The 144,179-nt window shown below is 39.9% G+C and overlaps 3 protein-coding genes across 9 annotated transcripts; all 3 read left to right on the forward strand.

The window, feature by feature from the left end:
• Positions 1–1,200: 1,200 nt before the first annotated feature.
• Positions 1,201–111,615, forward strand: FNDC3A (fibronectin type III domain containing 3A). 7 transcript variants are annotated; one of them, XM_030962931.1, is made up of 26 exons: positions 1,201–1,256; positions 17,536–17,664; positions 37,587–37,662; positions 62,454–62,530; positions 67,184–67,421; positions 69,889–70,161; positions 72,269–72,327; positions 77,893–78,050; positions 79,208–79,267; positions 83,244–83,382; positions 83,840–83,893; positions 84,510–84,634; positions 87,844–88,018; positions 88,624–88,710; positions 93,786–93,924; positions 95,573–95,641; positions 96,934–97,052; positions 99,129–99,234; positions 99,329–99,504; positions 100,573–100,686; positions 101,903–102,052; positions 102,137–102,420; positions 104,329–104,538; positions 105,919–106,085; positions 106,660–106,787; positions 109,287–111,615. In XM_030962931.1, exons 2-26 carry the CDS (start codon positions 17,563–17,565, stop codon positions 109,599–109,601), a joined length of 3,600 nt encoding a protein of 1,199 aa, XP_030818791.1. In that variant the 5' UTR covers positions 1,201–1,256; positions 17,536–17,562; the 3' UTR covers positions 109,602–111,615. The 7 variants fall into 7 exon arrangements, with proteins under 7 accessions (XP_030818791.1, XP_030818783.1, XP_030818823.1 ...); XM_030962923.1 differs by lacking the exon at positions 1,201–1,256 and adding an exon at positions 1,285–1,410; XM_030962939.1 differs by lacking the exons at positions 1,201–1,256; positions 17,536–17,664 and adding an exon at positions 28,071–28,327.
• A 397-nt stretch (positions 111,616–112,012) lies between these two features.
• MLNR (motilin receptor) lies at positions 112,013–116,192 on the forward strand. The gene is made up of 2 exons (XM_030951705.1): positions 112,013–112,787; positions 114,620–116,192. Exons 1-2 carry the CDS (start codon positions 112,013–112,015, stop codon positions 114,925–114,927), a joined length of 1,083 nt encoding a protein of 360 aa, XP_030807565.1. The 3' UTR covers positions 114,928–116,192.
• A 10,688-nt stretch (positions 116,193–126,880) lies between these two features.
• Positions 126,881–141,860, forward strand: CDADC1 (cytidine and dCMP deaminase domain containing 1). Its single transcript, XM_030959674.1, has 9 exons — positions 126,881–127,039; positions 130,750–130,844; positions 132,353–132,530; positions 133,353–133,931; positions 135,186–135,235; positions 136,235–136,404; positions 137,458–137,647; positions 138,284–138,344; positions 139,530–141,860. The coding sequence occupies exons 1-9, from the start codon at positions 126,967–126,969 to the stop codon at positions 139,601–139,603; spliced, it is 1,470 nt and encodes a 489-aa protein (XP_030815534.1). The 5' UTR covers positions 126,881–126,966; the 3' UTR covers positions 139,604–141,860.
• Positions 141,861–144,179: the final 2,319 nt, after the last annotated feature.

The following is a 144,179-nucleotide window of genomic DNA, read 5'->3' on the forward strand; positions in this document are numbered from 1 at the left end:
AAACACTGTAGTAAAATAATTTTGATCCATAACAGCATAAAGGACAAACATTAAGCAAAGGATAATCACAAATTAGCATTCAGGACATCAGCTGATCATTGCAGGTGTTGAGGGAAAACAGTTCCACCCTGCACAAGTGCCTGGAAAAGCACATTTCTTCCCCTTTCCTCTCTGATGTTGGACACGACATGCTTGGGCAGCAGGCAGGGGACACCTCAGGTGTCCACCGTCCTGCCCTGCTCAGCCTCTGCCCTTTGACTTTCACTGTGATAACGCCTGTATAGGAAACAGTCAACCCCTCCTACCCTTCAGTCCACCCAGCAAGACCCCAGCCTGGGCAAACCCCATGGCTTGAGTTGCACATTACAGGAATTACTACTGCAGAAACCACATAAAACAATGGAGAATAAGCCTTACAAGAAGCAGTGCAAGTGCACCAGTGAGGTGGCTTTGGTGCCCAGTATCTCTACAAAACATACTTTTGCCATCCCAAGTGACTACCATAACTGATGGAACCCAAAGTCATGGACCACATGAACTCAAAGGACATTTTATGGACATTTTGCAAGGGTGGCCCATCGACTAACAGAATGATATCTGTGTGTTGTATCAAGCTATGGGAAGTAGGATGGTGGCTAGTGAAATTGTATTGAATAGTGTGAGGTCTGGCCATGGTGTAAATAGTACGGAATAAGGGGTGGAATGTGTGCTGGGTGTGGCTGGGATAGAGTTAAATTTCTAAACAGCGGCTGGTATGGGGCTGCGCTTTGGGTTTGTGCTCAATACTGGGCTGATAACGTAGAGACCTTTTTGTTACTTCTAAGCAGGGCTTACACAAGCAAGCCCTGACCCCAGACGCCAGTACAGGCTGAGGTCAAGGCCCCGGAACGACCGACACCGACCCCACGGACGCCCTCGTGCCCCCCCGGCCACGCCCTCCCACAAACCACGCCCTCCCACAAACCACACCTCTGTCATGCACAAGCCACGCCCACATACGATGGCCCCGCCCCGCCCTCCGGCCGACGCCCCCGCCCACTCGCACGGGAGGACTCCGCGCAGGCGCACTGCGCGCCAGAGCCAACTGCCCCCTCGCGGCCCCCCCAGCTCTCCCCAAAGATGGCGGCCGCGCGGCGGCGGGCGAGGCGGCGGGCAGCGCTGAGGCGGCGGGGCGGGGGTGGCGGCGGGAGCGGGGGGCAGTGACAGCCGCGGGTAGGGCAGGAACAGGCGGCGGAGCGGCGGCGGCCGGAGGGCAGGTACCTCGAGTGGGCGGGCAAAGGGGTGGGGGAAGCGCCGCCCCTGCCCGAGCTGCGCCATCGGGAACTCCCCCTGGCGCTCCCCGCCTCGGCGCCGCTGCCCGCTGGCGGCGGAGCGCGGACCGTTAGCCGGGAGAGCCGCGGGGCCATGGCGGTGAGTAGGCGCTGATGGCGAACTGCCGCCTTCCCCTCCGCGGGGCGGCCAGAGGGGTGCGAGGGGACGGGGGCGGCGCCGCTGCCTGCCCCGGTGCCTGAGGAGCGGCGCTCCCCGCCGGGCAGGACCGGGAGCCGGCGACTCCGACGGAGCCCCGCGAAAGAAACTTTGCGGCTCCCTCCCTCCCTTCCCTCCGCGGCTCGGAGGTGCCTCTGCCGGCCGGGGCGCGGGGATCCGCCCGCTGTCAGCGCCGGGCTGCGGCGCGGCGGCCGCAGGAGCAGGCGGAGGTTGAGCCGGAGAAAGAAGCAGATGCGGAGCGCGACCAGAACAGCTGAGCCGGCTGTGACAGGCGGGGAGGAGAAGGCAGTGGTGGTGCTCGAAACCTCTTTCTCGACGTTGTTGTTGTTGTTATTGTTGTTGCTGCCCTCCGCCTAAGCCGTAAAGGTTCCCTCATAACGCCCAGCTAAAGGGATTGAGCGTCTCTATGTAGCTAAAACAGTCTTCCCGAAACCACGGTAATAATCATCTTGCCGACTCCTAGCAGAGGCATTATTCTTTCAGCCAGATTTGCTCCCGATTCCCCCCTCCCTGAATATCGCCCAACCTGAACAGAAACTTTTCGTTGCTTCCAGGCAACTTCGAAAGTGAAACCAACTAAAAGCAAAAATGAAACTTTTCAGCTGTTTTTTATTGTGCGAAGTAAAGAAATTAAGCAGCAGAAACAAGAGAAAGTGTGTTTGGTAGGAGAAGATGTTATAAATGGCACCTCAAGACGTGTTAGTCATTTGTTTAACCCTGTCAAAGGCATTTTATTAGCCACCTTGCATGTCAAGTGTTATTCTAGAACATTTCGCATTACGAAGTAATTTCTGTGAAATGTTCTTTGTTTTTAAAATTTCAGTCTGCATTTGATCAAATACATACCTGATTAGAAATGCCTTAAATTTTCAAGGAAACTTAAAATCTCTAAATTTTTTGCTGCTGAGTGCTTGCCAGCTTCTGTCTTAGAAGCTGTAGGAGCCAGTACTGCTAAGCTTTCTGCTTTTAAGAAGCTATTTTGTTGTTATGGCAATGGGAAACTTTCTGCTTTATACAGTGTAGAAATTTAACTGATGCGAATCTGCATCTGTAGATGTGTTTATTTTCTGTGTTGTGAAATAGTGTGAGTCACAGCAAATCAGTGGTCCTTAAAATTCAGAGAGGATGATCAGTTACATTTTTTCCTGGCTTTTTTTTGGTTTTTGTTTTGTTTTTTAAGGAAATGATCTCAAATAATTATGAAATTTAATCACATGATGAATGGGGAAGTAGCAAGGTGTCAGGTAGGAAGAAAGCTGTACACATATGTGAAAGTCAGAAGTAGCTGAGTATCTCCAGCACTCAATGTTGGCAAATTGGATAGAGCACTTGACAGCCAGTGTTTCTACTAAGCATGAGGGAGCAAGAAGGGTGCTGGTCAAGTTTGAAAACATGGCATCTAGCCTAGATTCACTCTGTGTACACAAGTTATCTTGTCACACGCTTGTTGAATCTGGGAGTTGTTTGTGCAAACTACAAATGATTCTTTCAAAATCATTCACCAGAATGATTTTTCTGGTGACATTGGGGGAGGAAGTTGATGTGCTGTATGAGTTCCACAGGGGCACTGGACACTGATTTTTAGCAGATGAAGGCCTGGTTAAGAGAGACAGAGATCCTTGTCCTCAGAAAGGCCAGGACTCAGTGATCTGTTGCTTAGCTCACTTGGTCAGGGGATGAGCAATCAGCTTTGAGCAGAGTCTCAGGCTGACTACTGTAGATGATAGTATTAAAACAAAGTCAGGTGAGTGTCTCAGGTTTTTGTCAGGACAAATGGAGCTCTTCTGAGGCTTTTTGCTGTATGACAAGCTATGGGTGTATGAGTTTCATGAGGGTCAGGTCATTACACCCAGCACCAATTACCTAATTTCAGTCCATTAATGGCATTTCTACCTTTTTCAAATTGAAGTTTCTGCTAGTTTGTGAACTTAAAACTCAAAATCTTTAGATTTTTATAGGCAGTGATGTAATGGAGCTGCAGAAACTTGGATTATGATTTGGGCTAGTTACTCATTTAACTTTGGGCTCTGAGTCCTGTGCATCTTGAGATGCTTTTCTTTGTTAACCTTTGCCTCGTGGCCATTTTATTTTACTTGAATTTGGACCTCCATCAGCTAACTCAGTGTCATGCTGGTGATCATTTTGGCTGAAGATCTCAAAGAGATCCTTTAGAATGGTTATTGCAGCTTTAACTGCTTAATTGAACGTGTTTCTGCAATGTTCTGTCTTAGGACTTGAGAAAAACTCTTAAAGCCTGACTTGACGAGAGGTTCAATTTTTCATCCTTGTCAGTACTTTCTCCTAGATGATTTTAACATCTAAATGCTTTTGGATGATGCCACAATTTCCCTTGCTGGCAGGTCACTTCTGCAATAATGTATGCTGTTGTACATGTGTTGGTCTCTAGAAATAGTGAATGCTGGAAAGGTGTTGTGTGCTGCTGTTCTGATTGTCTGTTGATGGCTCTGTCAGTGGCAAATCCTGTAACCCAGCCCCGTCCCCCTTTTTGGGTTGAACTGGCAAACATGCAGTCTTGTTCATTCCCAGACAGGCAGATACCAGAAAAGACAGTTTTTGTGAGGATGCAGGCCTATTTTCTAGACAGTTTTCTGCACCATTGATGCTCCTTGTCAGTGCCTTCTGGAACCTCAGGAATCCTTATCTTCTTCTAGCAACTTTGTATCTTTTTTCCACCTCCACTTTGTATCTTTTTTTCACCTCCACTGTCTAATTGCTGTGGGATTTCTAGTTCAATCTCTGCTAAAATGTCTGCAGATAGTGTCATGTTCCATCAGTGCATTTCTGTTATCTAGGATATGCATTGGATTCTCTCTGTTATAGGTGTCAATAACACTTCTATATTTTATCATTGATTTCTTTAAGACTGTTGGCTTGGGGAAATTCCTAGGCAATTTGTAGTAATATTCAACTTCACTACAATTTAGAGTGCATGAGTTGAATTGAGAGCTGACGTTTCTCCTGTAGGACCAGATCTCAGTAAAAATGGATTTGACTTGGACTGTCAAGTTTTTAGTTTAACTAAAAGATACTGTCTGTATCTCAGGAAAGCAATAATAGTTTGGAATGAGTACACTGCTTTTTCTGTTCAGCAAACATGAACAATGTTTGTTTTGCTCATGGGGCCAATGTTTCCTGAGCTACAGAAATGACTGGTTTTTTGCTTGTTCTTTGCTATATACAGTAAACTTTGAGCTTTCTTAATGCTGGTGTTCACTTATGTCAATAGCCTATCAGCCTTTTTCTTAATCTTCTCTATTCATGAAGTTTAATGGTTGTGTTTATGTCCGGTAGTATTTTGGACTCAGGTGTGTATTTTGTAGGGCTGATGAGGTAGCAGGATGTTTAGGAAATGTCTGTAACGCTTTATACTATTACATGTTTCTTGTAGGTTGTCATCTTTAATTGTTCCAATTAATTTGCTTTTGGTTTCAGATGGAACAAATATTTTCGAAGTCATTTTGTTTGCCCCCCCCAGGAATCTGGTCCTATTCCAGCTGCTGACACACTCTTGAGCCTGTAATCACTGAAAATCTACAGACTTTTTGCTAACGTGTCCTAGATTACTTTAATGAAATGTAAATTAAAATAGCATTTGCTATGCTCTTTTGTCAATAGTGAAATAGAATTTTTAGCTGTTCCTTTCATGGTGGACTCTTGATGTACTCACTTGTTAAGTTATGCACCTTTTCTTGGTTGTATTGATAATCTGTCTTGGTTACAACACATGCTGCAGAAAGTGTTGGGCTTCACTTTGGTGGCACAGTTGTGTAGAGCGCTGTGTTATTACTCTTCTTAGATGTATTGTTTTAGAAAGCTTTTGTATTCAGAACTGCAGTAGCTCAAGAATGAAATGTCCTTTTATTTTTTAAATACGTGATTGAAACTTCAGCACCATGCTCATTTGTGATGTCTTCACAGCACATTTCAAACTGAGTTAGACTGGACCTGCTTAGCCTTCTTTGTTCATGGCTCCAAGTAAACTTTCACTGTTTATGTCTAGGCAAGCATATTTGTTGGTTTCAGTCTCATCAGACCTACCAATATATCCACCAGTGTCCTTAACAGAATTTATATTTTTGTCTCCCTTTAATTTTTTTACTTTTTCAGGATCTGTGGACCTTCTGCTCATGCTCTTCTGCAGTCAAAACATCACTTAGGCTAACACTGGTATCCTCTGTTTTGGTTTAGTACCTTGGGCATCAAACACCACCCCAACACCAGTCCACAGAAGTTAATCAGGAGCACTGAATATGCCTATGGTGTACCTCTCCCCAGTTTTGCTGCCAGAGTTGTTCCAAGGCATTTAGGACACATGAGCAGATACACTGCAAAATTCTGCATTTATAGACAGTAGAAAATATTGTACCTTACTATATATTGAATGACTTGGAGCATAGCAAGTTGTCAAAAATTAAGTTATCTACAAGTTTGCAATCCCAGTTTGACCAGTAGAAGTAATTTTTATTAGCCATTAATAGGCTTTAAGAAGAGCACAGCATTTTCTAAGATGTAATAAATGTCTTCAATAAGGTCCAAAAGGGTTCATACTGTGACAGGTATGGACAGGTAGCTGGAAGTGAAAAGGAATATGCAGGGCACGAATGTTAACCTTACCTTCTGCATAACAGTTCTTTTTGAATCTGCTTTGAGTTTTTTATACCTTGGTTGTGAAGCTCAGTTCTTATTTGCTTTTGATTTTGAATAACTTGAAGTGAAAAAGAACTGAGCAAGCCTTGAGCTTTACTGTTACCAGCAGTGGAAAGCTCTGTAGTTCACAAGTGTAAACAGTCCCTTGTAAATGGCGTTGAGTTTCCTCAGTGTATAGACCCAATGTCTGTGGTATACAGGATCCTACAAGCATGGGCTGCTGTCCAGTCCGGCTGTTGTCTCATTTCCCTTCACTAATGTAGCATACTCCATTCCAGGTATTACTCCTTTGATTATAAAATAAATCCTTCTTCTCTAAGTTCCAGTTTTCAAACTGCAAAGTTTTGGTTTTTTTAGTTTGTTGTCCTTTTAACTGGAAGAATTTTATCTACTAGATAACTTCACAGAAGGAAATGGAGACAACAGAATAGCAAGTTAAGTAATTTTACTCTGTGACAGAAGAACACATTTCAGGTAGGGATAGCAAATCAAGTAGTAATGGTCTGCAAAAAGTGTGCAGGTATCTGGAAACTAATCTGTAAGCAGAAGTTGAATGGATAAGAAGGTTCAGCACAAACTTTGGTGACTTCAATGTCTTGGCAAAGAGAGAGAGCTGTGACTATAACTATGCAGTAATATTTCAAAATACATATTGATAGACTGTTAGGGGACTTTCTACAGTAAGAATAAATCCTGTCAAGTCTATTAAAAATGTAAATTGAGAGGGTGACACTGTAAGACAAGTATTTACCCATTTAGTCTAGTATGAAAGTGGATTGAAGATATTGAAATGAAGTACCAAGTTAGGACTAAAAGAAGCTGTGGAGGTGAGCAGTGACTGTTGGCAATGATTAATCATAGATGCAGCTGAAATGTATTTTGTTTTAATTTGTTCAGGCTTGCTAATAATTTGACTGCCCCCATTTAAGAATATTACTTTATCTGTACAGTCCGCTCAGTGGTGGCATTTCAATGGTGAGGATAAATTACCATAAATAAAGAAATAGATCTTAAAAGTATCCCAGTACATTTAGGTATGTACATCATGGCAATACAGCTGAAAGCAAGTCAGTTTCTGGCTTTGTGACTCTATTGTTGGTAACAAATTGACAGCTATTCAATGTTGCAACTTCATATGTAAAAGAGGAAGTTAAGAGCAGCTTTGTCCTCTTGACTTGATTGGGCAATCAAAAAGTTGGTCCCATGGTGTTTTGATTAACTAAACCTTTGATTAATTAAAACTTTTCTAGGAGAGTGGTGTGGAACTTGGTAGAAGGGGTTGCTAATATCACCTGAGAAACCTGCTCGTGTTTTGCTGGTCGTCACCTTCAGTAGTTGCAGATACTCCTGTGCTGGAGAACTCTTGAATGAGTAGCACATTCAAGAGTTGCATTCATTTGAGATCCTGATTGACTGTTGTGCTTTTTTTTTCCGATGGGGTACAAGCACTTCCTCTCTGTTCTTACATTTCACATTCACTTGTGTATTTGCACATTTTTTGTGTAAAGTCAGTCAGGAAGCTTCTGTGTTAAAACTGACCAGTTCTTATATGATTAATTTTAAACTGCATCTGTCCTACAGTCTAAATCACTTTGTTGACCAGTTGCTTGCAGTGGTGCAAGTGGCATCTGCTAGAATGATTTAGCAGGACTGACGTAGAGGAGTTTAAATTCTTGATAAGAGAATGCCCTTCAAATGTGATTGTTAGGCCTCAAAAGACCTTTTTTGGTGAATTTTTGCTCTTGGGAAGTAGTTTTCATATGTCTGTCTTGATTTATCATGTTCTGTTATTGTCCTGTTCCTTATAGAAGCAGAGATCTACAGCTTTTCCAAAATAATCAGTGGAGAGAAGTTTTAAAGTCTCTTAGACTTGTAGCCTCATTGATCCTATGTCACCTTACATTTGGATAGCAGTTTTCATTTTTCAGAATGAGCAGGAAAAAGCTGTTTCATAAGAGTTCTTTAAAAGCTGCTCATTCTGCTTGAGTCATGCACTCTTTGTAGCTCCAACACCAGCAACTGTCTCTGCAATAAATTTATCTCACTGACCAGTTGCAGGTCTTATTATTTTATTAATAAAAATATATCCATGTTTTTAGTTTGCCTTAAAGGTATCATACGAAAAATTATTTTGGAAATTTCTCGTTGCTACTCACAGCCTCTGAGAAAAGGGAGTCAATGACAAATGAGGAAGTAGCTTGATTCTTGGCATTGAATTTGCTTGTTTTCTCAAAAACTAAGCATGTTATTAAACAGAAATGAAGGCAAAAGTAACAGTTAAGTGGGAAAGGCCAAGTTGGTTTTGAAGCCATGTGATTTTCAGAAAACAAACTGAAGGAAATCCAGTCCTGGCAGAAACTTAGAAGAATCTAATTTTGCTGGTATAACAGTAAAACTAGGAGGGTTTAAGGAAGTTCTTGAGAATTACAAGAGTGTAAAACAAAACATAGTTTAGATCAGTGTAGCATAAATAAATTGGAATTGCATTGCCGATTTTTTACAAGTGGTGCGAAAAAATACGGTATGCAGTTCATTCTCCTCATTTCTTTTTGGGGACGATTCCCATGAGTATCTAAATGGAGGATGTTCTCCAAGACAAAGGAGGTCACAGTGTTGCACCCTATGTGTGTCAGTGCATTGGATTCATGTGCCTGCTAAAGACCAGGTATGGGTTTGCACCTGGCTGCTGACAGTTTGCTCTTTGATTGTAAAGTGCACGCTATCAAAGTAGTTCCAAATAAAATTAACAGAAAATTCCAGTTTGTGTTATGTTTGCATTTACCCCTTACTAGAAGCTTAGACTTCTTTGAAGGTATAAGAGGAACAGGCAAATAAATGGGAAGTACTGAATTCTTCATAGGCAACAGCTTCAAGTTACATGTACTTCATTCAGATAAGGATTGTGGATGTTTTTTAAATAATATAATAATAACAACAACATTTAAAACCAGAATGTGGTGTTTTGAAGTAGTTTCAGTTGCACTGGTCTTGCTGCGTACAGTCAAGCATTCAGCACTTGTGCTGGGCAAGCTGAGCTAGTTAGTGTCCATGAACATATTGTGCCGTTATGGATGACTGGTTTATAACTGTCTAGTTTTCCTCTATGTAGTCTTCACCTTCAAAAGTTTAGTTTCCTACATCAGCTGCTATTAAAAACTTAGCCTCTTTGGCTCAGATTCAAAAACTGCTGGCTTATGAATACAAATGCATTAAAATTGAGCAGCTGGGGTATTTCCAATTATCTACTATGCATTCTTATGTAGGTTATAGTACCCATGGCATGAATGCATGAACTGCATTTGAAGCTGCTCCTAAATCATTGCAGTTTATAGTCTGGGGTATGAAGGTAACCTGACATAAGTATTCATTTACTATAGCACACATAAGTGTTCATTACTATAGCAAACACCTACAATGCTAAGGTTTGCTGTTGTGGGGCTTGGCCATTCTTGCTCCAAGTAGATCAGGGGGTGACTATTGGGCATGAGTCAGATCTGGTACTGTTTGGCTGTTGACATGCACTTGCATTTACTCAGCAGTCAGCGTTTCCTTCTCAAGAGTACTGCATTAATTTTACACCTTTCAGTGTTCATCTTCTGGTGGTAACATATGAACATATGTATGAACAGGGTTGTGGATTGTGTTTCTCAGACTTTGAGAATTGTGTTGAGTGAGTGTCTGTGACAACACTTGAAGTATTTCCATATTGATGGTAGATGTTGTAGATTCTTTTTTGGTTTTTTGATAGGAACTTCCAGTGCTTATTAAAACCTTTAACCTATCTTCATTCTTAAGTGACTGTCAGACTTCGACATTGTTGATTCACTTCATGCAACAATACTATTTTTATAATTTTCCTGTATTGCCCATCTGCAGTTTTAGTATTATGACCAGCACTGAAGGAAATAGCCATTTCGCTTTTACTGTACTTAAAAGGAGGTTGACAAATTAGTGAAAGAAAAATGTTCCCCACAGCACCCTTCTTCTAACAAAAAAAAATCCCTCCTCTGTTCCGTTGGAAACTATTTTATCAAGTGTCCCAGGAAAATATTTTTGAAACAGGAAAAGTACTTTATCAGGAACAAAGTGTGTATTTTAAATAAATTGCAGATTAATTGAAATATTTAGTTCAGATCTTTTCAAGTTGCTGTACTGTAATTGCCACATCTGAAACTCTTTGACTGGAAAATGTGGTAAATGTACAGGGAGGGAGAGAAATTAAAATCCTTCTGCTCAGTTCGGATTCTTAAAAACAAACACAAAACTCTTCAGCATGCTTCATAACTTTAATAGCTCAGCTACAACCTTATGGATCTCTGGGTAATTATATTCTAATACTTTTCTACACTAGCTGCATCACTCTATCTGAGCTTTTTCCAGTAGTGCATTAAGTGATATTACTAACATCTGTTGTATATTCTTTGTTCTGTTCTCTTCACCCTAGGGCTGCATTGGAATATTCTAGAATTTTCCTCATTTTAGCATATTTGTATGTCTTGGGCACTTCTATTTGTCCACTCTTGTCTCATAAGTTCTGAACTGGATGGCCAGTTTGACAGATTTGAAGGAATTGGTTTTTTTGCTTCAGCCTCTTGAAAGATGTTTGCTTTTCAAGTGCATCTGCTGTCTCCATGTTGGAGAAGGCAGAATTAAAGCATTTAATGCGTTAGGATTGGGTGATGGTTTTATGGTTTTTTAGGTCCTGTAAATTCATTCCTTGGTCTTTGGCAAAACCTAAGTGTTGCCTCCTATTCAGAGAAGCTTTTATTTCTTACTGGAAGTTATCTGGGCTGGAGGATGGGCCCTGCCTGTGGTTCCTGGGGGAGTGTAGCTGCATGAAGACCCAGCTGAAGAAGGAATGCACACCTGCTCTGCTGTACTGAACCCACTGGGAAAACACACCTTATAGCAACCTGGAATTGGCAGCTGTAATATGATACTGCTTGAAGCATGTATGAAACTGCTGTACTGACAAAGAAATGGTGGAAAGGCCCTGAGTTTGTTACTTCTATAACAGCAACATGCAGTTTGGAAACATTTAGTATTGATTTCATTAAGCCAGTTTCTTACACTGCACTCTTTTGTGTTAGCTGCTTTTGTCTTGTCCCTGCTTAAACTTCTGTCCTTGTGTTGTGTAGAATTCACAGCTCTTCTGAACAGCTCCCTGGAATAATAAAAGTTTGTGTCTGTTGTTCACTAGATTTGACAGAATTAGGATGTGAAAGAGTATTAAGTTGCTGTAAGCATTTTGATGATACGTAGGTACGTAGAGAAGCAGTACTCTGTAAATCATGAAAACTGAGGAAAAAAACAGCAATACAAGTTTCTCCTTCAGTAGGCACCAGTGATACCACTGTGGAGAGTGGCCTTATAAGTCCTCTAGTTGTGAATAAATCAATTAATTATATTGTGTATCAAACTCAATAACCAGAAGCAGTGAATCTCTGGGAAAGGAACGGTCCATATGTTTTTCTTGTACACAGCACTGTCACTAGTTATAACTACATTTATCATGGTAGTGCCTATATCCCAGCTGAACTGGAAAGCTTGTTTGTGTAGGATGTCCATGTGGAAGTATAACTTTTTAATTTGAAACTTTCATCTAATGCAGCCTTCCTCTTTTAGAAGAAAGGCCAGATTATAAAGCAGTTCTGTCATGGGCAGAGTTATGTGTATGTCTTCCAAAGTTTGAGCCTTAGGTGTCCGAGTTTGAGTTTTGATTAGCATTGTCATAGTTGCTTGAAATTTGAATTGAGGATCTGATAGCTTTTAAGAGCTTGGAGTCAAGCTGTGGTCCTCTCTCTGGGTTCTGACCTACTGTGAATCATTCAACTTTGGCATTAAGTGTTGCATTTTGTTTGACTAATATTCTGGAATTCATAGGAGAATTCTGCTTGACAGGATCTTTGAAGATTGCCTTTTTCAGCCCTTTGTTAGGACCTTACATGGTCAGGTTTTGATTTTCTACAGCACTGGTCTCCAAATTTTTTGGTCACGCACCGTGTAAGTAAAGAATATATTAAGAATATAAAGAATATATTTTTTGCTATTACAGCCTCATATGCCTTCATTGCTACAGGACATGTGCTGCTGACTCATGTTGTTTTACCTTGATGATCCAGCTGATACAATGCTGATGTGTTTTTCAGAGACTATCCTTGAGGTCAGCTGCTGGTCTCTTAGAGAAATGCTGATCCTTTGCATGTGCAGAGGAAATGCACTGAATGCACTGCCCAGTGATCTCAGCCTTACAACACTCCTTAACCCTCAGCGAACAACTGACAGTGTAAAAAGCAGTGTTGTATTGTGCTTTACAACTTGAGGGTAGTGCCACAGAAACAATAAGGGACCAAATCTGAAGGCATTTAAGGATTGAGTTAAATTGTCGTTACAGTTCAGGAAGGCAAACTTGCTTACTGAACTATGGAGTGGAACACAGTTTGTGAGCTTTAACATCATTTAGCCTTTTGCCTTGTTAGTGTAATTCATTCCTTAAAGGTTCCTCAGGCATAAGTCCTGGAGTCTAAACAAATCACATCCAGTAAGTTTATATACCCTTACTTTGTTTCAGCTTTGATAGGCTTCAGAAAACTCTTTCAAGGTATTTTCAAATAGCAGTTCAGGTGGGGGTTGTGGGCAATAGCCCACTTAAAATATAAGTCTAGTACAAAGCATTAACCTACACAATTTGGTTGTAATCTCAAGAGACCGTGTACTTTCCTTGCATTGTAGAGCAGACTCAGGGCAGATTCAGTGTAGACTGAGTTTGCAGTCCTGAATTGGCTTTGAATGTCTGCTACTAGTTCAGTATATGCAGTAGCAAGACAAGAAATGAAATAGTTGTTCATGCAGCAGTTGTGTGCATGAAACAGTGTAGATTTGTAAATAAGCATGCATTTAATGCTCCGCCAGTAGCAAATTACGTCTCAGCTGCTTCTGTGCTTAGCAACTGAGAATTATCTCCCTATTCATCTAATGCGTCCTCTTCCTTGTCTGGTCCCTTTCAATGTCCACAAGAATGGTGCAGTGAGTAGGCCTTAAATAAATCCTTTGGTTCATCCCACATGTTATTTTACCCCTTCTGAAGGCTGCTGCATCAAAGTTTTCAATAGTGCAGGAAATCTGATGATAGGCTAGTGAATTGTTTGTAGTGGTTCTGCAGGCTGAACCTTACCTGTTGTCCAAATGCAAGTTGTTTTTCTTGAGCTCTCATTAAGTCCTGAGTATATCTAGAAACTAGATGGAGTTGGAGGAGAGTTACATCATCTGGGCAGTTTTATGAGGATTAAGGCTGAAATTACAGTATGTACATACTTTGCTTTCAGTATGTTCAGTATGGAACAATATGTTCAAGAAGCTGTTGCTCACACTTGGAACAGTTAGCAGCAATTTCAAGTCAGAAAATTGGAGACAAAGCTTGTGAAGTTATTCCTGTAGAAATGATAGGTATTTGTAGCCAGAGGCAGGAAAAACATCCTCCCCTCCATGTTGCTAAGGGAGGTAGACCTGTTGATATAACTGATAAAGCCTTTTGGCAAGCTTGTGTTTGACTGTCCACTTTTATTATTCTGTCCTTGTCGGAATCAACCCTTCACAGGATTGTGTTCATTCTTTTTAGTTTTAGAAAGAGCAGTTTTACCTTTATACATTAATACTTTTTGCTATGCCTAACTTTTTAAGCTATTCGTGCCATTTTAGTTGACTGAAATGACTCAGTCTCTTATCAATGTCATTGCTTGTCATTTCCAGACTTCCTTTCGACTTCCTTTTTTTAATTTTTTTCTGGGAGGCAAGTTAAAAACATGTTCTGTAATGAGAAGCTGAGAACTGATACCTTCCCTTGCTATTGGAAATTCACATGGCTCAACAACTCTGTATTTACTGTTAATGTTTAAGGACTGTCCATTCAGTTTTAATCCATCTGTTCTGTTTTTCTATTGAAGAGAAATGCTCTCTAATGCCAAGTAAGATTTTAAGGTTGTTTTTCCAGTCCACTTATTAGTACCTTTTTCAGCAATATCCATCACCAGAAGGTTTGTATGAAGTTAATTGGACAAGATTTTTTCAATGAATCTTAATTGTATTTTATTTCTTTACAAATAACATCCAGTGTTGGCCTCAAATTATTGTTTGCTAGCAGGACTAGATTGTCCCATTTACAACACAGTATTTAATGCAAACTTCTACTTTTCTTCCAGACCTCTGAGACTTTCCTAGGACCCAAGTTTTTTGCAAGTCTTTTTCAAAGGTCTAGGTAAATGTCTTCAAGAGGTCTTGAATGCAAGCTACTGGGCTCTGCTGGTCTAAAGGCTCTGTCTGCACACACTTGAGGTCCTTGCATTGAATGTGATAGAATTTATTTCCAATATATGTTTATTGAGCACTTCTGTTTGTCTCGACGCCAACCTTTTGTCCATTTTAGCAGACTTCTCCTTCTGCCACACATACTGTCTTTTCAAATTGGTATCTTTCTTTGTCCTCACAGCAAAACTAAAAGGCACCTGCAGTGGGTGAACATGCCACATCTTACTGTGTGACCATATTATGTGCGCTGACTTGTATGGATTGCTGCTTCCTGACTACTGATGGGGGAAAGGCTTTTGATGAACGTGTGGTATAGACCCACATTGGTGTGAAGTTTAAACCTTTAGTCTTTGAGACTAGTTCAGTGACATTGCAGAGAAATCTAATATTGTATTGTCAAAGAAACATTTTTTTTCCTAGATTGATTACACAGACTGACAGGTAGCACTTCTATTATTGTTGTAGAGGGTGTCAGGAATAACATTCTACATAGTACCTCCTGTCAGGGTTTATCAATGAGCAGTGTGTTCTGTCTCCAGAATAAATCAAATGCTTGAATTCAGACATGGAATTTAGCTGTGTCCCAGTTAAGGCACTAAAGACTGGGTGCTGAAGGTGGGGTACTGACCTAAGCACTTGGATGCCTGTGGGAACCAAATTTCATACAAATAAAAACATTTAACAGCTGTGCCGGAGAATGGAAAGCTGCCTGGTGGAAGAGAACCTGGGGGTGCTGGTCAACAGCAGCTGAACATGAGCCAGAGTGTGCCCAGGTGGCCAAGAAGGCCAATGGCATCCTGGCCTGGATCAGCAATGTGGCCAGCAGGACCAGGGCAGGGATTGCACCCCTGTACTTGGCACTGGTGAGGGCACACCTCAACCCTGTGTCCAGTTCTTGGTCCCTCACTACAAGGACTCTGAGGTGCTGGAGCATGTCCAGAGAAGGGCAAGGAGCTGGGGAAGGGTCTGCTGAGAGAGTTTGGGGTGTTTAGTCTGGAGAAAAAGAGGCTCAGGGGAGTCATTATCACTCTCTTCAACTGCTTGAAAGGAGGGTGGAGCCAGGTAAGTCCCTTCTCCCAGGTAACAGGTGATAGCACAAGAAGAAATGTCCTCAGGTTGCACCAGGAGAAGTTTAGGCTGGATAGTAGGAAAAAATTCTGTACAAGAGGCCTGTAGTGCTTTATTAATGTGTGAGTCCTCTTGTACTGAGAGCATTGTACTACAGGTTTCAACCCACAGCAGAGCTACAATATCTACCGTAGAGGGGCAAGCAAGTGAAAGCAGTCCATTGGGAGGGATGAAGTTTTAGGCTGTGCTTAGTAGTAAACCATACTGGTTAACCAGTTAAAATACCTGGTTAAAATATCAGGTTAAAATATCTCTAGAGCTTGGTACTGTAGTTAGGTCATTAAGCTGACTCTATTCCATTATCACTCCTTCAATTTTTCCATTACCATCAGGTATTTTTGCATTTGAAGTTAATGCTGTAACTAGTAAATGTCTCTGTTTATGTGTAGGCAGTATATCTGAAGTAGAAGTTTGGAAGTCTTTGTAGGGAGTTTCAGTAGCCAGATGATACCAAGACAAAACTTATAAAAGCCTGTAACACTGCTGGCTGTCAGGCTGTATAACTCTAAAATTGTATTTACTTTTTTTTACCAGGCTACTGTAAGTACTGGCTGAGAGAGGCAACTCTGCTTTAGAAATACTGTACAAGCTTCTTCTCAGCCTAATCCTTATGTCTATGTTTGATGTAAAGCACTGTTTCCAGATGCAAAATAGGATTAACTTGTGGGAATTCTGAATGTGCCATTCACCCCTAGTGAATTCTTTCCATCTGTCTCTCTGTTTTGTTAAGAAATATCAGTTTCTCAATTCTTGTTGATCGAATTCTTTTTTTATTTCAAAAGCTAAGTGTACTAGGTCTAGCTGGGATTGAGTTAAGACCACTACAGTAAACCAATGTAATTTAGTGATATTTTTTTAAACAAAATTAAATGCAATTTCAAAAGCAGCTTCTTAGACTTGCAGTACTTATTTCCAGCATGGAAAAATGGTAATCTTCAGCTTTTTTTGGTCTTAATTCTTCCATCCTGTTTTCATATAGCACTAAGACGTACAATATCAGAAAACATGTTCCTTGTGACCTGTTAATATAATTGAAAGGAATGCTCAGCTGAATCCTGCTTTCTGTAACCTTGTTATGTGATATTCCTCAGTTAAAGTGTATCACTGCTTTCGTGGGCCTCTTGCCTCTGTGGCTTTTTTTCTTGTTATCAGGTTTCTTGCAACTTTTCAATGTGTGCAAGTGAGGGCTTTTTTGTAGTATGGTTATGAGGAATTACAATTGTGTGTGTGGGCATTGTCTCTTCCCTTCCTGCCCAAGTTTTAACTGCTGATTAAAGGGCCACTGGTTATCAAAGTGACACAGCTTTATTTCTGGATCTAATAAATTTTAAAATGATGATATGTCAGATTGTGCAGATTTAATAATTTAATTATTATTATTATTATTCATTTATTTGTGCCTCACTAGGACATTTCCTAGTAACGAGTTGTCCCTAAAATATTTATCCTTTATAATAATAGGAAAAGTGAGTTGATTGTTAGAAAAAAGTGTCCCTGTTAGTATATCTTGTTTTTTTACCAGTCACATAAACAAGAACAATGTGCTTGTAGGTTCTAAAGAAAATGCGATTTTTTCTTTTTTTTTTTTTTTTCTTTTTCGTCCGTAGGCATTTTGTCAGCAGGGCCAGTTTGCTGAAACCTTGGTTTGTTACAAAGTTTAAAGATTCAGGTTTGTTTGCTCCAGGGTAGTGATCTATCTTCTTCTGAGGTTCAGCCGCTAGAGGGGGTGTAAACCACCCTCTCTATGTAACTAAGGCTTGTACCAGCTGACAAAAACTCATCTTCAGGATTATGCGGTTGCTGCTTGTTGTGGAAACATACTTTGTTAAGGTGTCTAATTTCAAAATCTTCTTTTCTTGTTATTATTTCTAAAGTGAGACAAGGTTTAAGGATAATTGTTCAGAAATATTGATATAGTTTAACCATCTGAGTAACTTTCCTTTGCAGGTGATCTTGTGAATTAGTGTACCATCAATGATGGCAGAACATCCACCGTTACTGGATACCACTTCAATTATAAGTAATGAAATCCCTCTTCTGACTTCCCCTATTGTTAGTGGAGATGGAGCACAACAGGTAAGGAAACTTCAGTATATATTTTTTTCCTTCCAACACATCACTGACATGTTGACATTGTAAAAGATAGTAATCCTTCATCTGGAGTATATTTCTGCAGCTTTAGGCATACACATGTGTTGGAGATTGAGGTGAAGGCAGAACTGGTGCAGATCTAAGGTTTGTAAGAAGTATGAAGCAGAAAACCTGTGTTTTGGAAGAACTTCTTTGTGGAAGAATGGGACCAAATAGCTGCCAAGTTGTCAAGCCATGATTGTGTTTTAGTTTGGAAGTTATATATTTAAATTACTGCATGATTTTATTAAGGCAAATAAACCTTTTCCTATGGTAGAACATAGTAGCTGAGGCGCAACGTGCTAATAATGTTAGTGTCTGCCTGGACACCTGTTGAATTTGTATTTCTTGATGTCAGTGCAACCATCTAGTGCATCAGCTGCTTCACTCAGATTTGTGTCGCTTGTTCGTGATGTACTTTGTCCCATCATCCAGATCTTTAAAGAAGATTGTAGTCCTTGTCTGCCCCAGTGTCAGCCACTGCAGTAGGTGACCAGTGGATAGCTGCCTGCTAGACTTTGCACTGCTGATTACAGCATTTCAAGACTGGCATTTGGTCCTGTTTTCAGTCTACCTTGGTGCCTATGGTCTGTCTGTGCTTCATCAGTTTCTATGTTATTCAAAAGTGTCAAAATGCTGAAGTCATGGTAAACATTAACTATGCTCTCCCCTCATTCACCAAGCTAGTAATTTCACTCTAGAAGGCCATCCAGGTTTGTCTGGCATGATTCACCTTTGTGAATCCATAGTGACTACCTCAAATCACCTTTTTGTCTTTACTGCATTTGGAAATGGCTTCTAGAAAGCTTTGTCCACTCATCTTCCCAGAGCTAAAGGTGATCTTGACCAGTTTCTAGCTCCCTGGGTCCTCCTCCTTGCCCTTTTTGGAAGATTGCACTGGTGTTTGCTTTCTTCTAGTCCTTGGGAAATTCCCCTGTTCACCACGACCTTTCAAACATAGTTGATACTGAGTTACTTGTTCTGCCCTCTGTAAAGATAAGACTCTCAGGCTGCTCTGTCAAGTTTACACTGTAATCATGCAAGATTTTGAGTCATATGTGAGTTTAAATGTTCTTTTGGATATATGTTTTCTTTGAGATGCTGTCTCTTTCTTCGGCCAAGGAAGATTAAAACTGGAAAACAAGCAAAGTATTTCTTCAAAGAAATGAATCTGTGGGAGTTTGTGTTAATCTTCTAATGGAAAGAACAACATATATTCTGTTGTTGTCCTTTTTAATTTAAAACAAAAGGCAGCTCGTTCCAACTACTGTCTGAAGTGGGACTGGTAGTAATCACGTGTATTTTAAAAAAGAGAATTTTCACTGGGCATTAGTCATCAATAAAGAAAGTAATTTTCTTTTCTTTCCCCATTTCATGATAACTGGCAGTTATACACCACAATGTGTGTTTGTTCAGTGGCAGGGAACTTCTGTGGAAACCCTTTTTGCCTCTGGTGATTTAAAAGCCATCAATAGGTAGAAATACTTTGTATATCTGAAATATGGGAAATCCAGAATGGCAGGGACTGTGTTATGTGTCAAGGTTGCCCAGTTAAGACTTATGCCACAGAAAGGTCAGGCAGCTGCTTATTTATTTAAAACAGTCTTAAAATCATGCATGTTTGTTTTATATGGTACTTAGGAAAGGGGTAGATACTGCATTTGAAAGTATGACGTATTCAAGTACAAAACACTGTAGTGTTGAGTCTTTTTTTTTCTTTAATATTAAACTTGAATATTAGTTCATTGTATTCCTTTGTTTTCCCTTGAACTTTGAAACTATAAGAAGGAAAAGGACTTTTGCCTTTATGATGGAGTTACTAATTTTTCTGTAAGTCTTTTTACTTAGCTACAGTACACCAATTTTGTAGTGGTTACTTCCTTGATGTATTAAAAGTACTTATCCAGTTTATTTCGTAACAGCATTGGTGAATATGGTTAACCAATGGATGCATAAATATATATGGATTTTTATGGATTGCATAAAATATAACCTAACCTGTAGAGCTGACAAAATTTGTATTCCTGCAATCAGAATTCAAAGCTGCACTGTCCATGTAAGGAAATGGATATTTTCTTCTGTGTTCATAGCATGTAAGTTGGTCTGTAGCGGAACTAATTAGTTTTAGCCAGTCCTGTCTGAAAAGGTATTGAAAACCAGTAGAAAATTGGTTATTTAGGTATTTTCCTTCTGAAAACCAGTAGAGGAGTTATTAAACTATTTTGCTTCTGTGTTGGTATTTTCTACGTTAGACTAGTTAGCTGTATACTAAACTTGAAAGGTTTTATTCAGCTGTAAAACATCTGAGGATTTTTTAAATCAATTTACCCCTTCTTACATTTTACCAGAATTAACTCTTGTAATTATGGTGACTTAGGTTGCTTATGCTGCATAACTGAGTTACCAGACGGATACAGACCATTCCGTACTTTTCTGGAACAGTTCATATCTTCAAGATAATCTATTTCAAATACTTGAAGTTCTGCTAGCAGTGTAAATGTGAAATAGCAGTACAAATATTTGAACAAGTTAAGATGAAAGGTCATATGCTTCAAACAGCGGAAGTGTCTGATCAGGTTAAAGCTGTAACTTTCCACCATGTTTTAAAACAAAACAATCCACAAAGTTAGAGGAATGTGTGAGTGTTCAGTCAGAAAACATGGGAAACTTAAACTGTGTGGATGTTTGTATGTCACTCAGTGCTGTTGTGGGAGATTGCCTGGTTCTCTGTCCCACAGAACAAGGGACTACTGTTAATTTCATAGGATAAAACCAGTGAAAAGAAAAGGCAGAGACCAAGCCTGCTGGCTCCTCCTCCTCTGTTAAGCACAGAAGTACTGCTTGATTTTACACCTTCCTATCACTGTGTTCAGCATGAGGGCATAATGTACTTCTTATGTCTTGATGGTGAGTAAGGTTGTAGATGGAGAATGGAGCAGATCTATAGGATCTATGATAGAAACCAAGTGAAACTGGGAAGACATGGTATAAGGACAGAAATGCTTGAGGGTTTTTCACATAAGGGTAACCAGTGCGGTGATGCTTTAGTGATTTTTGCTGAGGCTGGACAGGAAGGATGTGCTTGATTATGTGAGTCCTGATTTGGTGGAAGGGGAGGAAAGTAAGAGGCAAGAGTTCAAACTACTTTAACACACTTACGTTAAATTGTTTTGGAAAGTTGCTACAGCACCCAGTGCAATTCCAAAACAAATTAGTAAATTGCTGACACAAGTGTGCAGCAGCCAAGGAGTTCTGGACCCTCACAGTACCTTCCCACTAAAGCTAGCAGTTGCAAAGTGAGACATTCCTGTATGACCTATGTGTCCTTTATTACCAGAAAATATAGATAGCACTCTCAAAATGCTTGTTAACCATTTCCTTTTCTCTGGGGAATGGGACATAGTGTTTGACCTTTAGTTGACTGTATTTCTTGGCAAGGTATAGGGGTAAAGTAACACTTTTAGCTTGGGAGGTTGGATGCTTGTCCTCCAAATTTTATTGAGAAATTTAGATGTTTTGGTGAGTTTTCCAAAAATCCCACTCTGTGTGTCTTTATGTGTTGTGGGTGTGTATATTGTGTATGGGTTAAAGCAGGTATTTAACATCAAATCTACAAGTTAGTGTTCCTAAAAGCAATTTCTTCTTTAAATATTTAAACCTCTGATATTAAAGTTGTTATTATTCACCTGTTGTCATAGGAGGATGCCTTCAGTCAGCAGAGTAATAGATGGCTAGAAAACAAATTAAGTAATCCCCTTTTTTGGCCTTCAGATTGTTTACATATGTGGCATTACAGCAAAATATAATGGTGAAGATGGTGTTGGGAAATATAAATCTAGACTAGATTGCTAAATGAGTTTCCTAGGTTTTTGTTCTGGCACTTCTGCTTCTGAAAACCATATGGTACATTATCAAGTTCCATCTTGCTTTGGTTTTGTCTTGCTGCTGAAAATCAAGCCTAGAACTGCAATATGTTTCATGATCTTTTTCCTTAACAAGAAAAAAAAAAGTGTTAAAAGTTGTTTAACAACATATAATGTTATAACTGTTCTCACTTTCCATCACTTTCCATATTGTGCTCTTTTCCTTTTATCTGTGCTTCGATTTCACAGAACAGAGTATGGGCATGGTTGCTTCTGTCCTTTTTGCCTTTTGTGGGCTTTTTTTGGTTTTTTTTTGTACTTCCCCTTTGGCTCTATTGAATTAGCAGATATGTCTAATTTCTCATTTTGGAGGTTCATTGAAGTTTGTTTTAGTTGACAATTATTCTTCCATTGTTCAGTGACTTCATAGCACTGAAGCACAGCAGAGGTGTGTTTGGTGGAACCATTGGAACTCTCAGGCATGCAATGCTTCAGTGCCAGCTTATGGAACCTCATTGTCAAGCTGTATTTTTCCTCAGGATTGATTAGTACTTTTGTGTAGCAACCATCACTGCAAAATACATAATCAAACTTATATGAGACATTCCTTATACAGAAAAATCTTTTCCATGGAACTTTTTAACTGCTTGTTGGCTATGATTAAAAAAAATTTACAAAGAAAAGCTAAAAATATGAGTTTTGATGACTCAGGGTTAGTAGAGACTTTGTCTATCTGACTTAATCATGTTTTTTGGTTAGGAAGGGTGAAGTTTTTCTTGGTTAAGTGTAAATTTTTTTTTGTGCCTTAGAGATCAGATTTTTTTCCAATTTATTTAAACTGTATCCTTGATTGCAGGTGCATTGAAAACTTGCTTTGAATTTCCTAGAAGAAGCCATAATCCTCAGCAGAAAGTGAGGATTCAAAATTCTTTGATGTGTAGTAATGTATGAATACTATGCTGCTTTTGTTGAGAAGAAAGCAGCACCAGATTTATTGCACAATTTATACTACCATTCAGATATGTTTATTTTAATATTTTCTGTTTGAAAATAAATGTAGAAACAAGAGTGAAGGCTGTGTAGTTCATAGCCTTTTCTGTTTCTATTTGGTATGAACATTCGTGGAATGAAGCATCCCCATAAAACTTTTCAGTAATTGTCCTTTCTCTCTAAAATGTCTGTTTTCATGTGCATGATATGAATCCTAGATTAATTTTGGTCTCTGATACAGTGGATTCCTCCCAAGATACTTGAGGCATTCAACCCCTGTTGAATTAAACTGTTCAGAAACTCACATTTGGGAGAATTGGATGACACATGAAAATTGAATTTGAAGTCAGTTAGTCACTGTAGGTTGCTAATACAGTCAATGGGGAGAAATAAGCATGTCCAGAAGATGATGCCTTTCATGGTGTACAAAGGTGACTAAAGATCTGTACTTTTTTGTTCTCTCTCTCTTTTTATGAGGTGAGAAGGTGCAAATTGCCTGGAGCTATAAGCATTGAAGTAGCTTCATTTTCTGTGCAGTCTGCTGCAAATGGGTCTGGTTGCTGGGTCTGTGTGCTCATCCATCAATAAGGTTTGGAAGGATATAGTTATGCCTGAATAGTGTCCAGGACCCAGGCATGTCCCCATCTCTCCCTTCCCCTGTAACATGGGACTCTTAATGCTGAGTAAGCCATGACCTGAATGGCAGACTCCAAGACCTACAAAGTCACCCCAAGTGCTTACCTATGTTTCCTCACATCGACTCTTAAATTACGTGAGAATACACTCTTGGCAAATAAGTTATCTGAGGTACACCCTCTGCTAGCTGAAACTTGTTTTTCCCTAGGAAGCATTTCTTAACTGAGACAGTGGTGAAATGCTGGAACAGGCTTTCTAGAGTTGTGACCAAAATCCCAAACCTGTCAGTATTTTAAGAGGCATTTGGACAATGCCCTTAACATCAACTTGGTCAGCCCTCAATTAGTCAGGCAGTTGGATGATCATCATAGGTCCCTTCCCACTAAAGTAGTCTGTCATATTCTATTCCCTAGAGATTGAGACTTTGCCATAAGTGAGTAAAGTCTGTGAGCCCTCTGTATGTTACAGAATTATTCACTTTACAGAGCAGGCAGAATGACGTTCTCTAGAAACAGACTCAGACTGTAGTTTACATTCTATAGCAAAAAATGGCAGTTAGCTTTGTTTTTTCTCCCTCTCTTTTTGAAGTAGAGGATAAAATACATGGGAAAGGATTGGGGTTGTAGAGATTCTTCCACCAAGTCCTTGGTCCATTACTGACTAAGTCATTCCAATCTGATCTAATTGAGATGTATCTTTTAATTTCTCTTCCAGTTCAAGTTTGAATTGTCACACTGTTTTGATATACAGTGGTGACCATATTTGCACAAAACTGGGTATATAGGGTGCTTTTTCATGGTAAAAAGGCTTCTTTGGAAGTGATATTGGATTTCTTAACATTTGAATTTTTTTTAAGTAAATGCTATTTTTAATAACTAGAAAACACTGTTCTTCCTTTGGTGCTTCCTTTTATACTGTATTTAGGGTAAAAATATTTACATCCATCAGTCTTAAATATTATGGACTTTTAACTTGCTATATCAGCAAACAGGATTCTGAGCTGTCAGAATCAATGTTGGGAAATATAAAATTCTCTTGTAGTCCATAATACATTTGAATTGTTGCAGATAGGCAGATTGATCAGGGAAGATACCTCGTGAGGGGACTAGCCCCTGTGAAGTATTAGCTGAAACCTTAGTTAGCCCTTGCTACCCATTTACTGTGCAGTATGAGCTCTGTTTCTCATCCACTTCCGCTTAGCATCATGAAGCTGAATTCCTAGGGGCTTCAAACAGCAAATCATGAAATGAGAATGATCTGATTGAAGTATTACAGTTTTTATTTTTAGAGGTTGATGTGTCTAACCACGGGCCATGACCAGATGCCTCAGAAAGTTCCAGAGTTCAGTGACTGCCCTAACATTGCTTCCTTCTAATTCCCTGTAAACATGGATTAGCTTAAAACTTTGAAGCCCAAATGTTTGTCTGTTGCATTATCCAGATTCCTTGAAGCACTGCTGTTATCCTTATGTTTATACTTTTGCTGATTTAAAGATATAATAGTGGTATTATTTTAAGCAGCAAATTTTCTGTGCACTATCTGCTAACCACGGACTGTGGAAATGCTAATGAGACAGATTGGGTTTGCTGTAAATGAGGCAAATAAAACTTTGCTTAGGCAAGCTGTGAGAACTGAGAATGTGAAAGAGAAGAGACAGAGAAGAAGCAAGTAGATCAAAATTGTAATTATTTCTTGATACTAAAGAATGAGACAGGCACTGTGGAATGTTCACTGATTGGCACTGTTATGTGGACGCTAACAAGTCTTGAACATTTATCATTGGTATTCAGTGCAGAACTTAACATTTGTCTTTTACTGGTTCTTCTCAAAAAACTTTGTGTTTTTACAAACCAAGGCTAGAAATCATCTTTGTCTCCCCTTCTCAGTGGTCACCTTTTTTCACTGATCATCTTCTACGTGAAAAGAAGGAGGAGAAGAACAGTACAGTAAGAATTTTAAAAACTTTTCATGAATAAATGTGTTTTATAGGAAAAAAAGCCTCCCCAGTTCTTGGATCTCTCCAGTCTGCCTTTCTGCAAAGACCAATGAAAGTTTATTGACATGTATAGTTTTTGAATGCCAGTGTCAATGAACAGTCTCAGCATCTTTCCAATCTCCCTGTTTCCAGTTGCTCCTAGGGATATTCTGTCGTCTTAGTGCAATCAGTGGCTCTGACAGCATCTTGTAGCAATGGTTAAAGATTAAATATTTACTGATTTTATTATCTGTCAGCTGCCTTTTAGAAAAATGATGCAGAATTGCTTGGTCTGTCCTCTAGAGTACAGGACTTAAAAGCATGTCACTGGAAAGATGGATTCTTTCACTCCCTTTTTTCCAAATATACAACTACTGTCTGTGTAAGCTGAAATGGTTTGGATTGTATATGTTTTTTTCAAAATCCCAAGCATGTAAATTGCTATTGCAACATATTATATAACAATTAATTCTGTATGACTTTCCTCCCTCATCCTGAAATCCAAGATTTGTTGATGCCCTTTACTGCCCATATCTTTACTCTTCTTCATGAAGAAAGTTTTAAAGTCCATATCTAGAGCAGTTAGATCCTTATAGTCAGTGCTAGCAGATGCTAGGGAAAAGAATGTCTGGTCATGGGAAACCTGTAAACTGGAATTTGCTCAAAAAAATACAGTGGAAAATAGATTTAGAACTTTGGTGTTTGAGTGTTGCATCATGTTACTTGGACAAAGATCAAAGTCTATAGGGCGCTTCTATAAATAATGATGGGAAGCCTGTTTTTGTCTGTCATTGATGCTAAAACCAGAAGATCATTTAAAGTAAAAAAGAAAATTCTAACATTTCCTTATAGATAACATGGAAATGTTGTGTGCTGAGTCTGCTATGAATTGCTTAAAAGCAAAGCTTAATCTAAAGTTTTCAAAAAGTGGTACAAAGCTTAATCTAAAGTTTTCAAAATTCTTTATTGGTTAGTAGCCAATGTACATGTGGAGAGAGGAAGCTTTTATTAAGTTTAACAGAGGATGGGAGGCAGAAAGGTCTTTTGAAAGATGACTTCAAGAAAGAAGTACATGGAAGTAACACTTCATGACCATGAAATTCATAAGCCTTTGGCAATTTAAAACATTTTAAGGTACTGTTTTAATTTAGCTTTTATTACTGATGTCAGGAGTTCCTATTTAATAATCATATACTCTCTGTAAGGCCTACTACATAGATCTTTTGCATTTTTACATTTAATATGTTTTTTAAATGATAGTGGGCTTGATTATGGAAAAGAATAGTTCATAGCCTCATTAGCCTTGTTATGGTATAAGCAGCAGATTTTGAACATACAGTCAATGGAAAAACAACTTGTGCTGTGTTTGTAACTGACATCACCTTAGCTCGACCAAGATGTGATTCCATCTGGCAATTTCTGTACTACTAATGAATAAAAAGACTCAAGTCTTGCAGTATTTTTTGATCTAGCAGCATGTAGGAACTTATAAGTACTGTTGGACAAGCCCTACAAATGGGAACTCTGGCATAGATGAGGTGACAAAGGCACAAATCACAGTAAGTTGGTATGGGAGCCACAGCAGTGTTAGTATCTTGAGTCTGCATCTAGTTTTCATTGCTCACTGGACCACACTCTGTGGCGCCAACCTAGATGTAATGATTTTCGTTGTAGCAAAAGATGGGTAGAAAAACATCTGCTTTGAAAACTAGAAGTAGGTGTTTTTAATAATAAAATGATACTGGATGTGAATAACCGATACTTTTTGCCTAGAAAACTTTTACTTGGTAAATAATTTCATGCTGATCAAATGTTAGGAATATGACTTGAAGTTAAAAGAAAGGAAAGTTACTTTATTTTAAATAGGCTGTAGCTTTGAGTCTTTTTACATAAAAGTGTCTGTGTCTTTGTACACTTACTTATTACATTTGAAGACATTAGATGTTAGTAATGTTAGAATTTTTTATACCTTAGATGACATTTAATCTGTAATCTTATGTTGTTGCATTCTGAATACCAAGACAATTTCAAAGCAGTTTTCTGTATCTTGTCTGCCTATGGGTTAGGACTTAAACCAGTAGTGCACAAGTGGTATTTGAAGTAATTTCTCACAAGAAGAGAGGGATGTGTGTTTTTCTCTGTGTAACTGTCTTTCTTCAGGTGAGGGTGTGCCAGTGGTCCCCTGCTGTTGTTGGGATTAAAAACCACAGACGTGAGATTGCCAGAAAACAATACTGGATGTTTTCAGTTTAGCTCTGAAGTGGAGACTAATAGAGGGAAACCATATTTGTCAGCTATCTGAAATGCCTTTAATATTAATATTTAATAAAAGGCATTTCTGTCTATAGTATTATTTAGGGCAGACCTATGTCAATTATATAGCAAACTTCAGAAACATACTTCTTTCTTTTCATATCTCTTAGTAAATGCATGGTATAAAGTAGCACAGTGTTTGAGGGAGTGCATTAGAATCCAGTTGATTATTTCTTTGCTATTTCTTTTTATTCTTTTACAGAGTATTTTTTTTCCTCTCTTCTTTCTGGCTTATTTGAGAAATGAAGTCATAAACTGTATTGCAGATTATAAAGTCAGAAGTTGGTTCATCCTGAGTTAGTATAGCCTATCTGGGAATCAGGAGGCTAAATTAAAAATGCAGTTATAAAACAGCATATATTTGGAAGCTTTGTTCTCTTAAACCCGAACCTTCTGTTGACTGACGTTAGATGATCCAGAAGCAGATGCTGCAGCAGCTATTTGTTGATTTAGTTGCTATGGTGACATGATACATTCATGTACAGCAGGAAGCTCACTGTACGTTGGCTAATTTGATAGGAAGGAAGGCTTGAGGTAGGTATTGCTGACTATATTGTTAATTGATCCTACCTTTCACATCCTGCCTCCACATGCTTGGCGGATGCACAGCTATAGAGGAAGGTGGAGGGAGATCCTCCTGCGTGGCGTTGAGGTTTAGGTGCCCTGTTGACAGGAGGGGGGGCAGTGTTCCACACATCCCCGAAGATTGCCTCAGTACTGAGTGAATGGAACAGATTGGAGCAGCCGGAGTGGTGCCTGTTGAATCTTCCTTCATCCTTTGTCACTGTGGTAGCACCAGTTGAATGAGAGAAATAAAAGGATGCGAGCAACAGTAAGTCAAAGTGCTGAGGCTTTCAAAATGGGTTATGAGATAAAGCATGTAACTAATTAACATCTTGATTGCAACTATTAGTGGAGAAAAATGTAATTGTTCTGAATACGTACCCTAATGACAGAGCATAAATGTGGCTCTGCCTGGAAGTTGTGTCTTTTCTAGAAATACACCCTTTTATAATCTTGTTGCAGGCAGATTGTTAAAGATACAGTGTACCTCTTACAAAGAGCTTGGCTGTACCACCCTCTTAACAGGTTCAGTGTTTTAAAATTTTTTGAAGTCAGAATGACCAAGAGTATAGCTACGATGTTTTCCTAAATTTGAAAAATATTCAAGAATTAATCTACCTTTGTCCTTTTGGGTAAAAATGTTCTCATGAGTACTGCTGAGCTAATTTCAGTTGCAGTATTTTTAGACAAACCACTGATGTCTTTTTTTTTTTTCCTGTTGATTTGTTTTAGCAGTGCATTTAGAAATATGATTTTGGTGAAGTCTTGCCATTATTTGTGATTGCTGACAATCTTTTGCTACTGACTCAGCACCTATAACCATATAATGCTAAATATAGATGTTTTAAGATTAATAATAAACAAAACAACAAAAAAAACCCAAACTAAAGCCTGAAACACTCTTCTGTTTCCTAGTAAATCATCTCACAAAATAGTATTGTTTCTGCTAGTATATAAATGCTTTGTGATTCTATTATCTTTAAATTATGGTTTTAAATGTCCAAGCAAACATTTTGGAACACTTTACCCTCTTGCTTTTTAGGAAGTTTGTTTGTAGAAAAAACCCCCAAAACTACCCATAACCCAAAAAAACACACACATTCCCCCAAACCACTCCAGAATGAGGGAAAAACAGAACTCTGCTTTTTAGTAATATTGTTTTGCTCCAACTTGTAATCTTCCTTGGTGTACAGGAGCAGTCTCTTACTATATAGTTACATTTAAGTGTGCTTTAACCACAGTTTGTAATGTAACATACTCTTACTACTTCATGTTAAATATTTAATACCAATAATGACTAAAATTATTGTACCATGTTCTAGCTTCCCTCCCCCTTCCACTTTTTCCTTCATATCCTACTTCTGGCATTTTTTGGTGTTTAATGTGTTTGCCAGGCTAGGAATCGGCTTTGTTTCTAAAGGATTGCTTTGTTTGTTTGTTTGTTATAATATGTTCAGTGGTAGATCTATTAGCATTCTAGTTATATATGTTCAGAGGCTTTTTGCTTGGTTGGAAAATTTGTCCCAGATTTCACTCATTCTGGAAAAATATGTAAATTCACAAAGCATATCTAACTTCTTTTAGAGGAAGATACAAAGTAACTCTTTCAGTTCCTTTCCCCTTCAGAGTGAGGCGGTGGGTGGCTGGGGAGGGAGAATCATTCAAAATGCACTTTTACACTGAAATTCAGTCCGGTTCCTTTGGTTTTCTTGCTTTTGTGGCTGTAGACAGTGGTAACCTATGGAGAGAACAGTTTTCATGTGGGCTTATCCCACAACTTCACACATGACACAAATGTTTAATGTATTTTGGTTTCTTTAGTCTCAGTCAGGATTTTAAAAATTAACCTTTTTCTTTTCCCCTTCAGGAAGCTGTTAGTCCTTGGTACTGAAGGATGGGTTTGAGAGCCAAGATATTCTGGAGGCAGAACAAGCTTGATTATTTATTTTTCTTTATTGCAAATACAAAAATCTTTCTCCCATATCCCAGTAACTCTAAAATTATAGTTTCAGTTTTTCAGCTAACACTTAGCTGTTTTGGAATAAACCTATAATTATTAGGAAAGCTAATTTTTTACAATGATTTTTTACATTCAGTAGCTAATAATTTCTTTTACTGATAGAGAATCTTTTAATGCTTTAAAAACATTTATTTTGACAAGACAGATTGTTACATGCTAGGAACGATTTGAAAATTTGGCTGTAAATACTAAACTTGCAAACAAAGTTTTTTTGTATCTGACTTGATTCTCTTGATATTTTTGCTGGCTTAGAAGAATCAGAAACTGCTTCAGTCAGTCCTGTCCTGTCAGAAATGCAGGTGTTATTTGAACATAGGCTCTAAAATGTGTAATATTTAAGATCATTATGATTTGGTAAGGGTAAGTTAAACTCTCTTCCATAAACCATACTCAAATCTGATCTGCAGAAAATTCTCCAAATTAGGAAGATCGTCATAACTTTATAGAGCAGTGTGAAGGAGAAGGTTTACACATGTCTTAATTCTGAATTTGTTTTGTTTTGTGTCTGTGTAAAAGAATATCTAGTATACTCCTAAATACAATCATTTTTTGAGGGTGTTGAGTTGTTTTGTTGTGGGTTTTTTTGGGTTTTGGTGGTTTTGTTGGTTTTTTTTCTTTACTTTGGACTAAATCCAATTTTTTAGAACCTAAACAATAAATTAAAAGTATTATTAATATTTTAAATATGTAGATTTTTTATCAAATAAAATTTCTTTTGCCTTATAGGTCCACTGCATGTATGTAATTGATAGAAATGACAAAATAATTTTCAGGTACTGGTTTTTGATTGGCTGTATGGTGTGTGTTTATTTGGGGAGGAAGCTTTGCTCTTTAGCCTTTTAAATTTTGAGACCTGCTTTTGCGTGTATAATGGTGAGCAAAAGAGAAATGTGTCAAACTTGCTGTGAGATGTTAGCTTTTAGAAGTTAGCTTTTAGAGCTCTTTGATTTATTTAATTATTTACTTATCAGCTTTTTTTTTTTCTTCCACGGGGACAGAAATAGTTTGGACTTCTAATTGTATTTACAGTTTCTGCTATGGAAAGATGTTGCCTTAAAACAGTGAAGATGTTAATGCTTAGGGATTAGTCCTAATCTGTTTTTGTTTTTCTGCTCTGCAAGTCTTTCACCTCATCTAGGGTGCTTTTCAGAAATAATCCAATTTTGATATTAGTATTTCACAATGATGTCCGTAGGTTTATGTTTCCATCTTTCTTCCTAACCACCTGACAGAGACCAGTTATTAATTGTGCAAGGCTATTTATAGTTAGTCACTTTTTTTCCACTGAAAGTAGCAGGGAAGCTGTTTCCTTCATGTTGCAATGTACATACACATTAGTGACGGTGCCACAAGTCTAATGCTGCCTTTCTTTTCTGTCAGGCTGAAATTATTTTGAAACCTGTCAGTCTCCTGGTACATCACTACTTCTGTTAGGAGGATGGACGTTCAAGTAGAGAAGTTTGTAGAAGTGCGCATCTTACAGAATGAAGGGTTGGTTTTAATTGTTATTTCAGTGGAGGTAATGGGCTTTTTGGCCTTAATTATTGTGCAAACAAACATATCCAAAACAAGATTAGCTAACTCTGTATTTTAAATTCCATTCTGCCCTCACTGTGCTCCAATGAAGAAATAAGTTAACTGTGTATTTATCCGGCAGGAGCTAAATCTTAGGATGCTTGTGAAAGTATTCTGTATACCTAATGACAAAGATTAGGAAGATACAAATCAGCTGCATTTTGTATTGTTGCTGTTTTGCTTTTGAAAGACACTGCCATGACCATATTGGCAGAGTGAATACCTCGAAGGATCTTATTTTGGCTTCTGCAGCCTCTGCTTCTTGCTGATAAAAATTACTTCTAGACCTTTATGGAGGTAAGTGTTAACATTTGGCCTTAAGTTTTTCCTTTCTTTGGAGCAGCCTGCTGAGTCAAGGCAGCTGCAGCTCTGCCTTGCACAGCTTTCTCTTTCACCTTTTGTTACTTGCAGTCTTACAGGGGTTTCTTTATGACTCCAGCCATTTTTATCAAATTCATTTCTTTTGTGTTAGAAACAAGCTGAGGTCTTGAAAAAAGACATTAAACTCCTTTCCTGCTTCAGTCTGCAGAAACATCCTGTATTTTCTCTTGCAGACAGTGAAGAGTTTTACTGAATAAAAATAAATAACATTGAGTATTTTTCTCTTTGAACATTTGTATTTCCATTGATTCTTTAGATGCAAGATCTAAATACTTTCCATCCTGCTCACACTGATGTAGTAATAAATCCTATATGAGATCTTAAGATATAACAATTTAAAAATAATTATATCTGTTAATGGTAGTATGTGCAAGTCGGTGTTACATATCTCTGTAGGATGTGATTATACTACTTGAGTTGCAGCAAAATTATATTCAATTTGGAATTTTTAGGGAGAGAATTATTGTATTCTAAAAATCTATTTGCCACATCTGCAAAGCTCAAACTGTGATTTAAGGTGAAGAATAGATTTTCAAAACCACTCTAGAGTGTGTCCCTTATGTAGTCCCTCAGAAAGGCATAATATTGTTGTGCTTCTTCAGGATACTGGCAGTAATTTTTTACATATTAGTACTTTAAATGTGTTCTGAATGTTCATGGAGACTGAGACTGTGTCGTCAAACAAGCCAGTTTTAGTAAATCTTTTCTAGCAAACTGCCTGGTAAGAGTGATCTCAGGAACAGTTTTCAGTTCTGTGTAGACTGTGTTATGCTCAGGACTACTATAGCATGTTTATTATTGCAGGTGACTGTTCCAGCATCTGGGAATGTTCTTGAGTACTGGTTACTTTGCTAATGTGGATGTGGCTTTAGGTATCCATGATGTGGTCAAGGCAATGTAGCGGTTCCCCCAGGAGAGATCAGGAATATTAAAACTCCTTGGTTTGCAGACTAGGTACAAGGAGATGGGAAATGCCAAGACTTTAAAAATATTGAAGGAGGTGGATGAAATTTATTCAGAACTGTTTTTCAGCAAATCCCATAGCAGAGAAGCTAGGGAACATGTAATTAGTAGGAGACTGTTTTAAAATGTCTAGAAAGAAAATTTCAGGAACTTACTGCCCTAGGAGGTTGTGGAGGCAATTCAAATTGTAAGTGAACTCCAAGAGTTTAGGCAAACATATGGACAGTAAGAGAGATGGACTGCAGAAAGTGGCCTGGCTCACACACTCTCCTTAAACAGCTTCTCAGTTGGTATATTAGAGTCAAAGTGTTTGGCTAGATGGGCTGCTGACCCAGACCATCAGGTCATTTCCTATGTTCTTGCTTGGCTTCAGCTTCTGCCTAAGTTCAAACAGCAGCTTCAGGAAATGCACACTGAGCTTTCTAATACATGGCATTATTAGTTTTGTTAGAAGGCTTTTTGTTAGGAGGTCTGTGCCAATCTGGGCAATTAAATTAAACTACTACAAAGCTTACTATGTTGCTCATTTGGTTTGGATTTATTTTCTAAAGTAGCCTATATGGAAAAAGTTAAGTACCATTGAAAAGTGTGAAATTTCACTTCTAAAACTAACAGTTTTGACTACTGATGTTTCAGGTATTTCAAACTTCAGCCATTCAGTGGCCACTTTTTTATTTATGCAAGGACTGCTTTTAACATAAGTGTGTATCTGCACTCTTGTATTGTCAGTTTGTATGCTAATCTCTGGAAAGAGATTTTGTATTGTTTTTCATCAAGAACTGTATTGAGGTCATGTGGACCATCATTAAACAACTGTTTAAAGGAAAAAATTTATAGTCACAGTGGAAATGACATAGAACTAGTTGACCTAATACTCCTATTTTTTAATGGCAATGACTTAACATGATTTGAGACAAAAATACATTGTCAAAATTCTGATAGCATTCAGAAATTACACTTGTAAATTTTATTAGGTTCCATTATAGTTGGTTGTGCTTTAAAAGTGCTTGTATAATTCTAGAACTTGTATCAAGGCTTCAGTATCCTAAGTTGATATTATTTTGTTAAGATTGTGAAGTTCTCAATTAGTGTTTTGTTGATTCAGTAAGAGAAATAGCCCTTGAAAAGTGCCTATGCTAAAGGTGCCTCCCACTGAGACTGACTCATCACAAATGAGATTTTTATCTGAGTGTCATAGTTACCTTAGAGGAGCAGGCAAAGGGTAGAATGCATGGCAGCCTTTGGGTAGCAGAACTGTCAGTAAAGCAACAGAATTTATCACAAGAAGATTGAGGCACAGGAAGAGAGGCTGGACCATCAGATTTTTACGAAGCTTTTCTCTTAGTTCAAGCCAATCTGAATGTTTTGCCCAGAAGAGGAAGGAGGTCAAGATCCAGAATATTCCGTGTGATAGACTCAGGCCCTGGTTTTCAGAAGTACTGATGTCAGGGTGCATGAAGTAACATGTTGGCTGATGGGGTGTGCAAGCCTGCACAAGGGCACCTCAAATGAGATGAAAGAGCTATAAATAAGCAACTCATAGATTTATTGTTCTCTTTTTCTCTTTTTTTTGGTTTTTTTTTTTTTGTTTTTTTACCTAGAACATGATGCTATGTAAAATCCATGTTACATTTTCCTTTAGAGAAATTTTCTTGCATCCTTGATTATGTGCTGCAGGCTTCAATTAGATAAGGGGTAATTCCTATGAGTGACTGTCAGTCTTTTGTACTATCTCTTCTGACCAGAAAGGTACCAATCTCTCTCCATGCATAGCTTTAATTTTTCTTATTTCAAATCATGTCTGCTGAGATGCAGAGTATCAGAAATGCCCTTCTCAAAGCTGTGATCACTCCATGGGGTTCAACTGTGATAAGGTTTGTCCAGAAACCCCTTTTGGTCATATGCTGCCCCAACACAAAGACTGTTGAAGCCAGCAGTTTTTGAAACTTCTGAAATTTCAATCCTGATTCAGAATCTCTTTTGGCACACTTGGCAGAATACACAGCCTACCTTGTAATAGTTGTAAAATAAAAATGTGAATGCACTACACAAAAGCAAGGCTAAAAGTGGGAGTTGTCATACAATCAGGCATCAAGTAGGCTAATTGTCCATTGACAAAAGGCATTCTATTTCCTGTTTCTGGGAACTGAGGTCTAATTAAACTGCATGAAGTTAGTGAGTCTCCCACCCTTTGGATTGGCAGTTGGATGTCATCAGAGATGTGAAAATCTGATGGCATCCTGAGTGTCAGAATGGTGCTGGACTCCATCAGTTGACCTGTTGCTGCTGCTGAGCAGTGCCTGTCTCACTGTTGGACCATGGCTGCCATGCTGAGCCTTTAGCTTCTCAGAGCAGCTGTGAAGTGAGCAATAAAGATGCTCTCGCAGGAGAAGCAGATTTAACACAGAACCAGGAGGCACAGGGCCCACTTGCTGCAGTTGGGCCAGTGTGTGCGTTCCCGTGCTCAAATCCTCTCTGCCAGCTGGACCTCAGGTTTGGATGGCCTGTAGCAAGAGGTCTGGGGGAGGAAAGCCAGCAAGTTCCTACAACAGCGTTATTACCCAGATTACCAACCTCAGGCACTCACACAGGGTAAAAAGGGACAACTGGGAATACAGTCAACCCACATTCCCTGTTACTTTAAAAGCAGGAATCAAGGGCCAGGCATCACCATAAAGCATTTCTGCTTCTCACAGTTCATATGATGGCAACCAGGAATATTGAGCTGAGAATGGTACAGATTGACATGTCAGCTGTAGCCAGAATGGCTCCTCCCAGGAGTTTGGGCACCTAAATCAGCCAAAAGAGATGGGCAAATGTAGCTATGCAGCCCACACATAACAGATGGAGAGACATTCTCATGTACCATGAAGCTTTTAGGTACTTTTATACCAGTCTAAACGTCAAGCTAAAATTTTCAATTGTAGCAGGGGGAAGAGTATATCAATGAAATATATCTTGAAAAAGTTATGCCTGCTTGGGAAGTCCAAAAAAGAAATTGTAAGAACTCATCTATTCGTATTTCTCTTCTTCATCATAATCTGAAGGTGATGATAGCCAGTTGTTAAAATGCTGTCTTCAAACACTTCAAAATAAACTCTGCCAATACAGTATTTTCTGAAGACCTTTAAGTCTTCTTTGAAATTCTTTACTCAAATCATCTTGTTTAGATTATATTATGAATGCTAACTGAATTTTACATTGAGCCACACTTCAGAAGATCTGGAAGATGTAATAGCTTGATAAAAATCTAAATATTGATACAGTTCATTATTTTTTCTCAAACAGCCAAAGCTTCTAGAAAAAACATGTGAAACAAGATAGTATTTTTAAATTGCTTGCTCAAAGCTGAGCTAATCAGTGTTGACTAACACAGCCCAAGCTTGAAAATGTGAATGTCTGTCATATCTCATCAATATGTTAGTGTTAGAACTTGCCATCTTTTCTTTAATTTGTGAAATTGCTCCACCAGAAGGGGAGGAATTCATATGATTTCTGTCATTTTCTTATCCTTTCCTTTGTCTCTGGTATTCCTAAAATGAGTAACACTCAAGTTTCCAGTTCTGGGAGTTTGGGTTGGTTGGTTGTGTTTTTGTAAACATGAAAGATTTTATTTTATTTTAGCAATTTAACAAAGGAAATTTTTGGCCATAATACTCAGGAGCTGTGTTTCTAAAGATTTCTTTCCTACTGATTTGTAGAGGGAGGAGGACATAGGCTCTATTTAGACATGTGCAAGCAAGACTGAAGAATGTTCTATCTAGAAAGGAAATTATAAAATGCACCTGCTTTTCTACTTTTTAAAGTTTTTTTCTCCTTTGTTCATAATTTTAGCTAGGTTTTTCATATTAACAAAATTCTTTTCCTCATAGGAAGGGCAGGTTTCAAATAAAAGTACAAAAATCTAAAATGGTAACAGGCTTCTTCTCTGGTACAGACTTTCTCTGTTATTTTTGCTGCTGTGTGCTTTGCTATCATTTCTTCATTGCTTGGGTTTACAAAATTGGGATAACCAGCTTTCCACAAGTAAAATTATACATACTGTTTCATGCTGGGCATCTGGTACACTTACTTTGTCATGACTTCTAATTTTTTTTATCATTAATGAATGTACAAATATGCTTGGGTCATATAAAGAGGGACATGACAGTATTTTCCTTGTGTTGAAAACTGTCAAGTGATTGATGTCAAGCACTGGGAATTCTAGGCTTACTTCTGAAAGTTTACATAATGGTTTGATTGATGTTGAAGTTAATGCAATTTGTTGAAATAATTTAAGCTGTACAAATAGCTTTTTAATTATACCAAGCAGTTGAGAAAATAAAATTTGTACAGGTACTGTTTTACTTAGTTGTTATTCTCTCCTTCATTCTTTGAAAAATGTTTGTTTAAAAATATCTATGCTTGTTCTTGCTCTTATCTATTTCTCTATGGGATGAAGACAGCAAGAAGTGTGAAGTGAAAAATAATGTATTTACTAACCAGAAAAAAAAATTGGTTTTTTCCCAGTAAAACTTTTTTTTTTCACGTACCAAACTTCTCTAACATATTCCTGTGTAATGGTTGTAAACACTCTTTTATTTTTAAGGTTATTCTTGTGCAAGTTAATCCAGGGGAAGCATTTACAATAAGAAGAGAAGATGGACAGTTTCAGTGCATTACAGGTAAAGTTGATAAATTTATTTTCATATTTTCTGAGTCTGAATCAGGATTAATAAAAGGCAATTTGTGGTGAAAGTAAAAGAATGACAAAATTTATTTTAAATACAAGAGCTGTTTAAAGACCTAAAAGATTATGTGCTAAGGATCATTGGGATTTAGATTTCACTGCCATAAACCAAGTACTTTTTCTTACCTCATATTAGATGAAATTAAATTTCGTGGAGAGGAGAAGGGAGAAAACATTTTCAGATTGCAAAGCAAGCCTGGAAAGGCTGTTGTAGCAACTTTTGACTAAGCTCAATTATATCACAGACCTCAAACTAAGAGCTTAAACTGTTAATTTGGCTTGAGTTTAGTTTTTTTTATTCTTTGCTATCTTGTAGCAGGGGGAAGAGTATAGCAATGAAATATGTCTTGTTTCCCTGTCAGTTATCCCACCCAGTTTCTCATTATCTCTAGGAGCCAAATGGCATTATTTCTGAGTTCTACCAAGTGCAGCTTCAAAATGCAAATGTTTCATCTAAGCATAGCATCCCCTTATGCAATGGTCAGTTTGGATGTTGTTTTCTATTCTGAATGACCAGAGCTTACCAGTTAAGCATATCTAGACAGTACTGTAAGAAATGAGCAATCAGCTATTGCTGCTGCACAGAATACCATTTTACTGTCATGTAAGAGTACCCACAGATTCAGCCATGGGGGTCACATTTTTGCTTGTCATCATCTGGGCCAGTGAATCCTATTTTTTTTTTTTTTGTTCCTGGATGTTGACCCAGCTCCAACAGATACTGCTCTGGGAATTTGAAGCAAACATTTTCCAACTCCTTTCCATCTTCTCTCCAGTCTGAGAAGAGCTGAAAGGTCTGCTTTCCAGTGTCATAGGCAGGTCCTTTGGCTACAAAACAACTGATTCAAAGGAGGCCTTAGATGGTAATTAAGTTTGTACTGACAGTTCCTAAAGTTTACATGTCTGTTAGTACCATATTTCAAGACTTTGTGCTGATGGCATGGTATTCTTGCATCCTTTGAGCCACCAATGGATCAGTGTTGCTGCTCACCATTCTATACAGCTTACTTGAAAAATGGTATGTAATAATTACTTGACAGTACTGAGGGAAATAAAATTATTTTTGCCTTGCAATTCAAGTCAAAGAACAGATATATTTTGCTTCTGTTGCACAAAATACTGAGGGAAGTGGCATGTGTTCCATGTTTAGTTCTAATTTTTGATTTACCAAACGGTCTTATTGGTGGAGAATGAATTGACACTTTCCTGGCATGATTATCTTCAAAGCAGGAATTGTTTAATGAACTACAAAAATATTAAGATCATATCCTTACAGATATGGTTCTAACCTTCCACGATACAGCTTTTGTCCCTGCCTGGTGCCTCTTGCTTTTGGAGCAGGCAGCTTGCTATTGTGATTTGACTCAGCTGTGGATTTGTTCATCCTTTATATGTGAAAGTGAGCATGGTCAAGTTACTAGATGATTGTTTCTGGGACTCACTAAGTGTAAGCTGAGGTACAGTCTTTACAACTTCCCTGGAAAATGCACTACAATCTGGAAAACTACATCCCAAATCAGTACCACAGCTTTTGCAAACTTCCTACATCGATATTCTTATTGTCTTTCCCCCTTCCTGAAGATGAAATTGTGGATTATAATTGGTAGTAAAATAGGGGGCATAAAGTTACTTTTCATATCTGTGAATTCAGTAATATTCAAACAGAACCTGAGTTGCTCCTGATCTTTTGAATACTGCTTTTCTGGTCTATTCCTGCCACTTCTGAGACTTTTCTGTGTTTTTGAGTGCTGTGCCAATGGATCTTTCTACCTTTTGGGTTGTTTGGCCTATCTTCCTTAAAGAAGAAATTCCCTTAGTAATTGATGCTGTTCCTTTTTCATTATATGTATTGCAACTCATGAGGAGTGTCTGCTGTTTGGTTTTCTGTGCAGAGATTTGTATAGAACAAACTATTTTAGATGGTGTAAACTATACAGAGTAATTTGGTATTGGTCCTTTTCTGTTCTGCCACAACTTCTCAAACATAGTTTGCCCTTGAATTGCCTACAAAATGGATTATCAGTCTGCAAAATGAGTTACAGCTGCAGGAGTCTAGTGCATTGTCTTGAAAGTAAGAAAGAAAGCAAGCTCACATCAGTTCCTTGATTTTTTTCTTCACTGTATGCACTCAGTTGTTGGGTGAAATCATAGTTACAGATGCAGAAATATATAATGAGAATGGTTTGGATAAATGTACAAAGATGTTTATATTTAGAAAGCAAGCATGAAGATTGCTCTGACTTAAAAGTCTCTTAAATTCTCTGACTTAAAAATCTCTGCAAAGAACACATATGCAGTTTTTTTAGTGATGTATGATATGAAAGATTGAAATTATGTAAATATAGTACTAAAATGAAAGAGTGGAAGTTGGGAAGTAGCAAGCTGTTTATGGATCCCAGATAGCAGTGCAGGTAGCCAGATACATTAGTTGAATGATTCGGTAAGTCATGCTTCCTTGGATAATTCTAAATCTCTCTTGGGGTTTATTACTGGTCAATTCACCTTGATACTATGCTATCTGCTGAAGTCAATGTGGATTGTTAATAAATCTAACCATAATGTTAATTGTGGTTTTTTGCATCAAATATTTGCCTGTTGTAAACATTCAGATGCACTGTCAATCTTCGTGCTGTTCTTGTCATCTATTCTATTTTTAAAGAGAACTGTCCTTGCTTTGGCAAAACTGTACATAGGGTAAAATTTCTCAGCCTGCAAATGATGAGAGTTAGTGTCTCTTCAGGAGAAAGGAAAGGAATAAAGTGGCTGTTTAGAGCTGTCCTTGAGTAAATGAAGTAATGAAAACTTAAAGCACTAATTAATGGAGAAGCACGCAATGCATTTTCTGTGAACTACGCTTCTGAAGAAAAAGCTGCATTTGCATGCGGGTCTTTGTACTGACTTATCACATGTCTGCTCTCACAGGTGGTCTGTAAAGCTTTGACTGGTTTGGAACCACATTAAGTGAGAAGCAGCTTCTTACTGTGGTCCTCTTCCATGGCAGTGGAATATTGAGTGAATAATATTGAGTGAAAAGACTCTTAAGAATAATTCCTGGTTTGAAATTTCCTAAGGATGGCAGGAGAGCAGTGATGGTTAAGGGACCCTTGATCCTTAGTGAATTCCATTCCTTTATTCTGGTGACCTTTTAATGAATTAAAATAACATGTATTTTATTCTTTATTTCTGTAGAATAAGAAGCATGGTACTTTTTATTTCTGTAGTTAGGAGTCTTGGATCATGGTTGTGTTTCTGTTGTCTGTATTTTGACTTAAATACAGCTTTGATTGAGCACTTCTGTGTGCCAATGACCATATTTCTGAGATATTATAAAATATTTTCTTTGCCTGCCTAGTGATTTGTCTGATAGTGACAACTCGTGCTCCCCTTTGATGCAGCTTCAATTTAAACCATTTGTCAGTCTCTAACTTTACAAAAATGCCATGCATTCCTTGCTAGATAGATAGGAACATATCTGTCTGTGTAACCATGTGTTAGACCAGAATGTTTCTTTTCAAAAGAGGTCTTTTAAATATATGAAAATTTTCTCATATACTACAAATCTTTTAAATATATGAAAATTTTCTCATATACTAGAAATTTCTCATATACTAGACTTCTGTGGAAACTTTCCTTAAGCCAAAATTTTCTTCTGTTAATATGAAGTAATCAGCTACATTACAGTGATTCAGAAAACCAGGTTTGAAATGTATGAATGGGTTCTCTTTGTAGAAGTGAATTACTGCAGATCACTCATTCATGAATTCTTCGTATTGCAGAATAAATGAATGAAGATGACTCATCTCGAGGACATTTTGTAACAGTCCCAAGTTACAGCTAAAGGCTATTAAATGTTACTTGACACAATAAGAGAGACCATGTTCTATATGTCTCTGCAAAGGAAAATTGCCATTTTCATAATAGAATAAGAAGACTTATGTAAATTAGAATGAGTCATAAATACTTCATGCTTTGAAATTAAATGAAGTATTGGTATTAAGGTTAGGCTCTGGGATAAAAGTTAAGCAAGCTTAACCTATTTTTTTCTCTTTGAAATAAGAAATAAAATTCTTCTGAAAAATGTTTTCAAGGAATTCAAGAGGAAAAGAAGATACAACAATTCTGAGACTACAGTAGTGAAACACAAACTTCAGTTCATTCTAAGATCAGCTTAAACTTTGCAAAAACTAAACCTGTCCATTACCCAGAATATTTTGAGAATGAAACTCATACAGAATCACAGAATGGTTTGGGTTCGAAGGGACCTTCAGTGGTCATCTACTTCCACCCCCTCTGCCATGGGAAGGGACACCTTCCACTAGACCAGGTTGCTGAGCCCCATCCTGTCTGGCCTGGAACAATTCCAGGGATGGGGCATCCACAGCTTCTCTGGGCAACCTGTGACAGTGTCTCACCACCCTCATGAAAATTTCTTTCTTATATCCAATCTAAACCTCCCGTCGTTCAGTTTAAAATGCTGCCTTTTGACCTGTAACAATATGCCCTGATAAAAAGTCTTCTCCATCTATTTTATAAACCCCTTTATGCAATCAAAGGCTGCAATAAGGTATCCCCAGCATTTTCTCTTCTTTAGGCTGAACAATCCCAACTCTCTCAGCCTGTCTTCACAGGAGAAACACTCCAACCTTCTGACCATTTTTTTGGCCCTCCTCTGGACCCTCTTCAAGTCCATATCTGTCTTGTGCTGAGGAGCCCAGGACTCCAGGTGGGAGGAGAATCCCCTCCCTCACCCTGATGAACACACTGCCTTTGATGCAGCCGAAGATACAGTTGGCTGTCTGGGCTGCAAGTACACATTGCCAACTTGTGTCTAGTTTTTCATCCACCAGTATCCCCAAGTTTTCTGCAGGGCAACTTTTAATCTATTTTCTGCTCTTTTCTGCTGTCAGGCTTGGTGTGGTTTTGATTGTTTACAGATACTGTTACAGCAGCCAGACTGAGCATCTTAAAATCTGAAAGTAACTGCTATTTAAGTACATTTGAAGCAAAACCCCCTACATTTATCTTGTTCAAATATCATCTTGTGCTTTGGTGTTGAGTTTTATTTTAATATTGGAAGTGGTTAAAGACCAATCATAAATTCTGTATGAGTTGCCACAGACCCCTGAGATTGGGACTTTGTTAGTTGCTAATGGTCTTGGGGAAATGCTTACCTCACAAGACCACCATAGCTTATTATCAAATCCTAAACCACTGTGGTAAGTGGAGGGAAGTGTGTGCTGTCATTCTGTGGTGATTTTATAATGTGAAGACACCTGGCACTGCAGTAGTGGTCACATTTATAGACTTGAAGGGTGACATCACCTCTAGAAATACCGTATCTTGTTTGTCAAATTACTCGGTATCCACATTAGCGCTGGGCAAAGTTTAGGAATAAAAGAACGTTTATTTAAATACACAGCTCTCTAGTAATGGAACAAACTAGCAAAAGCAATAAAACACTATTAACAGGAGTTTTCTCCTAGAGCACATCTAGTCTTCTAGGTAGCTTAATAGCCTGAGTAATGGACCCCTTACAAGTAAACCCAGGTGTGTATTACAGAGATCTAGTGCGTTGGTTTTCCTGCTTCCATTAAGAACAGCTTACTGAAGCCAGCCAGAGAAGATGCTCTGGGTGCTCTTTTTCTTTCTGTAGCCTGAGAAGAAACTAATTTTTCATCCTTGTTTCTATTTATGTGTTTCTCATTTCTAAATACTGAAATGCTGCATGAAAACATGTGTAAGTTTATTTGCTTTCCTTTTCATCTTTAATGATGATTTGCAGCTTTTCTCCACAGTAGCCTTCTGAAAATAGATGTAAGGTTTTATGTATCAGTTAATTAAAAAAAAAATCTAAAAAAACCCTCAGAACAACCTCACCCTAAATGGTAAATTATTTCAGTTGTCGTCTCCATTCCTTCTATGTAGAAGACAAAAGATATTATGTAAGGCTGAAACTGGATATGAATACTTAGATTAACTTCCTTTTCTACATATTAATTTTAGGATCTCCACTGGAAGTATTTAGAGGGCCTTTATAAAAGGCATTGAGGGAAGCTAAGACAAATCAACTGAAAATATGGGGTCAGAGCAAGCTACAGTGATTTGCAGCTATTTAATTCTTGGTTAAGGCTGTCTGTGCAGAGGGTCAGCTGAGTCTATAGGAGTACTAACTCTAAAGCACCTCTTTTTGGAATGACCTTCAATATACACCATTTTTTTTTAAATTAAAGTTTTTCTATTTCTAGATATCTGCACTCAAACTAAAAATAATATTAGTATTGGCCAGCTATGTGGGAGTATGACTGCAGAGGAGACATAATTCCATTTTGTATTGAAACAAGATGATGAGGGAAAGTGGTCACAAAGCGTGGTTGGAGCAGCTTGATTTGGAGCTGTCTCATTCCAAAATAATTTTAAGTGGGAGCTGCTCTTTTTATAGCTTAGATTGATAAACAGGGTGCATGAATGCCCTTGCAAATATTGTTGAAAACTTAACCGTTCTACCTTTTCCTGGTAGGTTAGCCTAAAAAATGGATTGAGAAATGGCAAATACCCTTCTGTGGCAATGTTCTTCACTTGAGGCTCACTAAATGTAGCAGTGTTTGCAGGGGTCCCAGGACGAGGGAAGAGATGAGAATTTTGACTTCATGTTTCAGAAGGCTGATTTATTATTTTATTATATATATTATATTATAAGAAAATGATATATTAAAACTATACTGAAGAAATAGAAGAAAGGATTTCATTAGAAGGCTAGCAAGGAAAGGGAATGGAATGATAATAAAATCTTGTGACTGCTCACAGCCTCGACATAGGTGGCTGTCATTGGTCATCAAGTAAAAACAATTTCACATGCTGGGCAAACAATTCTCCAAATCACATTCTAAAGCAGCAAAACATGGAGAAGCTAAAGCTTCTCAGGAGAAAAAATTCTAACAAAAGGATTTTTCATAAAATATGTCTGTGACACCCTTCTGATGAGGTAAAGAAATGATGTATTTAAGCCCTCACTGCAGCACATGTGGAATGCTCATGTGTTGGCTTTGACACGTAGCACAAGTTCAGTTCATAAATCAAGTATTATTGGCAGGTAAAACTTGCCTGTAAGCCCTGCTGCTGCAGCTCTTCTAGTACAGCAGTGGAATTAAAGCTGGGTTCAGACACATCTCCTTGGTTCTGTAGGCCCTCTTGCAGCAGGGCAGAGGCAGTCTTCTAGTGTCACGACCATCTTTCAAATTTGTTGTGCTAACTCAATGAAAATTTCAAAGTAGTGCAAAACAAGGTCATTCTCCAGACAAGAATAAAACACAGCAATCCAGAATTTTCTTCTTTAGATTGGCCTCTCTCTGCTCTGAGAGTGACCATGAGAATTAACCTCGTAACAGAGCTCCCTCAGCCTTCTCTGGGAACTGCCTGACCTTGTCCTCCATTAATTCTGATGACTGACCAGGTCTTTGTGGTCCCAGTCTCATCGAGCCATTAAAGAAGCAGGCAGGGATGACACAAGAAGCTGTTATTGGAAAAACTTACTTTATCATGCTGCTTTTCTGCCAGTGCAGCTCACATTACTGTTATGTCTACTTTGTTAGTGTTATAAATACTAGACTTCTAAAACATTCTATTCCCAGAACAAATTGAATTTGGTAAAAGATTGATTGAAAAGCAAACTAGACGTGTTTTATCCTCTTCTGCAGTAGCAAATTAAAGAAAAAAAGGGAATGCATTAATTCATATCTCTCAGATGTTGATTGTAGTGTGTTTTAGGAAAAACATAGTTTTCTGCCATTGATTTCTGTTTAAAATGTGCTAGAGAGAGTCAACATCTTTATATGGACAGAACATGTCTAATATTTTTTGCCTTGGTTATTTCTCTTTCTTCTAATAGATATTTTTTAACTTTTGTTCTATCTTATTTAATGCATTCTGAGATGTAAGTTCATAAAGTACTATATTCATTGTAAAGTGTTCGGTTACATTCTCCTTTTCCTGTTTGATTTCCCAGTATATTCAGATCAGTTAATCTTCCCTTGTATCTTCTTTAATCTTCTCCTTTATTCCTTTTTTTGACTACACTGCAATCTCCACACTGCAAACTCAGCCTGACTGTAGGAAGGTTCTGGAGACATTTTGTTTGAAATATCAGTGCTTCAGCTGCATACTGAAGTCATCTAATTTTAGGTGTCTAAATGTGTGTTTCTATATGTGGCCTTGGATCTAAGCTCCCATTGAAACTAGTGAAGATTTAGTCACTAGGTATAGTGCACTCAGTGCTTTTCAGCTGACATCAGTTTGCACTCAATAGCTCTCCAGGCTCCACTGTCTGTACCAAGTAGGTCTCCACTTGCTATAATGGGAGTTTGAAGTCCTAACTTGCACACAGACATATAATTTTAGATACCTAAATGAGATGTCTCCATTTTGTAACTAAAGCCTGGCTATTATAAGCTGAAATAAATAAGGCTACATCCTGAAAGTGCCTCATTTAGGTGTGTTGATTCACAGTTGTACCCTCAGTGAATGTCTTTGTCCTCAAGCACCTGAACTCTTTGAACTCATCCATTTCCATGAGCATCTCACATCACATTTTACAAGGATGGCACTGGTTCTTGGAGGTGCATGTTGGGAATGAATTTACAGCCCTACATTGCAGCTGGAGAATGCCCCTAAAACTTGGTTTTCATTACTCTAGTCAGACATGTCTAGCCCCCAAGGCTGTGAAGTATTAACTCAAGCTGCTGAGATTCAGGTGCTGTTATTGCCTCAGTGTGGAATCAGCCTTGTATGAACCATGTTAGGCTTGACAGGTTTGTGTCTAGCAATATTAGGATATTCTCAGGGCACTGCAATCACTTAATCTGATTTCTTCTTTGACTATGCTGTTGATGGGAAAGAAATAGCGCTATATTACTTGCTTTATGGGGGGGAAAGAAGGGGAAAAAACTGGTAGGATCTGTTCTTGTACAAGTAAGTAGAAGTAGCTAGTAGTTTTATCTGAGTAGAAAGTTTGTCTAATGTAAGCAGTTTGAATTAAATAAAAAAAAATAGAGCTGTGGGTATTTTACTTAGTATTTTCACTTAATGTACAAACATTTAGCATAACTTAAACGGATAGCTTAAACTTGTCTTTATCTTAATTGGATGCAATCTGATTAACTAAAATAATAAAGATTCATGGAAATTGCTAACATTAAAGAGTGGAAGAAGTTCCTTAATTTAATTGGAAGAAGTTCCTTAATTTCATTATCTGATTATTTAAAAACAAATGGTGCTTTTATTTTGTAGGAGCTCAAACAGTGTTTATAAATGGACTTTGTACTGGGTTTCCTGAAAATGGAAAGGCTAGAACTTTGTGCATAAAGGACTTTTGCTGGATTCTCTTTCACAACTATATACGGTACAAATATAGGCTGGTGTGTCATCTCTTGGAAAATGCTGTGCATTGTTAGATGAGACCTCAGGAGAGTTCCTTATAGTTCCACCCTGTGCAATTCAAGTTGTATTGTTGAATTCTTGAACTATAGTTGTAGCTGTTAAACTATTCAGACTTCTATCACAGAATTACTGTTAGTAAGAAATAGCTTTGAATTGAGTTTGGTTTACTCTTGCCCACTTGTAGTCATGGCTGTCTTATCTTGTGCCACTGCCGCTGTCAGGCCCTTGATAGTTGTGAAGGGTTGCAGACACACTGGGAAGGAAAACAGTCTTCATAGTTGTGGAGCAGCTCTCATGACCATTGTTTTTCCAGAATTCCTCAAAACAAAGCCAGTTCCTCATACATGCCCAGTCTGTCATAACCATGCCAACAAGCTTACAAGCTGGCATTGCTCTGCCTCGGTGCTTTCTCTGATGCCAAAAGTTGTTGGGTACCCAGGAGGTTAGTCTCCCTTGCCTTCATTTTCACCTGTGCAAGGTTAACGTGTTGTTTGTTCTTGCAAGAATGTAATATCTAACTAAATGCTGCAGCTTTGAATCCAAGGATTTTTAACTCTGTTCTTGGTTTTGCTTTTTTGTTTTGTTTTGTAGTAATAGATGAATCAGCAGCACATGGCTTGATAGATGTGGCTGTGCGTGTGTTATTAATAGTAAATTAATAGCTGTCTTTTTTTGACTGTCTGTGAAATGACTGAGGTTTTGTCAGCTTGCATGACTTACATGATCATGTCACTCTTCTTCAACTTGATTTAAAATCATGGTAATATAAATTCCCCTTGTTCCTTTTGCAGACATGCAGCAATCTGTTTTACATCTAAAGCAGTTTATTATCCAAATGAGGGAAAGGAAGAAGAGACAGAAGATAACAAAGGTCATTACATATAGGCTAGCTGTGTGCAAATATAAACAGCTCCTGTGTAATGTGAGTTAAAGACTGGTTACAAGTTCAGCCACTTAAAGCCATTAAAAAACAGTGTAATCATAAGAGGTTTCAAAGTTGGAAGGGCCAAATTTACTGGAAGTGAATACAACTATCCACACTGCTGTTCTTGTTTCTTTATGCCAGAGAGAAGCTCTTTCTCACACTACAGAGGGCTTTCAAGTTGTCCCAGAAAAAATCAATTGTCTAGGGCAGGTGCTCTAGGACATCATTCAAAGAGCTTGAAATTTTTTCAAATGACTGTATAGCATCCAGTAATTGGTAGATGGGTCTCAGGTTAATGGTACTGGAGCTTCTAGAAAAGCTTATGACACCTTTCTTCCCTTTTAATTAATCAGCTGTTCAGTGAGGATGTGGTTTATCTCCTTTGCTTGTTCTCCATTTGTTTTTCCAGTAGACCATTTCTCAATGGTTCCACTTACCCTTTTGCTTTGATGCTCTATATATGGGCCATTTTCATAAATACTGTGTATAATGTGCTTCCTTTGGATGATCTTTACAGTTCAGAGGTTGGATGGATGTGCCTTTCAAGGCAGCTGAAGAAAGAGCTGCAGTAAGAACTATAAATGCCAAATCAGTAGTAAATATTATTGCTCATTAATTCTTAAAAGGAGTTAATATACAGAGAATGGTCAGCCTTTCTTTTCTTCTCTGTTTTGCCAACAAGTTGTCTCTGGAAAGATAGCATTTACGTGAAGTATTATTGTATTGCATCCTCAGCTGCTTTAGACTTGAAGAGTTTGTACTCTGAAAGGCACCACTCTGTGGACAGAGTTAAACTCTTTTGGTTTATGCAGCCAAGAGACATCTCAGTAAAGCTCTTAAGCAGCAGACAGATTTGGAAAATTATATGACACATACTTCAGTATGTATTTATTCTTTTCATTATGCTTTCCATATGCTTCGTATTTTGTTTCTTGTTTTCTGATCAGGCAAAGATTTTGGATCAGATTCTGTTAGATGTACCAAAAAAAAAAAAAGACACATTGACTCTTACCTAGATTTAAAATTCAGTCAAATCTGAAATCTTCTCTGACTTTTTACTCTTATTTTTCAAGTGATAGCACATACAAATAAAGCTTGCAGACAGATCCTTGGGGTGCCTAAATAAAGCCCAAGGTGAATTTGGGAATTTGAGAAGCTAAGTTGTGTTTTTCCGAAAGAGAATTTTTTTCTGAATTGGGGTCAAAAGCAGAGTGACTATCTCCCATTAGAGTTTGACACTGCTGGTGGTGCAGTTTTGAGGAGCATCTGGTGGTTATGCAATGCATTAATGAATGAAAATATTTAGTAAGTTACAAGCGCAGTCTAAACAACTGGAACCAGTTAAAGTTCTTCCAACGTGAATGAGTTTTAAAAATCACCTGCTAAGAGAGCCTAAAAATAAGAGTGAATATCAAGAAATATTGATCAGAGGTGCAGAGGACTGGCTAGTGGGAGACTAACTTCCATTAATTTCCCTCATTTGTACTACAAAAGGATACAAGAGCACTGTCAAACAGGAGGGTTTTGAGATTAATTATTGATGGTTTGATCACTTTTTCACTTGTGGCCTATGTGTGTTAGTGCATTTTTATACAGGCTGTAAATCTGACATGATATGTATGTAGCATTTTCAATAAAATTTTTGTAAAAGATACTGTTATATGCTTACTACACCCTTTTAATGCCTATGAAAAGGGAAATTGCTTGAACAGGAGGAAAATGTACTTGGAAATACCCTATCTTTTCTTTTAATTGCAGCTATATACACTTCAAAGTTTCCTTGCATCACTTTCCAGCAAAGATATGACACATAGTAGATTGTTATTATGCCCACACAGCTTTCTTTGTTCATCCTCTGTCAGGTCTTTCAAATGCCATACAGAGCACTGATTTCTCTACAATAGCTTTCCAATTGTGCATTATGTTCATAGAATTTCAGTGTGTCGTCATTTTTTTTTTCGTTACTGAGCCTTGTCCTCTCAACTGAAGAACAGATCCATTATTTTTTATGGGAAAGAATCTAGTCTCATGTTGGTGACAGTAGTTAAACAGAAGGGTATTGGGTTTGGATTTCTTTTCAGAAGCACATAAATGTATGTTGCTGGATCATCTTCTTGTATGGTGTTACTGTGCTGCTGGGTCTGGGCAAGTAGTACAGTAAACATTTCTGTGCAGCTTCAGAGAGCTGGAAAAAAGGTCTGAGGTGCCTGGGAACATTCCACAGAGAAAAAGAGGCTTAATGTTGGGCAAGGTTACATCTATTTAGGATGTAGTTTTGGTGGATATGAGGGCCAGTGGGAAGCAGACAGGACTAGAAAATGCAGGTGTAACAAATTGCAAGTATGTAATGGAAGCTTGAGGCCAGATACCTGCATGTGCCTGTTCCCTTGAAAGCATAGCACAGAATGTTTTTGATCACTATTTCCACAGAACTTTAGCAGACTCAGTATAACTTTCTTTTTTTTTTGGTAATGGTTCTAAATTGTGCATGAAATAGGAAAGGATTGAATGCTAAATCATGATGCACAGCCAGCCTAGGATGTAAATATATTCCTCCTTAATCACTCAGTAATCAATGCACTCAGGTGTCTTTCAGCTAACAAGACATTCTAGAAATACTTGGTGTTTCAGCAAAGCTGATCATCCAGACAGCTCTATGGCACAGGGGATCTGTATTCCAGAAGTGGTAAAAGATTAACAAGAACATGCAGTAGTTGTCCAAAGGAGTGTTGTTTGAAGGGTACCCTGAACTGGTTGAAACGCAGTTATATACTATGCAAGGTTGTGCATAAGATTAATAAATTATGGATTGGGATCTCACTTGAAACTTGATAAGGAGGAAAAAGAAGTAGGCAAGCTATCTATTTGACTCACAAGATAAATATTATCTCCAGTATAATATATTTGTAAATCTTAATGTGATCATAAAATGCATCAGGACAGTCATCGTTAGTATAGCTAGGGATGTTTACAGGATTCTGCTGAGATTTCAACTGTAATTTGATAACTCATGTTTACAAAAGATGAAATTAAGCTGGCTCCAGGTGTCGTGAATACAAAGTGTTAGGATATTCAGGAGAAAATATAAAAAGAAAGTAGAAGAGCTTGGTTTGCTGGGCTAAAAAATGACTTGGCTAGAAAACAGCAGGGATTTAAAAAAATAATTAATGCCAGAGCTAGTCTAGAGTCCAGTTGGCTATCAAGTGGCTGTGAAATACTTTTATATAATTACAAGAAACTTGGCTACATAGGAGAGTGGTGCTCTAGAAGAGCAGTCCAGTAGGGAGACATATGGATAAAAGAACTGCTTTGCTATTGGTTTTCATGCTTCTACATAGAATCCATTCATGATGGATCTTGATGTATGATAACGGAGGAGAGGAATGAAATTGCAATTGCAGGTGAATAGACTTGATTCATGAAGTGTTTTTCAGGCCTTGAGCCCTCATGGTTCAACAACAGAAAATTTTCATCTCCTGCATCCAGACAATAGTGAAGCAATAAAAAGATTTCTGCACAAAGGGCACATTTACTTTGCAGCTATTTAGCAATTTTCTTGTCTCAGCTCCTTCATGGAGGGATATATTGATCCATACATAATGTATGGTAAGGAACTCCACTGTATGCATGTGTCGTTTTTCCTTTCTTCTGGTTTGGAATGACAACCATTATATGCCTGAGCCAAGTTAGTTGTTTCATCCCTGGCCTCTTGTTTGGCACAGGTAAGTAGATTCGTTACACAGTTCTTTCTGGCTCCAGGTTCATTTTGGATGCCAAAGCAGTGGGTGTGTTACTTTCCAAAACGTATTTGGTTACAAAGCAAATGGAATTTGAAGAGAACACTGCAGTGGTATAGGCTTGTCTTTGTTTCTGCTTTGTTTCCAGCTTACTGCTTTCCCAGATACTTTCTTTCTGGTAATGCATGTTTATTAACATTGCTGAAAGCTTTTTATCAAGAGAAGCCTTTGCTATAGATGCTCCTAGTATTTGAGCTCACATACTTCCCATATGTGTAACTTGCTTGAGATTTGTAGAAAATAATGTCTTGTTTAAGTGATTTGTAAAGAGTTCATTGTGGAGAATCAAGGAGTCTGTCACATAAAATACCAAAAAGATCAAATTTTAAACTTCAAATTCCAAAACAAGTTTAAAACATAGAGATTTTAAAGTCTTTATTAGTTAGATTGCAGACCCTGAAAACCATTTTCGCATTGCTTTGAGCGGTAAATTGTGAGATTTGCAGTGCAAATTGGCTGATAGTGTTAAGGGATTTGTCAATAGTAGAAGCATTTCACTGCAGAAGAGGCTGCAGATGTTTGCAGCAAGCATGGCACCTTTCTGTGTTGCCAAGTCTGACTGACAATATCATGTCAGTCAGACTTAGCTTTTTTTAATGTGTATCCTGGTTTGGGGTTAATTAATTTGGGATCAAATTTCTGCAAAGCTTTTTGGACATGAAAATTCTTGTATGTGGACCTCAAGTCATTAGCAGAACCAGAAATCTTAATCTAAATGTTTAAGTACTTAGGTCAGTTGTACAATGATAACAGTCTTCAAGATCAGTAGTTTTTCAGTCAAACTTTTATTTCCACTGTCTTCAGAGCATCCCCTATTGTATTTGCATTTATAGGCTTGTTACTAGTGAAAAGACAGAGAAAAATATGTCTGTGAGAAGAATTGTGATTGCAAGGGGTCATGTTTAAGATGCTTGGATTCCACCTTAGTTGTAACTTAGATTTAGCTGCAAAAGTCTCAGATGCAGCCCAGGTCACCCACTAAATAATGATTTAATCCTAGCAAGCATGCTGAATCCATTGCTTCTCCTGTTTTGACTGTGGAATTCCCTACATGCCTCTAATGCTACAAAACATGAGGCTGCAGGGGACAGTCAGGAGACAGACATCAAAGGCAGAGACAGTATAGAAACAGTATATAAATGATGCCTTTCTGTCTCTCCAAAAAGAAAGGCTGCTTGTCTACTTGGGTTGTATTAAGTTTATTCTGAAATGCAAACATATCATCAGCAGGAAATTGTTTAAAGCACTTGCCCACAACCGAAAACAAATCTGAGCTCTGCAAGTACCACAGAATCTAAACCTGTAGCTCCCTGATTCCAGCAGTGTTCCTTAGCCATGAGGCTCTGGGAAGTTCTGAGCTGGCCTTTTCTTGTGTTGTCTTTTTGAGGTGGGCATCTTGCCCTCAAAAAAAAAAAGATTCTAGAGCAAAAATACATCGGAAAGCAAGCTGTCTTTTTCTGTTGGTGTAATGGGGATTCCTCTATAATTTAAGTGAAGTCCTGGGTTCTTCTTCCGGTTTTAAAGGCTGGCTCTGAATTTTCTACTTAGAAGCTCTTGGATTAAATGAGTTAAGTGTGTTCCATTCCAGTTTCTAGCGGTCCCTCTCCAGCAGCAGTGACCCAGGTTATTTCTTCATTTGGTGTTCATAACACTCTCCTAAAGAGGAGCAAGCTGTGGTGAATGTGCAGAAGCAGAGACTTGTCCTCTGGAGGCAGTCAGTGAATCAGGCTGCTGAAACCAAGTGTTTGCTTTAGATGCTGCAAAGTGTAAGGTGTATGACATCAGATGTTTTCAATTTGGTCTTAAATCTCTCTTTTGCCACATGATTCTGTATCATTTGCCTGGGTCTTGTTCCCTACAGTTTGTGGCATGACAGAATGATTTCTCATCACAAATGTCATCTTTTGAAGTGTCAGCTTCATGGATTGTTTTGTCCACTCATGATTTGAAACAAAACTGTGTAATAAAGTGTTACTTCAAAATCTATTTCATGGTTAAGAAACCTACATCTAAACATTTGTTTGTGGAACTGCAGTGTTTCCAGAAACTTTGTTGGTGAACTCAGGTAAACACCTCACATGGAGACATAAAAATAATTGTATGCAGTGAGTGTGAAGAGAGGTAGGCCTGTACGATCAAACTCTTTCCACTGCTTAGTATTGTTACAAATAATCTTTTTATCTGATCAGAACAGCAGACTCACCTAATTTAAGAACCACATCTGAGAGTAAAATTTCAGTGACAGCTGTTGGGTGGGAGGGATTTTATAAATCAGCAGTTGACATTAACTTTTTACCTTACACTGAGAAAAAGATTTAGCCCTGGTTTTGCACCCTTGAACTCTAGTGGTAGAGCCAATGCCTTTCTAGATTTACCTATTTTTCCCTCTTCTGCTAAATTATGTAGAATCCAGGATTATGGGATTTCTGGAAAGCTGAAATACCCACATCCTACTAACTTTGTTTTATGTCTTCTAGTTGGAATGATAACTCCCAAACTGGTCTATTTAAAGAAAGATGTGTTTTGTATTTATTTTACATAATAGGACGATTTCAGCTGCTGATAATAATAATAACTTTTGTTCTGCTGTGGTTTTATTTTAAATGGGCAATATGAATCTGCATTGTTTCCATTTATATAATTAGATTGAAACCTAGACAACCCAAAGGCTTTCAAATGAAAGTACTTGTTATTAGTAGATTCCAGAGGCTCAGAGTAGTATGCCTTTAGAGATGTCTGCCTTGATAGAAATAAAAATTTGAGTTGGGCACTGAATTTCTTCTTGACAGCCTTTTCTGATATGACTTTTTGCTGTGTTTTCTCACACTGTATATGATGTATTAATCCCAGTTTGCACAAACACATGGGGTTTTTTTGTTTTATATCCATGGACTTTTCTCTCTTGTCCATAATTTTAAAATACCTTACCTTAGAATCTGGTAAAATTGTTCCAGCATTAATATGAATGCTGTTGATTTTCTTAATCAATACATTAGATTTGTATAAGTAATATTCAGTAAGTTATATCCAAGTTATTTTATGTATATGTGTGTGTATATATATACACATAGATGTGTGTGTGTGTGTGCGCACACAATAATTTCGGAAGGAGTAATGTTAAGACATTTGCACATAGGAAAGGAGACTTCTTTGGGTGCCAGCTGAGACAGCAGAATGTGCCAGATAATTCCGCATTCTAGTTTCAAGCCAGTGTAGTCAGGTAAGTAAATAAAATACCTCATCAGTGTAAAAAGTTGAATACCAGGATGATAAAGGCTTTTACAAGTAATTATACTATGCAATACTATTCTTGGCACAATCAGGCAGGCAGAGGGAGGAAGTTGAAGTTAATGCTTGTTCCTTCCAAGATCTGTCTCCTCTGGATCAACACAGTCTTCTGAGGAAGACACTGTCTACACATCAAGAACTGCCAACTGTTGAGACTCATTTGTGCTTTTCACTCTTAACCACAAGCAGCTGTCAGTAGCAGTGCTTAACTTTTTAACTTCCTGGTCTGCAGTGCTATATGGGGGAAAAAAACCAAACCCACCTGATTAGAAAAACACCAATTCTAGTGGTAACAACTGTTAGAGGATTAAATTGTAGATTATTCTGAATGTTGTGCATCAAGTGCAACATGATTAAGCAGCATGTACAAATACTAAATTTTAGTCTGAAAAAGTTACAGATCTGTACTGCTCAGCATCAGTGCTAGGAAATTAGGCTCTCCTTGAAGAAAAAGCTAAGCTGTATGCAGTGCAGTTAGATTAAAATGAGTGCAGATTATTTTTCCTGCTAAGAATAATAACATTTTTATCAAAGCCTCTCTGTATGGTATATCACATTTGACTCCCTCTGAAATGCAGCGATTTATGGTTCACCCAATATTTAAATTGGAACTCTTTCAGGGAGTGAACAATTTTTTGACGTAACTCTTCCATATAGTTACTAAATCATTGTCCTAAGCTGGCAGAATAAACAGAGTAATTTAACAGCCTGAGCTGCACAGTACAAAGTGTGTGTTGTATTTCCACATTAGCATCTTTGAATCAATGTTACTTTTTTTTAGTGAAGTAGAATTCGTCACTGTGGCTCACAGTTGCTTCAGAAAGTAGGTATAAAAAGTCTTATTATTGTAGTATCTCAGACGACTACAATCATTCTTCCGTACATTCCCAAGTGTAACTTTGTCTTATGAAGTTTGTGCTATTCAAGGCATGGACTTGGAGTCTTTTTTAAATTACAAAATTGCATCATGGTCATTGTTTAGAAACAGGTGAAATAAAAGCACTTTTAACATTTGAACATAGAAACCATTGTCGCCTTTTTCCTTTGAAAGTATATCAGGCCATTATAGAAGAAAACTGATAGCTGCATTAGTGATAAAGTGCTATAGGAACCTGTCATCTCTGCACTTTACCTGAGAAGGGATTTTCTTGTGAATATGTATGTGTGGTTTCATGGGAAAGATCAGGATCTCATTAGGATGTAATCTTTAGAAATACTCTAGTTAGGCTTCATAGCTTTCTGCTCTTTTATCCATTATTCCAAAGTCTCTGTAAAAGAAACTGATGCTCCCCCCTCCCCGCACTTTTGAAAGGAACTATGATAATGTTTTACCTTCCGTTTTTCCTTTTGTTTGCCAGCCTGCTGTCTACTGATAGGTTTCCTTTTTTTTTCCTAGTCAGTTAATACATTTCAATTGATGTTGAGGCTTTGTCAGCTGCTGTTCCCCAGCCTTGATGGCAAAAGTAGACAGATGGATGGGGGAAGGGAAAGGATTGTTTTGTCAGGATGAATTTAGAGCATAAGGGATACGTTAAATTGAGAGCACTGCCAGCTGAAGTCTTCTGATCACCTGTGTCCTTGCAGCAATCCCAGTTCCTTCTTGTGCTTCTTCTCCAGTTTAGGCCAAACAGTAAGTTCTGCACTTGCTTTCTTGTTTTCTTATTACTTGCTTTTATTATGTTGCACCTAGTATGTGTAAAGATGTTGAGGTTAACTTAAAGTATTAATTTGGAAGTATTTTCCAGACACGGCTTACAAGGCAAATGTAGACCAATTGGTGGTCGTTGTTATTGCTGGGTTTTCTAATTAGTTGTAGTTGTTGGGAACCCAAAATAAAACTTTGAAGTCTTATTCCTTATGTAAAAGATAGAGTGGTGCAACTGTTTGTGGCATCTGGGACTATTGATTTACTGCAGCCCATCAGTGTTAGAGGGGTGTGCTGCTACGTCAGCTGGCGCTCTATTGTTTCTGCTGCTGTGGCCTTTGTGTTTGATCCTGTCAGTGCTTGCGTCAGTGATGCATATCATCGTCTGTGTGATGTCAAAGTGTGGGTGTTCGGTTATAGAGCCATAGTTAACCTAATGTGCTGCAGTAAATCCTGAATGCTATTTCCTCCTGGGGATAGCAGTGATTCATCACCGTTCACATTAGACTAATGCTAAGTATAGCAGTGTTCATGAGCCGCAGTATCCACACAGATTACTATCAAAGTCATTGGAGCTCTCCAAACGCTGGGCCGGAAAGTGTTTGTTTGCAACCAGATCTCTTTGTGCACCCCCTTTCTTAAGTGTAAACTGATTAGCAGGTCAGCTCAAGGAAAATCCTCTGGAAGGAATGGGCCTAAGTAATTCTTTAGCACTTAATTATGCTCATTAACGTAAAAGCTTTCAGCTAAATGACTGGGATCACGGCAGGCAGTGACAGTCGGTAGATTACAGTACACAGCGGAGCAGGGACCCCGCGGGCTGGCGGGGGCGCTGGCTCTTGAAGCGGCGGCTCGGGCAGGGCGGGGCGCAGGGCGCGGAGAGGCCGCGGGGCGGAGCGGAGCGGAGCGGGCCCGGCCGCGCACCTGAGGGAGCCGCCCTGCCCCGCCCCGCCCCGCCCCGCCCGCTGCCGCGGCGCGCCGGGAGCAGCCGCCCGCCCGGCCCGGCCCGGCCCGAAATGAGCGGTAAGGACTCCCGCCTGCCCGGTTCGGCCGCCGCGGTGAAACACGACACCTGCGGGCCGGCGGCCTCCGCGGCTGTGCGGCAGTGGCGGATGGGGGAGAGCTGCAATGGCCAGGAAAAAGATATAAATATCTGTGGGACAGGAGTGGGAGCGCTGCCAGGCCCCTCTGTCGGTGGTGCGCTCTCGGACGGGGTGGCTGCGGTGCCGGGGGCCGCGCTGGCCCCGGAGCCGTGAGGGGAGCAGGACGGCCAGCCCTGGGAGGCCGCAGGAACCGGTGCTGAAGCGCAGGGCCGGGCGCGGAGTGCCCCGGAAGAGCATTCCCTGCCCGGCGCTGGGAATCCGGTGTGTGCACCTTTGCCTGGTGCTTTCATGAGCCGCTTAAAATGGAGCAACGCTTCATGGTTGAAATAAAACGAAATGGTGTATGTGCTAGGCGAGCGGTGGCGGTATCCTCAGGTTTTCAGGTGTTGCTATGTTTAGATCAGCTTGTCACGATCCTAGCGATGATGCAGTGCTGGTAATTTTGCTGCATGTTTGTGGTGGCTGTAATGAGCATAATGAGGTTTTTATAGTCTGCTCAAATAGACACGTTCGAGAAGTTCATCAGCTATTGCTAGCGGAAGGAGGTATTCCTCCTTGGTGGGATTTTAGGACAATAATAAATTGAGAGTGTGGTGAAACATCTGTGTCTTGGGTTCAGTTCCATTAAATCAGCCCTTAGTGAGTTTGATGATACATTTTTCAGTAATAAAGTAAACCAGTTGTGTGCTTGCTTCCACTCCCACAATGTTCATTTTTCACTTACTATGTAAGGGAACTTGTACGCCTGAAAATGTATCAAAGATTTGAGACCTCCCCTTACCAGCAATGAAGTCATCAACATTCGTTATTCAGTGATTTGGATTAAATCAGTTCTATTTATGTGCAATGGAAAATTAGATGTTTCCTTAACATGAACTCCTGATGCTGTTGTTTGCTGACACTTTATAATAACTCTCACCTCATGGTAAAACACACTGGTTTTGTCATGCAGCAGTCCAGCCCATACCTAAAAACTTAAAATTCCTCTTATGGTGTATTACACCACAAGAGAGCTGAGATCATCACATTAGCGAAGAAAAAATACACTTTTTTTTAGCATATTATAATTTTATCTTCAGATAAAATTTTGCAGGTTGTAATATGCTTCCTATCAAGGAATCAGTAATCTTGCTGTAAAACACAATGTTCATTCAAAACACCTGTGAAGTCTGCCGACTTTTTGTCCCATGCTTATCATTTTCTTGGATGTCCGCCTAGAAATTTCATTTCACAACCACTTGGAAATCTAATCAGAAGTAAATTAGAGTTCTTGAATATTCAAATATGTTTTTGCTAATTCTGGTACTTTGAAGTGCAAAAGATGGGATGCAAATTTTGAAACGACTGATTTGACTCTATTCTAACACTGCAATACTTTTTCAGGTTCGTGCACTCAGTTTATGCCTTTACTTTTCTGACTGCTAGATTATGGTATACTGAAAATGGCTTTGTGGATCAACCTTTGTACTGGATGGGAGATAACTGCTCTGTGTTTGTTAGAGAGATTAAAGTGCTAAATAAGTAACCCTTAAAAAGGTTGTTAAACAATATTCTCTAGATGTTTAAAGCAAAACAAAACAAAAAAGCCAAATACAGATAATCACCAGTTCTCAAAGAAACCGCTTGCCTGTGTGAGTTTCATCATCCCCCAAGGACATGGTGTTCTGTAAGAAGTTCAAGTAAATGTGGTCTTAATTTTCCATTTACTTGGAAATTACATAGTTTTAAATTGTGAGTTTAATGGAAGTGTCAGTGTTTTGTACTCATTATAGAAAAACTGCAGCTAAGTAATGCAAAATACAAATTGTATAAAATCCACCTTCTTATGTAAGAATTTAAACAATTATTTATTTCAATGGCAACTTAAAATAAATATGCTTCCATTATTTTTGACCTTTTTGAATTTATTGTAGTAAGGTAATGCACTATTTTAAGTTTCTCTTGCTGATTTTTGCTTCACTTTCTTTTTAGCACTTCATATCCAGGAGAAACTTTTGCTGAAACATTTTTGAGTTTCAGATGAGCAAAAACACTGGAAGAATGTTCAGTTCTCAATTTATAGCTCACTGTAGTCTTTATATTCTTCGCTGTTGCACAGTTCAGTGAATAATTCATTGAAGACCTTGTTCCTAAAAAGTCTCTTTAGCCCCTCCCCCTGTTGTGGGTTAGCATTTTGTTGATAACAAAGCTGATAAAGATTCTTTTTAGGTAGCATGTTTGCAAACTTCTGTGTCTTATTCTAAAGAAGTTCCTATAATACATGCAATCAAGTTGGATTGCATGCTGCTTTTCTAAGGAGTGCTTCTCATTGCTTTTCCCCGCTCTTTGATTTCAGACAGAGGTACCTTTACTTTTCTGTCAAGTCCATATGTATCCCAGTGAGGTGTGCTAATCTTGTTTACTGTACTTTGCATTTACTTAGTATTTTCCATTTGCAGATCCTAACAGAGTTCTAAAAAGCATTAAGGTGGAGGTATGAATGCCCTTTCAAAAGTATTACTGAGACTGCATAAATTGGATTGGTACTTTTGGTAGCTTCAATAAACTTAATTGGAAATTTGCAGAATGCAGCCTTCAGTGTCTGAATTCCAACGTTTTGTCTTGTCACAAAACTTGTTCAAATGATATTGTGTTTCAGTATTTCTTTCATTATTAAAATTCCGTGTTTGTTCCCCCATGTATTTAAAACACAGTAATGTAAGGATGTCCCTCTTAAGCCGTACCAATGTGCTCACTCTGTTAGAGGCCAGTATCAAATACTAAAGAGGACAGCATAAGTATAGGGCAGGCACACAGAAAAAACTTCCTTGTTCATTAAACAAAAGTAGTACTTATATTTTTTACAGCTCTTAATGGGTTACTTCTCCCAAACTGAACCTAATCTTTAGTTTCTACACTGTTCTTAAAGCAAGGAGTTACACAATTTAGCTGTGCATTTTATGAAAAATTCTCTTATATGTTTTAAAACTTACCTGGTGAATAAGTTTACTATGTCTGGCTCTTGCAAATGAGAAACTATAAATTATCTATCTTTCCATTTTTAGGGTTTTTTTAAATAGGTCGTTTACTGATCCTCTGCTGCCAGCCCTTTAACCATCTTCTGGTGGAAGAATCCTGAATTCCTGGTCTCTTGAATCTTTCCTGATAAGCAGGCAGAAAGCCACTATAAACATTTTTTTTGTCCTTTTCTAGTCCTGTGTGTTCTTTTTGAAAGGTGCAGTCAAACACATTGCTCAAGGATTTGAGGTACAGCATGAATTTATACCACAGCATAATGATGTTTTCTGCTTGTTCCCTGTTCTGTTAGTAATGATTTTTTAATGTTCTCTTTCTTTCTGCGAATACCACTAAACAACCCTTGGCTAGTATTTCTTTAGAAATCCATGTAGCAGCTGCATTGTATGTTTGTTTACATCTGATTTATGGCTTATCGCTGTAAAGAAACACTTCTGGTTTTAGCCAGATGCATCACTTTGCACTTAATAACATTATTCCTTCTGGGTTTTTGCCATCTGATCAGTGAGTACTGTGAGATCCTTTACAGCTCTCTGAGAACACAGCAGCAATTTATCACCTTGCTATTCATTTTCTTTTCTGGAAGCTTTGTCTAATACGCAGAACAGGTTCTTTGGGTGCCTGTGGGACTCTTTTCTTGATCACTCAAAGAACTTCGAAAGCTGGTCATTTACTTCTCTTAGTTTCCTGTTCTCCAATCAGTTATTAATGGAAAGACCTTTTCCCTTTTTAACCAAAGGCAGCATTACTTCTTTAAGAATCTTTGAGAGACATTATCAAAAGCTTTTTGAAAATCATAAGTATGTGACAGCATCCCTGTTCTCTTTGAAGGTATCTGATTTTCTAGGCAATACTACAATACAATCTACAAATGTCACCTTAACACATTCCCATTGTGTCATATTTATCCAAGTGTGTGTAAACTCCTTTTTTATGGTTTGCACAGCACAAGGATCACCATGGTGTCCTGACTTTTCCCATTAGCTGGAGCAGACTTACTAGTTGGTAACACACTGGCTTTTCCCTGGGACCTTAAGTTCATGTCTCACCACTTATTGTGGTACTGACACTACTTTAGTTGATAAGACCATAGTAAAAACAGCCATTTCGTAAGTAATTTTCTTTGTAACTCTTAACTGAATATGATCTGATTTCAGCAGCTTGTTTCAAATATTTTTGTTTGTTTCTGTTTTATAGTCTCTTCTGTTGTCTTTTCATCTTGGGATATTTCTTTTGTCATCCGTTGAGTTCTTACATGAGCTCTTCTGTGAGCTTATTGACAGAGATGGGAGAAATATCTGCTGGGGATTTTTTTTTTTTAGCTTGTTTCTGGTTTTGTTCAACTGTTTTTTAGATTTCAAAGAGTGCCCTTTGCTATAATTTTATCTGTACAGTTCATTGCCTTTGTTTATCCATGTTATCTTGTATATTTTTCACAGAGACTTTGCAGCTCAGTATGTTCTTTCAGCTTTCTCAAATTATTAAATGGTGCTGTACTGAATATTTCTGTAACCCACTTAGGTCCTGCTCAGGTTCCAATGATGTCCCCAAATGGTTCAGTGCCTACTATTTATGTGCCTCCTGGATATGCCCCACAGGTATGTCACTTCACTTGCTTCTTAATTTATTTATTTTCATGCAAATTTTGGAACTGGAATCATAATTGCTAATTCAATAAAATAATTTGTTAGATTTCAGTTAGTATGATCAAACAAGGAGATAAGAGGAGGTGTCTCTCAGTATTTCTGAGATGGGAGACTTCTTATGCTGTGTCTGTGCCTATTCAGTTATATATTAACTGTGTACATGACAACAGCAAGCAGAGTTCCTTGCTGACTTCAGAATCCTAATGTACTAGATGCCTTCTGAATATAAAATGCGATCATGACCCAAATATCTGCTTGTGCGGGAGCTGTACTGATTCCTGTGTTAGTGGATATTTTCTCATGGCAGCAATATATATATATATATATATATATATATATATATAATTTATACATGTACATAGTTCATGTCTGGGAAGTTCCCTATAGATAAGGAGGAAAAACATGTCAGTTGAAAAAGTACAGCAAACAACATGGAAAAAATGTCAGCTGTCCATTGGGACTAGGTTATCATATAAGTGTTTCCACTGCTTATCTTAAAATGGGGCTCTCATCTTTTCACTGCTGTTTGATTCCTAATTTAGGTGCCTGGAAATTAAATGTGAGCTAGATAACCTGGACATCCTTTAAAGTAGATTAAAAGGATGATTTCTCTTGGCTATTTCTGACATGTGAGTTGTAGTGAGATGTATGGCCTTTTAGATGGTGCCTCTTTCTTTCCCTTGCTTGTAGAACAAGTCTAGGGCTTAGTAGGTCAGATCAGAATGCCACTCCCCATGACATAAGTCGCTCTCAAGATATTCTGTTATCATGACCAGTCTGCCTCTGCCAGTGTGCGTCCAATGGTGTACCCTGGGAAGGGACTACAGTCCATAAAGCACAACAAAAAAGCCCACAGTGTCAGCAGATGTTGGACAAATTATTTAAACAACATTTTAAAAATTGTCCTCTAGCAAAAGAAAAGGCTGTTAGGGCAGGCAGACTACTACTCTGATTTTGTTTTTCATCTCTTGGAAGTTGACTGATAAGCTGATTCTGTGTATCCTTCGTAGTTGAGTTCCCAAACAAGAAGAAAAATGACTTATAAATAATCACTAAAAGTCCGTATATCTTCAGGTCGTAGTAAAAAGTCCTGATTCCTATTAGAATTAATTTTTAAAGAACTGGAAGAAGTTTAGAGCTAAGTGAAAATTGGAGCTTTACTATATTTCTTATTTGTTTTCATATGATGAAGTACACATTTTAAAAGTTGTATGACATGTACCAATCTGAAAAATATTTTTTGAATTAGTTTATCCTTCCTTTGAGGCCAATTTGAATTAAAGATGCTGAAGGGCTGGACCTTTCTGAGGCCCATTCATTAGCCTTTCACTGGAGTTTGTTAGTCCAAGCAGGTGTTGTTTTAGCACAGTGCTCTGACCTTTGAGCTGAAGGAGCCTCACATCTATCAAGCTCAGAGTGCAGGTAGAATGAGCTCATCTGCTATTTTCATGAGCAGAAGTGCCGTAGTCCAGGACAACCTGTAGTTTATAAGCCTTCTGAAGTGTTTATTACTGGCAAAACATACCAGACTTTGAGGTTTATGATGGGAGTTCCTCTTACAAGCCAGAAGATTTGATAGCAGTCTTGCAAAACAGGAAAGTCTAACATTATTGAGCTAAGAGTTTTCCCAGACTTAGCGCAGTCCTAGCAAACTTCTATGGTTTCTTCAGGTATAGTGTATTTTTAAAGGTCAGCAGCTGCAGCTATATTTTGTGTTGAATAGGAAACCAGCTAAATGTCCTAAGCTGTCAGCCTGGAAGAACTTCAACATAACCATCTTTTATCTCTCCATTTTCATTTAGTTCTATTATGCCTCTGCTTGCTTCAGTTCCTGTTTGGCAGTGATACAGTGTACTGTCCTCTGTTAGAAGTTGGGGATAACCACTGAATAAAAGATTTACTTTTCTTATATCACATAACTAAAAAGCAATTCATCAGCTGATTTCCTTTTCCCTTCCTCTTCTTTTGGAACTGTAGTTGTAAAACTGAAAGAAAGCCCATTTTTATTCATCCTGTCTTAAGCCATCTATATTCACTGTCTGCAGTGAGTTTTCCAGTGATGTTTGGTTGGTTCTCTCAACCAAACAGGCCTGTGCCAGAACCACATTTTGCTAGCACAACTGGGATAATAGAGAGCTTGTTTGCTTTTTAAACTTAAAATTATAGACTTAGCATGATGCTCTGGCTTTTTTTTGGAGCGTTTTTATCTATGTGGTTGTCTACTAGAGGCCCATTGAGCAGATGTTAGATCTGGAAGCAAGTTACAGGCTTGTTGAACAGAAGATCCCTGCTGTTATGGATTGGGTGACTATTTCTAAGTTACTTAGGCTATTAGCAGGCCTGAGGAAACAAGTTGTAAACTAAGCAGCTCATTTGCTTTTTAATGGGAGCTGCTTCCTACATAATCTGAGTCTACTCATAAAATCATAATAAGTTGCAGTATTTTGGGGGTTTTGTAACCAAAAGGGACTTAAATAATTAAAACTACATTTCAGTGTTTAGAGAATTTCATTGGACAGGAGAAGTTCTAGTTGTATTTACTGCTAATATATTCTGTCTTTAGAATACCACACAGCTATGGTTGCACAGATTTGAATTGTATTGTCTTTAATTACTGTTCCCAAGAAGGAACAATTTCTGTGTACTGAAAAGAACCCATTTCTTAAAGTCATGTGAATGCATGTTTTTTAAAGCTGTGTTCACTTAGGTAACATTAATTTCCAACTGTCTATTAAGTAAAGTGGGGTCAGCTCTATTGTGTACACACTTCTGTGTCTTCTGAATGTTGTTGCATATGCACATCCTACAGTAGCAGATGCATGTAGCTCTAGCCACAGCACTGTTTCTCTCAGCACTCTGGTGAAGTTTTGAAACAATTTCCTGTACCAATCTCACTTACCTTGCATTGGTTCAGCTAGCAGGATAATTTGGGGCTGTATAAATTAGATTGCTGGCAGAGAAAACAAAATCAGAAGCTCTGTTCCAGATGTACCAGATGCACATCAACCCCTAATGGGGACATGGTAAAACCAATGATCCTCCTAGCAGCTTTCTGTCACGGACTTGATGGAAGCATTCACTCTAGGGTACAGGGCTAAATCTAGCCAAGCATGATTCCATTAACCTTAAACAGTGGAGCTGAAAGCAGCTTGGCACTAAGTGTTTTGATCTATTGATCTGTTCCTGTTGCACCAGGATGTTTATTGGTGTATGTGTACATGTCCCCATCTCATTTCAAATGTCAGTGAAAACTTATGCCATAGGGTTGCTTTTTCCCCTGCTATTGAATGTAGTCATGATACTCCATTCTTCTCCCCTTTTTCTGGATAAATGTTCCATCTAAAACCTTCCATTGCAGTTTCTGCTGTGACTTTACTCTACGGCATTTTACCAGGAAATGAAGAACAGTTTATTTGTTGGCATCCCACACGCTAAAGTTGCTGACACCATGATATACACAATTCAAAATATGCCAAGACCATCTCTAGCTGTCCCCAACAATCATGTATTTATGTGAATTTACAAACATTTAGAGAGGGTAATGATGTGAGGTGCTTCAGGGGCAGACCCTTGTTCCTGGTCTAGTTGATGACCCACCCTCATTTACTGAACATTTTCTACTTCAGTACTTGGTACAGTTTGTGCCCTTGTGCCTGCTCTCCACCAGAGCCCCACATGCTGCACAGCCCAGATGTGCTACAAGTACCATGCTCAGCACACCTCAGCTCCCTGTGTCTTACAGATTCTCACCGTGGGATTGCATATGCTACTGCCATTGCTTGGAATTTCTGCCAGCATTGCTAAGGGCCACACTTGGGTACCTCACACAAAGGCTGCTGTCACATCTCCCATTTGCTAATTTTTCACAATCCCTTGCACTACTGTCTGCCAATGGCTGCCACAAAGGCCCCTGTTTTCTGAGTAGCATGGGACTTCTTCAGGATTCAAGACCTCTTTACAGGTAGAAGGATATGGGGAGGAGAAGGACAAAAAATTTTAGAGCTGCTTGATTTGTGAAGGGGTTTTGAGAGAGCTGACTACCATCCTGGTAGTTTGATGCTAACAGTTTGATGCAAATGGTGGTTGCTGCAGGGCCACTCTTTTTGGTGGGCTGAGTTGAGGACAGAGCAAAACCAGACACTTCTCAGCTTTTCTCTCACTATTGATGCAGAGTGAGGTCTGTCAGTTCACCAGTTCATTTCTAGGTAGCAATCTAGTTGTTAAGCTGTAGAACAAATCCTACAGCAGTGTAGCATACAGGCAGTGTATGAGGAATGAGACAGAATGAGGATGGAAATGGTACCCATAGGAGAAGCTTGGCTTGTGCCATAAATATACCAGGTTGTTTGTTAGCTACTCTTACAGTCAGGTTTTTTTTTTTAAGTTTTCTTCCCCACCATGTTGAGAATTTAATGGCATTGCTGCAATGAATACACTTAACATAAATAGTTCTTTAATGTCCCTTTTTTTTCCCCTTGATATTTCCTGTTTTATTTTCATCAGATGTAAAGAGTTTACTATTCCTGATTTTGTTTAAGAATCTATAGAAGCATATTTATCAGACTGTCATTTCTCTTTCGGTGCGTGGTGTCTCTCACTGTACAGGTCATTGAGGATAACGGTGTTCGAAGGGTTGTGGTGGTTCCCCAGGCTCCAGAGTTTCATCCTGGTGGTCACACAGTGATACACAGGCCTCCACATCCCCCACTGCCCGGCTTCCTTCCTCTTCCAGCCATGATACCCCCTCCACCCCGTCACATATACTCACCTGTGACTGGAGCCGGTGACATGGCAACGCAGTACATTCCACAGTATCACACTTCACAAGTCTATGGGGATGTGGGTAAGTAGCACATCAAATATTGCAAGTTTTGGCAAAGGCAATAATGTTCTGCTCATTTCCAGCATCTGTTATGTTGTTGTGTGGGCTTTGTTAAGCAAGGCTTACAGCTTCAGTGGGAGTCATACGCAAAAAAAAATTTATGTGGATACCAGCTTTGATTTGGCTAAAGCTTATTATTCCAGAAGTTCTTTTAATTTATTTGGTTGTCTGTTCAGTGATCCACTAAACTTAGAGATTACTTCTTGCATGTAAAAGTTACAGATTTTCCCAGGAAAGTGATGCAGAAAGTGTTTATAGTGATTCAGCATTTAAATCCATGCCTGAGCACTGTTCTGAGATTTCATGTCTTGCAAGCATCCTGTTTGAAGCACGAAATAGGAATTCTTAGTATTAAGGAAGAAAGTGGTCCATTTTTCATAAAACTAAATTCATTTAATTGAACATCCCTTTGAAGTCCAGTTGGAGTAATGAGGTGCCACTAACCTAAATTTAATAAAGTGGTTAAAGCCATCTTTGGTAGTGCTGTTGACATCTGCCTTTACTGTGGTTTGGAGGCAAAGTGTATTTGTGTTCTAACTCAGGGGCTGGTTTGTTAGATTAATATTTACATTTCTGGTAGACTTGCTTTTCTTTAGATAAGGCAGGTGCCAACCTTGAAAGACTATCAGAAAGCAGTTCTAGGTTTCTGTTTTTAGAGAAAGCTAGAAGCTATGAGGAGGGAGGTTAAACACAATTTTCAACATTCTATGATACTACTAAAATAACCTAAAAATGGCCTTCATCAATTTGCTGAGATTAAATAGTTAGGATGAGCAAAATGGTCAGATAAGAATATACCAATGTTTTGGTTTTGATCTTCCTGGAATTCTTAGTGTTTCTGTAGTTTTATGTCATACTTTATTTCTTTTTGCACTACTTCAATAATGTTACATTACTAGATGCTCTTTGGGTGCTTATTTGTAGTTTCATTAATTTCCTGATTTCTTGTAGATGGCAGTTGTTTGCTTTTAGTTTGCTAAATTAAGAAATTGGGATATGACAATTAAACACATAAAATGATGCTTCTTAATGGAATAATTTTTTTTTAGATTTCTGCTGCCAGGTTATATCACTTTAAATATTAATTCAGTGATAATTTGCTAAACTGCTAATGTAAAAATGATAAAGTGGGATTCTTTGCTTTATTTTCTGTGTATATGTAAAATGCCTTTGACTTTAGGAAAGTTAAGTATTAATACTGTGATTTTTTATTTATTTGCTACAGATTTCATATTTAATTCTGGGTCTCTTACTTTGGCTGTAGCTTTCAAAAGTCAAAATCCACAGTTAGGCTCCTATGCCAGGCATCTAAATTTAAGGCAAAACAAACCAAAAAAACCCCACAGAAAACAAGCAGGTGCTCATAGAGCACAGTAGTTCGCTGACACAAGCACTGAACTCTCAAAAGGTAGCGAAAAATCACATTTCTGAATAGACAGAGCTTACCTAGAAGTCCTCTGTCAAACTTTCTGTGAATTAAGCTGACTTAAAAAAACAACAGAAATGGAGAAGTTCTCTAATTTTTTTCTTTTTATCCTTGCAAGGAAGTTCTTATTTGATGTTATTTTCAGTACTTCTTATCTCTTAAGGAATAACAAATAATATATTCCTCAGACTGACTTATGCAACTTACCTGAAAATGAGGAAATTCTATGGTGATTTCGAAGGATGTATTTTTTTTAAAACTTTCAGCATTTATCATAGGCAGGGTTACACTGAGGAAAGACTTTATATATCAAAGTCTTGAGTCAGTAAGGTGTTTCTAAATATAAAGATGAAATGAATACAAATGTTAAAACTGGACAGAAGAGTTCACCAGTTTACAGTTTAATGCTGTCAGTAGTCTGGTACTGACTTTTTTCCAAAGCCAATTCTGACTTACAGACGAGACTTTGGTGCTATTGCAGCAGTGCCTGGGGTTACTGTTACAAGGCCTGGCCAAGCTTGTCTTCAGTGTTTTAGTGTCTTTCCTCTACCCCACAGAAAACAGGTTCTATGTTTCTACGCTTTTATGGTTGTTTTCCCTGTTGATTCCTGCTGAAGCATCATTAAAGTATTAGAGCTCTAGCTGCATTCCAAAACTTAATGGATTTTTTTATTCAACGTTAGCTCAAACCTCCTCCAGTGTAGTAAAGGAGCACATTTTTTCTGTATAGACTTCATCCTGTACCTCACAGCTCAAGGAAGATTATAGAATAATTTTTAAGTGGAGAAAATAAGGGCAAGGCAAAGATTACACTCTCTTCCCTAACATGTTGTTAAAGTCCATTTAATGTGTATCAGTTTACCTGCTGGACACTTCCGTTTTCAAATAGGAGTAGAGATGTCATTTTACACACTGGTGCACATTTAACTCACAGAGCATTTTTAGGTAGATTTTAAAATTAGATTCAGTTCTTAATGGTTTGTTTTTCCTTCCTTCATTTAGATACTCTGCCTGCTCATGGAAGATCCAACTTTAGAGATGAAAGATCTAGTAAAACATATGAAAGGTTACAAAAAAAGTTAAAAGATCGACATGGAACTCAGAAGGATAAGTTAAACAGTCCTCCATCATCTCCTCAGAAATGTCCTTCTCCTACAAGTGAACCTAATGGACTTACAAAAGGACAGGATGCAGCTGGAATAAGCACAGGTTCTACCAAATGCAAGTCTTTGGGCAAAGGAAAAAGCAATTCTCAGACAGACACAGAAGTAGAAGGTAGGTGTTATCAAAAATACTGCATATACACACATATTAATAATAAATGATGCAAGTCCAGTGTCTGGACTGGACAAATGATCATATATTATTATTATAGTGGCTGAACATAACATTTGTAAATAGAACACCACACTTTGACAGTCTTGAAGTTGAGTAGCAGCCTCTAAGTGCCCTGACTTAGGTAGAGTGTAGTTAAGGGTGATCAACCTGCTCATCACATCGGAATGTGAGCCTAAGAAAACAAAAACTACTGGTATAGAAGTCTCCATGTACATTTGAGGAAATATTATGAGTCACACTTCATGACACTGTTTAAAGAAAAATCTCAAAAAACTTTGTTTGGAGTGCTTGCATTTTAAGGAATCACTGAATATTGATGGCCTGCTTAATACTGTAGAAAACATGGAAAGAATCGAGTGTCTGAAACAGAAAATATACATCCAACTTGATAGAGAATATTTTGTAAGAGATACTGCTGTTACATAAAACTGATCTATCCCTACCCACTCACTGTTGAAAGGCCCTTGTAGAAAAAGGCTGGTCCTCACATTAGTCCCTGTGAATTCATGATTTCTAAGACACCACCATAGGGAGTGTGATTATTATTAATATCTTTATTTCACTGGAAAGCTTGTGATCCCATAGATGGACTGAATTCACTCAGTCATACAGTCATCGTCAAATCTAATGCTGTGTCACTATGCAACTTTGAGGTCTGCCATAGTCCTTCAGATTGTGAACATAACGTCAGAGACTTGTCATCAGCCAGGAACAGTGTTCTCAGAATAAGGAACTGTAATTGCTGATGTTAAGGGAAATAAACCATGATTTTTCTCAATTCTCTAAAGTTTGCTTTGAGATAATAATTTTGTGCCGATGTATGTTAGATTGCTGTAAACAAAATGAATTGTGAAGAAAGTACATCTAATAGATTCCCAAAATCTCAACCTATGAGAGGAAATCTCAACCTATGAGAGCTGTTTAAAAACGTGTAGATGATATCCTGTGCAAGCTTAGTACCAAAGGTCACATTTGAGATACCACCTAAAATCAGAAGTTGGGAACTATTGCTCCAAACCTGAATATTTGTCACTATAGTTCCAGAGTAGCAGTTTACTTTCTGTTCAGCTTCAGTTTACTTTCTGTTTGTTGTTGTTGATCTGTGAGCTAACTTTAACAAGGCACAAGTGATGAAACGTACTGTTGTTTACACATTACAAAAATTATGGTGGTGTTTTCTTAGAAGTATTTTATATAAAAAATGGGAACGTCCTCTTCTCAAAATTATTTTAGGAGACATTGAGGAAAATTATGTACTGAGACTTAGGCTTGTCAAACAGAAGGCGATGACTTAGAGTTGTCATACAAGTCAGAAAAGCATTTTATTTGTTTCAACAGCATAAGCCTTCTTAGAAACAGGGAGTTGTAAATAGATTTGATCTATGTTTTTTTAAGAATTTTGTCAGGCTTTGTTTTTCTTTTATGTTTAGTTTAAGGCAGGTTAAATGAATTAAAAATGCCTGGCCACACCATCAAAACTGAGTAGCCTGTTCACTTACACTATTGAGGTATTAAAATTTAGCTATTATGTGAGAAAAGCAGATAAAATGCTTTCTGTAAACTATAAATCCTTTATAAAGCTCAGCTATACCTTCAGCTGGCAGAAAACACCTTAGATTGTTTCCCTTGCAATTGAGGAAGGCCAGCAGTGTTGCCAGTAGGCTTCCAGCTGATGAGCAATAACATATTTAAACTACTGTAACCTGACTGCATCTACATCCAAAGAGAAATCTGTGGGAAATATACAAGATCTTAAATTCTCCAGAGCAGCAGTTGGTTTTAAGTTATACATTAATAAATGATAACCAGGCTTTCTGCATTCCATAAAGCATGGAAGGGCTTTAGAAATAGTTTTATATTAACAACTTCTTCAGAAGCTTTTTTGGTTTCATGTTGTCCTAGATGAATGCAAGTTAGCAAGATGTTCTACTTTATAAATGCTTTCTTCTGTGTGCAGTTGTTGAATTTGAAGAGCTATTTCACTGTAAAGTTACTGTACAATATTCATGGGTACTTCTCTTTTGCTTTCATTTTGTTTTTTAAGAAAAGGATGAAGAAACAAAAGCATTGGAAGCACTTCTTTCTAATATAGCCAAGCCAGTGGTAAGTAACAAAAGCTTTCCATAAAATCAGAATATATCTGTTGCTATTTACACAGTTGTTTCTTTCTATTAAGTTTAAAGCATCTATAATTTTCCATACTAAAGCAAATTCACTTAACTTCCAGTCACTGTACTGTAAACAACCAAAGCAATTTTTAGTGTATTAACATTTATGAAACTAAAATTGTCATGATACTTACACTGCAGAATTCTTCCTGGCTATTCTGTGAATCTCAGTTTTAACAGAATTATTTAAAAAACATAGATATTGTAACATTGCCAGTAGCATAATGATGCTGCTTAGTGGAATATGATGTTTAACATAATATTATACTGCAGAATCTGTTCTCAATTTCCTGCAACTTTGTTTAGTCTTAACTCTTCAGGAAGCAATTTTACACACCACATATCTCTAGCCATGAGAGATACCTGGCAAGGTTTTGCAAGCATCACCAAAAATGATGTTTTGTAAAATCTTATTTGCAAAGTAGAGAAAAAAATATGACCTATTTATCTTTTAAGAATTTTTGGCAGCTTCAGGGAAGAGAGAAATAAAATGCACCACAGAAGGTGACTGTCAGCAGTGGACTTCTGACCTACCTGCTTGAAAATTTACCAACATATTTTCAGTTTGTAAAACTAATGCATATTTTTGTGTTGATACTCTATAAAGCATTGTTGCCAAATTCAGTAGTTTCTTGAATTTTAGAGCAGGCCAATGGTTTTTGCTTTCATTGTCTGGACCTTCCCTGGTCCCATCCTTGCTGTGAAGATTTGCACATCTTTTCCAAAAATCTTCACCACAATCATGAGTCCACCATCTTGCAGTGTGTTCCCATTGTAGCATAGTCCATACAACTGAAACTCCAGGAAGAGCTTGCCATGGGTTTGTCCAGTCAGTCAGCTACTTCCTCCAATCATCTGCTACCTACCTTCTTCCCTTCACTTTGCAGGCAACCTCGCCCCAGTTTAGTGCCCTAGTCTTGATTCTTCTTTCATATGTTTCTTTACAGCCTGATGAGGAGAGGCCAAGAGAGCTGGGGCTGTTTAGCCTGGAGAAGTGAAGGCTCAGAGGGGATCTTATCAATGTATATAGATATCTGCAAGGCAAGTGCACAGAGGATGGAGCCAGGCTCTTTTCAGTGTGCCCAGCGTCAGAACCAGAGGCAGTGGGCCTAAACTGAAACACAGGAGGTTCCTTCTGAGCATCAGGAAACACTTTCATGCTGTGAGGATGTCAGCTCTGGCACAACTTGGCCAGAGAGTTTGTGGGGACTCCCTCTTTGGAGATGCTGAAAAGCTATCTGGACATAGTTCTGGGCAGCTGGCTTTACATGGCCCTGCTTAAACAAGGGGGTTGGGCCAGATGACCTCCAGGGGTCCCTTCCAACTTCAACCATTCCATGATTCTGTGGTTGTCCAAGCACTAGGGATTGTATAGAGGAAGTCCTGAATACCTGGTGTCCTGCTGTGTCCAAGTATCAGGATGGGTTGATGTGTCTTTAGTGCTCCTGTGTCATTGGTGGCTAAGCAGCATGGAGGTGGGAGCTGTCTGAAATTGGGATGTTAGCGATGACTGCATTGCCAGGTAGAGCTCTGAACTCTCTCTGGATGAGACTGTGAGAAGAACAGATCAACAGGTGTGTTCTTATGCTGTGTTGCTGATGACATAGGAAGAAGCAGAGCAGTGCCAGTACTATCGTGTTTGCTTTCACTTCCTTCTGCCCTCAGCCACCCGTGCCTTTTAGACAAGCGCCCTAGTTGCTCTCCCTACCGTGTTCTTGCTTGAACGTCATTGCACATAGCTGTGTGCCACGAGTGATCTCTGCAGGCCTCAGAAGGCATCACAGGCACAGGCAGTGGTACTCTGCTACAGATTCAGAGTGCACACAAGGCAGAAAGCCAGACTTCCAGCACTTGGAGAGGCTTGTGCTTTATGAAGGCAAGGGATTGTCAGGGCTGTGAGAGGATGGAAGTCTAGCTGATGTTGCAGCTTGGGGGAGTGTGGTGTGATGTGATAGGAGTCTGTGTTACTTACTTGGGCCATGCAGGATCTCAAGCCACCCTCCTGCAGTTTCATTAAGGAAATGTTTTCCACACTTTCCCTCAAATGAACCAGGACATTGTTTTTTTCACACCTTCTCTTTGCGGTTCTCATTAGAAATATTCCTGCAGGTTTTTTATTAATGTCTTGGTTGAAGCACTTACTATGAGGATTGTGGTTTCTGATGGATATCAGTACTCTGTTCCCTGGGTGAACCATGCTGGCATGGGCAGTATTGGCTATGGTGGTGGCCATACAATCAGATGTTCATACAGGGTGCTGTCCAGTACAGTGTCCATTGCACCATGTCCTACTCCAGAAAGCCAGGAGCAGTCCTGAAGGCTATGACCTGTCCTGAGCTGTCCCATGTCTCAATTCCCAGGTCCAGGGCATGCACATCTAAATCAGGTGGTGGTCTCTATCATGATCTTTCATTCCCAAATGCCTTTCAGTTCTACAAAGTATGGGATGCATCAATTTTGCTACCTCCAAACTCCTGCTGGATTCTGACTTCCTTTAACTTTTCCCCGTGTGGATCCCTCATCCTTTCATACATGGCAGTGTTAAGTCAGGTTGATTACATGATACTGACACTAGATGAGCCTTCTACTTAGGGGTCTTGAACTGTTTATACCCAGATGTAAATTGGAGTGGTTCTGCAGATTGCACCTCGGTGTTTGAGCAAAGTCTTCACCAGCTGTCATGTCTCTTAACCAAATAACAAAGCAGAAAAGAAGACCTGAAAAGGCAAAAGCCAAATGAAGAATGATGCAGAAGGCTGAATATTTAATAAGAGGCAATAAAAGCTGTGAATTGGAGGGTTGGTTATACAGCATGTAAATCCCTTTGGAGAACATAATACTTTCTGGTTCTGTGTATGTTTGTGGACTTATGGCATGTGATGCACCTCACTCACAGTTAAGTATCTTGGGTTACTGTGAATGCAGTCCTGATTGCACATGCTAAAAGTGCTCTTTTGTTTGACCCAAATGGCATGTGTAACATATTTAATGAGGAGATTCACTTTGGCAAACTGGATTGCTAATGAAGACGTGTTCACCTCTTGTTTCCACAGTGCTAGAGCCTGACCCAAGTATTATACTCTGCTTTGCAGAAGCACATAGTGTTCAGAGTAGCAACCAGAATCCATTGCAGCTGTTTGCATAAGCATACAAAGTAATCCGTAATGCCAAGTTTTTTGAAAAAGCCGCTCCCAAGTGTCTCAGAGCACATAATAGTAGTGGATTCTTCTGATCTTAAATCTTGGCTCTTCAAAAATACTTATTTTTCCTTATGTCTCAGAAAGGTAGAAAATATCCTATGTGTGAAGGAAATGTAATCTGTCAGGTGGCAGTTTGGCATTAGCAAAGTGTTAGATGGGCTCTTCTAGGCAAAGCACTAAAGAAAATGAATCAGTAGGAGATAAGGAGAACAGTGAGAATTATCACATTTTATAGGTGAGGGAAAACTCAAGTGCTAACAGTCTTCAAATGCATGAGAAACAACTGCAAAAGGAAGAGAAGAGATTTATTGTTCCATTCCGTGGTGGCTAGCACTAGTAGGCTTAGCTGGTAGTAAGAGAGACACTGCCTGGACACTAAGGAAAAAAATTCAACTGTTAAAGTAGCTAAACCTAGGAACAGGTCACCTTAAAATAGATCTAATAGTCCTGAAATACAGTAGGTCCCTGGGGAACCTGTATTTCTTTCCCTCAGGATCTCCTGCCACTTGCTGCAACTCAGGAGGGTGGGGTAAAGATTGTCCAGGAGGGAACTTGATCAGATGCTTCCCACAACTCCAGAGACTTCCAGAATTGCTAGAATTTTACTGCAGCTGTTATAGATAGTGTTAATCTTGTTGGTGATTGCATCAAGATAGTAGTGGAATTTTTCTTACCAGATTTTAAAGAGAAACTTCAGTGTTTACTCATACCAACATTTGATCCGTTTTAGGATATCATGTACAGTCCTGCTAGTGCATAATGGTTTAGTGAAGTTATTTCTGAGACACGGAGGCTCACATAGTGTGATTTTTCTTCCTTTCTGTTTGCTATCAATGTCATGTCCTCTCTGCTTCATTCTTGAAGCTGACCTATTCAGTTTTTTAGTTTTAGTAGATTATAGCAATTTGAGAACACCCAGTTGTGAAGATAGCTTTTTGATTCTGATATTCTGGTAATAGATTTTCAAAAGCAATTATTCCCAAAATAGACATACACCACGATCATATTGTAAAACTAGTCATTTTATGCAATAAAATGTGTTTTGAGTTCTCTTACAAATTACTGGAAACAGTAGGAGGATGCAACATATAAACCACAACAGCAGATGTGCAATACTTATGTACAGCCACAAATTTCTAGGCATTCTTCTATAACAGATCTAAACCTGCATGCACCTGTGCACTCACCTACAAGCATACAAGCATCCTCAGCCTCTTGCAGCACATATGGGTTTCAGACAGTGCTCACTCTTTTGGGAGTATGACTGGGTGCCCCTGGTCATGTATCTCCTTTGGAAGACGTGGCTGCTTCAATAGTTTTATGTGTGACTGCATTGTTCCCTAGAACCTGTTGTTCCCTACAATCTGCTAATCCACAGGCCATTGAGAAGGCTCTCACCTGAGCTGTGAATCTTTGCCTGCTGTGCCCCAAAATGCTGTTGCGCCAGGTGGGGTGCACAGTGTCCATCAGGCCTGGATGGAGGCAGCAGTGGTTGGCAGGACAATTTCTCACACTTTGATCGTTGCTCTGTTCCACTCCAGCATCTCTTACCCACCTCCCCCATTACCAATTTTCATGCTACCTCTGCACTTCTAAAGCTGATGACTTCTCTGTTTCAGGAGCGCCTTGTGATTCTCCATTTCCATTTAACCCACCTGAGGGTCACTGCCCTTTAGCATGATTAGTCTGCTGGGACCACTTGTTGCATAGTTGGAGGTCACACACACTGGTTATACGTCTGTTTTTGTCACACCAACTGCTCTTGTCCAGGCCTTTTTTCAGTGGGTAGGGTGCTCAGGCAAACATGACCACAGAAATTCTTCAGGATATTGTCTCTGTGTGTATGTGCAGGGACCTTGTGAACATGCCTTCATCTCTCAATATTTCATAAGAAACAAGAAGGTGTTAAAAAAGTCATAGTACCAGTGGCTTCCAAGAAAAAGATGCCAGAAGCATGGTTTATTGAAGTGCCTGCTGTCCCGGGATGTGCTTTGCCATCCCTGTGCCTGGCCAACGCTCTGGTCCATGTTTCAGCAGCCCACTGGGTGGCGTTATGTACCGACAGGTGTCTCTGCCCTCAGCCCTCTGCCTGGTATTGCATTCTTCTCATTGCATTCCTTGCATTTCCAACCTGATTTCATCTGTAAAAACTAGTTAGTAGCTAGCGTATCAGTATGAATACTCTGATTTGCTGATAGTATGTGATTTTGCTTTCTCTTGTTTGATAATTTGTTGCAAAGTAACATTTAGATACAGTAGAATTTAAATGGCAGAGATCTCAAAACTTTGTGTTTCTACAGGTATCAGATATTCAGGCAAGAACAGCACTGCTGATGTGGTCCCCTCCATCCAGTGATACTGGAGAAGACACAGACAAGAATGACACACCAGAGGTTTTTACTTATGAAGTGATGATTTCAAGTACCGGAAAAGATGGAAAGTACAAAACTGTGTACATGTAGGTGTTGGCTATTTTTATTTAGTCACTGCTGCGTTGAAATATGTGGCTTAAAACCTCATTAAAAATCTGCTTGTTGCTCAGAAAGTTAAATAATCAGGAGTTTTGTGTAACTTCTGTTTTGAAATTAGCTACCCTTTTTTTCAGTAGAATTCATTTCATTTTATTACTGAAGTCTCTGCCATCAACGGGAATGTAAAGATTTTGTTCTTACATGTTGGAGGCATATTTTAATCCCACTTTTGCTATATTTCAACCAGCTGCGCTAGACACCTATGAGTTTTCACATAGTGAGACATACAAGTAGTGAGAAAAATAAATTGTATTTATTACTTTTTATGTTAGCACATGCTCCTCCTCCCAGTAAGGTTATCCCTCCCTTCACTAAAATTGATCTTGGTAAGAGACAGTCTTATGGTATTAAAAAAAAAGCAGTTTCACACAGAACACAACTCATAGCAGCACCAAAGCAAACAAAACTCTTCAATTGTTTCATTTCTAACACAATGGTTTTCAGTCAGTTTTTTGCAATTTGGAGAAATATGACAGTAAATTATAGAATTAAGGGTATAGAGTTCTCTAACAGTTATAAACCTTTGTATCTAGCTAGTTTATCTTAGGCACCTTCCATGGATTTCATGCAATTGAAAGTTTAGTATCCCTATCCAAGAAACTAGCTGCAGAGAAATGACCTTTGCTAAGATAAGCTGATGTCAGCAAAAGCAGACTAACAGATGTTATTTTGGTGCCTTTTCTGTTTCCTAGGCTCTAACAAGTGGTATGTACAGTCAGGTGCAGTTTTAGATGATGTTTTTTTCAAGGCTGGACTGAACTGCTGTAGGCTCCAGTACTTCGATGGTTTTTTTGAGTAATAACATACAAGCATGCACATGCAGCTTGTCTTACTAAGAAGAAAATAATTGCTACTCTTTAGAAGGCAGCAAACAAAAAAGTGCCCTGAAACCACCAGTGCAAAAGAACAGGAATAACACAAGAAACCTCTAAAATTCAGAGATACATGCATTTACACATTGCTATATTTAGCAAAAAACAAACTCTTAGCAAATATATTTCATAGAAGGTGTGTTGAGTTAAATGATACATGTCTTTTTTTATAAATGAAACAGTCTTTAAAACAAACTTGTATCTCTTTCCAGTGGAGAAGAAAATAAAGTTACTGTAAATGATCTCAGGCCAGCAACTGATTACCATGCAAAGTGAGTATCTCACTTTCTCTTCATTAAATTCAGTGGCAATGTTTTAAAAGTTTCATTGTGTATTTGTCTAAGTCTTCAGAGATGGTCTTAACCACTTCTCACCCTCTTTTTGGTCACAATCAACATTTTTGACTTAGCTGACCACTCAGTCCATTTTGGACAGCATAAGACAAGATTGGTGCACATTCATTCTACATTCATGGTCTTTCCTTTATGCTAGTACAGTTGCCTTTTTCTGTCCTTGGAGCCAGGCACGGATGCTGCTTTTCAATTTTACACAAGCAGCAGAGGAAAGTACCTTGCCCTGGAAGATGCTCCCTGCTTGGCCACCTGAAAGTCATATCACGCTCTTTTGCTTGGCTCCAGTAGATCAGTGAACCTGACCCCATATGCATGACAAAATGTGTCCCCAGCTCAGTGTAATTCTACCCTTCTAGCAGAATTGACTACTTCAGTAGGTCAGAAGAAATAGCATAGGATTGGGAAGATATGGTTAGGTGTCATTTTTCCCTCTTTTTTTAAATATTAGAGGGTCATCTGGAGCTGAACTTGGCAAGGGATGCAAAGACTAAAGGCTTCTATAGCTTTGTCAGCCAGAAACAAATGTCAGAGAAAGTGTATCCTCCCAAATGAACACAGCTGGAAAACTGGTAACTATGGATGGGGAAGAGGCTGAGGTACTCGACAGCCTTTTTGCCTTAGTCTTCACTGGCAACTTCTCTTCTCACACCTCTCCAGTGGATGGGCAGCAGGACAGGGACTGAGGGAGGAAAGTCCCTCCACAGTGAGAGAAGAACACGTTTGAGACCATCTGAGGAACCTGGACGTAAGTCTGCATCTGATGAGATTCATCCCAGAATCCTGAGGGACTGATGTAGTTGCCAAGCCGCTCTCCATCATATTTGAAAAGTCATGGCAACCAGGTGATGTCCTGTGTGACTGGAAAAAGGAAAACACTGCACCAATATTTTTAAAGGTTAGGAAGGAAGACTGTGGGAACTACCAATCTGTCAGCCTCACTTCTCTGCCTGGGAAGATCTTGGAACAGATCCTTCTAAAAGCCATGCTAAGGCACATGAAGGATAAGGAGGTGATTCAGGACAGCCAGCACAGCTTCAGCAAGGGCAAGTCCTGCCTGAAGAACCAAGTGGCCTATGAACAAGTGACTTATATTCAATGGACAAGGAGACTGCAGATGTCTGGACTTCCATAAGACCTTTGAGATAGTCCCCCACAGTATCCTTGGTGGATGAGCAATTGTTTGGTTAGTCACATTCACAGAATGGTGGTCAATGGTCCAATGTCCAGATAGAGAGTAGTGACAAGTGGTGTCCAACACGGGCCTGTCTTGGACTGGTGCTGTCAAATATCTTCATCAGTGATGTGGACAGTGGGATTGAGTGAGCTTCCAGCAGAAAACACCAAGCAGTTGCAGTGTCAGCCCAAGTGGTGCAGTTGACATACCTGAAGGATGGGATGGCATCCAGAGAGACCTGGACAAGTGTGAGCAGTGAGGCCATGGGAACCTCATGAGGTTCAACACGGCCAAGTGCAAGGTGCTGCCTTGGGTCTGGGCAGCCCTGGTATCAACACAGGCTGCAGGATGAAGGAATTGAGAGCAGCGCTGCCAAGAAGGATGTGGTGATCCTGGTGGCTAGAGAGCTGGGCATGACCTGAAAATGTGCGCTTGCAGCCCAAAAAGTCAGTTGTGTCCTGGGCAGCATCAAAAACAGCATGGCCAGCAGGGTGAGGGAGGTGGTTCTGCCCTTCTGCTCTGCTCTGATGAGACCCTACGCAGAGTGCTGTGTTCAGCTCTGGGATCCCCATCATGAGAAGGATGGTCACCTGTTAGAGTAGCTCTGGAGGAGGGCCACAAAAGTTACTCAGCCTGGAGAAAACTCAGTACTTAAAGGGGGCCTGTGAGAAAGATGGAGACAGACTTTTTAGTAGGGCCTGTTGTGATAGCACGAGAGATAATGGTTTAGAACTAAAAGAGAGTTGATTTAGACTAGATGTATGGAAGAAATATTTTGCACTGAGGGTGGTAAAACACTGGAACAGCTTGTCTGGAGAGATGGTGGATGCCCCATCCCTGAAAATCGTTCAGGGAGAGGTTAGGCAGGGCTCCAGGCAGCCTGATCTAGTTAAAGATGTCTCTGTTTATTGCAGGGAAGTTTGGACAAGTTGACCTTTAAAGGTCTCTTCCAAACCAAACTACTCTGTGATACTTGGTTGGAAAAAAAATAGTGTGAATACAGCAGTTTACAAAGAAATAACATAGTGAAGGCAGAAATGAAGGCCTCCTTAAAAGAAATGCATTTTCAGGAGGTAACGGCAAGTGTAGAGTACCTTCTTAAACATAACTGAATGTCCTGCCTCCATGACTGTGTGGAGAACCCCAAGATCCCTGTGTACTGACCAAGGGAAGCAATTTAGAGGCAGCTGGTAGGAAGCACAGGGAACAGAAGTGTGTCAGAGAAGGGTCCGAGTTAACAATGTTCTACCTCCTTCCACATTGAGTTTAGGGTAGGATTTGCCTTGTACAATAGCCTTTTTGACATTTGCTCAAGTGGGGGAGCTAGGTTCCCAGCCTTTGGTGTGAAGGGGTCTACACCTCCCAGAGCTGTTTTCCAGAGTGTTGTCTTGGTTGTCAAACTTAAAGCAAATGAGGGTTGGTCTGTTCTTATCACAGCCCTCATTTAATTTGAGCCCCTGTATTGCCTGGAGCACAAGGTCAGGAGAAGGATGAATGGTAAGTTGGCTCTAAGCTCTTTCCTATGAAAATGTTTACTTGTGATTTTGTTGCTATTTTTAGTGGTTTTAGGTATATTTTATCCAACAAAGTAGAAGTCGAAAATTCATGGAGCGTAAGGGCCAGTGCCTAGAATTATTTTTTTTCTGTCCAAGTCCTCTTCTATCAGGCTGCATTCATTTTTTTTTCTTGCTTAATTCTGGTTGTTGTACGCAGTACATGGGAATCCGTGGCTTGGCCATCCAAGCTCTTCCTAAACAGAATTCTGCCAGTGTGAACACTGCAGAAAATCAACAAAGACTGGAACAACTCAACCACCAATATAACTGACATACTACATATTTGCAATTGTATGCAAGCACAAACAACTTTATGTTCAACTTTAGTTACTGTTTGAATGTCTTCTCTCTGTTTGTGAAATCTATAAAGCCAAATTTCCTGTGATTTGTTGTTCATGCATCAAAAATTTTTCAGGATTTTTGTATCTTCTTAAGCTGGCAACTCAGATCTTAAATTGATAATCAGAGGAAAGGATTTTTTGGAGAGTTTTGGTTTTGGGGTTTTTTTTCAATGGAACAGATGAATAAGAAAGTGCCGTTGACCCAAAGAAGAGGCAAGACATAGCTGCACAGCTTAGGGGGCAGGGGGGGACCAGATGATTATCATGTATTTCCTTTTGGAGACAAGCCTTTTGAAAAACAAGCCATTTCTCCTTGAGACGGAAGCAAAATTCACTCTTTTGAAGTATGTGGAGAGCTAATTCATAGCCTTACTAAAGGAAAGGACAAGGTGAACACACTCAGCAGGACACTCATTTGAGTGCAGAGGTTACACTGAAAATACATCAACAGCTTCGTTGTGCTCATCTGACGAATGCACTTGCAGAAGGATTATTCGTAATATAAGTTTATGTCTCTACAACAGATAATGAGCCTGCAAAATGCTACCATTATTTTCCAACCAAAGTACAGCTAATAACAGACATATTTCAAATATAATTGTGAGACTAAAGCCAACTAATGGTAATGATGTACATCTGAAATAAAGGACTCTTTTCTTTCTTATTGCGTTTATTGACCCAGATGTTTCCCCCAGTTACTTATTTATAACAGGGATATTTTAATAATGAAGCAGCAAGGCAGCAACTTATTTCCAAATGCTTGGTTTTCTTTGGAAACTATACAGATTTTGAAGCAAAATGTTATTGACTCTCTTCCACTTTAGAGTCCAAGTAGAATGCAACTGTGTAAAGGGGAGCCCTTCAGAAACAGAGAGTTTTACCACAGCAAGTTGTGAACCTGATGCTCCAAATCTGCCCAGGATAACTAATCGGACCAAAAATTCTCTTACTCTTCAGTGGAAGGTAAGGATTGCTTTACAGCCTTTAAAAGAAATATTTTAAACTCTGCAGAATTGTTGTGGATTTATCAATAAAATACCAGTTTATTGAAACTGAAAGTTGTTGTCAAATTTACTAATTTGAGTCACAGTTCCCTGACTGGAAATAGATTTACTGGGTTAAATGTGGGCTTGAGTAAAAAGAGAAAAATTCACAGGAAAGCAAGGAGTCTTTCAAGGTGAAATTGCTCAGTGCAGTACCCAATGCATTTCAAGGACTAAATTAGAAAAAAACCCCATAAACATGGAACAAGCATTCATTGTATGGCGACTAAACTAGGACTGTCCTGGCAAGTGAAACAATTATATAAGAGGAGCATTACTTGTCTTCCACTGTTCTTCTTAGGGTTTGGCCCATACATACATTTTTAAGTCGTCTTGTATCGAGTTAGAATTCTAATTTTCCTGTTTTCCCGTTACAGGCATCTTGTGATAATGGTTCCAAAATCCACAGTTACCTTTTAGAATGGGATGAAGTAAGCAAGTTATTCTATTGTATTTTTAGTCTTCTATTTCTTGAAGTAGGTGTATGTGACTTTTCACATTAAGTTATGTGAAAATTAAGATTTCTGATTAGAGGCATGTGACAATAATGTAATTCCTGAAGCAATTATTAAAATACAGTTACTGCTCCGTGGTTTTTTTGGGGGTGGATATAAAATAAAAGGATCTTAAGTGCATGATTCTGCCACTCTTAATAGTGGCTTTTTCACTCATAGTCCAATACCATATTCAAGAGCTGACACAGAAGAGTCATTTTCCTGTAGCAGTCTTTCTTTTTTAATAAGTGGGTGGGTCAGCTGTGGCCCTGCAATGATATTGCAGTCTCTACCTGGACAGCCATCCTGGAATGGTAGAGGTGCAGTATCTTCATGGCTTTTATTCTTTCAGCCCCAAGGAGCTGGGAAATGGAAAGGAAGGAAAAAAGCTGCTAATTCAATAGAAAGTTTCATATGCTACTGCCTCACCATATGGAGATTCTTGAGTTATATTTAATTTCAAAAATGGATTTTACTTCATGTTTGTGTGTACTTTAGTTGATGGATGCATATGTAAAAAGATCAATAATATGATTAACTTATTACTTTTTAGGGAAAAGGAAATGGAGAGTTTTGCCAGTGTTATTACGGTCAACAGAAGCAGTACAGGATCACTAAACTATCACCAGCAATGGGGTACACCTTTAGGCTAGCAGCCAAAAATGACATGGGAATGAGGTAAATGCTATTACATACCTAAATATGGAAAGCATATGCATCCGTGTGTGTGCTACTTTAGGAAAAACATGTGGTGGCATTTAAAGAAAAAGGTCTTTTGTCCAAATGGTCTGAAAAGGAACATAAAATATATAGTATTTCAGTTGGAAGGGACCTAGAGTGATCATCTAGTGCAACTGCTTAGTTAAATCACAGTATGTGATTGGATTGTTCTTTTTGCAGATAGCCTTTTTGCTATTGGGATATTGTCCCTTCATCTGTCAGTGTCCTGTTACCCTGGGAAATAGATGGAATATGACATTACCATATCAAGGAATTCTTTGGAAGTTCTAGCCCTTATTATCAATGCTTAGGATATGTGGTTCATGCCTTTAATTACTACTTTTCAGATGTTACAGAGCACCAAACTTTCTTTTGAATTTTTGAATTAATAACATGTGACTTCAGTGGAGAACATAAGTAAGAAATTGGAAAAAAGTGTTTTGTGAAGTTATGCCTGCATTACTGGGTGCATTAGTTCTTGAGTGGGCTTCTTGGTCATCAGGCAAAGCAGATGCATCTGTCTAACAATCACACTGCCAGAGCTCATCTCCTCTACAGCAGACTCCTGATGTCCATGCTACCTATTAGTACTTGGACCTTGAGCTCCTGTAGGGCATAAAAATGGAGCTTCTCTCACAATCAACATAAAATTGCTTTTTGTGTTTCTTTTTTAAATTCAAATATTATGGACATTGTGCTGCAGCTCTCTAAAGTGGTCTTATAGCATGAAATAGAGGATGTGTATTGTGTGTCCTTTATCTGGCAGAAGGTGCTTGAAGGAGCGGTGCCTGCTTGGCCAGTCTTAAAGGACAGTGTAAAGAGTAGGGAGCCAGACCCAGGGTCATAATTCATGCTGGGCAGAAGGAATCTGCTACAGACCATTAAGTATGTGAAAAATCCAGATGGCTCAGGAGAGCTGAAGCATGTATTGGGAGGCTTTGGAGAGTACTCAGGGAATGCATTGCATAAGGTGCCTGTTCCTATGTCTTTTCTTAAGTACCTGCTTTGTGCTACTGTCAGAGGACACTGTAGTGGACTAGAATGACTTTTGGTGTGCTCCAATAGTCTTTATTACATTACTGCTTTCTGGATGATGTTCCTGGAATTAATTATTCTCTTGAGTTGCTCCTGGACTTTGTCTTGTTGAGATTCAGTTGGAACTGTTAAAAATAAAGACAGGAAGGGAGCTGGCAGTTAAGCAGGGTCCAGTGCTTGGGCTCTCTTCCTGTTCCCCTTTTACATCTGAGTGTAGCTGTACCCTCCAGGAATAGCTGCACATATTACAGATTCCTCCAGCGTAAGCCTGGAAGACGCAGATCGGTTAAGTACCCTTCTTAAACTAATCACACTGAATAGATTTTTAGATCAGTATTTCATAGCCTTTTGAAGATGCGCTTTATTGTCTTTGTGGTGTTATTTAATTAAGAAGTCTCTTGAAATAATATTTATTAGTGTAGAGTGCCTGTTTATCCCTTATGAAGAGTGTTGAGAACATTAGGCATCTGGAGACAGAATTTTGTCTAAATAATTTTACCAAGAAGAACAGATATTTTATCTCTAAGTTAATAATGTCTAAATTTAATTCTAACCTACATGAAATAATGGTTAAAGAAAACTGGAAAAATAAAATCTATTTTCAAAAATAGTACTGTACTTCTGAGGGAATTGTTTAATAGTCATTCGAATATGGCTATGGCTGGAACTCTTACTTTATTTCAGTGTATTTTGGAGTGGTTCAAGCAAGTTTAGAGATTAAATCTTTTTAAGATGTGGGGTTTTTTTACCTTACATTGACTTGTAAGGTGACTCCTTCAATAGTTTGTTTTGAAGAGTTAGACATACTACTTGTATCTAACCTCTCTTTATGCTTTCTTCAGGCTCCCAATAAAATATTAATTTTTTTTAGTAAATATATTGTAGGTATCACTTGATTTCCATTCCAGAAATTTTCTTGCTTGTGACTTCTTACAAGAAAATAAATTACTATTCCCACAAATTTGGAAATTTTCTCTTTTTTTTACTTTTTCCCTTCTTGCTGCACATCTCTTTGGCAGTCCTCACAGACGATATGTTTGTTTTCTGTGCTGTCAACACTCTTGATAGTATGTTGTCTGTAAGATTTTTTCCTTTCAATGTCAAAAAATACCTCAATGCAGACCAAAATGATAATGTGTGCATCACTATAATATAGGTTGAGTAAGAGAGAAAGTGAAATTGAGTTATCTTTTTACTGAGATTTTTCAGGCAAGTGGGGTTTAAAACACATGAGATATTTTACTGGTGTCTTTTTTTAAGGTATATAGAGGGTTTTATTTTCAGGGCTTCCTGATAGTCACTTAGGCAATCCTTAACTTTTAGATTAAAATTACGTCTTTTAAATTAGTTTCCTATGGTTAAAAAAACTAGACTAGCTTTAGGCTTGTGATTCTTCAGATCTGATATAAAGCAGCAAAGCCAGCTGAGAGCAGGTGGGCCTTTTTAGTCTAGCTGGATGCATGTCAGGCTATCTGTGCAAGCATGCTACCTGTTCACTGACTTTTGCATCCCCCTGTTTCACAGTAGCTCTTTATACGTAATTTGTTTGTATTTTCACCACAAGGTGATTCTAATCTAAATCAGGTAAGGATAACAGTTGTGTTAGGATATTTACTGGCATACACTACTTTTCTGCAATAGGACTTTCATTTTATCAACTCTTAAATTAGCTCACCACTGAATGAGACTATTCTATTATTTTCTGGATCTCTAGAGAAACCAGTACTTCCAAGTAAGCTCAGAACACATAAGCAAAGTTTGTTTTGAAGTCATGCCTAAATGTTTTTATGCCTTCATGTTTTCACTTTGAAAAGGAAGGACACTGTGGTGTTAGTATATTATTGCATATAGAGCTTTAGTGTTTTAGAATACTGAGTTAATATGAAAAAGCAAAACGTTTTGGTTAGCAAAACATTTTAATTATATCATACAAAGAAATCTTTCAATTAGGAACATGTTAACCTTGTTCAGATATTTTGTTACTGACAGACTTATGGGCAAGTTAAGTTGTTTGTATGTAAGAGCTTGCAATTTCCATTGTGCATATCTCCAAGCTGTGTTTAGTAAGAATTTTGGTTTTTAGATAATAATTATTATGTCTAGTTAGTTTACATACTGTCTGTTTTAAACAGTGATTTTAGTGAAGAAGTCCTGTATCATACCTCAGGCACTGCCCCAACCACACCAGCAAGTCCTTTGCTGATTAATGCTGGAGTTACTTGGTTATCCCTTCAGTGGACAAAACCCTCAGGAACACCATCAGATGAAGGAATCTCATATATATTAGAGATGGAGGATGAGAACTCAGTAAGTTTAGAATACTTATTCTCACTATGTTTGATACATTATTGTATTAGTGTAGCAATGATTATTTTTGCTAGAATATTCTACAAAGAATTGTATTTTCTGAAATTAAGCTAATGACTTGTCATTGCTGTGACCAGGCCACCTAGCTTTCTCCTTTTAATTCTGTTTAGTGTTATTGAGCCCCATTTCTGCAAAGACTTTTAAATTGGTTATAACTTTGTGAATTTGTATGTGCAAGTTAAGCCTTGTAAGAGCTAGATCAAAGCAATTGCATCATGAAGTGTTGTCTCTCTAGATGTCATTTCAGACTAATAACATTTGCTTTAAAATCAGTACTGTTCTACCCTTTGAAAGTGTTAGGTAAAATTTCCAATGGTGCTGTATATGTCTTTCTTACTGATGTTTTTTCCTCTCCTGATTGAAAAAGGGTTAATGAATTCGCACCTCTTTAAAAAAAATTGTGTTTGCACAATGAAGGCACTCTTATTATTTTGTCAGAGAAGCATAATAATTACAGTTTGAAACAGTTATTTATTTGTCTGAAGTATGTTAGATCCTCTGGTGTGCAAAGATAATGTTTCACGTAATCCTATTTAATTCTGCAGGGATATGGTTTCAAGCCAAAATATGATGGTGACGATCTTACCTACACGGTGAAGAATTTGAGGCGTAGTACAAAATATAAATTTAGGGTAAGATTTTTTTCATATGTTTGGGCACCAGACGAGTTTGAGATTGACTCAGAAGTGGGGAGGGCCTTTTTTAAGGAAAACAGAATTTGATGCCAGTTTCTTGCAATTTCAAACTCTTAAAACTGTCAGCTGAACACCTGATTATTTTTTCTGCAGAAGCAATAAGAACCTCTGCAAGGGTATAGCACAGTTGCAGGTATCTTGAAATTCCAAGTCAAAAGTACACGTGCTTTACAGCCAGAGTTTTTTATTTGGCTGGTTTGTTTCATGTACATGGGTGATATTACTTAGTGTAGCTATGGGTTCTTTGATAGTAAAGACAATGAAGGTGTTCGGGTAAGGAGCAGCCTTGATTAAAAAATTGTTAGGAAGTCATCCATATTACTGTGGTGCAGAGCCTGTTCTAATAAGCTTGAGGGCTGAACTTTAAGTTCAGGAAGAATTCTGGCCAAACTATGAGCTTTTGGGTGTGGTTAAAAAGTAGAAAGAAGCATACTGGCCCTGGGAAGATGATCAAATAGCCACCAAGGACTACAAGAACTTTGCCATGACAGGCAGTATTGAAGTAAAGAAAGCTTAGGATCAACTAGAACTGAAATTGGCCAAAGATAACAAGAATGACATAAAATGCTTCTTCAGATATGTGAGAAGTAGAAGCACAGGGAATACGTACAGAGGCCATTCCTAAACAGGGCAAAGAGGCAAGTTACTAATAATGCCAAAAAAGCAGAAGTTCTCAGTACCTTCATTGCCTGTGCCTTACCAGCATAACTGGACCCCAGATCACAGGATAAGGTAGCTGTGACAAGGCTGGGGTTTGGTCTCTTGGAAAGGTTCAGTCCACTTCTGGATCTTAAGAGAAGTGGCTGACATTGCTGTAAGACCCCTATCTATAACATTTGAAAAGTTATGCAGGTTAAGGGATATCCCTGACATCAGGAAGGGGGCAAATGTAATACCCCTCCTCTACAAGAGGGGCCCAGAAGAGGAGCCAGGGAACTACAGGCCCATTAGTCTTACATCAGTCCCTGGCAAATAAGTGGAAATGTCTTCCTAGGAAATACTACAAACCAAACAAAGCAGGCAGTTGGGAATAGCCAACAGCAAAAGTAAGTGATGGCTGACTAGGCAGATCATGTCCTACATCGAGGTCATGAGGTCATTGGTCCGAGGAGATCAGTGGATGTTCTTTACCTGAACTTCAGCAAGCATTCAGCAGTTTCCCACAGCCTTCTCCCTTGCCAAACTGGCAAGACACAAACTGGATAGGTGGTATGTGAGATGAGTAGAAAACTGGCCAACAGGCCACATTCAGAGAGTGATGATCAGTGGTTTCTAGTCAGGCTGGCAGCCTGTCTGAGTTAGGAGCTCCTAGGGATAGGAGGCCCCATGCTGTTCATTTTCACAACTGATCTTGAGGATGGGATTGAAAGCACCCTCACCAAGTTTGCTGGTGACACCACATGGAGTGGTCAGATAAACACATCAGAAGGCAAAGCTGTCTTACAGAAACACCTGGACAGGCCAGAAGAGTGAGGTAGCAAAAACAGTATGAAGTTCAACAAAGGCAAGTGCCAAGTTCTGCACCTGGGCTGGAATAACCAAGGAGCCCACTATAGTCTTGGAGCAACCTTGCTGAAAGGGACCTTCAGGCAAACTGGATCCTGGGCTGACTCAGCAGTTGCATTGCTAACAGAGATAAGAGATCTTACCTGTATTCACCTTGTATCAGATCACACCTGGAGAACTGTGTCCTGTTCTGATCCACACAATTCACAAAAGACAGGCAGAGTGGGAGTTGGTCCAAAGGAGAGTCACAAAAATTATAAAAGGGCTGGAAAACCTGCCCTATAATGAAAAATTTAAAGGAATTACATATTTTCTCATTGAAGAAGGCTGAGAGAGACCTCATCACAGTTTGCCAGTACTTAAAGCCTGACTACAGAGAGGAGGGAGGTTCTCCCTTCACAGGGAGCCACCTTGAGATGGCAGGGGGCAAGAGTTGCAAGGTACACTAGAAGGGGTTTCATCTTGGTATAGGAAAGAAGTTTTCCACAGTGGGATCAAGTAATCACTGGAACAACCTCCCCAGAAATGTGGTGGAATCACTGGGTGTGACTGGAGAGGGTGTTAGATAATCTCATCTAGGTTCACTTTGCCCTGAGGGGTTGGACCAGATGATCTTTCAGGTCCCTTCCGGCCTGGGCTATTCTATGTTGTGAGATACTCTTGAAATAGTTGCTTGGGTTTTGGAACAAAGCTAAAGACATGTCTGACAGTGTGAATCACAGAATCATTTAGGTTGGAAAAGACCTATAAGATCAAGTCCAACTCTTAACCCAGCACTAAACCATGTCCCTAAACAACATATCTGCACATCTTTGAAATACCTCCAGGGGTGGTGACTCAACCACTTCCTTGGTCTGCCTTGCCAATGCTTGATTGCTCTTTCTGTGAAGGAATTTTTCCTAATATTCAATTTACACTTCTTCTGGTGCAGTTTGAGGCACAGTCAAAATAATCATCTGTCTGCAAGTGAAAAATACTGATAGCTGTTGTCACACATACACCTAAAATACTAAGGAAGAATACTAAGTGAAATACTTAAGGAAGACTTGGGAACTGTTGAAGAACAGCTTCTCTTTGCAATATGAATGGCAATAGCTTAAGTGTTAATTGATTTGTTTTGAGTTTACACTAAAGCATGTAAGTACTCCTTTTCAGATGATATTTTGCACTTCTGAATATGATTTTGTTGGGATTTTTGCATAACTTAGTATTCAAATAATTTCAAATTTCATGATGTTTCTAGCACTATTATGGCTACACATGAACTAAAGAATAGCTAATTCTCTTGAAACTAGCTTTTGCAGGACATGAACATAGTCTTCCTTTGAAAGTAATACTACACATGATTTATACTCATTACTAGTAAATGTATAGTTACTTAAACATCCTAAGTTTCTCATTAAAATAAACTCTAATGTTTATACCCTATTGTTATTAGCAAAACAATAAACAGAAGTCTGTTCACGCATTCCTGGAGCATAAAGGAGAAGCAAATGTTATGTTGATCAGGTCTTTAATTTTTATTATACAGGGAAAAGACTTAATTAATAGTAATATTCCTTAAGGCTTTTGAAAGAAGCTTTATAACCATTGGAAACCTTATTATAATACGTAAATGCTAACTGCTTGTTTAACTTGATTTGTAAGGGCACAAAGACAACCAGATGATTATTAATCCTGTAAACTGTATTGGGAGACTTAATGTCTGAGAGACATGTTAGCTTGCATTTCCTCTTCTCAGTCTGCTAACATCACTGCTATCATTTAGATTCTGCTCATTTTTAAAACATATATAAAAGCTGAAAAGACCTCTTTCTTTTTTCCTTTTTTTAAATTTTTTCCTAGGTGGTTTAGCTTTTTACTAAACTAAACTACAAAGTAAAGAGTAGCAAGAATTTGTTTTCCTACAATCACAGAAAAGTCTAGGTTGGAAGGGACTCTTAGTGATCATCTGAGTCAAATTTGTGTAAAAAGCCAGGCCTTATCTTAGGCAGTTCAACCCTGTCCCAGCCCTATTGAGCTGAGATTTCAGTACTCCAGCAAGGATGATTCAACCACTTCTTTGGACTGTCTGTTCTAATGGTAATTAATTTCTTTTCTTATATCCAGCTAGAATTTCCTCTAACACACTGCTGGCTCTTGTCCTGTCATTACAGATCCTTTGGAAAGCAATGTCTTCATCTCTTCTGTAAATGTCTCTTAGATGTTGGAAGGCTGTGATTAGATCCTTCCCAATGAAACTTCTTTTTACTCAGGCAGAATAAAGCAAAGCTTTTTTCCAATGTCAGGTTCTCTAATCCCCTGATCATCATGCTGGCCCTCTTCTGAACTCTTTCCAGTTTCTAGTGTCTCTTGAACTGGGAGGACCAAAACTGGACACAGTATTCCAAGCATGGTTTTAAAAGTGCTGAGTAAAATGACATAATTAAATCCTTTGTTCTGCTGGGTAAATTCTTGCTGATGCAGCCCATGAAGCAATTTGGTTTTGCTACTGCCAGTATGCTTTACTGATTAATTTGGCTTGCTCCTACTCAAATGCCAATGTCCTTCTCAGCAGAGCTGAAAAAAGAAGAACTGGGTAGAGTCAGACCCTAGACTGTACTGGTGCTGGGATTATTCTATCCCAGGTGCAAGACTGTATCTTTGTCCAAAGCTCATCCAGTTCTTGTTCATGCAATATTTCAGCCTATCAAAGTCTGTATGATGGCTCTTCCCTCCAGCATATGTTTGTATTCTCCTAGTTTGGTGCTATATGCAAATCTGAGAGCATCACTCACTCCTGTCATCCAGATCGCTTCTAAAGATAATGAATAGAATCTGACATTGGATTGGCTGCTGAGGAAATCCACTCACGAGCAGCTGCTAATTTTTCTTCAAGCCATTAGCCAACACTCTTTCAGCCTGGCATTCTGTCAGGTTTTCTACAGCCATCTTGTGGTCCATCTGTTCTATCTTAACCAGCTTGTCTACATAGATGTTGTGGAGATCAAACTAAAATTAGGCTAGATGATGTCCCCAGCTCTCCCCCATTTGTTAAGCAAGTTGTTTCATCATGGAGGCACTCAGGTTGGTTAAACACAATTTACCTTTGACAAATACAATTCCTTGTCCTTCATATGACTTTCATGACAACCTTTGCCATAATGATCCTTGGGACTGAAGAGTTTAAAAAATCCCTTTGCTGTTGTTAATACAACTTACCCATATAAATACTTTCTCTATCTCAGTATTTTTGTAAAAGAAGGTGCTATACTAGCATGGGAGGAATTTTTTTAAGGATTTGGTTTTCTCTGGCAATTTGCATGCATTTATATTTTCAGTATAGTGATTGTTTAACTGTAGGACTAAGGAAAATGTAAAATGAATGTATATAGTAACTTTAGTTTTTTTGTTAATTTATTATGTGTCTGTCTATATATACAATATAAGTTCATTTGTCCTTACCATAAACAGTGAATAGCATGCCGCTATCCAATATGTTTATAGTATTTCATATATATTTGCAGGTCACTGCTTATAACTCAGAAGGGAAAAGCAGTCCAAGTGAGACAGTGGAGTACATTACTTGTCCAGACAAACCTGGAGTACCTTCAAAACCCACAGTGAAAGGAAAAATTCATGCACAGAGTTTTAAAATAATCTGGGGTAAGAATGTTTTCCAGCTCTAATTAGAGTATTTCTTCTGTATTTTTAATATAGATTATATATATAAAATATTTTTTATACAGAAGGTCAGGTTTTACTTTAATAACACTTCAGTCAACTGAGCCATTATGATCCATTTATATTGAAAAATACTGTGTCAAAATACTTAGTGTGGCAGTACAGCTAATTATATGGGAAGAATAATATGCTAATTGTGATAGGGACTGTTATTGCAGAGGACTACAACACTTCAAAAAGTGTGGTTAATTGGTGTACTAAGAAGTTCTGTTTCTCTGGCACAAAAAGTAGGTGTGTGACATTCTGGATTCTTATTGAAAGACGAGATTGAAGTTCAGCCTGTATCTTCAAACTGTTTGGTTTTGAGAGATAAGTTTGTATTTGCTAAGGATGTTGAGAAACTTTTCCTTAAGCTCAGGAATTTTTAGCCTTATGCTGTAAAATAGGAGAAGGTTAAACTGTGCCATGCAGTACTTTAGCAGAAAATCAAACAGTAAAATGCTACATTTATTATCACTACTTACCTATTTCCATTTAATAATGCTTTTAATTCTTTAGCATCAGTAATAAGAAATTTACTTGTAGAGTACAAATAGTACTCAGCAGGTCCAGCCTTGTATCTTCCCAGAGTGTTTTGCTACATCAGGACCTGATACTTGATCTTTAATGTACAATGCATAATGTATGAAGTTATTAAAAATACCTGATTTGTATATCAAAAGCTATGTAAAATACCAATTTATATATAAAACTGTTAATTGTCTTTATTTGGAACAGTGATGCTCTTTCTATGTGGTAATTATTGTGACAGTTTTATTTTCCATTTGGAATAATTTCCTTCCAACCAAAAAAGTGCTATCTACCATCTAAGTCTCATTTTATTTAGCTGACATTTTATGATACATAACCCCTGCCTAAAAGCCAACATAATTTCATCCAGCACAAGCATGATGTGATGTTTAGGCAGGAGTACCCTTCTGTGTTGAAGTATAATGCTGTCTTTATATTTGTTCAAAATGTTGTTTCACATTACTTTAATTTTGCTGCTTTCTAAGTCATCTTTGAGAAACAGTATTAGGATAATATGTCCAAGAAAGGTCTGTAGATTTGTATCTTGTGCATGAATACTGAACCAGGGAGGATAGTGCACTCAACTTCTAGTGATATATTAGAAGTTAAGAGATAAGTCTTCAGTGTAGAGCTCTTGACTATTCTATTCTGTCCCAAAATATTTAGGTTTTTGAAATGCTGTCCTTAAATAATTTCAAAATATTTTTACATACAAATCCATATGATAATTTTCCTGTCTGCAGTCCAAATTACAGGACCATTAGAGGCTGTGTCCCTGAATCCATGCTCAGGCACTTGAGACTGAAATGTTTGTTGTGGCATCTCCCAGGGGCAATTCCCTTGTCCCTTCTCCTGTGTAGAGTGTTCAGAAGGGCTGAGAGCTGGCTTTCATACAATAGGACTTGGAGTGATTTGCTGCTGCCCTGGACTAGTACACTCTCTGTCTAAATAAGCACCCATCTCCAGCTGTCTGTTGATTTTGCCATTGGGAAATCCTCCCCAAAAGCAATAGAGCCATTTAACTTACCTCACTTAGTTGGAATATTGCTGTTTTTTACAGATCCACCAAAAGACAATGGGGGAGCAGCAATACATACATATGTTGTGGAAATGTCTGAAGGCTTAAGTGGTAAGTATTAGGATCATACATTGGCATTCACTTGTGTGGGGTTTTTTTCCTGTCTCTGTGTGCATGTGGGAAGAATAAAATGTGTATTGTGACTGGAAAAGTTATTGCAGGGACTGACATCAAAAAGAAAATAGAGGCACATTGATGCTTGTACACAAGAAGTTCTTTTTCTCTGATTTAGAAGAGAGATGCCACAAAATTCTGTGACGCAAGAGATGTTTTTTGTTTAGCTTACTAATTATGTCTATTCAGTTTTGGAAATGAAATTACACACTTGAGACATTTTAGGGCAAGAAGACAGGGACATGTAGCTTTGTTGTCTGCATGGCTGATGAAAGAAAAGCTTGTACTCCATTTATCACTATTAAAAGAGAACAATGACGCAGCTGGGGTAACTTTCTGCTATTTGCTTTTCTGTTCTTTCACACAGAAAGGAAACTGACAGAATTTCTAAACTGGACATAAACCTATCTTGCTGAATTATTTAAAAATCTAGTTAAGTAGCCTTATTGAGTTCAGAAACACAGTTACACCAAAAATGAAAGTTTAAACTTCTTCAGTGCTGTGTCAGATTAAGACAGAGCACTGGTCCCAGATATGATGGGAGCCCTCTCAGGCTGTTAGTCTGTTGCTTTCCTCTCTCTGTTACATGTCCACATTAAGCCACTTTTGGAGTGATGCACCCAAGCCTTTCATGCAAATTTAGTGAGCTGTGCATTATGTTTCATTCCCAGCCTTCTAAATTCTGTGGTGCATTGAGTTGTTGGAGATTTAATTAAAAGTCCCCAGGTTCCCTGCTTAATATCTTAAAAAGACAGAATGCTCAAGAGTTTCTGATTTAAGAGTAGCAAATAATGGAATCAGAATTTCACATGGTTCTGGGCCATTCAGGAACACAGGAACAAACTTTACCAATTGTAAACTGTAGTTATAGCCTGCAAAATGATAATGTAATTTGAAGCTTGTTTTCCATGAAAAATTTTACTTTTGTATCTTTCCTGTTTATTTGGTTATGATGTTGAATGTGCTTGCTGACCCAGTAAGTTCTTTTCTAGTTAAGGTAAATCCCAAATAAGGAAGCTAGTTCACTTCAGCAGATCTACACCTAGGAAACGATCTTTATGCCATTATAGAATCTTCCAGGAAATTCAAAGCAGTCTCCATTTCTATTTTTTTTAAATAAACATCAGGCACACACTTATTTTAGTGGAATTAGGATACCTGCTGTGGCTGGTACTGAAGTGTGGCAAATTCCACTTTGGCTGATTGCACACTTATTCCTAACCTTTCAGGAAACAAGTGGGATACAATATACAGCGGAGCCGCTAGGGAACATGTGTGTGACCGACTAAATCCGGGCTCTTCCTACCGGTTACGTGTATATTGCATTGGGGAAGGAGGACAAAGCACGGTAATATCAGCTAACATTTTTATTAAATAAAATTTCTCTCTGTAAGAAAATCTGGCACAGTAGATATTTAAGCAAATATGGTGCAGAAGTGCCTAACAAAATAGCCATAATTAGAACATCAGAGAAGTTCCAGTATTGCTGCACAGTGGTTCGAGTTTCTGCTTGTTTGTTAAAGAAAAATATCTGAATATTCTTTCCTGATATATTTTGTTTGACATGATAGTCTTATTTACAGAAACAGATACTTTTCCTATGTGATACATTTATACAATGTCATTTATTAAGGCCTAACCCAATACAGCAGTTGAAGAAGGGTACTTGAAAAGGCTCCCTATGGAATTGGTCACAGCACCAAGCATAACAGAGTTCACAAAGCATTCGGACAATGGTTGCTCACATAGTGTGATTCTTCGGGCTGTCCTGGGGCCAGGAGCTGGACTTTGATGATCCTTGTAGATCCCTTCCAGCTTGGAAGATTCTGTGATTCTATGAACTTAATGTATTTCCTGTAGTCAGTGGAGTACCTTGTCCGAGTAGCCAAGTTACCCCAGCAGGCAGGGGAAGTCTTCACTCAAGCTTTACAGGGTTATGCTTCCCTTGCTCTCTCAAGCACAAATAAAATGTTTAGATTGCCCTGCTTTTCAGTATTCCCACACAATTTGCTGTGCCATACTATTCTCCTTTACACACACACATTACACACACACACACACATATGCACTGTCAATTCTGTGGTGTACTTCAACTACCAATGCCAAAATGTCTTGATGTATTTCCTCTGCCTTCTCAGCTACAAGTGTAACAAAGCTAGCCCTGGCTCTCTGCAGACTTCCAGCAGAGCTTTACTGTCAAGCTGCTCTCACAAAAACCTTAAAGTCTTCCATTCTTGGTGTGTGTGATTTCTACGCAGCCCTGCCTTGCCACATGAAATGTATGTGCTCTTCCTCCACATAGAAGTCTCCTGCAAAGATAACCTTGACTACAGCCACTTTGCCTTAAGAATAAATCTGGACTCCTTCAATGCTGGCTTGGCTGCAGTGCTTTCCCAGTCATCAGTCCACAAATCTTTAGAGACTTTTCTTCTGCCTTTTGTTCTGTACTTCCCTACAGCCCAACCCCATGATTTTAGAATTAACCTTGGGTACCAAAGAGAAAATAACTTCCAGAAAGTCCTTATACTCAGAAACCAACAGAAGAACTGTGAAGAAAGATGTAGTTAACTGTTCTGCAGCTTCTCATTAACATATGCAAAACTTGCTGCCTTTTAAGTAGCAGCAGTTGTTCAATGCAACAGTATATTCAAAGGAACTGAAAAGCAGCAGATCATCCAGTCCACTCTTTCTTGAACATACGTAGAAACCAGCTGTGAAATGAGACTCTGAGATTCATTTCTTCTGTAAACTTGAAGTCTTTCCAACTTCCTATTTGTTCTGTATCAAGCTGAAGCTAATAACCCCTCATTGTCTCTGCTGACTTCTGTCTGCATCCAGAACAATGTATTTGTTCATTGAACAGTCAATGCCATCTGCTGCATGTGTTATGTTCTTAGGTAATTTTTCCCCAAACTTCAAATCAGAGGTGGAAACTTGTTGCTCATTAGATATTGCTAAGCAATGAAAAAGTTGCAATCTCTTTTTTTTAATCTCTTCTGATTGACACTTATGCCCACTTTTGCTTTCTGAGAGGTTTTTCCGTGGAAAGTACACAACACTTAGAGTAAGGGTTTAGAACTCAAACTGCAGTCTGATGCAAAATAGATTGAGTTTACATTGAATAAGTCATATTTCAAGCATCTGCACTAGGTTTGTACTGATAATTAACTATTGTTTTTAATTCTACTCCTTGCATCTATACCTAAATACAAAATCAAATTTTGCATATTGTGTAATTATTTTGGCATGATTTATATTATGAGAAATACATACCAGATCACTTCAATATCTTCACATATTTGAAGATGTCATTAAAAAAGGGGACGATCTTGTTTCTGACTGAGGTGTTTGCCTTTTCGTATGGCATAGCTGATAGTTCTTGGTTTGGCCTGGATAACTTCATTAATCTATCTTTCTTTTTTAGGTAACTGATTCCTTACTGGTGCAGACACCAGCAGTGGTTCCTGGTCCATGCCAGCCTCCAAGGCTACAGGGTAGACCAAGAGCAAGAGAAATTCAGCTGCGTTGGGGTAATTTTATTACAAGTGTAAGAGATTGTAAGGAATCCAAATGTGTCCCAATGTGTTAAAATTAAATGAGCTTTTCCTTCTTTCTTATTTCTAGGACCGCCTCAGGTAGATGGTGGTTCACCCATTACCTGTTATGGTCTGGAAATGTTTCAGGCAGAAAGCGATGAACACAGAGAGGTTTACCAGGGTTCTGATGTTGAATGCACAGTGGGCAGCCTTCTTCCAGGGAGGATGTACAGCTTCAGACTGAGAGCAGCTAACAAGGCTGGGGTAAGGAGGCAGTCTGAAATGAAATTCATTACTGAGACTGCAATCACTATTAAGGATTTATTATTTCAAATGAAGCATTTTACAGCAATTTTAAAATTAGGATTTCCAAATGTGGAGTCATTTGGGTCACACAGCTTATTATGGTGTGGAAACAGACAGTTAAACATCAGTTTATAATGAAGGGGATTTTTAGATGAAGGGAAGAGAAAATAGCTAATTATGTCTTTTATCTGAACAATAATATTAGGAAATCATTAGGAAATGCTAAGTACTTTATTAAAGCACTGTTACAACTTCACTATTCTCAGGTGAAGTAAGGTAGCAAATTATATTTTTTTGTACAGCTTTGTAAATTGATTGACCTTTATTTTTACAGCTGTTGATGTTCAGAACATAATAATTAGTGTTTCCTGACTCTCCATTTTTATATTTAGTTTAACTTCTGAGTACATGTTCTATCAGATACAAGACTCTTTTCCCTTTTTGGAGTATTAAATGTGTTTAAATCAATTGTTGCTGTAGAACAAGCTTTTTAGTTATGTACACAATGTCCTGATTTGTTCAATAACATACACTTCATTGAAAACTGTCAGGGTGCATTGGCACTTTGTGGAGAGGTCTGCAGCTTAAGCCTTTAAAGCACTATCCTAACTTTTATCTTCCCTCCACCCTGAAAAGAATGGTCCATTGTTCAGCAGTTTTTGAATCCTTTATTTCTTTTACATAGGTATAAATAGGCAGTACCAATTGGTTTATATTCCAGCGCAGCCATCATGTAACTTCAGAATAAGACTTTGGATAGTACTTCCCTCGTTTTCCCAGGAGACCTTTGAAGTGTCAAATTTATTCACGTTGCATTTCCTGGAGTGAAGAAAAATTTATAGCTGTTCTGGACAATAGTCAGATACTGAAATAAATCCTGAATCGAGAGTCCACAGAAATTTCTTTTATAAAGAAGTAATACAATGTTTCAGATTGCAGTTACATGTCCCTACTGTGGTAAACTGTTCTTTTTATAGTAGTCATTTCATTTTTACAATGTAGTTGTATCAACTCCCTTTTTAACAGTTTGGACCTTACTCAGAAAAATGTGAAATAACTACAGCACCTGGACCCCCAGATCAGTGCAAGCCCCCTCAAGTGGCATGCAGATCTGCTGCCTGTGCTCAGGTGTCATGGGAGGTAAGAATGCCATGCTAACACCTGTCTTAACATAATGGTCTTCTGCATTTTTGAGTTCAGCTTCAAAAGTCTAATACTGCATTTTAATCACTTTATTTGTAAGCAAACTTACCTGATTATCCAATAGGTAAAACTTCAGTCATTCATCATGCCATTAGAAGGCAGCAGTAAGTTGGCAGGCTGCCGGTACTGGATTTTACTGTGTTCTTTTGTTTAAAAGTTTTGCCACAGCTGCTGCTCTGCATTTCTGAGTGATGCAGTCTCTCTTAAAAGTTTTCTTTAACATAGTTATAGTTCCTCAGAGACAATGTATCCACATAATACAATAGATTATTGTGCGCTTCTTGGTTTTATAATCTGATTTAATTTTGTATAATTACATCAGTAATAATGTAGCAAAAGCCTCACAGACTTCCTATAAACCCATAGTATTTAGATATCTGATTAAAAAACTGCAATAGATAAAAATTAGGCTTGTAAGAAGAAAGATTCTACCTGGGAATACTCTTTAAACACAGCTTTTTAGTGGCTTAGAGATGGGGTGAAGTATCTGAGTTACAGAACTGTACAGAAAAAAAAATTAAACTGTTTCACCTGGAAAGGAGTGTTCATGCTTCCTACTGGAGGAATGTCAGAGGAGCACTCCTTAAATATCTGCAAGGCAAAGCCTTTTTTAAAAAATACCATAAAACTTTCAGGTAGAGTTAATTTGAGTGATATTAGATGTCTGTTTTATAGTCACACAGTAATTGTCAGTGTCCATCTCCTTTTGGGGATCCCAAGACTGGACATGGTATTGGAGATGCAACCTCAGAAGTGCTGAGTAGGGGGGAATCATAAGTCCTTTTACCCTTCTGCTGCTCATTGGTAATACAACCAATATGTAGTTAACCTTCATCAGACATACAGTGCTGATTCTTATTCAACTTTCTCTCCAAGACACACAGGGGTTTTTTTGGTAAAGGTTATTTCTCAGCCTGTACTTTTTTTGTAGCAGTCCAGGACTTTGTGTTTGCAATTGTCTTAGTTGAACTTCCTGAAGTTAGTATCAGATTCTGCCTGTTATTTGTATTGTACTAAATTAAAAATCAGCAAAGAAATGGGAATGTAAGGCTCCTCTGGAACAAAAACAAAATATAGATGTGGTGAGTTTTTTTGATTTTTTTTCTCTTATGTCAGTATATTTAGCTTCTAATTATTGCTATCCATTTTAAAGGTGCCAGTGAGTAATGGAGCTGATGTCACGGAGTATCGACTGGAGTGGGGCGGTGTGGAAGGATGCATGCAAATCTCCTATTGTGGGCCTGGGCTCAGCTGTGAAGTGAAAGGACTTTTGCCTGCCACTATATACTACTGCAGGGTTCAGGTAAAGATGTAAAACTGTTGTTAATTAAATCTGGAAACAGGAATTGACTCTGCCATATAAATATGGTCTGCTTTGGAATTGCAGGCAGTGAATATTGCAGGTGCAGGCCCTTTCAGTGAAGTAGTGGCATGTATGACTCCAGCCTCTGTACCTGCAGTTGTGACCTGTCTTCGTGGACTAAGTGAAGATGAAGTTGAAAGTCCACACTATTCTCCTTCCACATGCCTTGCTATAAGCTGGGAAGAACCTTGTGACCATGGATCTGAAATCCTTGGCTACAGCATAGACTTTGGAGATAAGCAGCCAATAACTGTTGGGAAGGATCTGACCTATATTATAGATGGCTTACAGCCAGATACTACCTACAGGTATGTGATGCACAGCTACTTGACAGCTTACTCTTTCTTCCACAAGAGCAGATGCTTTGTTTCCTTGGTTTATTTTATTGTCTTCGTTATTACTCTCAGAGACACATTAGTGCATAGCCATGGAGCAAAAAGAAGTTTTGTAATGATGATCATCATAAATAGACTATTTTTATTTTCTTCCAAAAAATAATTTATGTTAGTTTATTGCAGTATTGTTGTATCTCTCTGGTTAATGTGTCAATTTAACTGAATTTGCATCACATATTCAGATTCATAACTGATCTTGGACTGGTTGCTTCTTTGTTTGAAAAGGTAAAATCCATCCAAGGAAGGACTATGCCCAGTCTGATCTAATGACAGCTCATGGCAACTTGCAGTGCCTTATCTCAGAAAAAGTGGAAGTCAGCATGAACAGTATCAGTTTGAAAAATCAGCCAGCTATGCATCTCTTTTGAAGAATCATCAAGGGATGATTGCTGAAATCATCCCTTACGTTCAGTCCAAGGGTTACTGAAAAATATAAATGCAAAAATCAGTAGTTTTGCCTGAAGGCACTACATCCCTGTTACAAAAACATGTCCTCAGTGTAAAAGGAGAATGGCAGTCCCACTGAAGTCAGACTTTTAACACACTCTGATTTCAGTATAATTAGGATATCATGTGGCTGTGCAGTTTTCTGAATCCTTAATTACTGTTTTATGGCTTTATGTGAAAATACAGTGTTTCAGTGTGCCTTATAATTATTTAACAATAATGCTGGCAATCTGAAGAGCTGTTGCTCTGTGTGTCAGTAGACTGAAAAAAAGAGTCATTCCCATTGCAGAGATAGGTTGATACTTCTGCCCACGTAAGTCTTTTTAAATAGAAAACACTGTCAACTCCTTGTGCAAATGAAAAATTGCATGTATTAACCTTAGTTCTGGGCTGTAATAAATTAGCATAATGTTAAGAATTACTGCAGTGAAGGAGAAATATTTGTTCTTTAGCCTGCATACACATTTGTGTTTCCACATTTTGCAGTTGTGTGGTTGACTGTTTCAGAATTTAATTAGTGTGATTACTTTTTTCCAGTTACCTAGATACTATTTTGGACAAGCAAATGTTAAGTCTGCAAAATTAAATTAGACACACTTTGCTCCCTGTGGCTACCTGTGAAATACGTAAAGAGCCTCTGTTTTCTGCTTTTTCCTTTTCAGAAATAAATTTCTTAGCTAAGTCTTTTAATTCTTACTTACAAATCTAATGTACATTGTCTTCCTTGGAGTATCAAAGAAGAAAAAAAACCAAAACCCTACCTTATCCCTGAGTATCAAGTTCTACAGCTTCCTCAGCTTTGTGTCCTTTGGCAACTTCTGGTTTCCCCCTCTCACTTTGCAGGCAGACCCAAGGGAGCTTGTGTTTGCAAGTGCCCAGAGATCTGTTACTGGTGGAAACAGCAAGAGAAGTGGCTGGGTACCATCACTTTATTTTCACACAAATAGGATCTGTTCAGAAAAGTCCATAAAAATGTCTGTTATTCATCCTTGAACTCACCTGATAAAACAGTCACAGATATGGTATCCCCTCTTTGGGGTGGGTTTTGTTACCTTACCTCATCACTCCAGTGTGGCTATCAAAATTTTGGTTCAAGGCCTGCACAGTCAGAAAGATGGACCACTCTTGAAGTAACTCACAGACCTTTTACATCTTTTCACTAATGTGAATTTACTTTGAGTATTTTTATTTCTAATCAAGCCAGCTCCTTAAAATGTACAGAAAGTGACGCACCTGCATATTCTTGACAGTCTATCAAAGCATAATATTTATAAAAGTCTTTATTGTAGATAGTACCATTATTCTGTATTTAATGACAGTTATTTTTAGAATCTAATTTCAAGTTAATTTATTCTCTCTTTTTCCAAATGCTAGGGTACGAATTCAAGCCCTAAATAGTCTTGGAGCGGGTCCTTTCAGCCACACCATAAAACTGAAAACAAAGCCTCTCCCCCCGGATCCACCTCGCCTGGAATGTGCTGCATACAGTTCTCAGACTCTCAAGCTGAAGTGGGGAGAGGGAACTGCAAAATCATTAACTGACTCCATCCAGTATCACCTTCAAATGGAGGATAAGAATGGAAGGTTGGTTTTGGCATTGCTTTAATCTGCCCAGTGTCGCTGTGGTCTGATGCTTGGGAGATGGCCACAAAGGGCAAAATTCCTTTATGCTTTGGTGAATTTACAGCAGATGTAGGAGGTCATCTCTTCTGGCAAGGCAAGAAGGGCCCTAGTGGTCTGTGCTGAGAAGTACAAGACAAAAAACTTCATTGTTTTTTACTTACAGCTCAACATGAAGAGTTTAATGCTGTGTTTCACACCAGCACGCTTTTCTCCCTCACTTTTGGTTAAATATTTTGTCAAAGTAACAAGTCCAATCAGTGTTGTGAATTTTATATACTTAATATCGGAAGGGATGAATGCTTTCCTCTCTGTTGCCTTATATGCCATTATTTTAGTGGAAATTAATCCAATTTATTTTGAGGGATTCCTTGTCTTGTGTTAAGTAGAATAGAATAGCTGAGGTGGTACAGCAAGAACCCTTGCCCAAATGGTAAAATAAGCAGTACTGCTACAAAGTGTTCCGTGTCTGATGAGCAGCTTTAGCTTGACAAAACGATAAAAGAGATCCACTATGTGAAATTGCTGTGCTGTAAGGAGGAAAATAAATTAGACTGTTTAAGTGGAAGGAAATTCATTGCCATTCCTAAAGACTAGATCATGTGCAGGTACCATCTATTTTAATTTTAAAAGACAAGAAAAAGCTAGATGACAACCCCTGCAGGAAGAGAGAAATTTGTGCTGTGTCCTGGGGACACCAAGACTGAAAATCAAACAAGAGTTGCCATGATCAGTTTGTGCAAGAATTGCCACATCAAGGACAGTGGCCAGTGTACAAAACTCCCAGAAACAGATTTGGTGTGCACTACAAATGTGACTCTGCCCTCTGGTGCAGGTCTGCATGAGACCATCTCCAGCAATGATGAACAAAAGCAATTGGATCCATGACACATTTTTTAGGTGTAGTAAGGGAGAGTTGCAAAGGGACAAAAAGCTAAAATCTAGTTATCTAATTTTGAACAGCTAAAGATGTTGGAGGAGTAGATGGCCAAGCAAAAAAAGGAAAAAAATGCAGTTCATTGAGAGACACAACTGCTGTCTTTTCTTATTGTTTCAAAATAGGATCTTAAAATAGTTTCTTAAAATGCTTAGGAACATTTTTGGTAAGAGAGAATCTGTAGTGTTCTTTGTGCAAGGGATTTTTATTTCAAAGATGTGAGAAGTAAAAACTTGCCCCTGGAAAATGAGCTTATTGTTTTATAGCAGCCACAACACTGTTTAACTGTGAAATAAGTGTTTCTGGGCTTTTCATTAGATTCTGGGAAATTATGGGAACACATTTCAAGACTACTGCTTCGGAAGTCCTTGTCTGTGTTCAAAATAAGCTGCTCGTTCCATTTTCAGGTTTGTATCCTTATACAGAGGACCATGTCATACATACAAAGTTCAAAGACTCAGTGAGTCAACATCATACAAATTTTGTATTCAGGCATGTAATGAAGCTGGTGAAGGTCCCCTTTCTCAAGAATATATTTTCACTACTCCCAAATCTGTTCCAGCTGCCTTGAAAGGTAAGAGTGCTTCTTTTTTCATTTGAGGGGTGGGGGGATAGCAGGTTGATTTTGGTATTATGTTGTATTTGGGATATTGAGGATATTAAGCCCTTTTCAGGTGCAGGTGGGGATAGTGGGAGAAGGCTCCTTTCGTTAGTTGCCTAAAATATTCACTCCAAAAATGGAAAACTTGGGGTTTATGCATTCTTTGACCTAAGAAGTTTGTACTTAGTTCTCCTGCTTACCAGGAGAGTGGCAAGTTAAGGTGAAAATGCTTTCTAGCATGTTTAGTATAATTTTAAGCATTGTTTGAGTTTTTTTCTGGTCTGTGATGCAGACTTATAGTTACTAAATTTTATTTGGTATTTATTTCTCTTGGGTGATACCTAAACTAAGAAGAGAGGCCTATATGAATTATTAGTTGCTGCTCCAGAAAACCCTGGAGGAAGAATAGATTTTAATCTGAATCTTTTGTTTCTCTGAGATAAAATAGGAGGTAGAATATATAATTTTAAAGGTCATTAGAATAAGACAGTATGTGATGGGGAAAGCAGAGCTAGCTGTCACTTCTATGCTTCCTTCCTTCCTTCAGCACCAAGGATAGAGAGAATAAACGATCACACTTGTGAAATCACATGGGAGGTTCTGCAGCCCATGAAGGGTGATCCAGTTATCTACTGTCTTCAGGTCATGGTGGGAAAAGACTCAGAATTCAAACAGGTATGATGTGTTTAAGTTATTGTAGTTTTCTTTGATTATTGTTTGTGATAACTAGTTTAGTAAAACTAGTTGCGATCAGATTTAGTAAAGCTTATGGTGTTCCAGCATGGTTTTAGTCACTGTGTTAACTTTTTGTTACTAAATAATATAAGGTAATATCTCCTAAACCCATCTCCTTCATTTCAGAAGGAGATTCTGCACTAAATTACAGCCTCTCTGGGTTACACTGATGTTCACTAAATACAGCTTGACACATCAAGTGGTGAGGAAGCCATCCACTAATGGAACAACTGACAAAAAGAAATCTTTTAGCTCATGGTACAGAATTGAGACTGGGGAGAAAAGGGGCAAAGGGTTCTCTTTACACTAAGAGCAGAGAAGCAGTTTGAAATGCCAAGGTACAAATTATCCTGCATTCACTGCTAATTTTGCTTCCCAGTTTGGTTTTTTTGCTTCACAGTTTATAAACTGCCTGATATTTGACATGAAATTAGGCTTGAAAACTGTTTCATATTATTAAGCTAAGGAACTTTCCTTCCAGGACAGAAACAGTTAATTCTAGAATACTGTCATTTTATTATAGTTCAGTATTAAATAAGTTTCACCTGTGCTTTGGTAGATTATAGGCCTTAATATTTTCCTAACTTTTAGTGTAGCACCGTGTTTGTTATGGCCATTTGTGAAATTTTTCAGTAAAAGATGAACCATAAACTGAGATGTCTTGCCATGTGGATAGTCTTTTTTGTAACTTCCACATTGTAAATGCAACATTAGGTACCTAGGGTGAGGCCTGTGTTGCTTTTAGACGCCAAGTCAAATCACACTTTGATTATCAGTGTGTGTTGCCAAATGGCCTGGGCAAGATAATAAAATTGGCTCTTTGAATATGGCAGTAACAAAGTAGGCTGAGGTGTGTGATTGTTTTTGCCTCTGCAGAGCAGTCTATCATAGTAAATTAGAATAAAATGAAAAGACTAATTTGCAGAAACTAAAATTGGAAAATCAAGAAGTAAACAGTATGAAAACAGCCTTTAAGACACTTAGACATTATGGTGGCAATTTTATTTGACATGGACAAAAAATAAACTGCCTGGAAGTCTGCTCTAAGCTGTTCCCTGCTATTTCACTGCCAAAACTTCACTCTCCTCTCCTGCTTCTTCCTGATCTGTCATCCAAATTCCTCGTGTCATTGCTCCCTCCATGCTACAGACAAAATAAGTTAATAATGTGCTGTTTGAGCTGTATACATCAGTCAAAGATCTTAAAGGGGTTAGGAAGCAACCATATAAATACCCCAGGGAAACACACTGGAGGGGAAGGTGACTCTGGGCAAGGCACTGGGGACAAGCAGCTGAGAATGGTAACCCATACTAGGTGGCAGAGCTGGAGCTGGAGTAGGGTGTGTGTCAGTGGCCTGTTTGCTCACTTCCAAATGCATGATCCAAATTAGAAGAATTTTGAGGAAGCTGCACTTCCGATGGCCTGCCCTGCCTCAGAGAGAGAAGTCTCTAGGTTGTAGATTCCAATAAAGCTCAGCTTGTCAGAGAACTCTGTGCCTCAGGCACAGCAAGAGCTCTTCAAACAGCAGAATCAGAAGGGATTTCCTGTTTCTTTACATTTCTAGTGTGCATTTTCAGGATACTGTCTAACAGTATGGTAACTGTAGGGAAAGCTCCTGATGATGGGATACTTCTGTATTGTGCTACCAGATATTTGGAGGTGGGAGGATGAAGGGATTTAAAGAGACAAATCAAATTGCACTGTGCTAATTCACCTAGTACCTCTCTACCTGTTGAAGTACCTATAACCGCACCCCTGTGAGGTTTTGTTGGCTTTCACAGAATCTTTACGTAGCTGCAAATTTAATTAATTTGAGAAACTGGAGTTAAGATTTCCCTGAAATAAGGACTCCATGCCGAAGCATTGTGAACTCATGTTAACCTGCCAAGTGAGACACTTCTGAAGAGCACCCTCACAAGTTATCTCTGTCTTGGGAATATGATGAAATTGAAAATTACGAAGAGGACTCTGTGGCTTTCCTGATAAATCAGGATAAATTATTAATTGGGATAAATCATAATATTTTAAATACAGATAACTACAACAAAGTATATTGGATTGGATTAGACTTAATGAATTGGCTTGACGTGGAGTTAACTGCCTATAATCCCATGATACAATATTGTACATTGCATCACATTGTGAGTGGTCACTAAAACACCTGAAGGCTGGGGCTTGTGACAGAGTTTATTTGGTGTGTACTCATCATTCCACACAAGTAAGCGTAGTTCTTGTATTTCACCAAAATAACTGGAGACTTTATCTGGTATTTAAATTGTGTGTTTGAGCTTTTTGTCCATTTTTCTTTGCATTGGTAAAAACACTGGTGAGTTGTCATCCTTTTTGGTTATCTTCACCATAAACAAAACCATACTAAGATACATGTGTGTATATAGTGCTTTTTTACTTGAGGTATCCCTTTTCCCCCCTTATTTCCAGATTTACAAGGGCCCAGACTGGTCGTTCCGATACACAGGGCTGCAGCTGAACTGTGAATACCGATTCCGCGCATGTGCCATTCGCCAGTGCCAAGAGGCCACGTGTCACCAGGACCTGGTGGGCCCCTACAGCGCCCCAGTGCTATTCATCTCTCAGAGGACTGAGCCTCCAGCAAGCACCAATAAGGACACTGTGCAAACCACAAGGACACAATGGTCACAGAGCGACCAAGTGTGTGCTGCTGTCATCCTTGCACTTTTTGCTATCTTTTCCATTCTGATTGCTGTTATCATTCAGTACTTCGTCATAAAGTGAAGAAAAGAGATCTATTTTATAATGCTGCCCATTACATTTTACTTTCTCATAATCTAAAAGTAATTCTGTTCTCTTGCTTTTACAAAACCAGGCATTTAGCACCGGCATTGGGACTGATGCAGACTTTCTCAGCCACTTTAAAATGCTTACTCGTAGGTATAGGCTGACACATGTTATTAAAATGCAAGCCACAGAAATATAATCTTTTCTTTATATGCCTTCATGCAGTACAAACTCGATATGGGGCAGGCACACAGTGTTTAAGGAAAAGGGTTTGACCAGTAAACACAAGTGTAAAGGTGATTTCCTGGCCCACACTTCTAAGGGTTGCTAACATAACAGGGAAGAATGTGTAGATCGCATTTAAAACTTACACTAACAAACTTGTGCTGTACACAATATTAATCTGATGCTGTGAAAGCAATTTAGCGCTGTATTTCTACCTCCTCATTTGTCTTAATTATTTGGGAAGCAGGATTTATGCTGAAAAACAGAAGGGGCTTTTCTCAGGCAGCAAATAATAAACTGGATGGAAGAGTATGCATGAAGGAAGCTTCTTATCTGATAAATGTGGAGTTCTTCACTGCAAGTAGATGTTTTGGAAAGACTACAAGGAGATGGCACAAGTGGTTTATCTTACCCCCAGGATTTGGTGTTTACTTACAAAAAATGCCTCTTTTACTTCTGAATATAGAAGGTAGAGTGTGCGAGACCTTCTTAGATTTGTTATTTAAATTGAAAAACACATTTCCAAAGTTGACCTTTGATTGGATGCAGTTTATACAGATGTCTGTGCCCTCTGATTTTGGCTAGTCAACAGAATTTTGAGATAAAATTCATTATTGAATTTTTGCTGTTTCCCCAGCGTTCACTTGCCATATCCACCCAAAATAAGCACTGCCTTTTTTTTGTTTGTTTTGTTTCTATCTTTCTTTGTCTTTTTTCCCTTCCTTTCTTTCTTTTCTTCTTTCTTTCTTTGGGGCACCAAATCAGAAGACGAAGTGTAGTAATTTGCACCAGAAAACTTAAAGCTGCTTTTTTCTTGAGATCCTAATGTTTAATGTAATGTCTCTTTGGATACTGTACCAAATTGTTGATTGCATGTAGTTAATGTTGCATTAGAGCACTTTGCAATTGCATAACTCATCAATGTTTTGTGAGCTTGCATTTGTGAGTTCTTGAATGACCAGACTGAATTTTAACAAGTATCCCATTGAACATCTTGCTAGATGTCAATGATTGCCAGTGACACAAAGCTTGTAGTGAAACTATCTTAAAAAAAATCCTTGTCTCATCACACTTATGTTATTTGTTATACACTTTGTAATTAGCTACTTTTAATTTATTTGAGTTACAAGATAGTGGATCATTAATGACTTCTAGTTGTGTTCAGTTTAGCATTTTTAATAGTATTAAACACTTCTGTCAGTCTTAATAATAATAAAAAAAGGAACCTCTGTCTTGTGCTTTGAAGATCTCTGAAGAATTTCTCTTATATTAGAACGGGCATGTATTGTAATTGTTTATACGTCCAATGATCTGTGCTGTAGAATAATGTTGCTGAGTTTTGTTTTTTTTAAAGAAAAAAAAAAGAAGAAATGGCGAAGAACTTGGCCTCCACGTGGAAAGAACGATCTGTCTTTAAAATGTACTGTATGTTTACATTTTATTTCTAATTTGTCATTTGTACGTATAGGCTGATACCTTCCCGCAGGATACCACGATAACTGATGTTTTCTAGAACCTTCTTAAAAGTGCCATGTTTGGCAGTGCAAATGAGGTTGCATGTCACAGCCCAGAGATTTCTTATGGTTGAATGTCTAAAACGGTAAGATTTGTTACTGCAGGCAACCTGCAGTGACTTACGTTTTTCATAGTAAAATTCAAATGAGCTCCTATTTTTGATAGTCATTTAATAGTGTATTTGCCATTTGAGCCTCAGTGCATATTACTGCATTGAAGACAGTTTTTAATGTAATCTTAATTTTACCTCATATACTGTACATTCCAAAAATAAATAAATAAAAGAAAAAGAGAAACTCTAAAGTTTTTAAAACGCTATAGATACACTACCAAACATATCACTTTACGGTTGTACAACGTCGGGCTCCATGAAGACGAACCTGTATAGTCTGATAGAAAATACATAAAACGATGTAGCAAAGTACCTTTAAGAGTCTGTGGACAATAAAAGTACCTTCTTTTTCGCTGCTGGTGGTCAGTCCTGTGCGTGCACCGCTGCCGCCCCTTTCCCCTCCCTCCTCCCCTCCCTGGCTCTCTGAGTGCCGGCCGGTTCCGCGGGGCGGGCCGGGGGCGCGGTACCTGCGCGGGCGGGGCAGCCGCGGGCGGGGCGGGGCGGGCCCGGAGGAAGGAGCGGCGCTGCCCCGGGCACGGCGCGGCCCCCCGGCGGGATGCGGCGCGGCGGCGGCGGCGGGAACGGCAGCGAGGGCGAGCCCGAGTGGCCGTGGCCGTGGCCGCCCTGCGACGAGCGGCTGTGCCTGGCGCTGCCCATGTGGGTGCTCGTTCCCATCACGGCCGTCTGCCTGGGGCTCTTCGTTGTCGGCGTGGCGGGCAATGTCCTCACGGTGCTGGTCATCCGCAGCTACCGCGACATGAAGACCACCACCAACCTCTACCTGGGCAGCATGGCCGTCTCGGACCTGCTCATTCTCATGGGGCTGCCCTTCGACCTCTACCGCCTCTGGCGCTCCCGACCCTGGATCTTCGGGCAGCTGCTGTGCCGCCTCTCGCACTACCTAAGCGAAGGCTGCACCTACTGCACCATCCTCCACATCACCGCCCTCACCGTGGAGCGCTACCTCGCCATCTGCTTCCCCCTCAAGGCCAAGGTGGTCGTCACCAAGCGCCGGGTGAAAGCCACCATCGGCGTCCTTTGGGCCTTCGCCTTGCTCTCTGCCAGCCCCTTCTTCTTCCTGGTGGGCGTGGAGCAGCCCGACAACCACACTGACTTCAGCCGCGAGTGCAAGCCCACCCCGCAGGCGCTGCAGTCCGGCCTGCTGGCCACCATGTTCTGGGTCACCACCTGCTACTTCGTGCTGCCCGTCACCTGCCTCAGCGTCCTCTACGGCTGCATTGGCCGCGAGCTGTGGCGGAGCAACACCCGCCTGCGGGGCCCCAGCTCGCTCCTCCGGGAGAAGGGGCACCGCCAGACTGTCAGGATCTTGGGTGAGTCCTCCTACCATCCCCCCCGGGCTGTGGCTGGGGCAAGGACCGGGGCTGGGGGGCCACGGCAGGGCTGAAGCACCCGCAGCTCTCGTTCAGGATAGGGAATAGCACAGGGGGACATCCCAGCCACGCTCCCAGGAATGCCACGGCAGGGATTTCACTCCCTCCCAACTGACGCTTCACCCGCGTGGCATTGCATATCCAGCAGCACGACTGCCTTCTGTAGAAATACCCACTTCTTGAATTCTGCCAGGCAGAATCAAGTACAAGGTAGCCTGCAATTTCAGAAAAACTGTGGTAACATCAGCAGTCTCTTCCAGTTGGCAGCAACACCTCTGCATAGAAAATTTCTGCTTCTGAAAACTAAGTTCTTAGTGGTCATTTGTAGCTCTCCAAGGAGTAAATCCACTGGTTGTCCAAGAAGGCTGAAACACAGCAACTTAGCCCCTACAAGCTGTTTGGAGACAAATCCCATAATACCAAAGCACTTCCTACAGGTGTAGGATGCTGATAATTTTTAGTTCATTTTCTTAGTGATACATTCAGTAACCCAGCATCAGACTCTGGAAAGTTACAGATCTTAGTCTGCTTTGGGGCTTTAATGTTTGTAAGTAGTGACCAATCTATAGGGAAAGAAAAAAGAAATCCAACTATTGACTAAGGAACGTAAAACAAAATACCTCATTTATTATTATTGCCTACCTTTAGTGTAGTTTTTACATGTCACATGGGAGACTTCTTTTACTGAGAGTGTAATCAGCTGGATGGAAATAGCACAGCACAAAGGAAAGAAACTAATAAGCCTGAGAGAATTTCACCAACTTATTTGAGGAGGTACTTACACTGAAGTAGGCACAAGATTTTCCAAGAGAAACACCCATATCCATGATCTTAGAACCCACTGAATAAGACCAGTGCCCCCTTATCTCAAAGATCCAGCAGCACTAGGTGTGTGGTGTTTTTCAGAAGAAAACTTTCTTTGGCTGCATCCCTTTTATTTAAGCTGTGAGAAACATGGAGGATGCTCTATAAATGATTGTTTGTTTTAGTTACATGCATTTATAAACAAAAATAATTAAAAGTATGGATACAATAATACACTTTATGTAATTGTTCCTCATCTGCTCCTGCTATATTGCCATTACAAGAGGGTTTGTATTTGTTCTCATTGTCCTAAAGTGCAACACAGGACCAGGCGAACAGCTGAAGTGACTCAGGCTAGAGATCCATCTAGGCAAATAGCAGTCTCCAGCAGTAATGATCTGGGGACGCATGAAAAAGCTTTAGTGGAAAAAAATCAATAGCTCAACTACACTATAAAGTCTTTATGTTAGATACCATCCCGTCACAATGGAGCAAATGCTGTGGGTGCTTGGGTGACTGAGGTGCAGCCCGGGTCTTTTTCGGTGATGCAGGCAAGTTAAACAACAGCTCTGCTGCAAATGGAGCTGCTGTGGAGCTTCCACAAAAACTCCTCTTTCTGACTTTTGCTTTCCTGTCTCATATGTGGCATTACAGACATAGCCAGGGGGGATTTCTGTAGTGCCTGATGTTATTATACAGATGTTACTCCACTGTTGTTCACATTTTTCTCAGCAAACCTCATCTCACAGTTTAGCTTAAAATTTTACCTTTTACTTCAAAGACTAACAGTCAGACTTGATGCTACTCCCATTTTCATGGTTTTTCCGACAGTTTAATGCCATTATTTCTATATATCATTTGTATCAGTTAGAAGAACCTGCAAAATCAGCCACGTAAAGTTTAGTTTAGTGGATGGTTGAAAAGTTAATTCACTCCTTAACTGCCGCATGTGTTATTTTGTCTTATAGCTGTGGTGGTTCTGGCCTTTGTAATTTGCTGGTTGCCTTTCCACATTGGCAGGATCATATTTATAAACACCCGGGACATGAGGACGATGCTGTTCTCCCAGTACTTTAATATATTCGCCCTGCAGCTTTTCTACCTGAGCGCATCCATCAACCCTGTCCTCTACAACCTCGTTTCCAAGAAGTACAGGGCAGCAGCCTGCAAGCTGCTGCTGCCCCGCCGAGCTGCAGGAAGGGCTCTCACGGGAACAAAAGACGCTGGGGGCTACACAGAGACCAGCACAAGGCACGAGTACACCACCAGCTTCTGAGGCTGCAGCCCGCACTTCTTCAGGCATTCCTGTCTAAGGAAGGGAGCTTCCTTCTCATGGGAGAGTCGCAAAAGGATGGACATTTGTTAGGGCATGTGGTGTTTCCTAACTGTCTGTGTTTTGGGATACCTATATTTTTGGTAACAGAGCAAGCAGGCACCACGAAGTATGGAGAATGAAGTGCAACTCATGAAAGACGATAAGTCAATAGGAAAAGCTGGAGTAACTTCCCAGTAAAACCACAGGTTTGCTTTATTACATAGTGTTCATTGCACATGTTCTGTGCCATTTCTTGTATTTTCTAAAAATCATAACACCAAGGTCTGTGTAGGAGCACTTCCTGGGAGCTGTAATGGGTAAAATTCCCAGACAGCCTTCACCATTTTAAAAGAGTTTTCTTATAAATGAGATTTTACAAAGCACAGTCTCACAAGGAGATGGATGCAAAAAAAATCACCCACCAACCTTAACAGCCCTGGAAGAAGAGGCGTATGCTTTTAGCACCTGGTCTTGTAATCATGAAGGGGACTTTCCTGGGCAGTTTCACTAATTTCCCTTAGGAAAGCACCTGCTGCACACAGCAGTCTCTGGGCTTAACGCTATTTGATCCCACAGGATCAAATAAGGTCTTTTACTTATATATTAACAACTTGTTGTAAAACTTGAGATATCCCAGATCACTTCCCTTAGAATAGATGAGCAGTGTTTGGTAATTGGTAGCGGTGTGTCTCCACATTGTGTATTGTGTGTGCAAATAATACACCAAGTTAACCCACCTTGCCACAAACAAGACCCATCACTGAATGTGCTGGACTATGCCCAGGGCTCCATACTGCATAACACTGCACTGAAAGTCAAAAACCAACTCACTAATTCTGCTCCAAAAGATTTTAATTGGAAACTTCAACTGTACAGCTTATGAAGGAGGCTAGTTGTGAGGAAAAGCTAGAAGAAGCTGCAGCAGTGTTTTCTGTGGAGGATCATTGCCTCTGTACATTTTACTTGTTACATTATTGACTCTAGTGGTGTAAATGTGGACCAAAATCACTGATGTGGGACTGTGCTTATAGGAGCGTCACTGATGCTTGCCATCACTGTCCATGTTTGCCCTTAGTTCTCTGTTAACTTCTCCTTTCAGGCAGTCATAGAGGGTGATACTGTCCCCTCTGAGCCTCCTTTTGTATAGGCTAAATTCCCCCATTTCCCTCAGCCACTCCTCAGTTGTGCTCCAGAGCCTTTACCAGCTCCACCACCCTTCTCTGGACATGCTCCAGCACCTCAGTGTCCTTCTTGTAGTGAGGGGCCCAGAACTGGACACAGGATTTGAGGTGTGCCCTCACCAGTGCTGAATACAGGAGCACAATCCCTGCCCTGGTCCTGGCTGCACTATTGCTGATCCAGGCCAGGATGTCACTGGCCTTCTTGGCCACCTGGGCACACTGGCTCATGTTCAGCCACTATCAATCAGCATCCCCAGGTCATTTTCTGCTGGGCCACTTTGCAGCCACTCTTCCCTAAGCCTGTGTCGCTGCCTGGGGCTGTTGTGGCCAAAGTACAGGACCCAGCACTTGGCCTTACTGAGCCTCAGCCCATCAAGACAGCCTGTCCAGATAAATCCAACAGAATTCAACAGCTAGCTCAGAGATCTCAGGGGAGCAGAGTTGAACCCAAGTCTTCTCCAAGTTTTAAAAATATGACCAGTTCTCCATTAAAGAGTCTGTAACTCCGAGTCACAGAATAAAAACTAAAAAAATCTAAAGGCAGAAAAAAAAAATCTATCTCACTGCATACACATAAAGTTTTCTTTTTCTGTCAGCTTCATACTGGTGGAGAGCAGTTGTCTGCAAGGCTTGGGTTAGGTGGGTTTTGCTGGGGAGTGTCATTAAGATGTTCAGTTATCATAAAAAACCAGCTGTTATTTTGGGGGGATTTGGACAAGTTGTTATGAGCAGTAATCTTTGTACATGTATGTAGACCAAAGCAGGGAAAAAAGCTTTATCACATAGTTATGTGGCCATGGAGCTGCTTCTGCATGCCTGTACTCTCCTGATAATGGCTTTTCCTTGATCAATTGCTGCTAGATTGCACTGGGAATGAAACACTCGCTCATCAGAAATTTCCCCATAAGCAATTGCATAGGTACCCGAAGCACAAGATTGGTGGAGCCAGGAGGGAAATGCCCTGGTGGGCTGCTGCCCTGAGCCCCCTTTTCTAGGGTGCCCTCCCTGCCACAGACAGCCCTGGCACTGCTCTGCTCTATGTGCTGGGTGACCAAGGTGGGTCCCTCTCAGCCAGGACTCCAGCTTGCTGCTCCCAGGCTGCTCATGGAGTGACTGCATTTCTGCAGGGAGCTCCAGGCTTGGGCTGCTCCTGCCCAGCATCAGACGTTGCAGCAGCAGGCTTCTGATCTGCTGGCAGACTCCATTGAAGTGGTCAGTTTTTTTTGGGAAAGTCATTGTGTCCCTGTTAAAAGGTATCCCCCTTGCATGCTTGGTAGAATAACGGAGGCAGCAAAATCCCACCTGTGAGCTTGCAGTGCCTTGTTGTTAATGCTCCCTCCCCACCAGAACAAAGGCTTAGGAAATAGATTAAGTTTGGGGTGTTTAGCATTAACCAGGCCTGGCACTGCTGTCTCTGGCATTCAGTACTGGATTGTGTAAGCAGGGATATTGTAAATAAAATGGCACTAAGTATTTCAGAAGTAGTTTCCATACCATAAAGCCTATAAGATACAAGAGAAAGCAGACTAGAAGGAGAGAGAAAATGGGGCAGGGATGTAAAAGAAAAGCACAGAGACCAGATGATAAAAAGGGATGCAGGGTGAGATAGTCTCTTTCATAAAGCATGCATGTAGTTATGTTGAAAATCACAGGATAGAAAATCAGAAATTTGACAGAGCTCCGAGATGGATGGATGGAAGGAAGGAAGGAAGGAAGGAAGGAAGGAAGGAATTTAGTTTTAGAGAGGTTTGCTGTACTCAGGTGAACAAAGACCTCTCAAGTTCAAAGCTGCTCTTGTACTTGCTGGAGTGATGCTGTCTCCAAGGGCCATGTGCAGCTGGCCTGGCAAACAGAGAGGTGCAGGGACACGTTTCCTTCCCACAGTCATCCCCTTAAAATTCCATTTGTCACTGTGCTGCATCACTTCCACAGGAAATACAAACCCTAAGGCTGTCTCAGCAATCAAACAAAGGGATTATACAAAGTAAGAGGGAAAGCAAATAGGTATAAAATGGCCCAAACTGCTCTGAATTAGCTAAACCAACAAACATGGTCTTGGCCTTGGATCAATCGAGTCTGATGGGAACAAGCCCCAGCATCCCTGGGGTGCCACTTCCTATTTGATTTAGGAGCAGGCTTAACATTGCCAAAATAGGCCAATTCTATGATAAAATTAGCATCCAGAAGTAGATTTCACTGCTTTAGGGGACTATGTACAAACTGGTTTACTGTTGCTATATGCTTTTGGTCATCTATGATGTTGCACTTGAGCTTTGGTGGGGATTTCCTGGAACTCAGAAGAAAACTGGGGGAAAACACTGCAAGTGGGGAAAAGGTTTGCATTTGAGGAGTTGGGGGGCAGACACAAAATTTAATGACCTGTGCACTTGGTACCAGTATATGTTAAAAGATTTACCCATCAGGCAAAGCACAGCATTCTCTGCAGGCTCAAGTCCAGTTGTTGCATTGTTGTTTACTGCTGAGGCAGGCTTGGTGCTTCTCATGACAAGGCAGACGAGGGCTTGCAACACTTGGGTGAATATCAAGGGACCAAGGATGTCTGGTGCCTGCCCAGATGTCACTGATGGAACCTCAAACTGAGCCTCAAAACAGAGAAGCAAAAGCAGAGCTGTCTTCTGCTCAGTGTCCCTACTGTGGGAACCCTCTGGTGACCCAAAATGTCAAGGCTGATGTCATCATCAGGCTTCTGTGGACCACACAAATCTTCAAGTATGCCACCAAGGCCTAAGGTTTCCAGAGTGTTTAAGAAAGCCAGTTTTGGATCAGAACATGGCTGTCCAGGTTGGGAAGTACCTAACAGAGATGAGGCTGGAATTTCCTCCTGCAGCAGCTCTAAGCAGCAACACTGCTTTGTTTTTCCTGGGCCAAGAATCCATGTCCTCAGTCCCCCATAGCCAGGATCAGAGCTGCCCCATACATCATCTCAGTCTCCTTCCCAGTGGCTAGGGGCTTCCAGGTCCCCTGGAACAGCAGAACTCCAAGGGTATATACCCAGGATAGGAGTGGGATAAGCCCTTGGAGAAGACAGTGGGGCTGACAGCTCTGTCTTGCCTCTCACTTGCCTCATCTTCCCCTCAGATGGGTCCCTGCTCCTTCTATCTCCTCTTTTGGACTTCATCTTTCTTCCCCTGCTGCAGAGCACAGATAATGCTGTCTGCTTTCCCTCCTCTTCCCTTTCCTTCTCCCAGCCAGAGCTCACCAGACGGATTCATTTATTTCTCTTTCAGAAGCTGCCTGTGACAAACATCTCTGCCAAGGGGCTCATCCAGGCTGCCAGGGATTGGTAGGGAGCCAGATGCTTCGACCACAGCCTGTCCCTGTCAGCCATGAGCCTGTATGAGCTCACACTGAAGTTGTTTAAAGTTTATACAGCACCTCTGTGTGAGCTAATCTTAAAAAAAGATTAACCCTTAAGAAGGGCTGGGTCAATTTTTTCCCAAGATATGAAGGCCATGTAAAGCCCTTGCACAGGTTCCATCGCTCCCCATAGCCCCTCATGGACAATGTCCTAGGCCCCACAGGCAGGGCAGGAGAGGAAATTCAGTGTTTTCCCTCAAAGCCAGCATGTCCCCTGCATGTAACCAGGGATGTGTCCACAAGGTTAACCTTCCATGTGGGCTGAAGTTAGGTGTCCTAAACCTGAGACTCCAACAAATACCACTGTTCTTAGCAAAGAGCCCAAATTCAGCACAGTGAACCAGCCTGAGATGCATCATCTGGCAATCACTAAAACCAGTATGAAGTAACAGGAATGCAAGCCAGATGGGAGGGTGTATTTACCTGGAATGGAAGAACCACCACCAGTGTGTTGTTGCAACATGAGGGACTCAAATCCCTGTGGAGGTTGGTGCAGTTGCTGTATCAGAGGTGACAGCTACCCTGGCCAGAGTAAGAGAGAAAAGGCAGAGAAAGAATAAAAGTAACCTTTTTCCTCCTCCAGAACTTATTTAACATCATCCCTTGTGACAAGGAGCAGCATTTCACCACAGCAAAAGCAAGTCAGCTCTGTGTCAGTGCTCTCAGAAACTCAGCTGTGGTGTCATCTCACAGAGCTCGTGACAGTTCCATAAGACTGTTGCTGTATCAGGGGTATGCAAACACAGCAGGACTCTGCAAGTGGGTTCAATCCCTGTTTGGGCCATTCCCTTAAGGGTTAGACTCGATGGTCCTTGTGGGTGCCTTTCAGCTCAGAGTACTCTGTGTAATCTTTCTGCACTCTGAAGCTTTGCAGAGTTGCAAAGCAATGTCAGGAAACCTTGAAAGCAACAAAAATGACCTGGTGTCTGCTATAAATCAAGGATGCCACCACTGCCCAGCTTGCAGCTAAACTGATTATAAAGGGAAGTATATGCCCAACAAATGTGTGGCTCCTGTGCAACACATTTTCCCCATCTTAACAAGGAAATCAGTTCCCTAATTTGAGGATAGGTCTGCTTTTTGTCTGTGCTACACAAATACACCCCAAAGACAAGTTGTGTTTTGATCAACTGTGGAAGCACAAGCTGTCCACAGCCACAGAAGAAGAGGAATGTGGAGAGAGGCTGTTTCCCCCTCTCCTGCAGCAGCTGAGCACAGCATAGGGAACATTCTCTTATTCAAGGGTTTCAATTCTGCCAAGTCAGGCAGCATTCCCAGCCCTGGACTTCATTTGAGGCTTGTAGGCATTACCTCTTCACAGACTTCAACAGACCTCAGCTTTACTTGCTGGACTGACCTGGACAAGCCATATCTGTGCCAGGGAATCATCTCATCCACCTGCCCAAAGCATTCTGCTCCTCCAGAGCAAGCCTGTGAGATAAAGCAGCTGAGACAAGGGAAGCTGCTCCCACAGAGTGGCAGGCCAATTTTCTGGCCTCTGGGAAGTTAGCACAAAGATGCAGAAGGGAGAGACTCAGAAGAAAGAAATGTTTGCTCCTTCCCATGCTGCCTGTTGTGAAGGGAGATCTCTCCTGCAGAGCCTGGGAACTAGAAACAAGTGGGGAAGGATGGACATGGCTGAAAATAGCCCTGGCTGAGACAAGCCTGAGAAAGGCAAAGAAAAACACGGAAAAGCAGCAGGAGTTGGTCCCATGGAGCAGAACCCCCCTACCACACATATGGGATTCACCCAGATCCATTTCTTCCCCATAAATGCTTCCCTCCTTACGTATTTTCCCTTCACTTACTGATTTGGTCTTCAGTCCATTTTACAGCTGTTGGTGAGAAACTACAGCTCACCAGAAGCTTGTAATAGAGTCCTTACTTTCATTTGGTTTCCACCTTCTCAGACACCTCTTGCTTTGTGAAGTGCAGTGTGTGTGAGGAGTAAAATGCCTCTATGTGGAACTGTCGAATGTATTACATTTTAGTCTGGGCTCTAGGAATAATGCATTTATTTCTAAATAAAAAAACAAAATTGATTTTCTTGCCTCCTTATCAACCAAACATGGGACAAGGCTGTCAAAGGAAACAGAGGTCAGTAAGAAAAAATTGACAGGTAATTTCTGTTACATAAAGGGAGAAATATCCAAGTTAGACCATTTGACAGCACACACCACTGCATTACAACTGATGGTCATCAAAAAAGACAGCCTTAGAAGAAACTGCCTCTGTGAGCTGGCAGACTGGAAGAGCAGAAAGGGTGCTGGTTTTGTGCTGGGCAGTCTTTGGATATTTACACAACAGAACGTTTAAAACCGAGTTTTATTGCACAAATGACAGGGAGCAAAATCCCACACCTGTGTTCAGGGAAGCTGGACCATGAATGAGTTGGGTCACAGACCCACAGGGCAGGGTGGTGTGGAGTGACCAGGACCTCACACTCATGTTGGAGCCAGTGGAGTAAACTCAAAGGGGACGCTGAGCTACAAAGGATCCGGATGTTGCTTGGTGCCATTTGGGAGCAACCCTGGTACAGCCAAAGGATGTTCACTCACCACCCCAAAAAACACCTCTGCTGTGCCTCAGTAGCTGTTGTTTACCAGAAGGTATCAGCAGGAGAGTGTTTGACTCCAAATATCTGTAGCTAACTGCAGAAGCAATCACTTCCAGGCTGGCTGCACAAACCTGGCCCTGCTTGGAGGAAGGCAGAAAGAGGCGTCACTGGCTGCTTTCAGTGACCAGTGAGGAAAAAGCTGCTCATAAAAAAAGTCACAGTGGTGCCATGCATCACCAACATGGCAGGACACTGCACACCCCATCACAAAGCAGGGACTGGGGCCTACAATGTCTGCAGCAGGAGACAGGCAGAGAATTTGCAAAACCATTTTGCCTCCACGACATAGAGTTGACAGATGCTGCCTTCACTGTTGTCAAACTGACTTTTACATGATTCCTAATCTTGCTGTTTTACAAAGCAGTGGAAAAGGCAGCAGGTGATAAAGACAGAGGCTCTTGGACGGGCTCCTGCTCAGGGCAGGTTTCCCTGCTCAGCAGCACAGCCATCACAAATCACGCTCCTGCCACCACACACTCCAACTATTTCCCTTTCCACTGCAGGTACTTCAGCATGCTGCTTTGTAAAGCAAGCACATCTCTTCCAAGGTCATTTATACAAGGGGTGCTAAGAGATAAAAAGAGTAGCTTGTTGTATTTGCATGGTACTAACAAATAACCAAATATTTCCTACATGAACTGATGGGCCAGGATGTTACAGATGCTTAACAGCTCACAGATAAAACTTTCTAAGAGGAGGGTTTGTTTTTAAATCCAGAAGTCAAATCAAAGGTCAAAGTAGAACTCCTAGAGATTAATAAAGATCCAAACCCCCAAGAATAAGAACTATAAGTTCCTCTTACTAGTCTTTATACAGATTAACAGCTTTACTGTTTATCATTATACTCCAGCTAGAATTTTGAGGTAGGTATGAAGTCATCTACCTTAAGAGAGTTGATGGTAGTGCAGGAAACCTGGATCCAGGATCTAAAACCTGAATCCAGTATCTAAAACCTGCTGTGCACAGATGCAGAAAAATACTGCAAAGTGGGTAACTGCAATGCAGGAATACGTTTTCTCAGCAAATCAACCCCAAAAGAGATGGTGAAGGGGAATGAGATTTTCAGTCCACCAATATCATGAAGATGAGGGTGTAAAAATGTACTAACAGCAGTACAAGAAGCACCACAAAAGCTGAGCAAAACATCTCAGTAAATTTAAACAGTGAGCACTGCTGCTATACCAAATGGCTATTAAATTATTGCAAAGGATAAAATCCTGAAAGTCATCAGCCAAGATGATCACACAGCTTTGTAGCTGTGTATCAGAAGGTACCTGCACAAATGGGAACACACCAGAGGTATGGGAACACACCAGAGGTATGAGAACACAGGGGGTATGACAACTTCCAAAGGACATTGTGGCAGAGAGAGCTTTTGCTTTCTCCCATCTGTCAGATCAAAACACAGCATATCAGCAATGAGAGCCTTCTGGGACACTTCAAATGGGACATCCAAGCAAACGGGCCTGCTAAGTAAAGAAAAAAGGGGTGAGGGGAAAGGGGTGTTAAGCAACCAATCACTTGAATGAATTGGGTTTGTAAGACACAGATGCAGGAACAAACTGCAGCTGTTGAGAGAAGCAGTAGGTTTTTTCAGCAGGTCTCTTTCAAGGAGAAAAGGCCCATCGAGAAATCCTTGCCAATCTGTAAATTATAAAAATTGAAGCTCAGAGGGCAGCATGCTGCTTAACTGGAAAGGCTGAATTGCCCTGAGTTGTATATAAAAGAACAGCAAGACTAAGACCCACTTTTCCTCATTACTACCATCCTCTTCTCCACCGTAATCTTGCCAAAAGAAGCCCACTTAGTCCCTGGGCAGGGATGATTTCTGCAGTAGGGTTGGTGCCATTTTCCTTTCAACAAATATTGGGGAATGGCATGATTTCTCTTGGTTCTGGAGTGAATGAGTACCCTCTGAATGCTCCACAGAGATGTTGTTGTCTGCTGCCCTCTAGCTTTTACCGGCAGCTTTTGGTGGAAGGCAAACAGAAGCAGCAATTCCTTTAGTCCCAATACAGTCAGTGGGAGCTTTCCAATTCAAGATCATAATTAGATTAAAAGCCATTGTAAGATGGGATCTTTCTTTCTTTTTCTTTTTCTTTCTTCCTTTCTTTCTTTCTTTCTTTCTTCCTTTCTTCCTTTCTTTCTTTCTTTCTTTCTTCCTTTCTTCCTTTCTTTCTTTCTTTCTTTCTTTCTTTCTTTCTTTCTTTCTTTCTTTCTTTCTTTCTTTCTTTCTTTCTTTCTTTCTTTCTTTCTTTCTTTCTTTCTTTCTTTTTTCTTTCTTTCTTTCTTTCTTTCTTTCTTTCTTTCTTTCTTTCTTCCTTTCTTTCTTTCTTTCTTTCTCTTTCTTTCTTTCTTTCTTTCTTTCTTTCTTTCTTTCTTTCTTTCTTTCTTTTTTTTTCTTTCTTTCTTTCTTTCTTTCTTTCTTTCTTTCTTCCTTTCTTCCTTTCTTTCTTTCTTTCTTTCTTTCTTTCTTTCTTTCTTCCTTTCTTCCTTTCTTTCTTTCTTTCTTTCTTTCTTTCTTTCTTTCTTTCTTTCTTTCTTTCTTTCTTTCTTTCTTTCTTTCTTTCTTTCTTTCTTTTCTTTCTTTCTTTTTTTTTTTTCTTTCTTTCTTTCTTTCTTTTTCTTTCTTTCTTTCTTTCTTTCTTTCTTCCTTTCTTCCTTTCTTTCTTTCTTTCTTTCTCTTTCTTTCTTTCTTTCTTTCTTTCTTTCTTTCTTTCTTTCTTTCTTTCTTTCTTTCTTTCTTTCTTTTCTTTCTTTCTTTCTTTCTTTCTTTCTTTCTTTCTTTCTTTCTTTCTTTTTCTTTCTCTTTCTTTCTTTCTTTCTTTCTTTCTTTCTTTCTTTCTTTTCTTTTCTTTCTTTCTTTCTTTCTTTCATTTTCTCTATCTATCTATCTATCTATCTATCTATCTATCTATCTATCATGCTGCCTCCCCTCTTATGAAGACAACTCCACCACAAAGAGGTGACTGCAAGTTACAGATGAATGTTGCTGTAAATTTGATTTCCACTGACTTCAGGCTTACTGACCCTCGAACAGCCCACCTCCATGCCCAGCTCTGAACAGCAACCCTAGAGCACACAAGTCAAATAACATGTCTGAATCAGCAAGCTACTTGTGAAAAAAGAAGTTTCTCTAACACAGGGAAGGGGAAAAAAAAAACCACTTCAAGATGTAACAGACCAGAGAGACTTCTGGCAAGTCTTGGTTTGGTTTTGGGATACCGGGAGAAAAACGTACTGAAAGGTGTTACCCATTTGCTTGATGCAGTCTATTTTAACGCAGAATTCAACAGTGGTCTGGTCACATTTGGGACACTGGTAAGTGAAAATGCACAAATCATTTTTGTAGTCTTTCATAAAGAGGCTGTCTAGAAGGGAAGTTTTCCAAACAGAAGATTCATCTGAGATAGTCATGCAATGCATGCACAGCAAATAAATTAATTTTAGGCCATACAGAAAACAAAAGGATCCATAGAAAGAAACTATTTCTAACCTAATTCATGATCTTATGCAGTTTTTAGGCTTCAATTGACTTGATTTGAGACTCAAAAAATTCTGTATTGCTTTAGGTCAGGAACTAAATCCTCAGGAATTCTTTTATTAATTTTTAGTCCTTCTAATCCTTAATCTTTTTAGTCTAGATGGTCTAAGACTTCTGAGACTCTTCAAGATGGGATTTTCTGTCACTGACTCTGAATAATTATTGGGGGTTTTATACATGATAGCAGTTTATGGATATACCTCCAAAAATGTATCCACAGAGAAGCTTTTACATACCCTGATATTTTGAAAAAAAATGGTAGGGACATTAAACACCACCCCAGAGGCTCTGATCAAAAAGCCCAGAGGTCACAAGCAGATGCCTTGGTTTATACAGACGCCCAGCAGAGCTATTTAATGAAGGTTGGTCCCTCCAGACACCTCTGGTGAAAGCTGAATAACCTGTCAGAGCACAGCCCCCAGGTCCCTCACAGCACCAGAAAGTACAGCACAGTAGCAGAGGCTCTGCTCCACCTGCACCATTTGCAGCTGAGCCACCTGTTGCAGTAAATAACTCCCTGGGATCCCATTCAGGCAAGAGCTGGACTTGATCCTGGGGGAATATTCCAACTCAGAATATTCTGACAGTCTTCTTCTGTGGTTGTGTCAGAGAGTGTCCAAAAGAGAGCTACGAATGCGGCGCCTTGAGGGGAAGCCGTGCGAGGAGTGGCTGAGGGCACTTGGGCTGTTCAGCCTGGAGGAGACTGAGGGGAGCAGGGGAGCCCTCACCGCAGTTACGGCTCCTCGTGAGGGCAAGAGGAGGGGCAGGCACTGATCTCTTCTCTGGGGTGACCAGTGACAGGACCCGAGGGAACGGCCTGAAGCTGTGTCAGGGAAGGATATCAGGAAAAGGTTCTTCACCCACACGGGGTTGGGCACTGGAACCTAACAGAGCTCGAGAAGCGTTTGGACGGCGCTCTCACTCTTGGGGGTGGTGCTGTGCCGAACCAGAAGCTGACTGGTTGATTCCTACAGGTCGCTTCCAGCGCAGCTCACCCCGCGTCCCCGTGTCCCCTCAAGCGTCCCCGTGACGCCGTTAACTTCCCGCTACGGAGCGCGGATCCCGCTGGGATCCACCGCCCCGCCCCCCGAGCCCCGCCCTCCGCGCCGTTCGCACTTCCCATTGGTCAGAACGCCCGCCTGTCAGCGGCCGTTGCCGTGCGACCGGCTCTGCCCGGGGGGCGGCCATGGGGCGGTGCCGCCCTGGGGGAGGTGCGGGGCCGGCTGGGGGGGGCTCCTGTACCGGCGCCCGCGCCCGCGCCCGCACCTGCACCTATACCCATGCACGGCGCGGAGGAGGCGGCGGCGGGGCCGCGGGTGAAAGCGGCGAGCACGCAGACCGACAGCATGGCCGGTGAGCCGGGCTGCGGGGATGGCAGGGAGGGCGGGCCGGGGCCTGGCCCGCCGTGACGGAACCGCGGCCCCGCTGCGCCGACTCCAGGCCGGGCCAGGCCGGGCGGGTGTGAGGGAGGTGTGCGCTGACCGGCCCCTCGCGGTTCTCGCCTCACCCACCAGGTCCTTCCAGGGGCCGTCTGGTCTGTCGTCTTTTCAGGGGACACTTTCCGCCTCATCCCGGGGCTGTTCAGAGAGCCCGCGCCTTCCCCCTCTGCCGGTGATGCTTCACAGAGTGCTCCTGACCGTCACAGTGCAATAGTGTATATATACATAAACATACATATATCTACATATATGTATATATGTGTGTGTATATGTAAAGTATCTGTATGTACCTACACTTTAATATGTAAATATATATATATAAATATAGATAGCGTATCTCTAGTACGTAAGTATATAGATACTTTATATATATATATTTATACACACTTGATACTATATATATATAGTGTGTGTGTGTACATATATGCTACATATACAGTGTGTGTATATATACATAAAGTATATATATACTTCTGTGTGTAGTATCTTTAAGCATATACCTATAAATAAATAAATAAAAAATATAAAATATATCTATCTATCTCCTCCGTCCTCCCCCACTCCTTCTTGACAACACCTTTCTCCATGAGGGCCTTTTGATAACATAAGCTTGTATTTTGCTCACCCCTTCCGCCCCATTACAGCAATCTCTTGCCCTATACCAGGTATATTTAATGTGCATACAATGCAATGTGCAGGAAAATGCTTGCCTTCTGAGGGGTGTTCTAACTAACCCCACAGCTGCCCCATGGTATGGGTTTGGTAGAGAGCATCTTTCTCAGAGGGCTGGGGGTGCCCAGGAGAAACAGATGCTGGTAGATTCCACAGATCGCGCTGCTGTGTCCCAAGGGAGTGGGGTGTGCATATAGATGTGATGTATATGTGATTCTCAGACTGAGCACCATGGCAGGGCAGCCAGCTCTCCTGGGTGAGTATATGAGTTTTGTTTCATCCCAGTTTTGTGGAAAGCCTGCTTCCAAGCAAGCAAAATTTATTAAATCTGTAAATGGGTTTTAGTTTCTGTCGCTGTCAAGGCGGTCACGACACAAAGCAGAGACCACAAGCAGTCTCAATTGGCAACTCTATTACTGAACATGGCTGACTTTTATACACTTTCCAATTGTTCATGCTTCTTCTACCCTAACTATTGGCCACAATAAGTCAACATAATACTATTGGTGAAAAGTTATAGTGACTTCAACTAACTTTCTAAAAATACTTCATCCAGCTGCAAGGTTCTCTTATCTTTCTTCTCTCGGTCTCCTTGGTTACAGCCATGGAGAGAGCTCCTTATCAGCTTCTTCTTACTTCTCAGCTTCTTCTCGCTCCTTTAGCTAATAGGCCCGCCGTTAGCCCCTTCCACAAGTTTCCTTTTCCCAGGCAGCAGAGTGATGTCAGTGGAAGCTTCCTTGTTGGTGTCAAGCACTCGTTAGAAACCTTTCAGGCTTTGGTCTAGGAACTCCTGCATTATTGGCAGGACATAATCCTGGATCTGAGCCATGTCCGGGTAGTCTGTGCCCTGCTCCTCTTTGCTTCCAGGTGCAGCAGGGTTTTTGGCACCAGCCTCCACACACACACACTTTCCCTGGAGCATGCCTTGCTTCACTGAAGCAAGATCCATAACCAGGAGGAATAAAATCATACCTTTGTGTGAAGTGGGCCTGATGCACCTGGAGAGAGCACTCCTTTTATGTGGCTTTGCTCTCAGTGGCAGAGAGCCTGATTCCTTTATTTCCCCAGTCTTCTGTAGTTGCTTTTAATTCTGTAAGGCATCTTGCAGTCCATTTAAACCAGCCTTCTCTTCACCCTGTTGAACCTAAGGGAGTGTTTAACTACCTAAGTGAGTGAAGATGCAAACACACAGATATGATAACTGTAACTAAAGATCTTTCCTTCTTCAGAATATTTTCCTACTTCTCAATATAAATTCATGTCAGGATGTTCTTCAGTTTGTTTCCCATGCATTTGGCAGGCCACATTTGGGTTAGGTGCAAGAAAACAAAGGGTAATTAAAACTTTTTGTGGTGCATGCAGTTTTAAGTCTATTCTGTGTGCCACATTGTAGGCCATTTTAGAAAACACAAAGGTGTGTGTGTGCATTGGCATAAATTGCACTGTTTGTTTTAACTTGGGGACTGTACATGGGTGTGCCATGACAGGGGTAAACAGGGGCTGCAATGAGAATGAACTCAAGTGCCCATTTAACAAACCAGATTCTCCTTCTTTAGGTGTGGCTTGTAGACTTGATTTTACTGTTTGCCTTTAGTACAAGTGACAACAGATCTTGGTGTGTGCTGCTTGCCATTTCTAGCGCACGTATCTGACTGTGCCAACCAGGTGCCCCTTGCAGTGCTGGTGCCAAGTGGGGTAGCAGAGCTGGGCAGCCTAAGGAACAGTGGACAATGTGGCATCAGATAGTGCTGCTGACAGGCCCATATTTGCTTTCCAAACCACACTTATGTGTGAAAAAAGCTGCTAAAATACTGTCTGAAGATGGTGTTTCAGTCATGGATTGCATATGTTTATCTGTTGTCCTAATTGTGTGGGTTCACAAACATGCCATTAAACTAACCTCTCCCTCAGCTAGGTAATCTTAGTATCTGATTATATCTCTTCCAAGCTGTTAGACCTACTTAAAGAATGTTTTTCTCTATTCTGTTCTATTCTTGCCACTGCCATTACCTCCTTTGCAAACACTGTAACATTTGTGGGAAAAGACAGAGATAATACTATTGTCAGACAGCATGTGGGAGACCTGCAGAGGAATATGTGTTCATTACAGCTCTCTGTAAGCACCCCTGAAATGGGGGCTGGAGATATTTCCAAGACTTAATAAACTTCTTGCCAAGTGTGAGGTAAGATAGCTTTTCATCTGGAACAGGGCAAGCTTTACCGAGCAGCACAGTGCTTCCTCCTTTTTCCTTTGTGAGGCACTCAGTAATGCTGAGTTGTGCTGGCCCTCACAGGACAACTTCCAGATTTTGAGTAGAAGCACAGCACAAGGTGGTGCTCTGAGAAGGGATTTTTGCATTTGGCTATTTTGTCAGAAGTGACAGCCTGAGCAAAAGGTTTAAATTTTTGTAAAAAACCTAGCCAAATTCTAAGCAGACTGTAAGAATCCAGAATCAGGATCTCCAGAACTGATGTCACTAGAAGGTTTCACAATGGCTCATCCACTCTTGCTGCAGGCATCAATGTAAGATCATGATGTGTGTGCCTGGATATTTTTGCCCTCTTCTGTGGTGAGCCTGAAGCTGAATTAGAACCTGTCTCAGATTTCTCTAAGCATCTGTGAATCATTTGAGCACATTAAGTTGTGTAGGGTCTGATGATCTGATCTGTGATTTCTGCCCTACCCCTCTGAGTCGAACAAACTCACTGAATTTCAGTGAAAGTTTCACCAGTTCCTCTTGTTTTGCAAATCTGATCTCTGCATCTAGATGTGAGCATCTTGAGTTGGCAGTGACTGCCCTGAAAAGGATGGTGTGGATATAGCTGCTGAAAGTGCAGAACCAGCTTCTGTAGCAGCTATGGTATAAAAGACTTGAAAAATAATGTTCAGCAATATGGAGTTTCTTTATAAATATTCTCTAATAAATATTTCTCTGTTTTTCTTCAAAACAGGTCAAATGCCAAGACTTTCTAAGGTTAATCTTTTTACTTTATTAAGTCTCTGGATGGAGCTCTTTCCCTCACCTGGGCAGCAGAAAAAATCCCAGGTAAAATGTCTGTGCTTTTTGTTAATTGGTCTTTCTGAAGAGCTCCTTCAGTGAATTTAACCAACTGCTCTTTAGATGACACATAGTCCAGATGAAAAAAAAAAAACCAACCAAATGTAATAAACTTTTTTCAGATATTTCTTAGAAGTAGAAAAAAATCCAGCAATGGGAGAAAAATAGCAAAATGGCTAATTAGCATGCTCTTTCTGAAAAAAACTTTGAAAGACAAGATACATACCCCAAGAGGTTGAGCAATCGCTAAAAAATGGCAGGTGTTTTAAAGAGCATGACAAAGGAGGTGTGGTATGTACCCTGTGTGTAAAGTCAATGTGGTTGTTGGTGCAGAGAGACTCTTTTAGAGTTACAATGTTCATGACTGTAGATTAACAGTTCTTTTATACAGTGGAGGTGTACACAAGTACTTGAGATTTTTGCTGGTAGGTAGAACTTGTAGGTAATTACTTTAGTGATGAGGAAAAGAAACTGCCCTTGAGAGTGGGTCTTCTAAACTGTAACCAGTTACTCTTCAAAGTCAAGAGGCATTTTCAGACGGACCTGGAACAGGATGTTTCCTGTTGTGATCAGAGTTGTTACTGGGCTCTTTAAATGATAACTGCATTGTGCAGAGCATACCCGTGTGCTAAGATCCATAGTGCATGTATCAGCCAGGGCAAGAAAAGATAGGAAAATAATCTGAGTGACAATTAGGCCTAATTTTCAGAGCTGGGTATGTCCCAGGCTAGATCTGAAGGAGGGATAGATAAGCAGCACCTACAGCCTTCAAAAGTAGTTTGAAATTTAGTAATTCAGTTAGAAGTGGCACTTGGCTTGTATGTAGGGCTTCAGTGAAGTCTTATTTCTGTAACCACAAAGCAGTTGAATAATTTACAGATCTAAGGCAACGGTGTTCAGTAGCAGCTGGATTGCATGAAGAGATCTGTTTCACAAGCTTCATCAAACTAGTTTGTATCCAGTTTTTTCACAATACATGGGAATCCAGATGTAGTAGCTCTTGTCTGTGGTATGCAGACTTCTTCCATGGAAGATTCTTTAGAACCAGGATTCATTACATAAATGAAGAGATAGAAATAAAGCTAGAGAAGCTATTGGCTCCCAGGATGGTCAGGCTTAAGACAGAAATTAAATTCATGAGCATTTCCAGATGCTGGCTGATTTAGAGAAGGTTTCAGCTGTAATTGACAGAATTTTCTATACTGCTTCTGGATTCTGTTATGGGCAAAGAAATGACCAGAAAAAATCAGGAATTTGTGACAAAACCCTCTTTGGAGTTTGACAGAGACATGGCTCCCTGATATTAACAGGCACATGTGAAAACAAAACAACAAGAAAAAATAATTAGGAAAGTGCAGATTGTTTAATGATTCATTTGTACTGAAGATCTCTGTGCTCTACTGCTGGTTGGTTACTGTTATCCAAGGAAGAGGTGTAACATCTTTATGGAATCAATGTTTAAAAAAGTAAAACAATAATAATACCTTTTTCTATAGGTGAAGAAGAGTGGTCTGGTTGTGGTGAAAAATATGAAGATTATTGGTCTTCATTGTTCCAGTACAGACTTGCATGCTGGCCAGATTGCACTCATTAAACACGGATCAAGACTTAAAAATTGTGATCTTTATTTTTCCAGAAAACCATGTTCAACTTGTTTAAAAATGATTGTAAATGGTAAGCAGTGACTATAGGGTTGTAGGAGTAAATGTTACACTTGTGGTTGAAAACAGAAAGCCTGTTTTCTCTTTGGACTGTCCCAGTTGTGAATGCCAATCCCTGATTTGTGTAGCCTGCATTGATATTTTCTATGAGGAAAAAATGAATGTACATTTCCTGGAGCTGATGGTCAAGAAACTGGGGTCTGCTGCCAAGACCCTGTTTCTCTGTAATGTGCAACCATTATTACTGGTGGTGCTTGTCTCTCTGCTGAGGTTCTGACTGTCCTTTTGCACTCTGCCAGAGCAACCCTAAGCCTGATGGCAAGGTCTAAATGGATGTATTTTTCCTTGCTTTCCCTTTGCTTGTCACTGACACCAGGGAAGACTGGGTTTTAATGCGGAAATGACAGGAAGTACTTAAGGGTTTCCTTTCCCCGTGAGATAGGAAGGCAAACCAGATCATCCACTTCCAGAAATGGGACCTGCTGGTGCAGCCCTTCTGCAAATATTGATTTTTAATCTCAGCAGCAATGTCTGTCAGGGTTAACTATTTTTGTGTGTTGCTGCTAATTTATCTGTTGGATGTAAGATGCAAAATTAGGCAGTCACAAAGATCTGAGAACTTGGGTAAGTCAAATTTTTATCTGTAGTCTGATAATCAAGTTGGACAACCCTTGATACTTGTATCTACCAGCATTTTTGTTGTCTAGACACCCCTTAGGGAGAACTTGGGGCCTTAAAGAAGCAAAACCAGGGTTAGACAAGAGTGTGTTGAATATGAGCTTTATGTTCCACTGCACTTGCATGGTTCCTTCTGCTGCATTATCTTCTCTTCCAGCTGGGGTCAACAGGATTTCTTACTGGCCTGCAGATCCTGAAATCAGCTTGCAGAACGAGGTATCCAATCCAATGAGCACTGAGGATGCAAAGCTGGACGCCAAAGCAGTGGAAAGACTGAAGTCAAACAGCCGTGCCCACGTGTGTGTGTTGCTTCAGCCTTTGGTGTGCTACATGGTGCAGTTTATTGAAGAAACTTCCTCCAAGTTTGATTTTATTCAGAAAATAGCAAAATCACAGCCTGACTATAACACTGACTTTTATACTGTGTGTAGGCAAGAGAGAATAAGAGAGTATGAAAGTTTATTTCTAATTTCAAATGAGGAAACGCACAAGCAAATATTGATGACAATGGGACTGGAGAACCTCTGTGAAAACCCATACTTCAGCAACCTTAGACAGAATATGAAAGATCTTGTCTTGGTTTTGGCATCAGTGGCTGCCAGCGTGCCTGTTTTTGGATGCTTTGGGTTTTACAGGAGTGGATCCCAGCAAACAAATGCAGCAGAGGATCAGTGTTTGCCCCAGGAAGTGGCCAGGCACTGCATGATACAAGCCAGGCTGCTTGCCTATCGGACAGGTGAGTCATTACCAGAGTGCAGGAACGATCAGTAGGGGGCTCAGCAGTAGAGGAAGTTCCTCGTTTCAGTCTTATTCTTCCAAATACTTCCTTGAGCAAGCTGCTCAATGCTATTCCTACGTGTGTGAAATGAGTGCAACAATAATAGTAAAGACTCCACAGGGGCACACAGTATTGTGTGTGAAAGCTTTCCATGAGGAAATCAGTGCAGGTGTTTCACATACAGTGCTGGCAAACCCTGCCCTGCCAATGTGTCCGACTGAAAATAGAAGAGAATGACATTTAAATTTTTCAAGCTGCTCTGAGGCTCTTTTTACTGAAGTCTCACAAGATGCTTCTGTTATCATATAAATGTCAATATTTCAAGCAGCTTATGTACACTTCAGAAAAAAGCAGTGAAGTAATGTCCTTCAGTAAGACATTAAGTACCATTATATTAAGTCTCATAGTCCTAATGTTGTTAGTGGAAGTGCTTATATGACTGGTGGGGATTTTCTTTGCACAGATGCTGGAGTTTTATGTCCAGGTTTCTGAGGTAGAAAGATAGTTATTGATTCTCTCTTGATAGAGATGACTTCTGTTAGCTGCTTTATTCTCTGTGTGATTAATGGAAACAGTATGTTCTGCAATATTGATCAATGGAAGCCTGAAATGTTTTTCTCCTTGATATGCTCAAGATTCTCATCAGTAGCTACTGGGGAAGATTTTCAAGTGCTGTAAAAACCATCCAAGTCGCATAAGGAAAGCTCTGTACCAGTTTTCCTATGGTGGTGATAGACTACACCCCCAAAATCCAATTGTTAATATTTTGTCTCTGAATTTGGCATAAAATAGGACTAATTTTTATACAACTTCAGATCACAGAAGTGTAAACTTAAAGAATAGCAGAAATTAGGTAATTAAATTAAGTAGTAAACAAGAAGGTTTCTGTCAGTTAGCTGTCTCACATTGGTGAACCTGTCCACACATATTCTTGGCATGCATTTTCTTATCTGTGTGTTGGTTGCTTCATTTCATTTGTGAACAGATGTACACAGCAAAATCTTAGAATGACTGCCTTGCAGTGAGAGCACACCCAGCTTTTACAGTAGAATCATATGATTTACAAGCTTTTAGTCTTTCTGCATTTCTTTCCTCCTGTTTCACAAAGCAACAATAAATGTTATTCCTTACTCTAGAATGTCATATGTTAATGTATAGGTAGCTCAGAAGTGCTTTATTTGTTAATTACTCCTAAAATGTTATGTATTTTAGAGGATCATAAAACGGGAGTTGGAGCTATTATTTGGGCAGAGGAAAAATCAGTAAGTATTGAAAAAGTTACTTTTTCTTGCACTCACAATTCATACCCTGGATTTGCACTTGTTATTTTCCTTTAAGTTTATACACTTCTGTTTTTCATACACACACAGCTTTAGTAACTAAGTTAATGACTGGTTCATTGTTAATGCTTTAAGATGAAGGAGAATATAAATTATTTTAGTAACTACACCAGTGTCTCTGCCTGGATTTTCAGTGCACCTGTTTCCCCAGTCATTGTCAGTTATTCCAGCTATCCTGGCTATAAGGTGTTGCCACAGCTGCTGATCAGGCAGCATGTGCCCTGCACGGCCCCTCTTTACAGCTCTTTTTAGGAGAGGTCTCAGTGCAATTACAGCCTGACAGTCTCCTGAGGATATTTGTTGCAGTTAAATGCTGTATGGGCTGTAGCACATTCCTTTTTAGATCAAAGCTGTATTTTTCTATAAATATTGTTACACTTTTTCCCATCCAAACAGAAAGTTTTTGTTCTTTGTATCTCTGCTTATGCGTGTTACCAGTCCCAGGAGGCCTCATTCTTCATGCAGCTGCAACGTACTCTTAGTTTGTTTTTATCACTTCGGTCATCAGCTGCTTATGGCTATTTTGTTTCTTTTTCTTTTTTAATCTCCAATTGCCTCTTACCAGCCCACTGGTCACTGAGTCTGTTAAAAGACAGGCAAAACACCGTCTCTGACACATCAGGGATGAACTCCAGCTGTATTTAATCGTGTACATTAAGGACTAAATCCTTCAGACTTCTTGTCCTGGCTGTCAGTATTACTTGCCAAAAGGAAAGCCTCAAAAGCCTGGTGCAGGTGACAGAAGTGTTACACTTTACCTGTGCAGTTCCTACAGGGCTCAGTGGAAAAGCTTCAGACAGGCATGGAGCAGTTGGCAAGAACTGAGCTGTCTGATCATGCAAAAGTATACATTCCACTGTACTTTGACTTAGATCTCAGTTAAAATACCATCCAAATTTGATGTTTTGTTTACTGTTGCAGAGAGGCTGTGATGGAACAGGAGCAATGTATTTTGTAGGCTGTGGTTACAATGCCTTTCCTGTTGGATCTGAATATGCTGATTTTCCACACATGGATGATAAGCAAAAAGATCGGGAAATCAGAAAGTTCAGATACATTATCCATGCGGAGCAGAACGCCCTGACATTCAGGTAATGGGTTTATTTTCACCACAGAGAAGAATGAGATGGTTTGGAAACAATTCCACAATAAATGCATGTTGTGGTTTGAGCCCAGTGGGGATTATACACACCAGGCAACCTCTTGCTCATCCCCCTGCCTCAGTGGAATGGGGAGAAGAATCAAAAGTTAAACTTGTAGGTTGAGACAAGAACAGCTTAATAATTGAAGCAAATTTAAATTTATTAATAATAGTAGGTGATAATAAAAATGAAACCCAAGGTAAAAACAAGTAATGCACAATACAATTGCGCACCAGTCACTGATCAATGCCCTACCCTATCACCACACTCTGATCAATGTCCCTTCTAGGTAACTCCCCCAGTTGATATACTGGGAGTGACACTCTCTATCATGGAATATCCTTTGGTCCAGTTTGGGTCACCGTTCCTGCTTCTTGTGCAGCTCCTCACTGCCAGAATATGAATCAAAGCACTTGATTCAGAGTAAGCATTACTTAGCAACAACTAAAACATCAGTCTGTTTTCAACATTATACTAAATCCAAAGGACAGCACTGCACCAGCTGCTGGGAAGAAATTAACTGTATTCCAGCCCAAACTAGGACTATGTATGGTGTCATTGTGATGAACTGTGGATTGCAATCACAGTCTTTTTTATGCCTGTGATGTAGAAGTTGGATGTATATTGGCACAGTCAGCTCCTGGGGTTTCTTGAGATTTCTTATATGAACTTGGGTTTTAAAGGATATTTGCTCCTTCAGGTATCCTTCAGATACAAGCCACTGGCTCTGGTTCTTGCTAGACCATGCTATAACCCAAAATGAGGAAGTGTGGCAGTTGGTGAAGCTTCCAACAATAATAGGTGTGGAGACATAGGATGGGTGTTGTTCACAGATAGTGATACCAAACCAGATTCCATTGTGTCCTTGTGCACTTGATTAGGAATAAGTTGCTTCTGAGAGTAAATAACACTTCTTGGCTTGCTTTTTGAGGTATTAAATTTGTAACAATTGAAAACTACCAAGATGCAAACTCTTAAATTCTGTTTTCTGACTACTTGTAGGTGTCGAGAAATAAAGCCAGATGAGAGAAGCATGATATTTGTAACAAAATGCCCATGTGATGAATGTGTCCCTTTAATTAAAGGAGCTGGTATCAAGCAGATCTATGCAGGAGATGATGATGCTGGAAAAAAGAAAGCAGATATATCTTATATGAAGTTTGGTGAACTTGAGGGTGTAAGCAAATTTACAGTAAGTGTCTAAATGTACTGTATTCTAAAAACTGGGGGCAGCATTGGTGGGAGAGTAGAGTGAGCAGTCATCTGCAGCCAGCACAGAGGGGTGCCGTGCTGTTTAGTCTGGTGAATGGAATTGAGAGGTTGCTCTGTCACAGTTCTGGGGAGCAGTGCTGTGCCATGTGCCAGAGGATGGGGCCAAGACCCTCTGTTTTCTCTATCTACATGGAGGATTTCCCTCTAGCTCACTGTTGTTGGAGGTGGTCTCTCCACATGGCAAAGTCCTGTCCGAGCCTCCCCTGTCACAGCATGACAGCTGATTTTGGGGGTCACTGTGTGATTTTTTTGGCCCTTCCAGCAGCTCCCAAAAGAGCTGCGGTGGGTTTCTAATGTGGCCAAGTGCACCTGCAGTCAGGGCACTCTCCATGACAAACTGCAGCACTGTAGGTGTGAGCAGCTTCAAGGGAGTTACTGTCTGCATGCCTGTAATAGTCATTTGTCCTCAAAGCAAGTGTGTTCAAGAGGGAGTCCTTGATTCCCCACCTCACAAGTCATACCTCTCAGTGAAGGCCTGTGGAGTACTTTTCCTGTCTCACTTAGCTCCTTATTCTGTCTTCTGGAGTAAGTAAACATTTTCTTCTTCTTTTACCAGTGGCAGTTAAGTCCATTGCACACTAATGCACTTGAATTCCTTGACCCTACAGCCAGGGAAAGTAAGTATTTTTTCATTAATTCATTTTATGACTGCAATCAATAAGTGAGATCACATTTTAAACCAACCTGATTCCCTCTGAGATTGTTTTGTCTTAATTAGTCTTGATTTCAGTGAGTTAAATTTTGCTATGAAGTTTTCTGAGGTTTTTGAATAGATGAGCTAATTGTTATGGTAATAACTAACTGTAGTAGGTGAACTAACTTGTAACAAAATGCTTGGCATTGACATACATTACGAAATCTAGCAATGCTACTATGAAGGTCAGCAACATGCTGTTTGGTATGTAGATAATTTTAGACTGCTTTATCATGTTTTAAATTTTGTTCTAGAAAGACTTTTTAGATTGTGTTCTACAAAGAATACCATTATTTTTCAAGATAAATTGGACTGGACACTGAGTCACAAAATCCTTGTTGACACTCACCCCTGTAGCAAGGGAGCTGTCATCTTTTCAAAACAGAGTTTAGATAAGTCTTACTATGAAGCCTTTTTGTGCTACAAAAGAGACCCATCATAGGCATCAATTGTCAGCTTACCAATCCTTAAAATGTTACTCATCCAGAGGGAAAAACAACACGGAAAATGGCAGCTAAATAATTTTTGTGCTTCAAGCATGAAGATGCAATGTAAAGATGCATTGAGTACCGTGTTAGGAGCATAAGAAAGACTGAAGGGAGTTTTTGTGGCACACAAATGGCCACATACTCCAAGCAAATTCCTATCATGTACTGAGATAGATTAATGGAGAAGTCATTTTGTTAGCTACTTTCTTGTGGGCTGGGGAGAAGGGGGGAGGGAAGGGCTCAGAGTAGTGTTTATGGCATTATTGATCACTGCAAAATGTTAGGGCTTGTTTGTCCCCCTCTCTCTTAATGATTTTAGACCCAGCTGGATAAAGATTAATCCTGGGGTACTTTGTTTGACAGATTTTAACAGGGCTCATTTCTCTAACAGTTTTCTTTAATGTGGTGTGCCTGCATTTCAATACTGCACTGGTTTAAATTCCTCTCTTTCCTTGGTGTATTCCTGTTAGCTATGATTACTGCATGTTCCTCTGTAAGGAGAAGAAAACAATCTCCACTCCGTTCCTCACCCCCAGTGTTATTCCAGTGTCCCTGTCCATGTTGAGTATTAGGCTGTGCTTGCTGTTGTATTAATGATCCATGCATGTTTTTTCCTTTAGATGGGGTCCAGAAAACAAAATCGCTGGATGACCAGCAGCACCAAAGCAAGAAACTGTGTGTTGGTCATTACTGAATAATTAGGCACTTCCTGCAGTCCTGCTTCGTACTTTTTATAATACAGCCTGTTTGCACTTTCAGATAAGGAAGAGTTTTATTTATTGTTTGGAAAGTGAATTTTAGAATAAGTTTATTTATGATGTCTTAAATGTTTTACAGCGTTACCTGAAGGTCTTTTTAATTTAGAAGCTCCTGGCGAAAAAATGCTGCTTGTATTTTCTGTGAAAGTAACTGGGTGGCTGATCATTTTTAACACATTAAAAAAATATACTGAAAGTTCATTGGTGGTAGATCAGAGTAACAATAAAATGGTGTCTTATTTGCTTGTGGTGTGGATTGAGGAAATGGATTTATAAGTTCTGAGCTAGAAAATGGCAGAAATAAGCCGTACTTCTATAAATAATAATCGTCAAGGGAATCTTTTAGGAAATGGTAGGTAAATAATCACCAGCAACTATCTCTGTTCTTGTAAGTGGCTTCTGCTTCTCAGTATAATGGACACAAAACCATTGGGATAGCAGTCATTGCTAGCTAAATGGTTTGGAGACCAATCTTGTCTCTCATACACACTTCTACCATAGCAGCAGAGCTGTTTGGTTTTGTGGTACTTGCCTTGCTGCTCTGTGTGCTTCCTCACATGCAGTCCATCTGAATTAATGAAGACAAAGATTAGCTTTTCTTTTTCTCAGTTTCTGGAGGCAGGCATAAAAGCATTTCACTGTATGTATCTCACTGGCACCTACATACCTGTGAAGATTGCTAGTGTTGAGGTTTTGTTAATCTTCACTGACAGGCTCTTAGGACTACAGAAGCTAATAAACCACTGGTGTCCTTTGTTTCTTAGATAGGATGATCTGTATCAGTGGAATAGCCCAAGTCTTTTCAGGTGCACGTCTCTTGGATGACTGCACTACAAGGGTGACATTGAAACAGCCACTGAAACTGCAGTCTAGTGTTGCTAGTTTTGAAGGGGCAAGTAATGCATAACCAGAACAAAGAGTTGTACCCAGAATCCTTTCATTCCCATCTGTTTCCTGCTTTGAATCTGACCTCTAACTGTTTGTTTTAGCAGATGTCCCAAGACTTTCTGTTCACTCCTCTGCTGAGCTCTCCAGTGCAAATGCCTTAAATCTTTTTCTGTTCTTGCTGGTAGGATATGTAAACAGCCCTTTCCTAGTTCTTTCATGCATCTTGTCTTTGCTGCCCTTCTTAAAGTCCTGGAAGGGGAATCATGTCCTAAGATGCATCTGTAGGTCCTTTTTGTTTCTTTTAGGTTTTCGGGAAGCTTGGAACTGGATAGCAGGGCTGTGACTGGATAGTGTACACTGTCCAAATTAGAATAAGAAGTGTGCCATAGTCCAGCCACTGAAACCTTCTTGTTTCCATAATCCATTGGCAATGCTTATCTACTTGAAGTAGAGACAAGTAAAAAAACAGGGCCAGGTTTAAGGCCCCTTCAAGTTTTATAGTGATCAGTTTGCTGGTATCAAAATCAGTAAAATCTATATCTTGATAGGAACAGCTGAAATTGAAAAGTTCCTTAAACATCATAGGTGGCCTGGGTACACAGAGATGTAAATGAAGTGAAATATCACACACAGGAAATAACTACACTGCAGTGAATGCTGCTGCTAGTCTCTGCTTCAGGAGGAGTTAAGATTCTACCTTTACTTTTAATTACTTCTTTTAAAAAGAAGATTTTTTTACAAAACTTTCTGCGAAACTTGTAATCCCTTATAAGGCTGAAGGGTTGGAAGTCTGGCTTTATTTCTGTCTTACTACATTCTACAGATTCTTCCAGAGGCTCAAAAATTTCTGTAGGCTCTGATTGTCTGTATAACCCTACCTTAATTTTTACTGGAATTACGAAGCAGGGACTTTATCTTGACCAACAGGAGCAATGCAAATGGGGTTCCTCTCTCAGCCTATGGACTCTGGAGGTGCTGCTCTGCTTGTCTGCTTACCAGGGAGAGCCACAGAATACTGGACATCTCCTTCAGTGCTTATTCTGCAAATCAACTCTAGGATGTTTGTTTCTTACATAAAAACTGCAAAGTATTTACTGAAGAAATGTAAAAGTTATATATTTTATACATTGTATGAAATTTCCATATGCATTTTGAGACTCATTCATTTCAGAACAATCATTTTAATTGCAGGTATTAACTATCAGTAATAATTTGGCCTTCTGACTGAGAATTACAGAAATTCTCTGTTAACTGTCTGCCTTACAGCAAAACATGCTTCCTGCTAATAAATTACTCTGACAGTAAGTACTGAAGTGTATTTTTAAGTGCTTTGGGTTATTAGGAACATTACAGAGTGCTTTGGAATGCTCACACTCCTTACAGGCCTTCCTCTGCTCTGCCTGAAGAATTTGTCTCAAATGAGACTGTGCCTCCTGCCAGCCCTGGGAAAGGGCTGGGATCCCATTCCTTGGGCCATGAGGATTAATTTCCTCTTCCTCAGGAGAATGGGAACTGCATTAGGGAGCACTGCAAGCTGCCACCTCCATGGCCTGTTCCTTGGTTGGAGAGGATCAAAGTGGATAAAGCTTTGACCATCCAACAGTAAAACTGGTCCCTGCCTCACCTCCTGCCTTGCTGCCCTGGATTGCCTGTATGGGCATCCCCAGGGGCCCCAGTTCCCAGTCCCCATAGAGCAGAGCAGGGCAGGATTGCTGTGGTGACAGGGGCTGAGGATGGTGCCTGTCCCCAGTGCGGCTGTAGGGCAGCAAGGCTGAATCATCAAGTGGGTGATGCTGCAGCTCTGGCCCACCGAGGGTTTCACATCCACCTGGTTCCAGCCCAGGCATTTGGACTGAGGGCCCAATAACCAGTGGAGTCTATTATGGCTATTCCTATAGTTAGTTATCCTGTTAAGCTGAAAGGAATCCACTCAATGCCCTCCAAGACTGGCTCATGTTGCAGGGCCACATACAGTATGTGGGGACAGATGGGAGATGCCTTTCAGAAGTGCTCTTGAACTGAAATGTCATCGTAGACCACAGTGAGCAGTCATTGGGACACAGCCAGGCTGGCAAAGGGACAGGCTTCCCAGAGCCCTGTTTAATGTGGGGACTACTCTGAAAAGCTTTGTAGTCCTCTAAATAGGTTTTTTGTTTCAGCCATTGTGCCTGCAAACCAGACTCCAAATATCTGGCTTTAATTTCTTGGATCCAGTAAATTGCATTGGTTGGAGAATGGGAATGCAAAGAGGGCTGATGGTCTGTGCTGATTTCAAATAGATCTGGGTTACGGTTGTGTTGGCTTAGTGTGGCAAGGTTTTGGTAGTGGGGGGCTTCTGAGATTGGTTCTGTGAGATGCTTCCAGAAGTTTTGCCTGTATCTGACAGATCCAATACCAGCCAGCTCCAGGATGGATGAAGCTCTGGCCAAGGCTAAGCCCAGCAGCCACCATAATGGTGCCAGTAGGATAACAGGTTTAAGAAGTGGGGGAAAGCTGCACCATTGCAGCCAGAGAGAGGAGTGGGAATATGTGAGAGGAGCAACTCTGCAGACACCGAGGCCAGTGGAGAAGGAGGGGCAAGAGGTGCTCTGAGCACAGGAGCAGAGATTCCCCTGCAGCCCCTGGTGCAGAGCACGGGGAGGGTGCTGAGACCCTGCAGCCCCCCAAGGGGGTCCATAGGGCAGCCTGGATCCCCTGCAGCCCAGGGAGGTCCATAGGGCAGCCTGGATCCCCTGCGTCCCAGGGAGGTCCATAGGGCAGCCTGGATCCCCCTGCAGCCCAGGGAGGTCTATAGGGCAGCCTGGATCCCACTGCAGCCCAGGGAGGTCCATAGGGCAGCCTGGATCCCCCTGCAGCCCCCCAGGGGGGTCCATAGGGCAGCCTGGATCCCCTGCAGCCCAGGGAGGTCCATAGGGCAGCCTGGATCCCCTGCAGCCCAGGGAGGTCCATAGGGCAGCCTGGATCCCCCTGCAGCCCCCCAGGGAGGTCCATAGGGCAGCCTGTATCCCCCTGAAATCCGTGGAGAACTCCACGCTGGAGCAGGTCCATGCCAAAGGAGGCTGTGATCCCGTGGGAAGCCCATGCTGGAGGGGGCTCCTGGCAGCATCTGTGGGAAGTCAGTGGACAGAGGAGCCCCTCTGGAGCAGGTTTGCTGGCAGGACTTGTGACCCACAATGGAGCAGTTCATGAAGAACTGCAGAGGGAAGGATGCGTGTTGGAGAGGTGCATGGAAGACTCTCGCCCGTAGGAGGGACCCCACGGTGGAACAGGGCAAGAGTGTGAGCAGTCCCCTCCCTGAGGACGAAGGAGCGGCAGAGACAAAATTGTGACTGACCACAGCTCCCATTCCTCTTCCTCCTGTGCTGCTGGAGGGGAGAAGGTAGAAAATTCGAGAGTGAAGTTGAGCCCCGGAAGAAGAGAGGAGTAAGGGGAAGTTGTTCTAAGATGTGTTTGTTTCTCATTACCCTGCTCAGATTTGATTGGCAATAAATTAAATTAATTTCCCCAGCGCGGCCGCCCCCGCCAGCCGGCGAAGGAAGGCCGGGAGAGGGCGCTGGTGGCGGGGAAATGCCCGGGGAGGCCGCCGGGGAGCGGGACCCGGGGAGTGCCGGGCTCCGCAGGGAT

The sequence above is a fragment of the Camarhynchus parvulus genome, chromosome 1 (genome assembly GCF_901933205.1).
Source record: "Camarhynchus parvulus chromosome 1, STF_HiC, whole genome shotgun sequence".
Classification (NCBI taxonomy): Eukaryota; Metazoa; Chordata; class Aves; order Passeriformes; family Thraupidae; genus Camarhynchus; species Camarhynchus parvulus.

Excerpts from the sequence above, each read along its gene's own strand:
- CDADC1 (XM_030959674.1), top strand. The coding sequence starts at position 126,967 with ATGCACGGCGCGGAGGAGGCGGCGGCGGGGCCGCGGGTGAAAGCGGCG. Across the intron at positions 127,040-130,749 it reads GCAGACCGACAGCATGGCCG|GTCAAATGCCAAGACTTTCT; the intron begins GTGAGCCGGGCT and ends TCTTCAAAACAG. Across the intron at positions 136,405-137,457 it reads CAGAACGCCCTGACATTCAG|GTGTCGAGAAATAAAGCCAG; the intron begins GTAATGGGTTTA and ends GACTACTTGTAG.
- FNDC3A (XM_030962914.1), top strand. The coding sequence starts at position 37,467 with ATGTATTTACTAACCAGAAAAAAAAATTGGTTTTTTCCCAGTAAAACT. Across the intron at positions 37,663-62,453 it reads ACAGTTTCAGTGCATTACAG|GTCCTGCTCAGGTTCCAATG; the intron begins GTAAAGTTGATA and ends TAACCCACTTAG. Across the intron at positions 88,019-88,623 it reads AGATGGAGGATGAGAACTCA|GGATATGGTTTCAAGCCAAA; the intron begins GTAAGTTTAGAA and ends TTAATTCTGCAG.
- MLNR (XM_030951705.1), top strand. The coding sequence starts at position 112,013 with ATGCGGCGCGGCGGCGGCGGCGGGAACGGCAGCGAGGGCGAGCCCGAG. Across the intron at positions 112,788-114,619 it reads CCAGACTGTCAGGATCTTGG|CTGTGGTGGTTCTGGCCTTT; the intron begins GTGAGTCCTCCT and ends TTTGTCTTATAG.